General features: G+C 45.4%; 2 protein-coding genes and 2 pseudogenes across 4 annotated transcripts; 3 read left to right on the forward strand and 1 right to left on the reverse strand.

Moving 5' to 3' along the window:
* Positions 1-14,171: 14,171 nt before the first annotated feature.
* LOC109556882 (cytochrome P450 4A11-like) lies at positions 14,172-26,289 on the forward strand (annotated as a pseudogene).
* An 18,543-nt stretch (positions 26,290-44,832) lies between these two features.
* Positions 44,833-58,847, forward strand: LOC109556328 (taurochenodeoxycholic 6 alpha-hydroxylase-like). 3 transcript variants are annotated; one of them, XM_019957525.2, is made up of 12 exons: positions 44,833-45,027; positions 48,487-48,628; positions 49,211-49,255; positions 49,709-49,836; positions 50,766-50,890; positions 51,259-51,413; positions 51,858-51,964; positions 52,049-52,239; positions 52,336-52,469; positions 55,859-55,923; positions 56,048-56,124; positions 58,652-58,847. In XM_019957525.2, the coding sequence occupies exons 1-12, from the start codon at positions 44,833-44,835 to the stop codon at positions 58,845-58,847; spliced, it is 1,560 nt and encodes a 519-aa protein (XP_019813084.2). The 3 variants fall into 3 exon arrangements, with proteins under 3 accessions (XP_019813084.2, XP_019813086.1, XP_019813087.2); XM_019957527.2 differs by having other exon boundaries at positions 51,355-51,413; XM_019957528.2 differs by lacking the exons at positions 51,259-51,413; positions 52,049-52,239 and having other exon boundaries at positions 51,858-51,970; positions 52,320-52,469.
* A 1,726-nt stretch (positions 58,848-60,573) lies between these two features.
* On the forward strand, positions 60,574-61,613 carry LOC109556883 (nascent polypeptide-associated complex subunit alpha pseudogene; annotated as a pseudogene).
* Positions 61,614-63,512: 1,899 nt separating this feature from the next.
* On the reverse strand, positions 63,513-83,799 carry CYP4B1 (cytochrome P450 family 4 subfamily B member 1). Its single transcript, XM_019957530.2, has 12 exons — positions 83,569-83,799; positions 71,340-71,481; positions 71,114-71,158; positions 70,409-70,536; positions 69,441-69,565; positions 69,010-69,161; positions 68,749-68,855; positions 67,295-67,485; positions 65,371-65,504; positions 64,536-64,600; positions 64,353-64,435; positions 63,513-63,944 (listed from the first exon to the last, which is right to left on the reverse strand). Exons 1-12 carry the CDS (start codon positions 83,746-83,748, stop codon positions 63,761-63,763), a joined length of 1,536 nt encoding a protein of 511 aa, XP_019813089.2. The 5' UTR covers positions 83,749-83,799; the 3' UTR covers positions 63,513-63,760.
* Positions 83,800-144,179: the final 60,380 nt, after the last annotated feature.

A 144,179-nucleotide genomic window follows, 5' to 3' on the forward strand; every position in this document is an offset into this window, starting at 1 on the left:
CAAAGTGACTCGAGTTTATGAACCTTGAGATCGGTCAAGAGTAGAGGTTTGAGGTTTTGTTTTACACAGGCCAAGGGAGAGTCCTGTGGGACAGATTGGCTTGACCCCATATCAAATGGCTAGCGACTGTCTGGTCAAGAAAAGGTGGTCACCTAATCTTTGACTGGGCAGAGAGAGAGAGAGAGACTCTGAAGGAGGGAGGGGCGTCCCCCAAGTACCTCCCCAAAGGGCCTTTTGGCCAGAGGGTTCTCTGGGAACCCAGAAAGGACAATAGTCTATGGCAATAGTCTAGAGTACTGTCCGAGCTTACCTGGGCTACGGGGTCAGGCGAGAATTCATGGTGGATGGAGGGAGGTAGAATGGCAAAAGGCCTCTGTCCTGGAGTTGTTCGGTCTCATGGAAAAGAAAGTGTAGAGAAAAAAGCAAGAGAGAGAGAGACCAATATTCTTCAGGTTATGTGGAAAACCAATAAAGCCCTTACACAGGACTTGTACTGCTCACGAAGGCATGGGGTGTCCTCTCAAGGAGGTCTTGAAAGCCCAGGCAGGAAGGTGAGCTCAGCAGGCTTCCATGCTCCAAAGAGCTGGCCATGGAGAACAAGAAGGAATCTCAACCTCCCGGGTTCTGGCACCAAAAAGTGTTGGGTAAGGGAGTTAGAGAAGGCCAGGTTTGGAAAAAGAACGAGACCGGCACTTTACAGGAACAGATCACCTCTAATGAGGTGAGAAGGGGCAGCAGTCAAATTAGTGAGCTGTTGCACTAACCCAAGAAAAGAGTAAGTATATATAGGCATACATGTGGAACTCCACTGTCTTAAGGGGGCCTGTTCTTCTCCAAGGTTGTTTGGAGTAGTTTTCTCTTAAACGGCTGGGGCAAGGAATTTTGGAGATCGGCCAGAGGCTGGACCAGCTGGGAGCTGAGCGTAATCAACCTTAATATCCATTTTTTTCTTCAGGTGAGAGAGTTCTTTGATTTGCATAGAATGATGGGGAGGACCAGGAGGGGAGTTTTAACTCCAGGCTATTTTGAGCCATGTAACTTTCTTTCATTTCCTTTTCTTAACATCCTTGATAACACATTTCTTGTCTTTTTGGTTATAAGAATTTTAACAGTTGTGAGGTGATCATTCATTGTGCTTTGACTTGCATTTCCCTAATGATTATTGATATTGAGCACCTTTTCATGTGCCTGTGGGCCATCTATATGTTTTCTTTTAAAAAATGCCTATCCATATCTTCTCCTCATTTCTAATCAGATATATAAGTCTGCTATTATTTTTATGAATTCTTTATGCATTTTTGTATACCAACCCTTTACCAGATACATGAATGGCAAATATTTTCTCCCATCTGGCAGGTTGCTTCTTCATTTTGTTGATCACTTTCTTTGCTGTGCAGAAGCTTTTCAGTTTAATCTGTATGTTATATCCCACTTGGTTATCTTTGCTTTTGGTGTCAAATTCAAAAAGTTATTGCCAAGACTGATGTCAATAAGTTTATCAACTATGTTTTCTTCTAATAGGATCTTTTGAGCTAATGTTCACGTCTCTAATCTATTTTCAGTTAAGTGTAAGATAGTGGTCCAGCATCATTGTTTTGCATGTTACTGTCCAGTTTTCCCAACACCACGTATTAAAGAGATTGTGTTTTTCCCATTGTATATTCTTGACTCCTTTGTCATGAATTAACCGACCACATATGTGTGGGATTATTTCTGGAATCTCTGTTCTATGTCAAAGATCTATGTGTCCATTTTTATGACAATACTGTGTTGTTTTGATTACTACAGCTTTGTAGTCTAGGCTGAAGTCTGGGAGCATGATACCTCCGGATTTGTTCATTTTCTCAAGATTGCTTTGGGTATGTGGGGACTTTCATGCTTCCACCTTTTACTTATTTATTTATTTTTAAATATAAATTCATTTATTTTAATTGGAGGCTAATTACTTTACAATATTGTATTGGTTTTGCCATACATCAACATGAATCCGCCATGGGTGTACATGTGTTCCCCATCCTGAACCCTCCTCCCACCTCCCTGCCTGTACCATCCCTCTGGGTCATCCCAGCACACCAGCCTCAAGCATCCTGCATCAAACCTGGACTGGTGATTCGTTTCATATATGATATTATACATGTTTCAAGGCCATTCTCCCAAATCATCCCACCCTCTCCCTCTCCCACAGGGTCCAAAAGACTGTTCTATACATCTGTGTCTTTTTTGCTGTCTCACATACAGGGTTATCATTACCATCTTTCTAAATTCCATATATATGTGTTAGTATACTGTACTGGTGTTTTTCTTTCTGACTTACTTCACTCTGTATAATAGGCTTCAGTTTCATCCACCTCATTAGAACTGATTCAAATGTATTCTTTTTAATGGCTAAGTAATACTCCATTGTGTATATGTACCACTGCCTTCTTATCCATTCATCTGCTGATGGACATCTAGGTTGCTTCCATGTCCTGGCTATTATAAACAGCGCTGTGATAAACATTGGGGTACACGTGTCTCTTTCAATTCTGGTTTCCTCAGTGTGTATCCCCAGCAATGGGATTGTTGGATCGTATGGCAGTTCTATTTCCAGTTTTTTAAGGAATCTCCACACTGTTCTCCATAGTGGCTGTACTAGTTTGCATTCCCAGCAACAGTGTAAGAGGGTGCCCTTTTCTCCCCATGCTCTCCAGCATTTATTGCTTCTAGACTTTTGGATAGCAGCCATTCTGACTGGCGTGAAATGGTACCTCATTGTGGTTTTGATTTGCATTTCTCTGACAATGGGTGATGTTGAGCATCTTTTGATGTGTTTGTTAGCCATCTGTATGTCTTCTTTGGAGAAATGTCTGTTTAGTTCTTTGACCCATTTTTTGATTGGGTCATTTATTTTTCTAGAATTGAGCTGCAGGAGTTGTTTGCATATTTTTGAGATTAGTTGTTTGTCAGTTGCTTCATTTGCTATTATTTTCTCCCATTATGAAGGCTGTCTTTTCACTTTGCTTGTAGTTTCCTTTGTTGTTCAGAAGCTTTTAATTTTAATTAGGTCCCATTTGTTTATTTTTGCTTTTATTTCCAATATTCTGGGAGATGGGTCATAGAGGATCCTGCTGTGATGTATGTCGGAGAGTGTTTTGCCTATGTTTTCCTCTAGGAGTTTTATAATTTCTGGTCTTATGTTTAGATCTTTAATTCATTTTGAGTTTATTTTTGTGTATGGTGTTAGAAAGTGTTCTAGTTTCATTTTTTTACAAGTGGTTGACCAGTTTTCCCAAATTAAGTTTGTTAATATTTTGTTGAAGATGCTTGTATAGATTTCCATGAGATATTAGCCTGAAAGTTTCTTTTCTTGAGATATCCTTATTTGGTTTTGTTACCAGGGTAATACTGGCCTCGTACAAAGGGTTTGGAAGTATGTTCACCTATTCTATTTTGAGAAGAGTTTCAAAAGAATAGGTATGAATTCTTCTTCAAAGTGAGAGAGTCATTTCCTAGGCAGGTTGATAGGGAGTCTAGGGGTCTCCAAGGAAAGAGGGGTCTGGAATTCTCAAGGAGGAAGAAAGGACAGACTTTTTTTTTCTTTCTCCACATTCCTTAGGATTATATAACAATAATGTATCCTGCCTAAGGACAGTCTTTGGATTAAACCTTCTGTTATCTTAAAATGTAAATTATGTGAGTAGACCTGGTCTTTACAAGGATGTATCCTGCTTGAGGACAGTGTTATCTTAAAATGTAAATCATGGGAGTAGGTCTGATGAGGTCTTTACAACCTCCAGACATTCTTTGGATTATATAACTTCATTGTTAACACTAGCAAGCAGGTACTCTTTCTGCCCCCTTCTGATGCCTATGTCAGAAGCTTTCTCTATCTCCTTTATACTTTAATAAAACTTTATTACACAAAAGCTCTGAGAGATCAAGCCTTGTCTCTGGCCCCGGATTGAATTCTTCTCCTCCGGGGACCAAGAATCCTAGTGTCTTCGCATGATTCAACAACAACCTTTCATCTTGGGGGCTCGTCCAGGATCCTTCAGGACAAGGTAAGGATGCTTGGAGCTTTAGTTCTTTGTTCTCTTAGCAAACACGTTTTCTGCTGTGCTTTACTAACTCTACGGTGTGCTTGTGTGAATGAATGGCATGCCCTGCGTGAAGCAAGTAAGGAGCCCTGCTCTGCGGTTCCACAGTGATCTCATACGGCTTATGGCAGAAACCTGTTGGGGCATTATACTGACCTGCCAATGCCAAGAGGCACCCAATGTCTCCTTCGGGAACCGACCAGAAGTGAGCAAAGTGTGTGGACCGAACTCTCCTTACTCAGTCAAACTTTTCGGCCTCTTTGACCATTTCATAACTCCTTGGGAATTAGAAGTACTAACCTAATCTATCGGATCATAGACTTTCAAGGGACTTGTGATCTATACTGTTATTGTGTACTGTGGCTTAGCTCCCAAACTTGGATTGGTAGTCAAGAAAGCGCCTAGCCTCGCTAGGAATCGAAAGTTCAGAAGCTAGATGGAGCTCTAGCTCCAAGAACATTTCTGAGGTTAAAGGTTACTCAGATTGGGACTGCAATGGGTTTTTGTTTCTTTGGTAACGCCGGCTCTTAGTGGATCAGAGGAGGCTGTTATACTGGTGTGATGATGCTTGGAAAGAACATCTCAGTTTTATGTTCATGTCGGTCTTATTGTGGTCAGGAAATACTCAGGGTCGTGCACAGGCACTCAGGTGATGAATGTTTTCGTGGTCTTAGCTTGGGAGGCATTCCGGAAGGTTACTCTGATTGTACCCCGGGTGGCTTCAGAGGCAAGCAAGGTTAAAGGTGAAGAGCTGGACGTCAAGTAGGGATGCTATCAAGTCTACCCCTGGTACATCCCCACCCCATCTCAGTGGTAGAACCAGGAGGGATGCGGACTGCACCTGGGTCGGTAAGGGACAGACTAAGTCCCACCAGAAAGGAAAAGCTTTTGGTGTAACGTCTGTCTACACCCCCATCTAGAGCAGGGAGGGATGCCTCCGGTAGAAAAAATGGCATGGGTCGTTTTTTTTCTCTCTTACAGATGGGAGACAACAATTCCAGCCTCATTCCTTTGAACTGTATCCTGAAAAATTGGGATAGATTTGATCCCCAGGGCTTAAAGAAGACACACCTGGTCTTCCTATGTGATACTGCATGGCCACGGTATCCATCAGAGGACGGTGAACGGTGGCCACTTGGAGGGTCTTTTAAGTATAATACTGTTCTACAATTAGACCTGGTCTGTAAGGAACAAGGGAAATGGGTAGAAGTAGCATATGTGTTGCCCTTTTTCTCTCTGCGAAATATGCCAGACTTATGTCCTAAGGGTATAGATTTGGGCTTGAAACCTTCAGCTCCCTCCTTTACATCTCCTGTCTCAGTACGACCTCAGACTACTCTGGTTTCAGTAGAAACTCAGACCATCGAAGTAAGAGATGAGATGGAGGACAGGAGACAAAAAGAAAAAGAAAAACAGGTTTCTCCAATCTATCCCTGGGATCATATGCGCAGAGCAGCCAGAGAGACTGAGGAACAGCCACACAAGCTGTTGCCTCTTTATGAAACACCCACCGGGAGAAATAATCAGTCTGTGAGAGTTAATAAGCCTTTCTTTTATCAAGAAATACAAAGAATCAAGGAAGATCTGGGAGACTATTTAGAGGACCCAGAAAAATATATTAGAGCCTTTAAAGGTGTTACTCTGCTTTATGACCTCACTTGGAAGGATGTGATGTATATCTTGGGACAAACGCTGACTCCCAAGTCAAAGACTCGAGTTTTGGGAAAAGTGGTTGCTTATGGAGATGAATGGCTTGGTAATGAATCAGTAGGGAAGAGGGAGAACGAGATAGTGGCCCTCCCCACTGGGAATCAGGCAGTCCCAACTATAGAATCAGACTGGGACTACAATACAGCTAAAGGAAGATGAGATCAGAGTTATTTTGTTAGATGTATTCTTGAAGGACTTAGGCAGGCACGTTCTAAGCCTTAAACTATCGCAAGTTGGCAGACATAGAATAGGAGGAGAAGGAAGCTCCTGGTAAATTCCTAGATAGACTGAGAGAAGGCCTTCGCAGATTCACTGAGATTGATCCCAAAAGTGAAGAGGGAAAAGTGATCTTAAAGGATAGATTTCTCACTCAGTCGGCTCCAGATATCCGCCGTAAGCTATTAAAACAGGCGTATGAACCAAATCAGTCTTTAGATACTCTATTACAATTGGCTCAGACAGTCTATTATGGTAGGGAATATGAGGAAAAGAAAGAAAAGCAAAAAAAGACAAAGGAAAAGGCGGAAGCCTTCGCCATGGCTATGAACAGCCTGAGAAAAATGCCCAGAGGGGCCCAGGTGAAAAGGGATGGGCTTGCTATTACTGTGGGAAGGAGGGGCACCTCAAGCGGGATTGCCCTCAGGCATCTAAGCCGCCCCCGGCTTCATGTCCGGTCTGCTGCAAAGGACCACACTGGAAGAGAGACTGCCCCCAGAGGCGTAGGTCTCCCGGGTCGGACTCTCAAGACAATCAGGACTGAAGGTGCCCGGGGGTCCCCACACAGGCTCCCATCCTAATTACACCTGAGGAACCCCAGGTATTAATAGTTGTGGGGGGCCAATCTGTCGATTTCCTTTTAGATACTGGGGCAACTTATTCTGTGCTTACTGAAGCCCCTGGCCCACTTTCTTCCCAATCCGCTTCCGTAATGGGACTGTCTGGACGAGCCAAAAGGTATTATTTCAGTTATTCTTTATCTTGCAACTGGGATTCTGTGCTGTTTTCACATGAGTTTCTGATCGTGCCAGACTCTCCCTCACCCCTTTTGGGAAGGGATATACTGAGCAAGGTCCATGCCTCTGTTTTCATGAATATGGAGCCCTTCCTTTCTCTCCCTTTAGTTGAACAAAATGTAAATCCTAGAGTATGGGCTGATGGAAAATCTGTGGGTCGAGCACAAAATGCTATTCCTGTAGTTGTTAAGCTCAGAGACCCACACGTATTTCCACATAAGAAGCAGTATCCACTGAAACCTGAAGTTAAGGAAGGGTTAAAACCCATCATCAAAAATTTAAAGGAGCAGAGACTATTAATTCCCTGTACCAGTCCTTGCAACACTCCTATTTTGGGTATAAAGAAATCAAATGGTAAATGGAGACTAGTTCAAGATTTATGAATAATAAATGAGGCTGTAGTTCCTTTACACCCCGTGGTGCCTAATCCTTATACCCTATTGTCTGAAATTCCTGAACGGGCCAAATATTTCTCAGTAATTGATTTAAAGGATGTCTTCTATTCAGTGCCTTTGGCGGAAGAAAGTCAATTTCTTTTTGCCTTTGAAGACCCTACATAGCCAGCTTCTCAGTTAACCTGGACAGTTTTGCCTCAGGGATTTCGTGACAGTCCTCACTTATTCGGACAAAGTTTGTCACGGGATCTACAAAACTTTAATAGCTCTGAAGCAGTGGTGTTACAATATGTAGATGATATTTTGCTCTGTGCTGAGACAGAGGAAGCTTGTTTGCGAGCCTAAGAAGATTTCTGAAACTTTCTGGCAGACTGTGGTTACAAGGCATCAAGAGAAAAGGCTCAGCTTTGTCAACAATTGGTTAGATATCTGGGCCTAATCATATCAGAAGGGACTAGGGCCATAGGCCCTGAGAGAATTAAACCTATACTAAATCATCCCCTACCTATGACTTTAAGACGATTGAGAGGATTTTGGGGAACCACAGGTTACTGTCGCATTTGGATTCCGGGTTACGGGGAACTTGCCCGGCCTTTATATAAACTTATAGCTGAAACTCAGCAGGCCCAAACCGACAAACTGGTTTGGTCTCCAGAAGCTCAAAAGGCTTTTAAGGTTCTTCAGACTGCACTCCTGCAAGCTCCAGCTCTGAGCTTGCCCACAGGGTCAGAATTTGTTTGTCACTGAAAGAAAAGATGTGGCATTGGGAGTTTTGACACAACCCCGAGGGCCTCACCAGCAACCTATTGCTTATCTAAGCAGAGAATTAGATGTAGTTTCACGTGGGTGGCCCCACTGCCTAAGAGTAATTGGGGCAGCGGCTTTATTAGCACCTGAAGCTTTAAAAGTAATTAATGGATGAAACCTTACTGTACTGACTTCTCATGATGTGAGTGGAATCTTAACTTCTAAGGTTAATATTTGGATGACAGACAGTAGGCTTCTTAAGTATCAGTCATTGTTGTTAGAAGGACCAGTAACTAAGCTTAAAGTTTGTGGAAATTTAAATTCTGCCACTTTCCTTCCTGAGAAGGAAAATGAAACACCTGATCACGATTGTTCTCAATTCCTAACTTTAAACTATGCAGCTCGGGAGGATCTAAAGGATACCCCATTAGACGATCCTGACATGGAAATATTTACAGATGGCAGTTCTTTTGTTCAGGATGGAAAGCTCCTGACATGGAAATATTTACAGATGGCAGTTCTTTTGTTCAGGATGGAAAGCGTAAAGCAGGTTACGCCGTGGTGACTGCTAAACAGGTTTTGGAAGCAAAATCTCTCCCCCAGGGAACCAGTGCTCAGTTAGCGGAGCTTGTGGCTCTGACCTGAGCTCTAGAATTAAGCAAAAGGCAGCGGATGGGCCTGATAATCTATGTGAGTCTACTTCTGCTGACTCCAAAAATCCTGAGTCTGCCATTTGATCCTCAAGACAATGTCTTCCTGTCCTGGGCTCACTCCTATGCTGCATTCCACAATCGGTATAACTGCTGGTCTGCAGAGCGCTCCCCTCTTCATCAGTGGAAGGCTTCCTGTGGTGGACATCCCCACTTCAAGGAAAAGACTTTCTCCAAGTCTGTGAATACCTTCAACAACAATCACATGCGATGCCTCTTCTTCATCTGATGACATCTACCAACCCTAAAATGGACTGGTGCAACACGTTGCACTTTAACTATGGACATAATGTGACTTTTAATTTTGATTTTAACTTGTTTTAATGACTATGTTGCCTGCATCTGTAATTGTATAACTGGATTTGTTTCTAGCTGCATGAAAGCTTTTAAGTTACAAATGGTTGCTCAAACTCCTGCTACTGCTGTAGCTTCCTCCAGCCAGTATTTGGGGCCCCTGGATCAGATATCCTCAATATGAGGATTAGGAGAATATGTTGCCTCACCAATTTAGGGACAACGCCCCTTGTCAGCTCAGAAGCAGTTATGGAACAAGAACAACACCCCTTTTCCCTAGGCAACATAATTCCTCTAAAAGAAAAGGGGGGAATGAGAGTCATTTCCTAGGCAGGTTGATAGGGAGTCTAGGGGTCCCCAAGGAGAGAGGGGTCTGGAATTCTCAAGGAGGAAGAAAGGACAAACTTTTTTTTCTTTCTCCACATTCCTTAGGATTATATAACAATAATGTATCCTGCCTAAGGACAGTCTTTGGATTAAACCTTCTGTTATCTTAAAATGTAAATTATGTGAGTAGACCTGGTCTTTACAAGGATGTATCCTGCTTGAGGGCAGTGTTATCTTAAAATGTAAATCATGGGAGTAGGTCTGATGAGGTCTTTACAACCTCCAGACATTCTTTGGATTATATAACTTCATTGTTAACACTAGCAAGCAGGTACTCTTTCTGCCCCCTTCTGATGCCTATGTCAGAAGCTTTCTCTATCTCCTTTATACTTTAATAAAACTTTATTACACAAAAGCTCTGAGAGATCAAGCCTTGTCTCTGGCCCCGGATTGAATTCTTCTCCTCCGGGGGCCAAGAATCCCGGTGTCTTCACATGATTCAACAACAACCTTTCAAAAGGTTTGGTAGAACTCACCAGTGAAGCTGTCTGGTCCTAGACAATTTGTTTATTGAAAGTTTTTCATTACTGATTCGATCTCCTTACTACTAATCAGTAAGTTTAGGTTTTCTCTTTTCTTCATGTTTCAGACTTGGTAGGTTGTACGCTTTTAGAAATTTTTCCATTTCTTCTAGGTCATAAAATTTGTTGGCATGTAGTTATTCATAGTATTCTCTTATGTACATTGTATTTCTGTGGTATCACTTGTAACATCTTTTTTTTTTTTTTTTTTTCTTAGTGAGTCTAGGTAAAGTTTCCTCAGAAAAAAGCAACAAGTTTTAACACAAGTTTTAAAAAATACAAGTTTTTTTTTTCTTTAAGAACAGGTTGCAACAAACAGTGTATTAAAGGCTCCCAAGCAGAGTGTAAAATTGTTGATTATATAATTGTGTTCTAACATAGTATAAAAGGGAATTTCTAGAACTACTCCTGCTACAACTGTAGTACTTCAGTGAAGTAGGACTGAAACTGGTGTTGGATCCTCTATGGCTGATGGAAAGTGAGGGGTATTGTCCAAAGTGAGCACATTTTCTGGTTGCAGCTCAAAGTAAACCTATTGGTAGGGAAATAGTATAATTAAGATCTAGGATAAAACTTGATTGATATTCTCATGTATTTGAATGGAGAAGTAATTATGTATTGATATTGCAAAACCAATCATTCCAGTGTGATCATAGGGCTTCCCTGGAGGCTGAGACAGTGAAGAATCTACCTGCAATGCAGGAAACCCAGGTTTGACCCCTGGGTCAGGAAGATCATCTGGAGGAGGGCATAGCAACGCACTCCAGCATTCTTGCCTGGAAATTTCTATGGACAGAGAGTCCATGGGGTCACAAGACCCAGAAAAGCCCTCAGTGACTAACCGGTCATTGCAATGTGATTATGAAAATGTGCCTAAGGGTTGTTAATTAGCCTCAGTCACAACCAGGAGGTAGGTAGGAGAGGATAAGACAAGGGACTGGGAGGGCCGGAATGGCTCAGGTTCTTAAAGTATGGTAATGGTCAGCAAGCCCACAGGACAAAGTCTTGTTGTGTAATAATCACATGGTTCCTGGGGAAAAGCCAGCTAACCTCTCAGGTCTTGACCCCTCACCCAGTCCAGGGAGCTCACTCCTCTTCAGGCCCTGTGCTGGTAACCTCGGGTCTGTCAGACACCCCTTCCTTAAGGAGATCTCAGGCTGTCCTGGCAGCCCTGCCCTTAGAAGACAACAGCTGTTCCTTCCTGAGTCTCCCTGTTCTCCAGGCTGAGCACCTTCAGCTGTTCTCACAGGCTTCCCCATGCTTCCCTGCCCATTCTTCAATCCCATCCTCCCTGCCTGGACCTGAGCTTGCCTTGGACACAGACGTCAGTCTGATGAGTCAGCCCTGTGGGTCCACTGTGTGTGGAGACAACAGACAGGAATCTAAGATGGTGTCATGTCAAGGAAAAGAGGCTCACCTGCTGTGTGGGGCGTTACGTCAGGAAGAGTAGGCCAACTGGCTTGATTTTGTGAAACACAGGACTTTGTTTAAACTGACATTCCCAGACAGAATGACCAGCCTCAAGGATGGCATCTAGCAAAGGGTGCTGATATTTGACTTGTGCCCTTAAATTGGGTCTGGTTATCTCTGGGCGTTCTTCCCTCATACAGTGTGCTGTGAGTTTCCTGGGGCTGAGGTATCATCTCCTCCCTGTACCCCTGAACTCAGCAGAGAGACTGACCTGGAGGGATGCTCAGCCCAGGTGTGTGGAGAGAGAAAGAGAGAAATGAGCCACTTGCAGGCTGGGCAAGTGCAGCATCTACCCCCCATGAAGGAGGCAGCACTCAGCCCTGCGGCGGGTCGGGGCTGGGGGGTAGAGAGGGTGAGGGCTCACCGTGGGGCCAGTCTTTTCAAGAGAAGGAGTCTCAGTCATTATCAGCAGAACGGAGGTAAGACGGGGACTGTTAGAATCAGCCACAGAGAGATGCCAAAGCCCAGTTTGTTCACGGATGTTGTTGTATTAGATTTCCAGAGTATTTTGATTTTCAGAACTTGTGGTCTTTTTTTGGGTGCAAATGTCAATTTTCTGAGCTAAGGGTTGACACATGGAACCAATAAAACATTTTCACTGATGTTCCCATTTCACCGATGGCCATTACGTAATAAATAGACTCTGTAAGTAGACAATTTCTCTTATGTTGATTGTATTACTCATGGTGCTTTGATAATGGCTCAGATGGTAAAGAATCTGCCTGCAATGCAGGAGACCTGGGTCTGATCCCTGAAACGGGAGGATCCCCTGGAGAAGGGTACAGCTACCACTCCATTATACTTTGGAGTATATTGGAGAATTGCAATACGTAGACGAATTCTAAGGACAGAGGAGCTTGGCAGGCTGCAGTCCATGAAGTGGCAAAGAGCAGGACATGACTGAGCTACTAACACAAACACATGGTACTTAATCATTTGTCAATATCTGCTGGTCTAATATAGCAATTGCAACCAAATACTTCTAGCTCTTATAATAGATTTTTTTCAATACCTTTGTTATTGGCTCAGTTAGAAATTAGAATGCCAACTTAATTGGGTTGAACAAATGACATGCCCAGGAAGAAGGATTTGCAGGCATCTGGCTTTCTTGGACACCAAGCAATCAGAAAAAAAGACCAGGTCCTTTGGGTCCACCAGAGGAGATCCAAGAAAACTAGGTAACATAGCTGGAGTGTTAGGAGGCTCCTAAAGGTCAGTTCCTGCACTGGATCAGTAGAACAAGACAGATCAAATGATGGTCGTGACTTTGGAGCACAGAGCAGCCCCCAGAATGCACTCAAGCAGGACATGTCTCAGGTCAGGGTGGGATTGTCAGCCCGCACTAGAAGAGGAGCTCCATAAAGGCAAGGATTCTGTTGCTTACTGCTGAATCTCTTGCTCCTAGGATGGCAATTCATCCAAAGTAAGTCCTCAACATATAGGTATCAAATAAATGAATAACTGAGCTCATCTACCCACCTACTCTTTCATGTACTTGGCATCCACTGTGGTGGAAACATTATGGGATGTCTGCCCAGCTCATTTGCTCTGAGATCTCTTCCCTCAAAAAAGGTGGGTCTTTGGAAGGCCTATTCACCCCAGCCACAGTTGATTGTAACAGATGGACCACTTGGCCATGATATTAGAATCAGAGTGTTAGAACAGGATTCAACAGGTCCCCTCAGGCTTAAGGGTGGCAGAATGGGGAAACGTGCCAACCCCAGAAGAGTAAACATTCCGTCCTCCACTGCCCAGACTCTGCCCAAGGACAGGGACTGTGTCTGTTGATTCATGACTGTATCACCAACTCCTAGAAAACTGTCTGTTTAAGGTAGAGCCTCCTTAGACACTTGCAGAGGGATGACTGTGTGGATGTACCGAGAGAAGGAATGGGAGACACAGTCCTGGCAGCCCTCCAGTCCCTGGTTCTCCCCTTCCACACCCTGGCTGCCCCTGCCCTCATTCTCTGTGAGATGTCCCTGAGCCCCAGCTTTATTTTTGTGCTTCCTTCTTTCCTACATTAGCTATGATTCTATCTGACACTTACAAACAGAATTTTGTATTAAAACTCACTCATCACTCTTACATGTACTCATTCCTTCTTCATGAACTTATTGCTTCTTTGAAAAGTGAGGCTTAATCTCTATGAACATGCTCTACACTCGCTCTAAAAACAGGGATGATAGATATGAAAGACAAGCCTGTCAACATGATGCCAAGCGTTTAGAACACTGAATGGAAACATGATAAGAGAGGCACCCAGGGAGTCTTGAGAATCCTAGGAAGGGACACCTTGGGGTCAGCAGCTTTGGGCTTAAATGATCTCACCTGGGTATATATCCTTTACATGGGTTTCCTCATTCTTCAGTGAAACAAGATCAAGTAATATTCCCCCCTCATACAGGTTTGCCTTAATTTTACATAAGCCTATGAAAATGTTTTGTACTCCATGGAGTTAATCCCTGAACATTTATCAAGCATTCACTGTGTTTAAAGTTCTAATGGCAGTTCTGAGTGAGAAACAAACAAGGAAACTAAATCAGATCTTAGGCCAAGTTCTGGAGAGATAGTAGAAGTCTGGATCAGAGTCTGACTCAGCAGTTCTAGTCTTTGATCTCTGTGGATACCCTCAGAACCATCTCGCCATGCCTGTGCAAACATTCAGCCTTACCTCAAGCACTTGACCTTGAAACAGAGTTGCTGCTATTTTTTATTTTTTGCTCTTGTTATAGTTCCAAAGGAACAGAGTCAGCAACAACTTCTGAAAAGGACAGAGAAATTCCCATGTATTTGTCCTCAATTTCCATGGGTGAGCAAGGTTAGCCCTGTGACCTCTGACCCTAACGGCATGAAGGTGGTCCTGCCAAGGACAGGTAGAATGAAACCCACATGCCAGCAGGAGCAAATATTCCCTCTGGAGTACATGCCCTGGGTCTGTGAAATTCCAACAGAGACTGGCCCTTCATCATCAGTATGCGACTCTCTACCAGCCATCCTTGAAGCCTGAGAAAGTCAGGGATGGGAGGTAAGTTCATAGTGGGTGAGACAGGTCGATAGCTGAGAATCATCAGGAAGGGAAGGCCGTTCATAGTATTATTATTATTAAAAATAGTCATGATAGTAGCAACAACTCTCTGTAGTGTTTTCTCAGATCTAAAGAATAAGAGATAACAAGTACTATTAACATGAACTCTTATTAAGCACCAGATGTGTTCCCCATTCACCACAAATAGAAAAAGGCTGCAGGTAGCAACGAAGACCCAGCACAACCTGTGTTTAGCACAACAGACTAAATTAATTTTAAAAATTTTTGATTAAAAAAATAACCCTATAAGCTGCACAATTTTATTCTTCATATACTAGAAAGGAGGGGATTCTTTCATGATGTATCACTATGGATAAAACTTCTGAGATGTCTCAGTTTTCTTAATTTTTTCTGTACAATAAATAAGTAATAACGACTATCAAAGGAAACAGATTTTTAAATGTTTTCAGAATGTGATCATACTTCAAACATATATGAGTTTTTATAACTCATTTTAAAAAACTTTTATTCCCATGCAGTTGATTTACCTTGTTCTGCAGTGTTAGGTGTACAGCACAGGGATTCAGATTCCTTTCCCTTACAGCTTACTACAAAATATTGAGCGTAGTTCCTCGTTTTATACTGTAGGTTCTTGTTTCTCCTACTCTTTTTTAACCTTTATCTCAAACTGTCACATCTAAATGGTACAGCAATTTTGGAAATTCACTTGCTGGAAATGTACTGGCCTTCCTGACTTTTCCTGTCACATACCTCCTTCTGACAATCTGGGTTCCTCCTATGCAGTCCCCAGTCACTCCTCTGATCCAGTCTCCCCGACCCCCACACACATCCATCTGTGGTCCAGGGAATGGTACTTTCCTGTTGGAGGGGCAGATGTGGTGCCAGTACTGGGGGATGCTGACCTCAGCCTTCCACCATGACATCCTGAGGCCCTCCATGGGGCACATGGCCTACTCTGTCCAACTGATGGTGGTGAGTCCACCTCTCTTTCATCTGCACATATCACACCAAGCTCAATCCATAGTTCACTCTCAAACAGATATATCTGTCAAACATCCATCAGACACAGCCCCCCAGAATAATGCGGTCAATCCCAGAGACACACACGTCACACACTGGAAGTGCACAAACACATTGTCAAATGCTGAAACTCTCTTCTACAGCCAAGCCTGTTCCCTCTTGCAGACACATGGACACATTATTACCCATCTTATGTGGCACACACTTCAACACACATATGCTACTGCCATATAGAGGTAAGATTTGCAGCTATGATGGGGCTGCATCTGGGCCCCCAGAGTCCTCAGCTCTGGCTGGGAACCACTGTTCTGGGACAGATTCAATTATCAAGGGGAGAAAGTCTCACCTGCAGAAGGAGGGAGAGCTGGAGAAGGAGAGGAAATGGAGGCCCTTGGACTTCCTGGACATCCTCCTCTTTGCCAGAGTGAGTGTGGGCAGGAGAGGCCTGAGCCTTTGGGCAGAAGCACACAGGAAGGGCAGACCCTGCACACTGGCCCTGCCTCCACAGATGAAGACTGGGAGCAGCTTGTCTGACAAGGACCTCCATGCCGAAGTGGACAAGGTCATGTTCAAGGGTCAGGAGACAACAACCAGTGGCATCTCCTGGATCCTCTATTCTCTGGTCTCCCACCCTGTGCATCAGCAGAGGTGACAGAAGAGATCCAGAGGCTCCTGGGGGATGGTGCCTCCATCACATGGTGAGTGTCCTGGAGATGGAAGAATCCTGTCCCACCTAGGTAGAGAGAATCCTGGTTGTCGAGTCCTGCCTGCCCTCAGGTGGGCTTCCTTTCAGGGACCATCTGGACCAGATGCCTTATACCACATGTGTATCAGGAGGCACTGAGATTCTACCCACCAGTACCAGTTATTGGCAGAGAGCTCAGCAAGCCCATCACCTTCCCTGTTGGACACTCCTTACCTGTATGTATAAACTTCATCTCACCACTCAGCTAATCACTCTGTAGGACCACGTGGTAGATCAGAAATCCACGTGTGCTTTTCTAGTTGTGTGATGACATGACTATTGTACCCAACTTAAGGTAATTATTTACTCTGTAAAGTCACTTGCTCATTGGAAGAAAAGCTATGAGTAACCTAGACAGCGTATTATAAAGCAGAGCCATTACTTTGCCAACAAACATCTGTCTAGTCAAAGCTATGGTTTTCCAGTAGTCATGTATGGATGTGAGAGGGACCATAAAGAAAGCTGAGCACTGAACTGTGGTGTTGGAGAAGACTCTTCAGAGTCCCTTGAACTGCAAGGAGACCAAACCTGTCAATCCTAAAGGAAATCAGTCCTGAATATTTATTGGAAGGACTGATGTTGAAGCTGAAACTCCAATACTTTGGCCACCTGATGCGAAGAAATGACTCATTAGAAAAGACCCTGATGCTGGGAAAGATTGAAGGCAGGAGGAGAAGGGGACAACACGAGTCTGAGCAAGCTCTGGGAGTTGGTGATGGACAGGTAAGCCTGGCGTGCTGCAGTCCATGGGGTCACAAAGAGTCAGACACTACTGAGCACTGAGCAGCTGAACTGAGCTAGGATAAGGTGTGTGAAATGCATGACACAGAACATGAACACAGCAAAAGCTCAACAAACAAATGTTTGCTCCTGAATGTCATCTTGTAATAGGCCCTAAAATTCTAATTCCTTGAGATGTGAAGGCTTCAGAGAAGAGCAGACAGAAGCCAGAGGTGTGATTCTTCCATATGGGGTCTAAATATAGGAAGGAGCTCAGGAACTCCACTGTTATGGGTCAGATGGCCCAGTCTCTGAGGAGCCCTCTGATGGATGGCAGAGAACAGTCAATGATGAGGTCTGAGAGCCCTGCCATGGCTGGAGGCTACCCATTGGCTCACCTCCAAGTGGGTCTGAATTCCAGCCCTGCCACTCCTAGTTCTGTGATCATAGACACATCCCTTACCTCTTGGAGGCTCAGGGGCTTCATCTCATCACAGGGACAGGACTACCTTCCTTGAGGGCTGTGTGAGGATTAAATGAGTTATTGCACATTCCCCAAGGGCCATGATGGCACTTGATAAATATAGGTTGTCACCTGAGTTGCTCCTAAATGTAACCTGTGAATTATTTTACTTCTCAATTTGGGGCCATGGTTAGCTAGTCCTAATCTGTGCTCATGTGCTTTGTCATGCCCAGACTGCCTGTCTTGCAAGACCACCATTTCTTTTAGAGTGATGGAAATACTGTTGCAGAAGTTGGTCTGTCAAGAAACCAAGCACCGCATTCGGAAAGTCGGAAATTTCAGGTTTACTACGCTGGTGAGCCCAGAGGAGTTAACACTTCCAGTTCTGAGGCTTGAAAAACCGAGTTACAGAGCTTTTATAGACAGGGCATGACACCAGACTTTAGTGGGCATCTCTAACTCTTTATAGGCTAGTTCAAACTAGGGGTGTCCTGCAGGCAGAAGCAGCAGTTAGGACACAGCAGGGGAGATGCCTGACCTTTCCATAAACATGGTTAAGCATGATTACAGGGGCTGGGTAATTGACATGGGTGATGGAAGTAAGTTTCAGCTGCTAGCATTGTAAGTTTCTGTCTTTCTGAAACTATGTAACTTACATGACTTTGCAGGAGCTAGCTGAGTTGCAGAAGCAGAAAGAGCATGAGGTTATTTCCAGCTGGGTGCAAGGTTTTAAATTTTCCTCTTCAGTATGATGGCCAAGGGAGAAGGGGATTGGATGCTGTCTCCATACCAACTCCTTCGCCTGCTCCTGCTCTGGGATACTTGTCCCCTGGTGGATTGGTGGGAGGAGTTTGACCTCACTTGTCCTGGCCCTGGTACTCTCTCTTCAGGTGTTTGACTCATCCTAGTCTGCACCAGGTCCTGCTGGACACAACCATGCCTTCCTCCCCTTCTCAGGAGGATCGGGTGAGGCCTTTGTACTTGGGGAAGAGGTGTGACTGGTTGCTACCCCATGTGTGTGACTGTCTACATTCATATGAAGTACACACAGTTATGTTCTTGTATGCTGATGTGTTTGTTAAGAAGGCATGGGTCTCCATGTATAAGAATTGCATCAGGGCCTGCCATGGAGATATTGACCTCCTGACATCCACAATGATTGGCCACATTTCCATGTCAGTGGCCTGTCCAAATTATTCTTGGATTTTGGTCACTTTAAGAGTATGATTTTTAATTTTAGAAGTTTTCATGAAAGTTGAACTTCAGATGTTTGTTTTAACAATTATCAGTCATCTTTAAAAGTGGTTTTCTCTCTTACCACATTCCTAGTCCAGCGCACTGCCTTTTCTGCTTAATTCACCAACTAGCCCCTCTCTATATCTGTCCTGTTTGCATGAGCTTGGATTTCCAGCTGCCCTCCATGCCCTGAGGTTTCAAGTCAGGTCTGTGATCAGTTACAGTTGCCATTTGAAGAAAGTTACACAGTCATGTGTGTGTTCTCTATTTCTGTAGTCCATCCCAACAAAATTTTGGCTGTATATTCCTATAAGCATTACACTTCTCCCAGCTGCTAAAATTCTTTTTGTGTTCAGTTCAGTTCAGTCGCTCAGTCGTGTCTGATTCTTTGTGACCCCATGAATCGCAGCACATCAGGCCTCCCTGTCCATCACCAACTCCCAGAGTTCACTCAAACTCATGTGCATCGAGTCAGTGATGCCTTCCAGCCATCTCACCCTCTGTCGTCGCCTTCTCCTCCTGCCCCCAATCCCTCCCAGCATCAGGGTCTTTTCCAATGAGTCAACTCTTCTCATGAGGTGGCCAAAGTACTGGAGTTTCAGCCTCAGCATCAGTCCTTCCAATGAACACCCAGGACTGATCTCCTTTAGGATGGACTGATTGGATCTCCTTGCAGTCCTAGGGACTTTCAAGAGTCTTCTCTAACACCACAGTTCAAAAGCATCAATTCTTCAGTGCCCAGCTTTCTTTATAGTCCAACTCTCACATCCATATATGACTACCGGAAAAACCATAGCTTTGACTAGATGGACCTGAGAGAGTCATTCCTAGGCAGGTTGATAGGGAGTCTAGGGGTCCCCAAGGAGATAGGGATCTGGAATTCTCAAAGAGGAAGAAAGGACAAACTTTTTTTCCTTCTCTACCTTCCTTTGGATTATATAACAATAATGTATCCTGCCTGAGGACAGTCTCTGGATTAAACTTTCTGGCTAATTCTGTTATCTTAAAATGTAAATTATTGGAGTAGACCTGGTTTTTACAAGGATGTATCCTGCCTGAGGACAGTCTCTGGATTAAACCTTCTGGCTAATTCTGTTATCTTAAAATGTAAATTATGGGAGTAGGTCTGGTGAGGTCTTTACAACCTCCAGACATTCTTTGGATTCATTGAGATCAGATCAGATTAGATCAGTTGCTCAGTCGTGTCCGACTCTTTGCGACCCCATGAATCACAGCACGCCAGGCCTCCCTGTCCATCACCAACTCCCGGAGTTCACTCAGACTCACATCCATTGAGTCAGCGATGCCATCCAGCCATCTCATCCTCTGTCGTCCCCTTCTCCTCCTGCCCACAATACCTCCCAGCATCAGAGTCTTTTCCAATGAGTCAACTCTTCTCATGAGGTGGCCAAAGTACTGGAGTTTCAGCCTCAGCATCAGTCCTTCCAATGAAATCCCAGGGCTGATCTCCTTCAGAATGGACTGGTTGGATCTCCTTGCAGTCCAAGGGACTCTCAAGAGTCTTCTCCAACACCACAGTTCAAAAGCATCAATTCTTCGGTGCTCAGCCTTCTTCACAGTCCAACTCTCACATCCATACATGACCACTGGAAAAACCATAGCCTTGACTAGACGAACCTCTGTTGGCAAAGTAATGTCTCTGCTTTTCAATATGCTATCTAGGTTGGTCATAACTTTCCTTCCAAGGAGTAAGCATCTTTTAATTTCATGGCTGCAGTCACCATCTGCAGTGATTTTGGAGCCCAGAAAAATAAACTCTGACACTGTTTCCCCATCTATTTCCCATGAAGTGGTGGGACCGGATGCCATGATCTTCGTTTTCTGGATGTTGAGCTTTAAGCCAACTTTTTCACTCTCTACTTTCACTTTCATCAAGAGGCTTTTTAGTTCCTCTTCACTTTCTGCCATAAGGGTGGTGTCATCTGCATGTCTGAGGTTATTGATATTTCTCCCGGCAATCTTGATTCCAGCTTGTGTTTCTTCCAGTCCAGCGTTTCTCATGATGTACTCTGCATAGAAGTTAAATAAGCAGGGTGACAATATACAGCCTTGACGAACTCCTTTTCCTATTTGGAACCAGTCTGTTGTTCCATGTCCAGTTCTAACTGTTGCTTCCTGACCTGCATACAAGTTTCTCAAGAGGCAGGTCAGGTGGTCTGGTATTCCCATCTCTTTCAGAATTTTCCACAGTTTATTGTGATCCACACAGTCAAAGGCTTTGGCATAGTCAATAAAGCAGAAATAGATGTTTTTCTGGAACTCTCTTGCTTTTTCCATGATCCAGCAGATGTTGGCAATTTGATCTCTGGTTCCTCTGCCTTTTCTAAAACCAGCTTGAACATCAGGAAGTTCATGGTTCACATATTGCTGAAGCCTGGCTTGGAGAATTTTGAGCATTACTTTACTAGCGTGTGAGATGAGTGCAATTGTGCGGTAGTTTGAGCATTCTTTGGCATTGCCTTTCTTTGGGATTGGAATGAAAACGAGACAGCAAAAGAGACACTGATGTATAGAACAGTCTTATGGACTCTGTGGGAGAGGGAGAGGGTGGGAAGATTTGGGAGAATGGCAATGAAACATGTAAAATATAAGGTAGGAAACGAGTTGCCAGTCCAGGTTCGATGCACGATGCTGGATGCTTGGGGCTGGTGCACTAGGACGGCCCAGAGGGATGGTATGGGGAGGGAGGAGGGAGGAGGGTTCGGGATGGGGAACACATGTATACCTGTGGTGGATTCATTTTGATATTTGGCAAAACTAATACAATTATGTAAAGTTTAAAAATAAAATAAAAAAAAAAAAGAAAACTGACCTTTTCCAGTCCTGTGGCCACTGCTGAGTTTTCCAAATTTGCTGGCATATTGAGTGCAGCACTTTCACAGCATCATCTTTCAGGATTTGGAATAGTTCAACTGGATTCACTGGAGAGTATATAACTTCATTGCCAACACTAGCAAGGGGGTACTCTTTCTGCCCCCTTCTGATGCCTATGTCAGAAGCTTTCTCTATCTCCTTTATACTTTAATAAAACTTTATTACACAAAAGCTCTGAGCGATCAAGCCTCGTCTCTGGCCCCGGATTGAATTCTTCTCCTCCGGGGGCCAAGAATCCCAGTGTCTTCACATGATTCAACAACCTTTCAGACCTTTGTTGGCAAAGTAATGTCTCTGGTTTTAATATGCTGTCTAGGTTGGTCATAACTTTTCTTCCCAGGAGTAAGCGTATTTTAATTTCATGGCTGCAGTCACCATCTGCAGTGATTTTGGAGCCCCCCAAAATAAAGTCTGTCACTGTTTCTCCATCTATTTGCCATGAAGTGTGTGTGTAATTGTGCATTATTTTCATTGTTGTATAGGAGAAATCAACATAACACTGTAAATAAATTAACCTCCAATTGAAAAAAAATGATTGACACAGAGCTTGAATGCAGCAAAAGCTCAGGAAACAAATGTTGACCCTTCTATATAGTTGTATGATGTAGCCTAAAATTCTAATTCCTTGAAACATGAAGGCTTAAGAGAAAAGCAGACAAAGGGGGAGGCATGGTTCTTTCATATGGGGTCTAAGTAAAGAAGGGAGCTCAAGGACTGCACTGTTATGGGTCAGTTGGTCTGTTCTCTGAGGTGCCCCCTAGTAGATGGCAGAGAGCAGCTGATCATGTATCTGAGAGCCCTGCCATGGTTGGTGGCCACCCACTAACTCACCTCCCAGTGAGTCTGAATCCCAGCCCTACTCCCTCCTAGCTGTGGAATCATAGACCCAACCCTTAACCCCCCTGAGGCTCAAGTGCTTCATCTGCTCATAGATATAGGAGTGCTTGCCTTGAGGGCTGTGTGAGGATTAAGTGAGTTACTACATATTCCTCAGAGTCATAATGACACTTGATAAATGTGAATTGTCACTCAACTGCTCCTAAGTGTAACCTTGAAGTTCTTTTACTTCTTAATCCTGAGCCCTGATCACCTTCTCCTAATCAGTGCTCATGTGCTTTGTCATTCCCCACCCACCTGTCTTCAAGAGCATCATTTCATTCAGAGTGATGGAGGGTGCTCCCATGGTGGCTCCCAGGACGTTTGTGAAGACACTCATGCCCTGCACTATGGGACCATCAGGCTTCTCTCTCTCCTCTCTGCCCCACAGGAATCATCCTCCCCTCTCCTTTTATGGGCTTCATCACAACCCAAAGGTGTGGCCAAACCCAGAGGTACAATGGTGGTGGGAGGAGGAGATGGGATGCTCTCTCCACAACAACCTGTCCTCCTGCTCCTGCTCTGAGATTCTTGTCCCCTGGTAGATTGATGCTAGGAGTTTGACCCCACATGTCCTGGCCCTGGTGTACTTTCTGCAGGTGTTTGACCCATCTTGGTTCACATTAGGTTCTACTCGACACAGCCATGCCTTCCTGCCCTTCTCAGGAGGATCCAGGTGAGGCCTCTGTACTGGGGGAAGCAGATGTCACTGGTTGCTACCTGCTGTATGTGACTGTCTACATTCATATGTGGAGCATGAAGTTCTGTTTTTGTATGTTGATGTGCTGAGAAGGAGGCCTGGGTCTCCATGTACAAGAAAGCCTTCAGGGCCCTCCATAATGGCGTTGACCTCCTGATGTCCACAAGGATTGACCTCATTTCCATGTCAGTGGCCAATCCAAAGTATCCAGAGTTTTCCTCACTTTAGGAGTATGACTTTTTAGCACTAGAAGTTTTCATGAACGTTAAACTACACATTTGGTTAGCACAATTTCAGTCACCTTAAAAGGTGATTTTCTCTGTTCCCGCATTCCTAGTTGGTACACTGCCTTTCTGTTTAATTCACCAATTTCCCCTCACAGTATCTGTCATGTTTGCATGGGTTTGGAACTTCAGCTTCCTTCCATGTATAGGATCAGCTACAGTTGTAGTTTGAAGAAGGTTTCACGGTCATGAGCATGTTCTCTATTTCTGCAGTAACTCCGATAGTTTTGACTGTGTATTAATATAACCGTGACATATTTTCCTGTTGCCAAAATTCTATATATAATAGCAGAGGTTATATACCATAGTCCCAGATTCTACAGAGTCTAATGTTAGTAAGAAAAGGCGTAAAGTGGAGGACAATCAAGTCTGCTTTGGGGAGTGTATTGCTGATCCTGCTCATGGTGCCAACTATCTTGCTGTTCACACTGTGCACACTGTTTGCTGAGCCCAGGGTAGTCAAGGCATGGGCTAAGAGGCTGGAAGAAGACTGGAGGAGCCATAGGAACTGCAGACACATTTATTCTCTCCTGGCTGGCAAGGCTGCCATAACACTGCCTGTCTCCTTGCTGATGCAGCAGCTGTAGCAGCAGTCATAACATAACCATAAGGCAGCCAGAACACAGTCAGAACATAACCTCGTATAACATAACCATGATGTTGCTCCAATATAGCCCCAATGCAGCAGGAGCCAGGGTTTTCTTGGTGAAACTAATTAAGGTGTACCACACACTGCCCCCAGGGCCTTTTCAGGTGGAGCTTATATAACAAAAGTAGCCCCAGTCCAAGCGAGTACCATGTGAAGTGTGAATGCAGTGCCATACAGTGATCTCATCTGTTACATAATCATTGTTTACAAACTGTGGGGCAAGAGCAAGAGGCCACAGGGCAAGAGAGCCTGACCATGTCATCTTGGTTAATTTGCTCTTTCCCTACAGGTGGAAAGCTTCCTTGTATTTGACAGAAGCATTTGAAAAATCCCTTGCATGTAAAGTATAAAGCACCCTTGAAATAGCTGTTAACCTGGATGATACACTCCTAAATGATTGCTGTGAAATCGTAAAGGCTACAAAAAGTTTGGCTTCCCTGGTAGGTCAGTTGGTAAAGAGTCTGCCTGCAATGCAGGAGACCTGTGTTTGATCCCTGGGTTGGGAACATCCGCTGGAGAAGGAAATGGAACCCACTCCAGTATTCTTGCCTGAAGAATCCCAAGGACTGGTGGGAATCCCATGGGCTACATACAGTCCATGGCATCGTAATTTCAGTGACTTTGTAACTTAGTAGAAACAAGTTTTTTCTGACTCTACAGTTCTAGGAAATTTTCAACTGTGAATCAACATTCACAGAACAGCTTTGAAGCAAATTGTCTTCCTGAATTGCTTCTAGAATTTGGTTTACACCACGGTCCAGTCCTTCCTTGTAGACATGGCTGCACGTCATGCAGCTGCCACTAGAGGAAAGGCACTAGGCAGCTTGATTTTAGGTCAGAATGAATATTTGTTATGCTCTCAGTCCATTTGAGTTGTTTTCAATTCAATTAATATTGTTCAAATGTGAAAGTATGTATTAAGCGTGTCTCCGTGTGCCAAGACCTGTGCTAGGAGATGGGAACACACGGATGATAATGCTGTCCTCCTCCAGGGCTCACTGTCAACAACAGGTCTCCTCAAGACAGACATCATTCACACATCCACTCTTTCACTCATTCATTCCTTGGGCAGACTGTGGAGGATCCACGATCCAGCACTGTGCTGGACACTGGATGTGCTGTGTCCTTGAGTTACACCCATGGTGCCTTCAGGGTCCAGAGTGGGAAGAGGTGCAGCCAGCAGAGGGGGTGAGGGTGGTGGTCACTGGATGGAGCCTTGAGCATGAGGATGGCAGAGGCGAGGGGAGGGGACCTCAACCGTCTCTGAGTCAGGAAGACGAGAGGGACAGATCCCAGGTGAGTGAGGAAGAATCCAGAGAGGGCTGTGATGCCACTGAGGTACTGGGACGTGTGCTCCCTGTGATGCGGAAGATAGCAGGCCTGGAGCTACTGTGGGTTTAGAGGGAGGGGAGGAATGGAGGCTGAAAAGGCCAGATGAGGAGCCCAAGGGATGGTTAGGAGGGTCATTTCTGAATTAGAATGGGAAGGTTCCAAAGGTAGATTGACCAAGGAGGTGAAGGGAGACAAGAAGTCAGATCATTAATTGGGAGGCAAATGATCAGCAGGTTCAGGGTCATTAACCCTTGTCCTCTCTAGGAAGGCTCCCTGTTGCCATTCTGATTCCTTGCACAACCCTGTCTTATCATCTCTTGGGACTGAACAGCCTGTTTTTCCACCATAGGTGGTAAGGTCCCGAGAGGGTGTCTCAGGACCCCTGCCCCCTACAGTGCCCTGGGCTGACCTGAAACCAGGAATTGCCCATGGACGAGTGAATAAAGTACTAGTTCACATTTTGATCCACTTGACTTGACTCTGTGGCTTAGAGCACTGATGCCTCCCTACAGGTTTCCTGCTGAGAGCAGGAGTAGGAAGTTGGAGATAGTCCTTGGAGAGGTGGGCTTTGTCTTAGGTCAGGGGGAGAGTTTGGCCCAAAGCTTCACTGGCAAGTTCATTGTGATGAGTAAGGAAGGGATCAGGGCTGGGCCATGTAGGGGACAGCCCTGAATCCCTGTGCTCAGCAGGGGTTAGAAGCCTCCGCTGTCTTCCTTTTCCCCTCCTTACCCAGGAACTGCATCAGGAAGCAGTCTGCCATGAATGATGCAAGGTGGCCGTGGCCCTGACCTTGCTTCGCTTTGAGCTGTCATCGGATCCCTTCAGGGTCCTTGTGCCTGCTCCAGTCATGGTGCAGAGATCCAAAAATGGGATCCACTTTCAACTCAGGAAGCTCTCTGATCCAGGTGGGGACAAGGACAAGCCCTGAGGGCCCCTGCCCGCCATCCTGTCTTGCTGTCACTCTCCCTGTCCTTGCCCCTTTGCCCACTTCCAGCTTTGATCTGCCTGCCTGCCAGCTTGCCTCATCTCCTGCCTCCTGCCCAGCAGCACACTTTCTGCCCTTCTCCTCTCACCTTTCTCCAGGCTCTCTATCTGCTGTCTCTCCATCTGTCTCTGACCCCCTGTATCTCTCACTGTCCACCTAATCCTGATTGCCTGCTCTCCTCCAGCATGTCTATTCTCTCCTGTGTTTTTTCCCTTCTGCCTGCCTGTATACCTGTATTCACTTCTATTTTGATGCTACAATAATTTGCCTCTGCCTTAGGGACTTAGAACAACACAAAGTTATCCTCTGATGGTTCTGGAGTGAGAAGTCAGAAATGGGTTTCCCTGGACACAACCAAGATGTTGGAAGGTCCCCTATCCAGAGACCTAGGTTAGGATTGCACTTTTTGCTGTTTTCACATCTGGAGCTGCAATCCTTGCTTTCCTTGGCTCCTGGGCCCTCCTCCACATTCAAGTCCTGAGGCATCTACAAATGTCCCTCTGCTTCTGTCTTCACATAATCTTCTCTTTTATCAGGACTTGTGATTTACCTGGGTAATTCAGATAAAACAGGCTTGTTCTGGGGTTTGGGGAACTAGGACGAAGACACCTGGGGAGCCATCACAGGACCTGCTAAATCCTGTGTGACTTCTTTGCCCTGTGCTCAGCTCTCTCCCATGTGTGAGATGGGCCTACCCTTGTTTCACTCACATGGCATCCTCTTTCCCCATCTCTGCATAAAGTTCACAATATCATATGGAGTGTGTATGTCTGCTCTGAAAGGAATTGGATGAAACAGAAGAGAGATAAGTGGAGGGAAGACAGCGGAGAGGAGGAGGGAAAATGACACCTGCTCTGTGGGGCTGGAACCCCAGCAGGGAGAGCATGTCCAGCCCCCTTGCAGCCTCACACTCTGGGGTCCCTCATGCCCCACACCCTGCCTGGCATCTGAGGCCCCTGTGACAGCTGAGTCAGGAGAAAGGGCTTGTCTCCAAAGGCTCAGAGGGAAGATGCTCACACCAGCACCTGTCGGGGAAGGAGCCTCCTGCCCTTCTCTGGTAGCTTCCTCACCACATCTGTAGAGGGGCCCAGCCAGCACCCACCCTGTGCTAGCAGGGAAGACTTTATAGACTTGTCCAGGCACAAGGGTCTCCACTCCAGAAGAGATTTAAGCAGAGCCCAGCCTGGCCATGTCAGGCAGCCTCCTGGCAGCCCTTCCTCACAGGCAAGGCCTCAGGCTCTTCAGAGGCCAAGAGTGGACGCCTGTCCTGGAGGACCTGAGAGGAATTAGCTGGGCACAAGCCTTGGCTGTTGCGGGGGTATGTCAGACTCGAATCCAGGACAGCTGGTGTCACCTCTCCCACAGGACAGCACCTTGGAATCCCTGACATGTGGACTGGCCACTCTGTGTGAGGACAGGCTTCTTCAGCCCTGCCATTCCTGGAGACCATGTTGGGGCCTGTCCTCCTGACCCTGGGCACTGACCAGAAACAGGCCCCTTGTACTCCACCTCTAGCCTTTCTGCACCCAGCCCTGCTACCTTATGGCTCTGCACACAAGTCCTCTTCCTCCCACCCCTGCCCTTCCTAGCCCAGGGCCCTGGTGCCAGAGGAGACGTCCCTTCAGCCCTGTGCTGTGCTGTGCTGTGATTGCGCCATATGCCTCCTGAAGGGACATCTCCCCAGCCAGTGCCTGAAGCTAGGGCCTTGAGACCAGTTCTCCTGCAACTGGTTCCTAGGTCACTAGGTTAGTTCATTATGCTCCAAGAAGGGGCCAGATGGACACTCTGTGTTTGACTGGAGGTGGGGAGGAAAGTTAGTTTGGAGTATCCTGGGCAGGAAACTTGGCAGGTTCCCCAGTGTCAGGGAGTCAGAAAGGCACAGACTGGTCACTCTGAGAGGATGAGATTATGGTCCCTCACTCTCTTCACATAGCACTGAACCACATTGCTGAACCAATAAAGGAAAGTTTCATTGTTCAGGGTCTTAGGGGAAGGGAAGGCAGAGATCTGAGAGGAACCCAAAAGGGTTGTAGGTTGGGCTGGGAGTTGGTTGAGTGTAGGTGCTTACCCACCCTTGACCTTTAGTTTGGACAAATGTCCAACATGTGGCCCGATCTGTTGTGTGTGAACTACCCTCCATCATGAGTTCAGACAAAGGAAGATGGTGTTGGGATCCCAGTTAAGCTGGTAAGGGAGCAGTTTGGAGGAAAGACTCAGAGTTGGAAAACCAACCTATGGTTACCAAATGGAAAAATTAGGGGCAAGGTAAATTAGAGGCTTGGTGTTAACATATCCACACTACTATATTTTAAGAGATAGTTAGCAAGGACCTACTGCATAGCAGGGAAATCTACTCAGTATTCTGTAATAACTATATGGAAAAAGAACCTGAAAAATGCATATATGTACATGTATAACTAATTTCTTGGCTGTACACCTAACACATTGCAAATCAACTAGATACCAATATAAATTAAAATTTTAGTTTAAAACAGCAACAAAAAATTGCAGCTAAACACCATGAAACATCAATTGAAATCCAGAACATTACAGAGAAAATTTCACAGAGAACTGACATATGTTAAAAACATAAGATGACTGCACTTATTGGTATTAAAATTAACCATACTTGCCGCAGTGCCTCATTAAATATTTATTTGCAGCCCAGAAGAGCACATCATACACATGTATTATTTTGGTCTGGCACTTCAGAAAGACTCATCTCACAATTAGTCCTTCTCTTAAACTGTAAGCCACATACAGAAATCTCCCTTGACGCTTGAAGACAAAATAATGTAGAAGCTTTTACAAGAAGGTTAAAGAACAGATGGGTAATAGATTTCACTGAACACTAAAGCATAACAAACTTACTAGAAAGGAAAATGTTGCCCAAGCATGGTTCAAATGCAATATACTGAATGAAATTTCTGTGTCAGGTATTTTTTTTCTTTCAAGTTTTATTTGAGAACAATAGGAGACTAAAAAGCCTGTCTCACAATTTTTTAAATTTATTTTTTATTGAAGGATAATTGCTTTACAGAATTTTGTTGTTTTCTGTCAAACCTCAACATGAATCAGCCATAGGTATACATATATCTCCTCCTTTTTGAACCTCCCCATCTCCCTCCCCATCCCACCCCTCTAGGTTGATACAGAGTCCCTATTTGAGTTTCCTGAGTCATACAGCAAATTCCCGTTGGCTATCTGTTTTACATATGGTAATGTAAGTTTCCATGTTACTCTTTCCATACATCTCATCTTCTTCTCCCCTCTCCCCATGTCTATAAGTCTATTCTCTATGTCTGTTTCTCCATTGCTGCCCTGTAAATAAATTCTTCAGAACCATTTTTCTAGATTCCGTATATGTGCGTTAGAATATGATATTTATCTTTCTCATTCTGACTCATTTCACTCTGTATAATAGGTTCCAGGTTCATCAACCTCATCAGAACTGACTCAAATGTGTTCTTTCTTATGGCTGAGTAATGTTCTGTCAAGTATATGTACCACAACTTCTTTATCTATTCATCTGTCGATGGGTATCTAAGTTGCTTCCAATGTTCTAGCTATTTTAATAGTGCTGCAATGAACAATGGGATACATGTGTCTTTTTCAACTGTGGTTTCCTCAGGGTATATGCCTAGGAGTAGGATTGCTGGGTCATATGATGGTTTTATTCTCAATTTTTTAAGGAATCTCCATACCATCTTCCATAATGGCTATATCAACTTACATTCCCACCAACAGTGCAAGAGAGTACCCTTATCTCCACATCCTCTCCAGAATTTATTGTTTGTAGACTCTTTGATGATGGCCACTCTGACCGGTGTCAGGTGATATTTCATTGTAGTTTTGATTTGCATTTCTCTAATAATGAAAAGCAGAGACATTACTTTGCCAACAAAGGTCCATCTAGTCAAGGCTATGGTTTTTCCAGTGGTCATGTATGGATGCAAGAGTTGGACTGTGAAGAAAGCTGAGCACCGAAGAATTGATGCTTTTGAACTGTGGTGTTGGAGAAGACTCTTGAGAGTCCCTTGGACTGCAAGGAGATCCAACCAGTCCATTCTAAAGGAGATCAGCCCTGTGTGTTCTTTGGAAGGAATGACGCTAAAACTGAAACTCCTGATACTTTGGCCACCTGATGCGAAGAGTTGATTCATTGGAAAAGCCTCTGATGCTGGGAGGGATTCAGGGCAGGAGGAAAAGGGGACAACAGAGGATGAGATGGCTGGATGGCATCACTGACTCAACGGACGTGGGTTTGAGTGAACTCTGGGAGATGGTAATGGACAGGGAGGCCTGGCGTGCTACGATTCATGGGGTTGCTAAGAGTCAGACACGACTGAGCGACTGAACTGAACTGAACAGAACTGAATAATGAACTATGTTGAGCATCTTTTCGTGTGTTTATTAGCTATCGGTATGGCTTCTTTGGAGAAATGTCTGTTTAGTTCTTTTCCCACTTTTTGATTGGGTTGTTTGTTTTCCTCGTATTGAGTTGTATGAGCTGCTTGTATATTTTGGAAATTAATCCTTTGTCAGTTGTTTCACTTGCTGTTATTTTCTACCATTCTAAGGGCTGTCTTTTCACCTTGCTTATAGTTTCCTTTGCTATGCAAAATGTTTTAAGCTTAATCAGGTCCCACTTGTTTATTTTTGTTTTTATTTCTGTTACTCTAGGAGGTGGGTCATAGAGGATCTTGCTTTGATTTATGTCATTGAGTGTTCTGCTTAAGTTTTCCTCTAAGAGCTTTATAGTTTTATAGTTTCTGGTCTTACATTTACATTTTGAGTTTATCTTTGTGTATGGTGTTAGGAAGTCTTCTAATTTCATTCTTTTACATGTAGCTATCCAGTTTTCCAAGCACCATTTATTGAAGAGGCTGTCTTTTCCCCATTGTATATTCTTGCCTCCTTTGTCAAGAATAAGGTACCCCTAGGTGTATGGGTTTATTTCTGGGCTTTCTATCTTGTTCCATTGGTCTATATTTCTGTTTTTGTGTCAGTACCATACTGTCTTGATAACTGTAGCTTTGTAGTATAATCTGAAGTCAGGAAGGTTGATTCCTCCAGCTCCATCCTTCTTTCTCAAGACTGCTTTGGCCATTCGGGGTCTTTTGTGTTTCCATATACATTGTGAAATTTTTGTTCTAGTTCTGTGAAAAATGCCATTGGTAATTTGATAGGGATTGCATTGAATCTGTAGATTGCATTTGGTAATATAGTCATTCTCACAATATTGATTCTTCCTACTCAGGAACATAGAATATCTCTCCATCTGTTTATGTCATCTTTGATTTCTTTCATTAGTGTCTTATAATTTTCTGTGTACAGTTCTTTTGTCTCCCTAGGTAAGTTTATTCCAAGATATTTAATTCTTTTTGTTGCAGTGGTGAATGGGATTGATTCCTTAATTTCACTTTCTGATTTTTCATTGTTAGTATATAGAAATGCAAGTGATTTCTGTGTATTGATTTCGTATCCTGCAACTTTGCTAAATTCATTGATTAGCCCTAGTAATTTCCTGATACTATCTTTAGGGTTTTCTATGTACAGTATCATGTCATCTGCAAACAGTGTGAGCTTTACTTCTTCTTCTTCAATCTGGATTCCTTTTTTATTTTTCTTCTCTGATTGCTGTAGCTAGGACTTTCAGAACTATATTGAATAATAGTGGTGAGAGTGGACACCTTTGTCTTGTTCCTGATCTTAGAGGGAATGCTTTCAGTTTCTCACCATTAAGAATAATGTTTGCCATAGACTTATCATATATGGCCTTTACTATGTTGAGGTAGGTTCCTTCTGTACCCATTTCTTAAAGAGTTTTAATCATAAATGGGTGCTGAATTTTGTCAAAGGCTTTTGCTGCATATATTGAGATTATCATGGCTTTTATCTTTCAATTTATTAACATGGTGTATCACATTGATTGATTTGCATATATTGAAGAATCCTTGCATTCCTGGAATAAACCCAACTTGATCATACTGTATGAGCTTTTTGATGTGTTGCTGAATTCTGTTTGCTAAAATTTTGTTGAGGATTTTTGCATCTATGTTTTTCAGTGATATTGGCCTGTAGTTTGTGTGTGTGTGTGTGTTGTCTTTGTCTGGTTTTGGTATCACGGTGATGGTGGCCTCACAGAATGAGTTTGAAAGTGTTCCTTCCTCTGTAATTTTTTGAAAGAGTTTTAGAATAAGCATTAGCTCTTCTCTAAATGTTGGTTCCTATCACTTCATGGCAAATAGATGGGGAAACAGTGGATGACTTTATTTTTCTGGGCTCCAAAATCACTGCAGATGGTGATTGTAGCCATGACATTAAAAGACGCTTACTCCTTGGAAGGAAAGTTATGACCAACCTAGACAGCATATTAAGAAGCAGAGATATTACTTTGCCAACAAAGGTCCATCTAGTCAAGGCTATGGTTTTTCCTGTGGTCATGTATGGATGTGAGAGTTGGACTGTAAAGAAAGCTGAGTGCCGAAGAATTAATGCTTTTGAACTGTGGTGTTGGAGAAGACTCTTGCAAGTCCCTTGGACTGCAAGGAGATCCAACCAGTCCATCCTAAAGGAGACCAGTCCTGGGTGTTTATTGGAAGGACTGATGCTGAGGCTGAAACTCCAATACTCTGGCCACCTCATGCAAAGAGTTGAGTCATTGGAAAAGTCCCTGATGCTGTGAGGGATTGGGGGCAGAAGGAGAAGGGGACGACAGAGGATGAGATGGCTGGATGGCATTAGTGACTCAATGGACATGGGTTTGGGTGGACTCCAGGGGTTGGTGATGGACAGGGAGGCCTGGCATCCTGTGGTTCATGGGATCACAAAGAGTTGGACATGACTGAGCGACTGACCTGAACTGAAATGTTTGATAGAATTCTCCTGTGAAGCCATCTGGTCCTAGGCTTTTGTTTTTTGAGAGATTTTGATCACAACTTCAATTTCAGTGCTTGTAATTGGGTTGTTCATAATTTCTATTTCTTCCTGGTTCAGGCTTGGAAGATTTAACTTTTCTAAGAATCTGTCCATTTCTTCCAGGTTGTCCATTTTATTGCCATATAGTTTTTCATAATATTCTCTTATAATCCTTTATATTTTTGCATTGTCTGTTGTAACTTCTCTTTTTTCATTTCTAACTTTGTTGACTTGATTCTTCTCTCTTTTTTTCTTGATGAGTCTGGCTAAACATTTGTCAATTTTGTTTATCTTCTCAAAGTTCCAGCTTTTAGTTTTATTAATCTTTACTATTATTTCTTTCATTTATTTTTCATTTATTTCTGCTCAGACCTTTATGGTTTCTTTCCTTTTACTAATTTTGGGGATTTTTTGTTCTTCTTTTTCCAGTTGTTTTAGGTGTGAAGTTAGGCTATCTATTCGATGCTTTTCTTGTTTATTGAGGTAGGATTGTATTGCTATAAACTTCCCTCTTAGGACTGCTTTTGCTGCATCCCATACGTTTTGAGTTGTAGTGTTTTCATTGTCATTGGTTTCCAGAAATGTTTTGATTTCCCTTTTGATTTCTTTAGTAACCTGTTGGTTATTTAGAAATGTATTGTTTAATCTCCATGTGTTTGTGTTTCTTACAGATTTTTTTTTCTTGTAATTGATATCTAGTCTCATAGGGTTGTTGTTGGAGAAGATGCCTGATATGATTTCAATTTTCTTAAATTTAATGAGGTTTGATTTGTGACCCAAGATGTGGTCTATCCTGGAGAATGTTCCATGGGCACTTGAGAAGAAGGTGTATTCTTTGGCATTTGGATGGAATGTCCTGAAGATATCAATGAGATCCATCTCATCTAATGTATCATTTAAGACTTGTGTTTCCTTATTAATTTTCTTTTTTGATGATCTGCCCATTGATGTGAGTGGGGTGTTAAAGTCTCCTACTATTATTGTGTTACTGTCAATTTCTCCTTGTATGTTTGTTAGTGTTTGTCTTATGTACTGAGGTGCTCCTATATTGGGTATACAGATATTTACAATTGTTATGTCTTCCTCTTGGACTGATCCCTATATCATTATGTAATGTTCTTCCTTATCTCTTGTAATTTTCTTTATTTTAAGCTCTATTTTGTCTGATATGAAGACTGCTATTCCAGCTTTCTTTTGCTTCCCATTTGCATGGAATATATTTTTCCATCTTCTCTCTTTCAGTCTATATGTGTCTTGAGGTCTAAAGTGGGTTTCTTGTAGACAGCATATAAATGGGTCGTGTTTTTGTATCCATTCAGCCAGTCTGTGTCTTTTCATTGGAGCATTTAATCCATTTACATTTAAAGTAATTATTGATATATATGTTCCTATTGCCATTTTCTTAATTTTGGGGGGGTTGATTTTGTAGATCTTTTTTCTTTTCTTGTATTTCTTGACTATATAAGTCCATTTAACATTTGTTGTTAAGCCGGTTTGGTGGTACTGAATTCTCTTAACTTTTGATTGTCTGAAAAGCTTTTGATTTCTCCATCAATTTTGAATGAGAGCCTTGCCAGGTACAGTAGTCTTGGTTGTAGATTTTCCCCTTTCAGTACTTTAAATATATCCTGCCATCCCCTTCTGGCCTGCAGAGTTTCTGCTGAAAGATCAGCTGTTAAGCATGTGGGGTTTCCCTTGTATGTTACTTGTTCCTTCTCCCTTGCTGCTTTTAGTATTCTTTGTGTTTTGTCTTTGTTAGTTTGATTAGTATGTGCCTTGACATGTTTCTCCTTAGGTTTATCCTGTATGGGACTCTTTGTGCCTCATGGACTTGATTGACTATTTCCTTTTCCATGTTGGGGAAATTTTCAATGATAATCTCTTCAAAAATTTTCTCATATCCTTTCTTTTTCTCTTCTTGTTCTGGGACCCCAATTATTTGAATATTGGTTCATTTGATATTGCCCCAGAGGTCTCTGAGACTATCCTCAGTTATTTTCATTCTTTTTACTGTATTCTGCTCTTCAGAAGTTATTTCCACCATTTTATCTTCCAGCCCACTGATTCATTCTTCAGCTTCAGATATTCTACTATTGATTCCTTCTAGAGTACTTTAAATTTCAGTAATTGTGTTGTTTGTCTCTGCATGTTTATTCTTTAATTCTTCTAGGTCTTTGTTAATTGATTCTTGCATTTCCTCCATTTTGCCTTCAAGGTTTTTGATCATCTTTACTATCATTATTCTGAATTTGTTTTCAGGTAGTTTGCCTATTTCCTCTTGATTTATTTGGACTTCTGTGTTTCTAGTTCATTCCTTCATTTGTGTAGTATTTCTCTGCCTTTTCATTATTTTTTTAACTTATTATGTTTGAGGTCTCCTTTTCCCAGGCTTCAAGGTTGAATTTGTTCTTCCTTTTGGTTTCTGCCCTCTAAGGTTGGTCCAATGGTTTGTGTAAGCTTCTTATAGGGTGAGATTTGTGCTGAGTTTTTGTTTGTTTGTTTACTAGTTTGTTTTTCCTCTGATGGGCAAGGCTGAGTGAGGTGGTAATGTCTGCTGATGATTGGGTTTGTATTTTTGTTTTGTTTGTTGTTTATTTTTTAATTAATTTATTCTAATTGGAGGCTAATTACTTTACAATATTGTAGTGGTTTTTGCCATACATTGACATGAATCAGCCATGGGTTTACATGTATTCCCCATCCGGAACCCTCCTCCCCCCTCCCTCCCCATCCCATCCCTCTGGGTCATCCCAGTGCACCAGCCCTGAGCACCCTGTCTCATGCATTGAACCTGGACAGGCGATATGTTTCACATATGATAACATACATGTTTCAATGCTATTCTCTCAGATCATCCTATCCTTGCCTTCTCCCACAGAGTCCAAAAGACTTCTATACATCTGTGTCTCTTTTGCTTTCTCACATATAGGGTTATCGTTACCATCTTTCTAAATTCCATATATATGAGTTAGCAAAGTGTATTGTTGTTTTTCTTTCTGGCTTACTTCACTCTGTATAATAGGCTCCAGTTTCATCCACCTCATTAGAACTGATTCAAATGTATTCTTTTTAATGGCTGAGTAATATTCCATTGTGTATATGTACCATAGCTTACTTATCCGTTCGTCTGATGGACATCTAGGTTGCTTCCATGTCCTGACTATTATAAACAGTGCTGTGATGAACATTGGGGTACATGCATCTCTCTCAATTCTGGTTTCCTTGGTGTGTATGCCCAGCAGTGGAATTCCTGGGTCATATGGCAGTTCTGCTTATTTAACTTCTATGCAGAGTACATCATGAGAAACACTGGACTGGAAGAAGCACAAGCTGGAATCAAGATTGCCGAGAGAAGTATCAATAACCTCAGATATGCAGATGACACCACCCTTATGGCAGAAGGTAAAGAGGAACTAAAAAGCCTCTTGATGAAGGTGAAAGTGGAGAGTGAAAAAGTTGGCTTAAAGCTCAACATTCAGAAAATGAAGGTCATGGCATCTGGTCCCATCACTTCCTGGGAAATAGATGGGGAAAGAGTGTCAGACTTTATTATTCTGGGCTCCAAAATCACTGCAGATGGTGACTGCAGCCATGAAATTAAAGACACTTACTCCTTGGAAAGAAAGTTATGTCCAACCTAGATAGCATATTCAAAAGCAGAGACATTACTTTGTCAACAAAGGTCCGTCTAGTCAAGGCTATGGTTTTTCCAGTGGTCATGTATGGATGTGAGAGTTGGACTGTGAAGAAAGCTGAGTGCCAAAGTATTGATGCTTTTGAACTGTGATGTTGGAGAAGACTCTTGAGAGTCCCTTGGACTGCAAGGAGATCCAACCAGTCCATCCTAAAGGAGATCAGCCCTAGGATTTCTTTGGAAGGAATGATGCTAAGGCTGAAACTCCAGTACTTTGACCACCTCATGCGAAGAGTTGACTCATTGGAAAAGACTCTGATGCTGGGAAGGACTGCGGGCAGGAGGAGAAGGGGACGACAGAGGATGAGATGGCTGGATGGCATCATTGACTCGATGGACCTGAGTCTGAGTGAACTCCGGGAGATGCTGATGAACAGGGAGGCCTGGCATGCTGCGATTCATGGGGTTGTGAAGAGTCGGACACGACTGAGCGACTGAACTGAACTGATGGCAGTTCTTCTTCTAATTTTTCAAGGACTCTCTACATTGTTCTCCATAGTGGCTGTACTAGTTTGCATTCCCACCAACAGTGTAAGAGGATGCCCTTTTCTCCACACCCTCTCCAGCATTTACTGTTTGTAGACTTTTGGATAGCAGCCATTCTGATTGGTGTGAGATGGTACCTCAATGTGGTTTTGATTTCTCTGATAATGAGTGATGTTGAGCATCTTTTCTTGTGTTTGTTAGCCATCTGTATGTCTTCTTTGGAGAAATGTCTATTTAGTTCTTTGGCCCATTTTTTGATTGGGTCCTTTATTTTTCTGGAATTGAGCTGCAGGCACTGCTTGTATATTTTTGAGATTAATTCTTTGTCAGTTGTTCCGTTTACTATTATTTTCTTCCATTCTGAAGGCTGTCTTTTCACCTTGTTTATAGTTTCCTTCATTGTGAACAAGCTTTTAAGTTTAATTAAGTCCCATTTGTTTATTTTTGCTTTTGTTTCTATTACCCTCGGAGGTGGGTCATAAAGGATCCTGCTGTGATTTATGTCAGAGAGTGTTTTGCCTATGTTCTCCTCTAAGAGTTTTATAGTTTCTGGTCTTACATTTATATCTTTAATCCATTTTGAGTTTATTTTTGTGTATGGTGTTAGAAAGTGTTCTAGTTTCATTCTTTTACAAGTGGTTGACCAGTTTTCCCAGCACCACTTGTTAAAGAGATTGTCTTTTCTCCATTGTATATTCTTGCCTCCTTTGTCAAAGATAAGGTGTCCACAGGTGCGTGGGTTTATCTCTGGGCTTTCTATTTTGTTCCATTGATCTATATTTCTGTCTTTGTGCCAATACCATACTCTCTTGATGACTGTAGATTTGTAGTATAATCTGAAGTCAGGCAGATTGATTCCTCCAGTTCCATTCTTCTTTCTCAAGATTGCTTTGGCTATTCAAGGTTTTTTTGTATTTCTATACAAATTGTGAAATTATTTGTTCTATTTCTCTGAAAAATACCGTTGGTAGCTTGAGAGGGATTACATTGAATCTATAGATTGCTTTGGGTAGTAAACTCATTTTCACTATATTGTTTCTTCCAATCCATGAACATGGTACATTGCTCTATCTATTTGTGTCTTTGATTTTTTTTCACCAGTGTTTTATAGTTTTCTATATATAGGTCTTTTGTTTCTTTAGGTAGATATATTCCTAAGTATTTTATTCTTTTCATTGCAATGGTGAATGGAATTGTTTGCTTAATTTCTCTTTCTGTTTTCTCATTGTTAGTGTATAGGAATGCAAGGGATTTCTGTACTTTAATTTTATATCCTGCAACTTTACTATATTCATTGATTAGCTCTAGTAATTTTCTGGTAGAGTCTTTCGGTTCAGTTCAGTTCAGTCACTCAGTCTTGTCCAACTCTTTGCGACCCATTGAATCGCAGCACGCCAGGCCTCCCTGTCCATCACTATCTCCCGGAGTTAACTCAAACTCATGTCTATCGAGTTGGTGATGCCATGCAGCCATCTCATCTTCAGTCGTCTCTTTTTCCTCCTGCCCCCAATCCCTCCCAGCATCAGAGTCTTTTCCAATGAGTCAACTCTTCGCATGAGGTGGCCAAAGTACTAGAGTTTCAGCTTTAGCATCATTCCTTCCAAAGAACACCTAGGGCTGATCTCCTTTAGGATGGACTGGTTGGATCTCCTTGCAGCCCAAGGGACTCTCAAGAGTCTTCTCCAACATCACAGTTCAAAAGCATCAATTCTTTGGCGCTCAGCTTTCTTCACAGGCCAACTCTCACACCCATACATGACCACTGGAAAAACCAAAGCCTTGACTAGACGGACCTTTGTTGGCAAAGTAATGTCTCTGCTTTTAAATATGCTATCTAGGTTGGTCATAACTTTACTTCCAAGGAGTAAGTGTCTTTTAATTTCATGGCTGCAGTCACCATCTGCAGTGATTTTGGAGCCCAGAATAATAAAGTCTGACACTGTTTCCACTGTTTCCCCATCTATTTCCCAGGAAGTGATGGGACCGGATGCCATGATCTTCGTTTTCTGAATGTTGAGCTTTAAGCCAACTTTTTCACTCTCCACTTTCACTTTCATCAAGAGGCTTTTGAGTTCCTCTTCACTTTTTGCCATAAGGGTGGTGTCATCTGCATGTCTGAGGTTATTGATATTTCTCCCAGCAGTCTTGATTCCAGCTTGTGCTTCTTCCAGCCCAGCATCTCTCTTGATGTACTCTGCATAAAAGTTAAATAAGCAGGCTTACAATATACAGCCTTGACATACTCCTTTTCCTATTTGGAACCAGTCTGTTGTTCAATGTCCAGTTCTAATTGTTGCTTCCTGGCCCGCATATAGGTTTCTCAAGAGGCAGATCAGGTGGTCTGGTATTCCTATCTCTTTCAGAATTTTCCACAGTTTATTGTGATCCACACAGTCAAAGGCTTTGACATAGTCAATAAAGCAGAAATAGATGTTTTTCTGGAACTCTCTTGCTTTTTCCATGATCCAGCAGATGTTGGCATTAGGGTTTTCTGTGTAGAGGATCATGTCATGTGCAAACAGTGAGAGTTTTACTTCTTTTCCAATCTGGATTCCTTTTATTTCTTTTTTTGCTCTGACTGCTGTAGCCAAAACTTCCAAAACTATGTTGAATAGTAGTGGTGAGAGTGGGCACCCTTGCCTTGTTCCTTTCTTTAGGGGAAATGCTTTAAGTTTTCACCATTGAGGATAATGTTTGCTGTGGGTTTGTAGTATATAGCTTTTATTATGTTGAGGTATGTTCCTTCTCTGCCTACTTTCTGGAGGGTTTTTATCATAAATTGATGTTGAATTTTGTCAAAAGCTTTCTCTGTATCTATTGAAATAATCATATGGTTTTTATCTTTCAATTTGTTAATGTGATGTATTACATTGATTGATTTGCAAATATTAAAGAATCCTTGCATTCCTGAGATAAAGCCCACTTGGTCATGATGTATGATCTTGTTAATATGTTGTTGGATTCTGTTTGCTAGAATTTTGTTAAGGATTTTTGCATCTATGTTCATCAGTGATATTGGCCTATTTGTTTGTTGTTTAGATGAGGCATCCTGCACAGGGTGCTATTGGTGGTTAGCTGATGCCAAGTCTTGTACTCAAGTGGTTTCCTTTGTGTCAGTTCTCACTGTTTGATACCCACTAGGTTCAGTTCACTGGTAGTCTAGTGTCTTGGAGTCAGTGTTCCTTCTTCAAAGGCTCAGGGCTTGATCTCTAGTGAGGAACAAAGATTCCACAAGTGGTTTGTTATGACATTAAGTGAGATTAAAACAAATATCCAAAAATGAGAAACCAAAGATGACTGCCAGACAAATGGCAGTTACAAAATCAGGCAAACAATAATTAAAATAATGGGGTATACACATATACATATACATCCATTCAGTTCAGTTCAGTTCAGTTGCTCAGTCGTGTCCGACTCTTCACAACCCCATGAATCGCAGCATGCCAGGACTCCCTGTCCATCACTATCTCCCGGAGTTCACTCAGACTCACGTCCATCGAGTCAGTGATGCCATCCAGCCATCTCATCCTCTGTCGTCCCCTTCTCCTCCTGCCCCCAATCCCTCCCAGTATCAGGGTCTTTTCCAATGAGTCAACTCTTCGCATGAGGTGGCCAAAGTACTGGAGTTTCAGCTTCAGCATCATTCCCTCCAAAGAAATCCCAGGGCTGATCTCCTTCAGAATGGACTGGTTGGATCTCCTTGCAGTCCAAGGGACTCTCAAGAGTCTTCTCCAACACCACACTTCAAAAGCATCAATTCTTTGGCGCTCAGCCTTCTTCACAGTCCAACTCTCACATCCATACATGACCACAGGAAAAACTATAGCCTTGACTAGATGGACCTTTGTTGGCAAAGTAATGTCTCTGCTTTTCAATATGCTATCTAGGTTGGTCATAACTTTCCTTCCAAGGAGTAAGCGTCTTTTAATTTCATGGCTGCAGTCACCATCTGCAGTGATTTTGGAGCCCAGAAAAATAAAGTCTGAGAGTGTTTCCACTGTTTCCCCATCTAGATGAAGCAGATGATTAATAAGCAACAGGATGAAAACAATAACTCAGAAAGGAAACTTGCTTTAAGAAACTGACGGCTATAAAAGGCAACTAAAGCAAGAGATTTTAATAAAATTTCCAAAACCTTAATTACACGATCCCAATTTTAAAAATCAAAACAAAAAACTAAGACTCTCATATTTCAGTAGTGGTTATCTTTCACTGTATTTCAAATTTATATTCTCTCATCTCTTAAGATGGAAGATAGGGATATTCACACAGACAAGTCACTGCAAACTTAAGAAAATACATAAGCATCCATAGCCTCAGCGTGTATTAACCTATTGGAGGGTTTAAATAAAAGAAAAGGTAGAATTTTCAGTTGCATTGGACAAATGAAAATGAGCCATGTTGTCTTGTAAGGTACTCCACAGCTAGATGTTCCTACAGACTTCAACTCCAGTTCTGTGCAACATCACAATGTTAAATAAGATAACACAGGCATCAGATATTCGAGAAAGGTTTAATTTAAATAAATATATACATTTTATTGAAGTATAGTTGATTACAGTGTTTCAGGTGCACAGCAAGGTGATTTAGTTATACAAATACATATATATATATTTGAAATTATTTTCCATCATAGCTTAGTACAAGGTATTGACTACAGTTCCCTATGTTATACAGTAAACCTTTGTTACTTGTTGTATATCTATTATTAAATTAGAAATATAGCCTTCTATTCATACTAAGTCAAATAAGTGGAATAAAAATGTCATACATTTTTAGTTAGGCAAAATTTCATGTTTTCTAAAATATATATATTATACATATTTGTATATGCATGTATACAAAATCTTTTCTACTACACTTGATAAAGGCTTGAGAAAGAGCATTAAAAAAAAAAAGAAGAGATGGAGAAATTGGAGAACATAAACAAAATGAAATGGGAGCACTGAATATGAAATAGAAAAAGTGAAACAAACGAGATAAAAGTAAAAGATCATCATATAGTCCAGTTGTTTTTAAACATGACTGCTCATTAGAAACATATCTGGAGCTCTAGAAAAAAAAGAAATATCTGAGCATTTTTTATCTGTGTTTTTTAAAACCTTTTTATTTTATATTGAGGTCTCACTCACCTAGAGCCAAACATCCTGGAATGTGAAGTCAAGTGGGCCTTGAAAGCATCACTACGAACAAAGCTAGTGGAGGTGATGGAGTTCCAGTTGAGCTATTTCAAATCCTGAAAGATGATGCTGTGAAAGTGCTGCACTCAATACGCCAGCAAATTTGGAAAACTCAGCAGTGGCCAGAGGACTGGAAAAGGTCAGTTTTCATTCCAATCCCAAAGAAAGGCAATGCCAAAGAATGCTCAAACTACCACACAATTGCACTCATCTCACACACTAGTAAAGTAATGCTCAAAATTCTCCAAGGCAGGCTTCAGCAATATGTGAACCATGAACTTCCTGATGTTCAAGCTGGTTTTAGAAAAGGTAGAGGAACCAGAGATCAAATAGCCAACATCCACTGGATCATGGAAAAAGCAAGAGAGTTCCAGAAAAACATCTATTTCTGCTTTATTGACTATGTCAAAGCCTTTGACTGTGTGGGTCACAATAAAGTGTGGAAAATTCTGAAAGAGATAGGAATACCAGACCACCTGACCTGCCTCTTGAGAAACACGTATGCAGGGCAGGAAGCAACAGTTAGATCTGGACATGCAACAACAGACAGCTCCAAATAGGAAAAGGAGTACATCAAGGCTGTATATTGTCACCCTGCTTATTTAACTTCTATGCAGAGTGCATCATGAGAAACACTGGGCTGGAGGAAGCACAAGCTGGAATCAAGATTGCCGGGAGAAATATCAATAACCTCAGATATGCAGATGACACCACCCTTATGGCAGAAAGTGAAGAGGAACTCAAAAGCCTCTTGATGAAAGTGAAAGTGGAGAGTGAAAAAGTTGGCTTAAAGCTCAACATTCAGAACACGAAGATCATGGCATCCAGTCCCATCACTTCATGGGAAATAGGTGGGGAAACAGTGGAAACAGTGTCAGACTTTATTTTTCTGGGCTCCAAAATCACTGCAGATGGTGATTGCAGCCATGAAATTAAAAGACACTTACTCCTTGGAAGGGAAGTTATGACCAACCTAGATAGCATATTGAAAAGCAGAGACATTACTTTGCCAACAAAGGTCCGTCTAGTCAAGGCTTTGGTTTTTCCAGTGGTCATGTATGGATGTGAGAGTTGGACTGTGAAGAAAGCTGAGCACCGAAGAATTGATGTTTTTGAAGTGTGGTGTTGGAGAAGACTCTTGAGAATCCCTTGGACTGCAAGGAGATCCAACCAGTCCATTCTAAAGGAGATCAGCCCTGGGATTTCTTTGGAAGGAATGATGCTAAAGCTGAAACTCCAGTACTTTGACCACCTCATGCGAAGAGTTGACTCATTGGAAAAGACTCTGATTCTGGGAGGGATTGTGGGCAAGAGGAGAAGGGGACGACAGAGGATGAGATGGCTGGATGGCATCACTGACTCGATGGACGTGAGTCTGAGTGAACTCCGGGAGATGGTGATGGACAGGGAGTCCTGGCATGCTGTGATTCATGGGGTCACAAAGAGTCGGCCACGACTGAGCGACTGAACTGAACTGAACTGATTTTATATTGAAAAGGAAGTATTAGTTGCTCGTTGTGTCCAACTGTTTGCAACCCCAAATTGCAAATATATTTTGGGATAGAAAATAGTACTGTATTACACACTTAAAATTTTAAGAGGATAGATGTCTTTAGACATTGATAGATGTCTAGATATCAGGCTCCTCTGACAGCCTATCCTCTTAGACATCTATGTATAGATATCTATAGATAGGCTGTCAGGCTCCTCTGTCCATGGAACTCTCCAGTCAAGAGTAGTGGAGTGAGTTGCCATTCCCTTCTTCAGGGAATCTTCCCTACCCATGGATCGAACCCTAGGTCTCCTGCATTGCAGGCAGATTCTTTACCATTTGAACTACCAGCCCAATTTTGTACTGGAGCATAGTCAGTTAACAATGTTTGATAGTTTCAGGGGAACATTGAGGGAACTCAGCCATCGGAAACTTCAAAAAACATTTACTTTCCTGTTTTATTTCAAATTGTCTAATTATTTCAAAAAATATATATGCATATGATAGTTTGATAGTTTGCAGGATCCTAGAACAACCCAAACTCCCCCTTCAAGTTATAAATACTATCTTCTCTTTTTTATTCTTTACATTTTGTAACATAAGAGAGATTACATTTAATAAAACCAAATGCTAACACACAAAAAAACTCTGGAGGCCCAGGTGTGAGATCTGCCTTCACCTTCACCCTCCCCCATGTGGGCGGGGAGATCCTCCCAGACCAAGCTAGGTGTCCAGGAAGGTCAGCCACAGTCAGGGACAGTCAGTGATCCAGAAGCCACTGCACCATGAGTGTCTCTGTGCTGAGTCCCACCAGAGCCCTGGGTGGGGTCTCTGGGCTCCTGCAGGTGGTCTCCCTGCTCGGCCTGGTTCTGCTTCTGCTCAAGGCGGCACAGCTCTACCTGCGCAGACAGTGGCTGCTCAAAGCCCTTCATCAGTTCCCGTCTCCTCCTTCCCACTGGTTCTATGGACACAAGAAAGAGGTAGGATGGAGCAGGATGGGGGAGTGGGAGGGCAGGGAAGGCTGGGGTAAGGGATGGTCACGGTCAGTTAGTCCATGGGACAAAGCCTTTTTGTGTGACCAGCACATGGCCCCACGAAGTAACACAGCTTATCTCTTAGATCTAGGCTCCTCATCCAGTCCTGGGGGCTCACTCCTCCCAGGCCCTGTGCTGGTGTCCTCGAGTCTGTCAGACACCCCTTCCTCAGAGAGATCTCAGGCTGTCCTGGAAACCCTGCCCTTTGAAGACAATGGCTGTTCCTTATTGACTCTCCCTGCTCTCCAGGCAGAGCAGCTTTAACTGTCCTTACAAAACAGGCTTCTAGATGTTTCCCTGCTCATTACTCAATTGTATGCTCCCTGCCTGGCCCCGAGCTTGCTTGGGAGCACAGACATCAGTCTGATGGATCAGCCCTGTGGGTTCACTGTGTGTGGAGACAACACACAGGAATCTAAGACGGTGCGGGTCACAGGAAAAGAGGCTCACTTCCTGGGTCGTGTTATGTCAGGTATTAGAAAAAACTGGCTTCGTTTCTTAGGACTGAGGGATTTTTCCTGGTATGTAATTACAGTGCTTAATTCCTGACAAGTTGCTGTCACGCAGGAACGGTTTCCCAGGATGGGGTTAGGTGAGGAGAACTGCCTGTTTGGTGTCCTCTCTCTGAACTATGAGCTCTTGGAACTGAGCCTGTAATCCCCCTCACCCTCAGCACCCAGCCCAGAGCCTGCACAGAGAGGTGTCAGTCCATTGTGTGGAGGGACAGGCAGGAGAGAAAAGAGCAGCTTGCAGGCTTGGAGGGGCAGCACTTGCCTAGGGGTACGGGGAGCTCAGAGCAAAGTCAGGGGCCACGTGGAAATGGCTCACCAAGGGTTTGTGGCTTAAACAATTGTTAGGAGACAATCACAGGTTGAACAGATCTGAGGCCTCTCTTTCTCTGCAGCACGATTAGAGCAGAGTGGAGACAAAGAGAAGAACTAGAAGTAGCCCAAGCCCCATGCAGGCTGGCCCAGTACCTCTCTCCCCTCTCCTTCCTAATCTCCTGCACCTTGGGTGTCTCAAGGTCCTCTCCACCTGCCTGTGCATTCCAGCCTCTGGGACTTGGCTCCCCATGTGCTCTCTCCCTGGAATGATCTCATCCCTCACATGACTTTCTCACAAGCCCCAGGCCCAATTCATTTTCATTCTGGGTCTCCCAGGAGTGGAGAGGACAACTCTTTTTCTCTTGGATGTCCTTCTCACAACTCAGTGGTAACTGGATTCAGCTATTTCTCTCTTCAAGATCATAGCTATGAGCTTCTTCTGGAAAGCCTGCCTCTGGTTCATTTTTCTATCTTGAAATCATCTTGGTAAATTATGAATCAAATAATAGCAAGTGCAGGAAGAAGACTTTTCTAACATCCAGCTCTGAGTTAGACCCTATTCCCCAAAGCGTCCCCATAGGCTTTGTCTTTTCTCCATCACACTTTCATGACCCACTCCTGTTTTGGCCACTTAATATCTGAGTTTCCTCCACTAGCCTGCAGGGTCCAAACAGATGAGCATCTAGAGCCGCATCCTAATTTAGTACCTTAAATCCATGCCTGGCACAAAGTAAATGCTCAGTAAACACAGGCTTAGTGAAGGAACGTGACCCACAGTACAAGTTGCCTCAAAGCTGGGGAACTCTGATGGCAGAAAAATGTAGGCCGAGATCAGATACCAAAGGGGCAGAGGGTTGCTCTGAGTTACACAGAGTCATTGAAGTGAAGACAGTTTGACTACATGAAACACACCTGGGACCAATTGTTGATGAGAAATCCGGAGGTGACAAAACAAACTGAGTCTCCAAAGTTGAGGAAAGGCAGTTGCTCTGTGGCACAGAAAAAAGGCCACCAGGTAGAGGGAAGAAGGTGGGCAAAGACCTGGAAGATGAACAGGTGGAGCCAGTGCAAGAAGCACTGGAAGCAGCATCTTGAAGGCAGAGGCAATGCATCCTGTGGAATCGCCACCTCATCAGGGCAAGAGTAGAGACGGTAGAGACAGAAAGGAAACGCCTTGGTGGTCCATAATCAGGAGTTTACAAAGATTCCTCTAAGTAGTGGTAAGTGTACAAAAGTTTCTGACAGTTAGTCAATGAAAATGAGATGAAAAATCCACATATCAAAATCTTATTTCAATACCATTCTCATATGTGTACACTCAGAATCTGTCCTACAACTGTGCACACACTCGGTATGAAAAATAATAATATATACACACAATGTGGTATTTAATTTTTTCCACTTAGCCATATACATTCCAAACAATCTTTCTTACTAAGAAACATTAACATGTATGCTGGGATAATATTAAACATGTGTAGTGATTGGTACGGCAAAATTAAATTAACATATAAATTTAATTCTTAAGATATAATCTGTTCATTCTTTAAATAAATCTAATCATATGGCATCTGGTCCCATCACTTCATGGCAAATAGATGGGGAAACAGTGGAAACAGTGGCTGACTTTATATTTCTGTGCTCCAAAATCACTGCAGATGGTGACTGCAGCCATGAAATTAAAAGATGCTTACTCCTTAGAAGTAAAGTTATGACCAACATAGACAGCATATTAGAAAGCAGAGACATTACTTTGCCAACAAAGGTCCTTCTATTAAAGGCTATGGTTTTTCCAGTGGTTATGTATGGATGTGAGAGTTGGACTGTGAAGAAAGCTGAGCGCCGAAGAACTGATGCTTTTGAAGTGTGGTGCTGGAGAAGACTCTTGAGAGTCCCTTGGACTGCAAGGAGATCCAACCAGTCCATCCTAAAGGAGATCAGTCCTGGGTGTTCATTGGAAGGACTGATGCTGAAGCTGAAACTCCAATACGTTGGCCACCTGATGCAAAGAGTTGACTCACTTGAAAAGACCCTGATGCTAGGAAAGATTGAGGGCAGGAGGAGAAGGGGACGACAGAGAATAAGATGGTTGGATGGCATCATCAACTCAATGGACATGGGTTTGGGTAGACTCCGGGAGTTGGGGATGGACAGGGAGGCCTGGCATGCTGCGGTTCATGGGGTCACAGAGTCAGACATGACTGAGCGACTGAACTAGACTGAACTGAATCATATGACAATACTGCTTACCAAGTGATAGAAATTATCATCAGTTGCTCAAGCAACAAATGATTTCCAAAATTGTCATAAACCAAGTAATTATCTTTGATGTAAGTTTCTGTAGGCAGTTTGTAGTGTTGGCCCATACCTCTACCTGACATGGGACAGAATCCGATCTTAGGACAGTGATGGACAGCCTGCAAGGTTGGATTAGATTCCAGGTCAGAAGAAATAGTTCTAAACTCTTAGTTCTGCTGATGGATCCAGAATGATAATCTGGTACCCTTCCAGACCTTCACCCTGACATCAGCTCCAGAACTAAAAGAAAGGCATTATTGACTTGTCTTTCCCTTGATGACAGTTCCAAAAGGAGAGTGAGCTGCCACCACTACTGGAAAGGGTAGAGAAATACCCAAAGGCCTGTGTTCGCTGGCTGTGGGGCACAAAGGCCTTAGTATTGGTCTACGACCCTGACTACATGAAGGTGTTCCTGGGGAGATCAGGTAAGAAGGAAACCCTCAGCTGGAGACAATCTTTCATTTGAGTACATGTCCCTGGATGTGAAATTCCAGAAGAGACTGACACTTCAGACATCAAGGCCTGAGCTCCTCCAAACACCCTCCCAACCAAAAGCAAGACTAGGATTTCTCTTTCGTCTTACTTTTTACAAACGAATTGAGATGATCCCAGAACTGGAATATGATTCCCTGTCCACACTGATACAGGTTGGGCACCTCTCATTGTTGCCTCTTCTGGGTCATGAGATGGCCAGATGACCACACGCTGTAGAAAAACCACAGGTTCTTTCTTATTCTCTGGCAGTGAACTGAGTTTATGTTTCAGGGCAATTCACCATCTTAGTCCTGTGGGTGTTCTGCTCTGGAGCACCAAGCCTCCCTTCCTGGGACCACAATGACTATCAGGACAGAAAGAGTCAGGGATGGGAAGCAAGAGTGCTGTGGCTTCAGAAAGATTGTCATCTGATAAGAACCAAGAAAGGAAGGGAGTCTATGGTCTAGACCTCAGCTGCTCTGGAGGCTCCTTGCCAAGTCTGTTGCCATCCACATTCCTTCTATACCTTTCAGACCCAAAGCCTCATAGAACCTACAAATACTTGGCTCCCTGGATTGGTAAGTACATTTAAATACAACTGCAGACCACCCACCATTTAGGTTAAACAAGAGCAGTCTCTCTGCGTAAATGGAGAACAACAGGTGCCAGGCACCCTCATCTCTGAATCAAACCTCATTTCTCTTCTGCTAATAAAACCCTCAGCCTTTATAATGGTGCTGTAGCCCTCCTTTTACCTAAGCTTCTTCTTCATAATTTCTCAGTCTTTACTAATGTTCCCAGTCTAACTTTTCGATAAGTCCTTTGATCACCTGTCCACCTACTCTTTTTCAACCTCGATTTCACTGCTCTCGTAATCACATCCTATGGACAGACATACTGTAAATTCACATCCCTGAAATGTACTGGCTTTTCCCACCCCTGCCCATGATGAGCCTTCTCCTGACACCCTTGGTTCCTCCCAAGTTGGCCCCACTCTCCCCAATGCCCATACACACCCATCCATGGTTCAGGGACAGGTTTGCTGCTATTGGAGGGGCAGAAGTGGTTCCAGCACCGGCGGATGCTGACCCCAGCCTTCCGCTATGACATCCTGAAGGCCTACGTGGGAATCATGGCCGACTCTGTCCGAGTGATGCTGGTGAGTCCATCCCTTGTCACCATATGCACTAGAATCCAGGACAGCTGACATAGTCCACTATCAGACATTTATGTCCCTCAGACATCCATTGAATAGAGCCCCACGGAATGATGCATTCTCAACTTAGTATGAGACAGTGTTCATTAAAGCTAGGTGGGACAGAGGAACATCTAGGCACCAGCTTGGATGCATACTTTTCTCCTCACCAAGAGAAATCAGTGTCTTGGTGTATTCAGGGTCCACTCTTCTCCCATCTCCATGTTTGAACACAGGGGGTTAGATCAAGGAGGTCAGTGCAAACTGGCCCTGGCTGGCCTGGGCAATGGCAGCTTCGGTGGCAGAGTGGACATCCCAGGATGTCACACAGGTGGGCTCTGGCCTGGGTTCCATGGCTTCTGCACATCACTGAGCCACTCATGGGAGGAAATGAGTCCAGGTCTACATCACAGAGCTGGGTCTTCACAAACATCACCTCTGATCTGGACTGGGCATCACCTGGTCTTAGGTAACATTAAATGAATGAAAGGAATTGAGTAGTTCATGCCCCTTCTAAGAGCCCCATTAGAGTCACTTTAGCTTTTCCTTGCCTTGAAATATTTGCTTTGTAGTGTTGATAACACTTTTCCAGATCTGACCTCAGGACACAAAATATTCTCCCCTGACTATGCTTTCTGCTCAGCCACAAGCTGGTTAATATCATAAATTATTCCTAAAATTCATAATTAATTAGGATATTAGAAGAGAATACAACTATTATATAGTAACAGTTCAAAGAAATAGTCATTGCATTATACATGTGTGTTACAGCCCTAAGTTGCTAAAACAAGTCTGCTTAGAAAATTAGGAAATTTCATCTGAAGATGTAGAGACAGAGAGAAAGCCAGGCCTTCTGGGGAAGCAGAGTAGGGTCAATCCCCATACCTCCACAGGACAAGTGGGAAGAGCTTGTCAGCCAGGACTCACATCTGGAGATCTTTGGACATGTCTCCTTGATGACCCTGGACACCATCATGAAGTGCGCCTTCAGCCACCAGGGCAGCGTCCAGATGGACAGGTCAGTGACAGCTCTTCAACAGCAGGGTCCTTTTCTCACCAGCTGGGAATGACTTACCTGAGAGGCAATAAGGGCAGTGTTAATGCTTCTCAGCACAAAAAGTAAGTTCTGCGAGAGACATGGACCAAAGTCAAATTCTACCCAGACTATTCTTGACTCAATCACTAGTTCCAGTTTCCTACACAGGGAGAAGCCTGGATCCTCAGGCCACTTGTAAATACTGAGGGGCTCCACAGGCTAAGACAGAAATGGCAATACCTCAGTGCTCCCTGTCCCCACTGATGAGGAATCCTTGACCCAGAGCCCCAGTCCCTCTCTAAGTCAGCGCCTCCCTCAACTCCAGCCTCTTCTGCATCCTCTCCCTTCAGGAGCTCCCAGTCCTACATCCAGGCCATCAGGGACCTCAGTCATCTGATTGTTTCCCGACTCCGGAATGCTTTCCACCAGAACGACCTCATCTACAGGCTGACTCCTGAAGGCCGCTGGAACCACCGGGCCTGCCAGCTCACCCATCAACACACAGGTTCCCCTCCCTCCTGGGCTGCTCCCCCACCTTCATCAGGCACATATGGGAGGACCTGGCCTTGATTCTTCAGGCAGAGGCCAGACTCCTGTTTCCTCTTCAGGAGATGGCACACGCCCACCTGCTGCAGGGACTGGGAACCCAGAGGTCGGGGTTTCAGGTGTTGTGTAGGGAGTTACAGGAGTCACCAGGTTGGTGATGACTGAGTGAGACCCCCCTTCCCAGCAGCATTCAGGCAGAGCCTTCATGGGCTGTGTTACTTTAGGGATTGCTGCCTGGAGTAGATGTCGCTGGAGCTCTCAGTCCTGACATGCTCACCCAGTGCCACCCACCTCATCCACCTGGCACCCAGACTGGGCCTGAGGGGCAGATGGGGCTATGGTGGGGCTGCATATGGGCCCCCAGAGTCCTCAGCTCTGGCTGGGAACCTCTTTTCTGGGACAGATGCAGTGATCAAGGAGAGGAAGGCTCACCTGCAGAAGGAGGGAGAGCTGGAGAAGGTGAGGAGCAGGAGGCACTTGGACTTCCTGGACATCCTCCTCCTTGCCAGAGTAAGTGTAGCCAAGAGAAGCCTGAGCTTTTGGGCAGAAGTACACAGGAAGGGCAGACCCTGCACTCTGGCCCTGCCTCCACAGATGGAGAATGGGAGCAGCTTGTCTGACGAGGACCTCCGTGCTGAAGTGGACACGTTCATGTTCGAGGGTCATGACACCACAGCCAGTGGCATCTCCTGGATCCTCTATGCTCTAGCCTCCCATCCTGAGCATCAGCAGAGGTGTCGGGAAGAGATCCAGAGCCTCCTGGGGGATGGCGCCTCCATCACCTGGTGAGCGTCCAGGAGATGGAAGAGCCCTGTCCCACCTAGCTAGAGAGAATCCCTGCTTGTCCTGTCCTGCCTGCTCTCAGATGGGCTTCCTTGCAGGGATCACCTGGACCAGATGCGCTACACGACCATGTGCATCAAGGAGGCAATGAGACTTTATCCACCAGTACCATTCATTGGCAGAGAGCTGAGAAAGCCCATCACCTTCCCTGATGGACGCTCCTTACCTGCAGGTATGAACTTCACCTCACCACTCACCTAAGCACTCTGTAGGACCATGTGGTAGACCAGAAATCCACATATGCTTTCCCAGTTGCAGTATGCTCTGATTTTTTTCTGCCAGAAGTTAATACTTACCCACTAGTTTGAATGAGTTTTGAAAAATGTTTTCCTTTAAAAACCTAGGAATAATACTACCATATATACAACAATCCCACTACTGGGAATTTAACCTGAGACCCTGGAAATAAAAAAGAATGTGTACCACAGTGTTCATTGCAGCATTATTTACAATAGCCAGGACATGGAAGCAAACTATATGTCCATCAACAAATGAATGGATTATGAAGATGTGGTCCATAAACTCAAGGGAATATTACTGTCATAAAACAGTATGAAACTGAGTCTGTTGCAGTGAGGTGGATGAACCTGCAGCCTGTTATACAGAGTGAAATAACTCAGAAACAGAAAAACAAATATCATATATTAACACATATATATAGAATCCAGAAAAATAGTACTGATGAACCATTTGCAGAGAAGGAATGGAGATGTAGACATCAGTTCGGTTCAGTCACTCAGTCGTGTCTGACTGCAACCCCATGGACTGCAATACGCCAGGCTTCCCTGTCCATCACCAACTCCAAGAGATTACTTAAACTCATGTCCATCGAGTCGGTGATGCCATCCAAACTTCATCCCCCTTTCCTCCAGCTGTCTGTCTTTCCCAGCAAAAGGGTCTTTTCCAATGAATCAGATCTTTGCATGAGGTGGCCAAAGTACTGGAGCTTCAGCTTCAGCTTCAGCATCAGTCCTTCCAATGAATATTCAGGACTGATTTCCTTTAGAATGGACTGGTTGGATCTCCTTGCAGTCCAAGGGACTCTCAAGACTCTTCTCCAACACCACAGTTCAAAAGCATCAATTCTTCAGTGCTCAGCTTTCCTTATGGTCCAACTTTCACATCCATACATGACTACCGGAAAAACCATAGCTTTGACTATATGGACCTTCATCTCAAAGTGATTTCTTGGCTTTTTAATATGCTGTCTTGGTTGGTATTAGCTTTTCTTCCAAAGAGCAAGCGTCTTTTAATTTCATCACTGCAATCACCATCTGCAGTGATTTTGGAGTCCAAGAAAATAAAGTCTGTCACTGTTTCTATTGTTTCCCCATCTATTTGCCATGAAGTGATCGGGCCAGATCCCATGATCTTATTTTTCTGAATGTTGAGTTTTAAGCCACTTTTTCACTCTCCTCTTTCGCTTTCATCACGAAGCTCTTCAGTTCCTCTTTGTTTTCTGCCGTAAGGGTGTCATCTGCATATCTGAGGTTATTGATATTTCTCCTGGCAATCTTAATTCCAGCTTGTGCTTCTTTCAGCCCAGCGTTTCTCATGATGTACTCTGCATAGAAGTTGAATAAGCAGGGTGACAATGTACAGCCTTGACATACTCCTTTTCCTATTTGGAACCAGTCTGTTGTTCCATGTCCAGTTCTAACTGTTGCTTCCTGACCTGCATACAGGTTTCTCAAGAGGCAGGTCAGGTGGTCTGGTCTTCCTATCTCTTTCAGAATTTTCCACAGTTTACTGTGATCCACACAGTCAAAGGCTTTGGCACAGTCAATAAAGCAGAAATAGATATTTTTCTGGAACTCTCTTGCTTTTTCGATGATCCAGCAGATGTTGGCAATTTGATCTCTGGTTCCTCTGCCTTTTCTAAAACCAGCTTGAACATCTGGAAGTTCACAGTTCACGTATTGCTGAAGCCTGGCTTGGAGAATTTTGAGCATTACTTTACTAGCGTGTGAGATGAGTGCAATTGTGTGGTAGTTTGAGCATTCTTTGGCATTGCCTTTCTTTGGGATTGGAATGAAACCTGACCTTTTCCAGTCCTCAGAAAACTGCTGAGTTTTCCAAATTTGCTGGCATATTGAGTGCAGCACTTTCACAACATCATCTTTCAGGATTTGAAATAGCTCAACTGGAATTCCATCACCTCCACTAGCTTTGTTCATCGTGATGCTTCCTAAGGCCCACTTGACTTCACATCCCAGAATGTCTCACACCATCGTGATTATCTGGGTCGTGAAGATCTTTCTTGTACAGTTCCTCTGTGTATCCTTGCCACCTCGTCTTAATATCTTCTGCTTCTTTTATGTCCATACCCCTTACCATCTCTGTCCTTTATTGAGGCCATCTTTATATGAAATGTTCCCTTGGTATCTCTAATTTTCTTGAAGAGATCTCTAGTCTTTCCCATTCTGTTGTTTTCCTCTATTTCTTTGCATTGATCACTGAGGAAGGCTTTCTTTTTATCTCTCCTTGCTATTCTTTGGAACTCTGCGTTCAAATGGGAATATCTTTCTTTTTCTCCTTTGCTTTTCACTTCTTTTCACAACTATTTTTAAAGCCTCCTCAGTCAGCCTTTTTTTTTTTTTTTTTTTTGCATTTCTTTTCCATAGGGATGGTTTTGATCCCTGTCTCCTGTACAATGTCACGAACCTCAGTCCATAGTTCATCAGGTACTCTGTCTATCAGATCTAGTCCTAGTAACATCCAAGTAAAACAATGAGTGGGTTGCTATTTCCATCTCTCTCTCTCTCTCTCTCTCTCAATGTACACACACAACATTGTACAGCTAGTAACATCCAATAAAAACATGATTGACACGGAACTTGAATGCAACAAAAGCTCAATAAACAAATGTTAACCCTTGAATGTGGTCTTATAATGGAAACTAAAACTCTAATTCCTTGAAACCTGAAGACTTAAGAGAAAAGCAGACAGAAGCAGGGGGAAGCATGCTTCTTCCACGTGGATCCAAGTAAAGGAGGGAGCTTAGGGACTCCACTGTCATGGGTCGGAGAGTCCAGTCTCTGAGGATTTCTCTGGTGGGTGGCAGAGAGCAGCTGATGATGAAGTCTGAGAGCCCTTCCATGGCTGGAGGCCACCCACTGATTCACCTCACAGTGGGTCTGAATCCCAGCCCTTCCCCATCTTAGCTGTGTGATCATAGACAAATCCCTTAATCTTTCTGAGGCTCAGGTGCTTCATCGGTTCATGGGGATAGAACTGCCTTCCTTGAGGGCTGTGTGAGGATTAAATGAGTTATTGCACATTCCCCAGGGTCATGATGGCACTTGATAAATGTGAGTTGTCACCTGAATTGCTCCTAAATGTAAGCCTCCAATTCTTTTACTTCTCAGTCCTATTTCCTGGTCACCTACTCCTAATGGAGCTCATGTGCTTTTTCATGCCCAGCCCACCTGTCTTGCAAGAACATCATTTCATTCAGAGTGATGGAGGGTGCTCCCATGGTGGTTCCCAGGACTTTTGTGAAGACATACTCCCCCTGCTTCATGGGGACCATCAGGCTTCTCTCTCTCCTCTGCCCCGCAGGAATCTTAGTCTCCCTCTCCTTTTATGGACTTCATCACAACCCAAACGTGTGGCCGAATCCAGAGGCAAGTTGATGGTGTGAGGAGGGGATGGGATGCTCGCTCCACACCAGCCGCTGCTGCTCCTGCTCTGTGGATTGATGTGAGGAGTTTGACCACCACTGTCCTAGCCCCATTGTTCTCTCTGCAGGTGTTTGACCCAACCCGGTTCTCACCAGGTTCTACTCAACACAGCTATGCCTTCCTGCCCTTCTCAGGAGGATCCAGGTGAGGCCTCTGTACTGGGGGAAGCAGGTGTCACTGGTTGCTCCCTGATATGTGTGACTGTCTACATTAGTATGTGGTGCATGCAGTTCTGTCCTTGTGTGCTGATGTGGTGAGAAGGAGGCATGGGTCTCCATGTACAAGAAGGTCTTTAGGGCCCGCCACAATGACGTTGACCTCCTGATGTCCACAAGGATGGACATCATTTCCATGTCAGTGACTGATCCAAAGTATCCAGGGTTTTCCTCACTTTAGGAGTATGACATCTTAACATTAGAAGTCTTCTTGAAAGTTAAGCTACACATGTTTGGTTTGGACAATTTCAGTCACCTTAAAAGACGGTTTCTTCTGTTCCCACATTGCTAGCCAGCCTACTGCCTTTCTACTTAATCCACCAGTCCACCTCTCACTGTATCTATTGTGTTTGCATGGGTTTGGAATATCGGTTGCCTTCCATGTCCTGAGGCTTTGAGTCATGTCTGTGATTAGTCAGTTGTTGTTTGAATAAGTTTCACAGTCATGAGTGTGTTCTCTAGTTCTACAGTACATCTGACATAATTTTGGCTTCATATTAATATAACCATGACATATTTTCCTGTTGCCAAAATTCTTTATATAATAGCAGAAGTTATATATCATAGTCTCAGAGTCTACAGAGTCTAATGTTAGCAAGATAAAGAGTAAAGTGGAGGACAATCAAGTCAGCTTTGGGGAGAAAACTATTTTTTATTTGACAAGCATTTGTAAAGTCCCTTGCATGTAAAGTATAAAGCACCTTTGAAATAGCTATTAACCTGGATGATACATTCCTAAATGACTGAAGATCTTAAAGGCTACAGCTGCTGCTGCTGCTAAGTCACTTCAGTCGTGTCCGACTCTGTGCGACCCCATGGACGGCAGCCCACCAGGCTCCGCTGTCCCTGGGATTCTCCAGGCAAGAACACTGGAGTGAGTTGCCACTGCCTTCTCCAATGCATGAAAGTGAAATGGAAGTCACTCAGTCGTGTCCGACTCTTCGCGACCCCATGGCCTGCAGCCTACCAGGTTCCTCCGTCCATGGGCTACAGAACCTCCCCTAAAATAGTAACTTCAGTGGCTTTGTAACTTAGTAGAAACAAGTTTTTTCTGACTCTACAGTTCTAGGAAATTTTCAACTGTGAATCAACATTCACAGAACAGCTCTGAAGCAAATTGTCTTCCTGAATTGCTTCTAGAATTTGGTTTACACCAGGGTCCAGTCCTTCCTTGTAGACATGGCTGCACATCATGCAGCTGCCACTAGAGGAAAGGGGAAACTAGGCAGCTTGATTTTAGGTCAGAATGAATATTTGTTATACTCTCAGTCCACTTGAGTTGTTTTCAATTCAATTAATATTGTTCAAATGTGAAAGTATGTATTAAGCGTGTCCATGTGCCAAGACCTGTGCTAGGAGATGGGAACACAGGGATGATAACGCTGTCCTCCCCCAGGGCTCACTGTCAACAACATGTCTCCTCAAGACAGACATCATTCACACATCCACTCTTTCACTCATTCATTCCTTGAAAAGACTGTGGAGGATCCATGATCCGGCACTGTGCTGGGCACTGGATGTGCTGTGTCCTTGAGTTACACCCATGGTACCTTCAGGGTCCAGAGTGGGAAGAGGTGCAGCCAGCAGAGGGGGTGAGGGTGGTGGTCACTGGATGGAGCCTTGAGCATGAGGATGGCAGAGGTGAGGAGGGGAGGGGACCTCAACAGTTGCTGAGTCAGAAAGAGGAGCTGGACAGATCCCAGGTGAGTGAGGAAGAATCCAGAGAGGGCTGTGATGCCGCTGAGGCACTGGGACGTGTGCTCCCTGTGATGTGGAAGATAGCAGGCCTGGAGCTACTGGGGCTTTAGAGGGAGGGGAGGAATGGAGGCTGAAAAGGCCAGATGAGGAGCCCAAGGAATGGTTAGGAAGGTCATTTCTGGATTAGAATGGAGCATTCCAAAGGTAGATTGACTGAGGGGCTGAGGGGGACAGGAAGCCAGACCATTAATTCAGAGGCAAATGGTCAGCTGGTTAGGGTTGTTAACCCATGTCCCACCAGGAAGCCTCCCTGTTGCCATTCTGACTCCTTACACAACCCTGTCTTGTCATCTCTGGGAACTGGGCAGCCTGTTTGTCTACCATAGGTGGTAAGGTCCTGAGAGGCTGTCCACCCTGCCCCTACAGTGCCCTGGGCTGACCTGAAACCGGGAATTGCCAGTGGATGAGTGAATACTAGTTCACAGTCTGGATCCAGTTGACTTGACTCTGTAGCTTAGAGCACTGACGCTCCCCAGGTTTTCCTGCTGAGAGCAGAAGTAGAAGGTAGGAGATAGTCCTTGGAGAGGTGGGCTTTGTCATAGGTCAGGGGAAGAGTTTGGCCCAAGGCTTGGCTGTCAAGTTCAATGCAATGAGTAAGGAAGGGATCAGGGCTGGGCCATGTGGAGGGCAGCCCTGAATCCCTGTGATCAGCAGGGGTTAGAAACCTCTGCTCTCTTCCTTTTTATCTCCCAACCCAGGAACTGCATCGGGAAGCAGTTTGCCATGAATGAGTTGAAGGTGGCCGTGGCCCTGACCTTGCTTCGCTTTGAGCTGTCACCAGATCCCTCCAGGGTCCCTGTGCCCACTCCAATCATGGTGCTGAGATCCAAAAATGGGATCCACTTGCAGCTCAGGAAACTGTCTGATCCAGGTGGAGACAAGGACAAGCTCTGAGGGCCCCTGCCCGCCATCCTGTCTTGCTGTCACTCTCCCTGTCCTTGCCCCTTTGCCCATTTCCTGCTTCTGTCTACCCCCTACCAGCTTGCCTTATCTCCTGCCTCCTGCCCAGCAGCTGACTTTCTGCCCTTCTCCTCTCACCTTTCTCCAGGCTCTCTATCTGCTGTCTCTCCATCTGTCTCTGACCCCCTGTATCTCTCACTGTCCACTGGAATCCTGATCACCTGATACCCTCCAGTCTGTCTGTTCTCTCCTCTGTTTCTCCCCTTCTGCCTGCCTATCTGACCCTGAATTCACGTATATTTGCTTCTAAAATAATTTGCCATTGGCTTAGGGACTTGGGGCTTCTCTGATGGCTTATGGGATAAAGAACCCACCTGGTATGCAGGAGCCACCAGAGAGAAATTCAATATCTGGGTCAGGAAGATCCCTTGGAGAAGGAAATGGCAACCCACTCCAGTATTCTTGCCTGGGAAATCCCATGAACAGAGGAGCCTGGTGGATTGCAGTTCACAGGATGGCAAAGAGTTGGACTTGACTAAGCACAGGGCAGAATATCTTAGAGACTTAGAAAAATACAAAGTTATTCTCTGAAGACTCTGGAGTGAGAAATCTGAAGTGGGTTTCCCTGGGAAAAGGAAGATGTTGGTGGGCTCCACCTCCAAAGATCTAGGACCGGGTCCCACTCTTTGCCTGTTCTGCATCTAGCTCTGCAATCCTTGCATTCCTTGGCTCCTGGGCCCTCCTCCCTATGTGAATTGAGCAGCATCTCAAACGTCCCTCTGCTTCTGTCTTCACATCACTTTCTCTTTCACCAGGACTTTTGTGATTAGATGAACAACTCAGATAAGACAGACTTGTTCTCCTGTCTGGTGATTAGGATGAGGACACCTGGGCAGCCATTGCTGGACATGTTAAGTCTTGTGTGACCACCATCAGCCTGTCTCCGGCTCTCTCCAGTGCCTACCCATGTGTCAGTCATGTGGCTTCCCCTCTCTTGCTCTCCCTTAATAAAGTTTGCATGTCATATGGAGTGTACTTGTCTTCTCTGAAAGGATCTGGATGAAACAAAAGAGAAAGAAGCGGAGGGAAGACAGTAGAGAGGAGGAGGGGAGATGACACCTGCTCTGTGGGGCTGGAACCCCAGCAGGGAAAGTGTGTCTGGCCCCACTGCAGCCTCACACTCTGAGGTCCCTCATGCCCCACATGCTGCCTGGCACCTGAAGCTCCCATGACAGCTGAGTCAGGAGAAAGGGCTTGTCTCCAAAGGCTCAGAGGGAAGATGCTCACACCAGCACCTGTCAGGGAAGGAGCCTCCTGCTCTTCCGTGGTGGCTTCCTCACCCCATCTGTAGAGGGGCCCAGCCAGCACCCACCCTGTGCTAGCAGGGAAGACATTACAGACTTGGCCAGACACAAGGGGCTTCTTCACCCCAAATGAGATTTGAGCAGAGTCCAGGCTGGCCTTCTCTCCAGTCCCTTGGCAGCCCTTCCTCTCAGGCATGGCCTCAGGCTCCTCAGAAGCCTAGAGTGGGCAGCTGTGCTGGAGGGTATAGGAGGAGCCAACTGGGCACAAGGCTTGGCTACTGCTAACAGGTGTCAGACCCAAATCCAGGACAGCTGGTGGCACCTCCCCCACAGGATAGCACCTTGGAGTCCCTGGCATGCAGCCTGGCCACTCTGAGTGAGGACAGGCTTCTTCAACCCTGCCATTCCTGGAGACCATGTTGGGGCCTGTCCTCCTGACCCTGGGCACTGACCAGAACCAGACCCTTTGCACTCCTCCTCCAGCCTCTCTGCACCCAGCCCTGCTCTCTTCTGGTTCTGCACACAGGTCCTCCTCCCTTCCACCCCTGCCCTTCCTAGACCAGTGTCCTGGTGCCAGAGGAGACCTCCCAGCAGCGCTGTGCTGTGCTGTTGCCATGTGCCTCCTAATGGGACCTCTCCCCAGCCAGTGCCTGTGGCCGGGACCTTCAGACCAGTAATCCTCTCCCCATCTCCAGGTTCCTAGGTCACCAGGCTAGTTCATTCTGCTTCTAGAAGTGACCAGGGGAAGGCTTTCTTCTGCAACAGGTGGGTCACACTCTCACTTGCTCTCTTTCTATGGCCATCTTAGTTCTGCACTCCCCCTACAAAACACCCGGTGAAGCCGCAGAAAAATCCCTGCCCTAGAGCAGGAGTTGCCACAGTCGCAGGCTGAGACAAGGTCTAGAACAGAAACCAGAACTTGAGGAACAGGATTCTGTGCAAGCAACCACACAAGCCCGGCTGGCAGCAGCAGCTGAAACTGATGAAGAACCAGTTAGGAAAGCAAAACAGAGCTGGAGTGAAAGGAAGGCGTGGAAGGCTATGTCCAAACTAGGTCTTCACCAGGTTACAGGGGTTACTAGAGTGGCTATCCAGACATCTAAGAATATCCTTTTTGTCATCAAGAAACCAGATGTGTACAAGAGCCCAGCTTCAAATACCTAGATAGTTTTGAGGGAAGCCAAGATCAAGGACTTATCTCAGCAAGTACAATTAGCAGCTGCTGAGAAATTCAACGTTCAAAGTGAAGCTGTTTCCAAAATTCAGGAAAACACAGATTCCAACTGTACAAGAGGAGAGTGAAGAGGAAGAGGTTGATGAAACAGGTGTGGAAGTTAAGGGGCTAGAATTGGTCACGTCACAAGCAAATGTGTCAAGAACAAAGGCAGTCCGAGCCCTGAAGAACAACAGTAATGATATTGTAAGTGCTATTACGGCATTAACAATACCTATCTGAAAAAAGGACCTTTTTTGGTGCTTCAAAAGAGTAACTGCAGCTGACTTTGAAGTTTGTACTGTTTCTAACATTAATAAAGTTAATGCTTCTTGTTGGATGGAAAAAAAAAAAAAAAGTGGCCAGGTAGACACTGTGTTTGACCAGGAATGGAGCAGTAGAGTTAGCTGGGTGTGTCCTAGGCAGGAAGTTTGACGAGTCTCCTGGAGTGAAGTGGCACCGAAAGGGTCAGTCTAGTCACTCTCAGAGCATGGGGAGATGGGAACTTTTTCTTCTGTGTGGCCAGCCATGAACATGAGTTGTAATCACAGGATTTTACAGGAGCTGAAGAGAATTACCAAGAAGAGACCCGGCTTGTTCCAGGCAGTAGGAAAGACCCCAGCTGCATCCATACTCCTACGTGCATCTGCCAGGATACAACTGGGGTTGTACATATCATATACATGTAGCAGCTGGGGTTGTACATAGACAATCCCTGTGCAACCTCAAGCTATATGTGCCCCTTACACACTCCACACTCTGCTCACACACATGTGCACAAATCCTGGATCCTATGAGGCAGCAGGATCTCTTTGGAGAGCTGGTAGGATTAAATGGAATTCAGCTTTGGTGCCCATTGGTCCCCCAGCTCCCCTCTCACAGGGACCTTCCCCATTCCTTCTGACTCAAGGGCATGTGCCCTCAGAGAGAGATGCAATTCTACCCATGGAGTCTTAGTCAGAAGAGGGCAGAGTCAGGTTCCTTCCCTTAGTGTTTAAGTGGGATAACAGCTTCTTCCAGTCCTGCCTCACTGGCCTCCTGACAATCCAGGGATCAGAGGAGTAGATGCATCCTAGACTTGAGTTCCACCCATGGGTCAGAGATGGATGGTACACTGAGCTCTTCTCCCCGGGAATGCCTATGGAAACCATTTTTTCACTTGTGCAGAGAAAGTTCTGTCCAGGGCCAGGACAGAGGGGAAAGTGGGTGGCATGGGAGACACTCTGGTGAGGCCTCAGCATCCCAGCCTCAGGTGAGCAAGGAGATCTGAGTCTTGACAAGGCTTTGTAGGAGTGAGCATGAGGCCCATGGCCCGACTCCCAAGGCTGTGACCTTCTTCTGAGGCCACGCATCAGCAGCAGGAAGGATGTGTCTCCAGGTGGTCTATCCCCAGGGCAATATAAAGACATCCCCAAGTCCCAAAGCCAGAATTCTCCCTCTCTTGCCTCTCCCCTAGAGCCCAGTTCCCTTCCTTCCACACCTGTCCAGTTCCTGGATTGAAGCCCACTAATGGCTTTAGACTTGAACCCTAGAGGTGTATATGCTCCCAGCCATCAGGCAGGGACTACTTTGGGAAGAGCACTAATTCCCCACGTGGCCCCAGCCTGAGTCCTTCTCCAAAAGTCCCTCTTTGCACCCTCATACCTCACCCTGCCTTAAACCCTGATTCAAGCACCATCTCTTCCAGGAAGCCACCCTTTAATGTCACTCTGCTACCTTCCCCAGCCAAAACTCACATGCCCAGGGCACCAGGTAACAGTGATACAGATGCTGATGATGGCAGGAGTACCCCAGAGACCATCTCAGAAGGGGCAGAATTTATACCCATGAAACCATAGTCCATATTTCTCAACCTCAACAGTGGTTATCAGGGAGTTTTCTCTAAAAATTCCTTCTTATGTATCTTTGATTTAAGCAGTTTTTCCTTATGTCTGTTATATTCCAGACACATACATACAAAGTTAAACAAAGAAACAGATCTTGGTGAAAGGGGCAAGCTCCGAAAGCCATCTGTCTATTGTGTGGAGTGGATGAGTGTCTGATCATAACCACCAGTCCCAAGGCACAGATTCCATGTGAATGCCGTGTAAATTTTAGAAAGATGGACAATTATGGGAGATCAATAAAGAATCTAGAAGCAAGTAGTTATTCAGCATGTTTGTTAAATGAATGAGTGAGCTCGGGAACACATGTGCAGTAAGCATTTATAGACACACATGTTTACATGGCATTGCCTTTGAGGTGATTGTCTATCAGATGCCTATTCTGATTCTAGTCCATAAGCCTACAGAAGACAGGGGAGCACAGCTACTCTACAACCCAGCTTGGAGAGGGCAGCGTCCAGGAAGAGGCCACAGGTTGGGCTGTCTGGAGCTCTCATCTCAGCAGAGCTACTTCTCAGAGCCTGGCCCCAGCGGCTTCAGATGGAGGTGGATGCCATTCTTGGAGCGTAGGACCAGTTGGGGCATCTTGATGGGTAGCCTCGAGGGATCCGGGGCAAACTCAAAACGGAGCAAGCAGAGGGCTGTGACCACCTTTACCTCGGCCATAGCAAACTGCTGGCCAATGCAGTTCCTGCAATGAGCAGCACAAAATGACATCAGGCTATGAGACATCCAGAGTGATGAAAACTAGCGCTCTAAGTGTCCAACAGAAATCAGTCACTGTGTATGGATGAATCATTGACTGATCGATTGATTGGCCTGGTCTTCAGAAACAGATCTTGGGGGCATAGTGAGGGTCCCAGACTAGGTAGGTTCATACTGTGGGTTGTGACTTAGGGGTCTCTCTTGGAATGACTCACCCACCCCACCTGCCAAAGACAAGAGTATGCTAATGGCAGGAAGAGGGTCCCTGGAACTTCCCTCACATCAGGGTCACCGCACACCCAGCATGGCCCTCCTCATCGCAGAGTTCCCCCAAAGGATATTCCATGACATCCTCCATCCTCACCTCTGGACAGGGACGTTGGGCTCTCCTTACCTGGGCCCAGCAGAGAAGGGAATGAAGGCAAAGCTGTGACGTCCGGCCACGTTCTCGGGAGAAAAGCGCAAGGGGTCGAAGACCTGAGGGGACAGGGCTTGCTTGAATATCTGCCAGGTCCCAGGGCAGGCTGACCCCACAGAAGCCCACCTCCTCTGAACTCCGAGCCCAGGGATGGCATACCTCAGGGTCAGGCCACACTGTACTATTCCTATGGAGGGCATAGATGTGCAGAGAAATCAGGCTGCCTGTGGGCAGAGCAGAGCAGAAAACTGGTGACCAGACAGTCCTGGGACAGCCAGGCCCACCTCTTCACAGGGTCAGAATCCCCTAACTGGTGCCCCTACTGAGCACCAGTCCGTCCCTGAGCACTACCAGTGACGGAAAGTTCATACCCACCCTCAACACATCAAAGTGTGTTGATCAACAGCACACCTACTTCCCATAGCCCCAGCACCAGGTGTAGCACCTGACACAGACATTTGTAGAACGGAAAAGTTAAAGAGGACCAAACCCACCGCACCACGAGGAAGGACAGGCAAGGATTATTACCCACTTCCCACTTTCCATTAACTGACTCTCAAGAGAAGTAGTATGCCATCAGTAGTAACAACTACCATTCATTGGGCGCTTACTATGTGTCAGATCCAGAGTCAAATGCTCCTTACAAAGCCACCACACACAGTTGTACAGCTTGTCCATTGCACCACATCATAGTCTAAGTGAATGACGCCTCCTGAAGCTGTTCAGGGCACAATCTGCTTGGTGGTACATGACATCCCTGATGAATACTGCCTCTTTAATTCTGAAAACAGCCCTGTATGGCAGGGACCCTTCTCACCCCCAGTTCATAGGAGACAGACCAGAGGTGTAGATGTTGGTGGATTTACCCACACATTATGGAGCTAGGACTTTGATGCTGGCCGAACACAAAGCCTGGTCTCTTCCCCTCTGGTACAGGGGTAGAGAGAGCACCCACAGGGACTCTGGCTCCACCTCGAAATCTACCGCATCCCACCTTCAGGTAGAGAGCGACCATCCACAAAGTTGACAGGCTGGCTGAGCTGGCGGTACACTTGGGGCACAGGCGGGTACAGGCGGAAGCTCTCCTTGATGCACATGGTCAGGTAGGTCATCTCTGCCAGATCGTCCCTGCCAGCAACACAAGCAGGCCTTTGTGGACTGGGGGGCAGCACAGTCCTGCAGGAAGGCAGGCCCAGCCAGAATCCCCACTTCACCACCATCACACATAAGGGAGTCAGAGGGACGCAAGTGCTCCAAGTGTCCAGGCCAGACGTGGAGTGGACACACAGACTCAGGGGCCTGGCTCCACTTTTCTCCATCCCTCCCTCATTTTCACAGCTAGGAAGGGAAAGCACAGGATCCTAGGGGTGTATGTGCTCCTGGCCATCAAAGGCAAGGTCACTCTTTCAGTGTCCCCCAGAAACCCCACGAGGAACAGTTCTTTAGGTTCTGCTTCATTCCCCATGGAGCTGGAATGGCAAGGGGTAGGGGCTGACATACAGTGGCTGAATGAATAAATGTCAAACAATAACGAGCTTGGAGGGGGTGAGTAACTACATATAGATAGACAGATGGATAGATAGATAGACAGATGGATAGATAGATAGACAGATGGATAGATAGATAGACAGATGGATAGATATTTCCATTTTGCCACTAGGAAGTTCAGACCTCAAATGTGCTCCAGCTATAATGACTGTGCAACAGCTAACTACAGAGCCCCAAACTCTAGGGTTTATTCCCTCGGTCCTCATTTTTCATTTGTGTTCTACATTTAATTGAATGTGTCCTTTAAGTTGCTTCAAGATTGAGATGGAATAAAATGAAAATTAAATAAATGTTTCAACTCCCTGCCTCCAGGCTGTGTTCACACTGTTCCCCAACCCAGAGCACCCAGTTCTCCCCCTTGGCCTTTCTGAGCCTCACACATCTCTTTAGAAAGCCAACTTGGGCCCACCCCTTTTGATTCCTCTCTTCTGAACATGGGGCCGCTCAATCTTACCCCACTCTGTGGTTTTCTCTAGCTTTTTGGTTCTGCAAGAGTTTGTCTTTCTAAAAACTCCCCCAAGGCAGTATTGGCCACTCACTCTCATCCCCCACACTCCTAACAGCATCTGGCACCTGGCTGGACACCCTAGGAGGTTTCCAACCTCTGACCAGTAAAACCACATCCTTCAAATCCCAGATTCTGGAATTCTAAGTCAGTCTCCCTCAGCGAGTCTAAAGTTTCTTCCCTCGACTGAGCATTTTCTGTGGCCCCTGCTGTGTCCTATCCCTGGGCTGGAGGTAACACAGGAGTCTAGAGAGAAAGGTGACAGGACTCGAAAGCCCAAGGGGAAGAGGCAGGGAGAGGCGGGGCAGAGGGCACATGCAGGAGGGGGGCCAGTCAAAACTGCCAAAGATCATTCTCCAGAGAGAGGTCAGCGTCAATCAGTGTCGTGATATGAGCTCAAGCTTGAATGAAGAAACAAAATAGTTGTAAGTTTCTAAGTGATGATGTTTGGGCAACAGCCTTTTCTCCTTCATCAGAGGAGTCTAGAGGCTGCACATTGGCCATCCAAAAGCAGGTGGGAGGGAATCAGCTCTTCCTGCTACCCCAGCTCTGTTCATCCTCAGTGTTCAAATCCTTTCCAATGCTCCCTGATCTATCTGGGAACCCAGAAGGGTAGTCACGTTCTGCCACCAGAGGGAGCCAACATAAAAGTCAGCCTCTTGACCACCTTTACAAGACACATCTGAAAATGGTCCACGGTGAGAGAAAGGGCTCGGGGCTGTGTCCACACATAGCTTCCCCCCAAAAGCCACAACTCTGGAGGGGAAAATGACAAGGGCTAACTGCCGTCGCCTGGTTTCCAGGATGGCCCTGTAGGCGCAGCTGTTCCTTGGGACAGACTGGGCTCACCCGCAGCCTCACTCACCACTTCAAAGTGTCCCGGTCCCCAAGAATCTCCTGAATCTCTTCCCGACAACGACGCTGGTGCTCGGGGTACAGGGACATGCAGTAGAGAACCCATGAGATGGCGCTGGTGGTGGTGTCATGGCCTTCGAACATGAATGTGTCCACCTCGGCCCGGAGGTCTTCATCTGATAGCTTGATGCCTTCTTCATCCTGGGTCAGGAAAGCACAATGGGACAGCCCAAGGCATGTGAGGTAGGTTCCAACAAGGCCTCACAAGAGTAGCTGTCAAATGAAGGTCTGGGAGAGGGAGGGAAATTCCTTTTCAGACTAGGGGTTCGGAGCGTCTCTTTGATTCCTATCTGTTCTCCCAAGGCCAGCTTGGATGACTCCTACTCCAGGAAGTCTTCTTTGATCCCTCTGGCCAAATGACTTGTGATTTTACCCAGTCCTATCAATTGGGCTCACCTGACACACACAATGCCTTCTGGAGGAGGAAGAAGTCTTTGTCAACATCTACCTCCTGTCCCTGCCACCTGACTGTGAGAGTCAGGAGACCAGGGCTAGGGCTTTCTCAGCATCTGCATCCCTAGCGTGAGAACTAACCAAGAGTAGGGCTCAGTGAGTTTGTGGAGTGGAAGGACCAGTTGAATGAGTGAATAAATGAATGTTGCTGCGGGTGTTCAGTCACTTCAGTCATGTCCAACTCTGTGTGACCCTATGGACTCTAGCCCCACCCAGGCTCCTCTGTCCATGAGATTCTCCAGGCAAGGGTACTGTAATGGGTTGCCATGACCTCCTTGAATGAATGAATGAGTAATGTATAAAGTCTAAGGTTCTAGGTTGCTAAGATTCTTCAGAGTCTTCAAAGGCTGGAATTGGTCTTCTGTTTCATGTAGACCCAGCCTCCCTGCCACTACATCTCTCCCCAGCACCACACCAGTCACCTTCCCACCTCTGAGCCTTTGCTGATATATACCATTGGACAAGGGCTTCCCAGGTAGCTCAGCTGGTAAAGAATCTGCCTGCAATGCAGGACACTCCAGTTCGATTCCTGGGTCAGGAAGATCCCCTGGAGAAAGGAAAGGCTACCCACTCCAGTATTCTTGGGCTTCCCTGGTGGCTCAGACGATAAATAATCCACCTGCAATGCTGGAGATTTGGGTTCAAGCCCTGGGTTGGGAAGATCCCCTGGAGGAGGGCATGGCAACCCACTCTAGTATTGTTGCCTGGAGAATCCCCCACTGACAGAGGAGCCTGGCGGGCTACAGTTCACGGGGTTGCAGAGTTGGACACAGCTGAGCGACAGAGCACAGCACAGCACCACAGGACAAGAAACAGGTCATATTTGCTGGAGAAAGAGGGAAAAGATGCTTAACAGCCCCTGCTGCTGTCCAGGGAGCCCTGTCTCAGGAGGACAGTCTGAAGACCCGTCAGGGACATGTTCTAGGCAAGGGTGGGTGACTGCGCACTCACCCGAGCCCCCAGGAGAATGTCCAGGAAGTCCAGGTGCCTCTTGCTCTGTATCCTCTCCCGCTCTTTCTCATCCTGGAGGGCTGCTTTCCGTTCCCTGATGACCTGGTCTGGGCCGGGAGCACAGGGTGTCACTGCCTGCGGACCCACCCTCTGCCCAAAAGGGGAACAGAGGTCCTGCAATGGGAGGGGTCCCCCAGGGGCCAGGAGGAGCTAGACCAGAACCTAGGCCTCCTGTGGGCGGGCGGCGCAGGAAAGGCCCACCTGTGTGGTCATGGGCCACCTGGCAGGCCCGCAGGAAGCGGCGGCCATGTGGGGTGAGAAAGTAGATGAAGTCATTGTGGTACTGGAAGGAATCGATGCGCTGCTGCATCAGCAGTGTGAGTTCTTTGACCGACAGGTAGTAGTTATTGTCCCTGCACAGTAGAGGGAAGGGGAGATGCTGAGACCCTGACCCGCAGCAGAGCCCCCGAGTGAGTGGGATCCAGTTCCAAGTACTGCACTCTCTGCCCGTCCTCGCCCCACCATCAAGCTTCCCATGAGAGCCATGGGAAAGGCCCGGCTCCACCTGAGCTGGGGCTCCGTAGAGCAGGACGCCCCTCTCTTCTCAGACCAGGGCCCAGGATTCCTGCCACCTCACATGCCCTCTGAGCCGACCTGGGTGGAGACCGTGGTCAGCCCCGAGGGCCCCTGACCTGTCATTCAGGCCGCTGGTTCCTTTGCCAAAGGTGCACTTCATGAGCGAGTCCAGCGCCATGTGGCCCACATCGCTGTAGATGTCAAAGCTCTTTTGCTCACGAGCCTTTTTCTCCCACTTGTCCTAGAGCCCAGAGATGGGAGGTGATGTAGGGGAGGGGGCCCACCAGGCTGGGTGCCCCACCGTGCCTGCAGGACCCACCACTGTCCTCCCCACACGCACTCCGGGTCCCTGGCCTGGCCTCATCCTGCTGTTATGGGTGGGGGTGGGGGGTGGTTCAGGCTCAGAGGGCAGAACCCACAGAACCTCAGAACCCTCAGAACCCACAGAACCTCACCCAGCACACACAGCCAGGGCAGCTGTGTATGAGGGAAGAGGAGGGCCAAAGGTGGTAAGCTCCCCAGCTCAGTCTGTGTGCGTCAGGCCTGCAGTGATGCTGGCGGGTGGGAAGCGGATAGTCTCCTGCAAGAAGACAGGCTAGCCCAGGTAACCTCAGGGATTATCCGGCTATAAGCCTCTGAGCCGAGTTCTTGACCCCTGACTCCCAGCATCCATTTTAGAGTTACTCTCGACATTAGTTCAGGCAGTTGTGCTAGGCCAAGGATGAGGAGACACTTTTTAGATATGAAAGGTCTTCCTAATATTCTCAGATACAGGCAGCCCTCCAGTCTGCTACAGTAGGAGCTTTCCTGGGGTCTCGCAGAGGCCCTTTGATGTAGGAAGAGGGAGTGCTGGTCTCCCGGTGGAGACAAAAGCTGGGGCTGTTGGGCGGCTTGGAGCCTCAGCACGTTGTCAGCACACAGCCAGCAGTAAGTATCAGGCAGAGCAAGGCTCACACTGCTGCTGCAGGCAGAACAGGGCCTCGGGCCTCAGCAACTCTCCTCACTGCCCTCTCCCAGGAAAAACTGGGGGGCGGGGGGCTGGCCCCACAGCACAGCCTCCAGGAGCCTGGCACAGGGAGCTCACCAGCATGACACGCGTGGACTCAGCAAACAGGGCCACGTAGGGCTTCAGCACATCATAGTGGAAGCCAGGTGTGAGCAGCTTGCGATGCTGGAACCACTTAGGCCCTTGGAGAACCAGCAAGCCTTTCCCTGGGGGAGGCATGGGAGAGGGATGGCTGGTCAGTTCACACAATCCTGCCCCCACCCCTGGCAGCCTGGGATCAAGCACACACCACCCCACCTAACCCCACTCCCATCCTCCTGATCAGCCTGGCATCCAAACCCAGGTCTGCCTTTCAGGCACCCAGCCTCGCAGCCTGGAAAGACAGCCTGGATCCTGTCTTTCCACATTCCTTTCCACAGGCCCTTGCCCCAGCCAGCACCACCAATATAATCTCCTCAGATCTCCTGTAGTGCCACCTCCTCCAGGAAGCTGTTCCTCGATAATGCGGGGAGGAACATTGCCCAGAGCCTTTGCCCTGCCTGCCCAGGGAAGAGGACACCCTGGCAGGACAAGTTGCCTGAACCCCACCTCTCAGGCAGCCCAGAGTTCTCCTGCCTCCTCCACTATTTCCTACTGAGAAGCTGAGCTTAGGGTGGCAACTTGGGGCCAGGTGGTCCGGTGGATGGAGTAACCATAAGAGTGGACACTGGGCAAGGAGGGATCAGACAGGGAAGGCTCCTGGTCACCCAGCACCAAGGACAGGGAGGGCAAGTGCCTACTCACCTATCCACTGGAGGAAGAAGTCATAGAAATCTGGGGCCTTAGGGTCTATAAGAGAAAGAGAAGCTTGGTCAAACAGGGACTGGGGGATTCCTGGAGGATGTTTGGTGATGAATAAGGTGAGGACTTCACCTGCCCAGACTTAGGGTGCAGGCCCAGGACCCCTCCCCACATGGCACCCTGAGCCCTCTGCTCTCAGGAAGCTCCAACTTCTTCCAGGAGTCCTCACCTCCTCGACTGTACACAGCTTTGGCATAGTCAGGATCATAGATGTTCAGGAAGCCAAGAAATTGTCCAACCCAGAGTTGGTGGGCGTAAGGGAACTCGTGAGTCCAGGACACCACCTTGTCCAAACTCCCAGTCTGCTGGATCTGAAATAGCAACAGAAGGCCAGGCCACTCAGGACCCCAGCATCACCAGCCAGGCCAGCAGGGAAGAGAGGAGGTTGCCCGGGAAGGTGCAGGGAGCACCCCTCCCTCCTCCTGCGGCCCTTCCCTCCCAGCCAGTTACAGTCCTGCACATCTCTGGGCTCAGTCCTCTCTCCAGCCCCAGAGCCACTGCTCTAAGTCCAGGCCACGCTTTATTGCCCCTGGGTGAGCACAGCAACCCAAACTGGCCAACTTACTTCCATCTGGTACCTGTCACCAACCTATCTCCACTGCAGCCAAAAAGAGGTTTCTTTCAGCATCAAAGTTTTCATTAGAGAATTCCAGCTTGTTGTTCAATACACCTCAAAATCACCTCGATTCCACCCCTAAATCATGGGGCACTTTTTTTTTTAATTGAGGATGTACTATGTGCAGAGCACTGTCTAGATGTTTCAGGGGAATGAGATAAACACAGTCCTTCCAATTCACTCTAGGTGGGGAAGTGTTAATAAACAAGTAAACAACAAAGTCAAATGACTGCAGACAGTAGGAAGTACTCACAAGGAAATAAGCACAGCGCTGGGAGAGAGACTTAACAGGGAGACCCTGCTGAGATAGAGTGACCCAGGATGGACTCTTGTTGGCGAGGACATTCAAGGTCAAACTGAAAGATGATACTGGAGCTGACCGTGTGAAAAGTAAGGGAAGAGCACTCTAAGGCAGAGGGAGCAGCAAGCAGTGTCTGGAGTAGGAAAAAGTATGGTGTCTCCCAGGAGCTGCCACTAGGTGGGGCAGTGGCTGGAGACAAGGCTGCAGAGACCAACTTCGGAGGTTTTTCTAGCCACATCTACTCACCTAGAGCTGCCTTATGTAAGTGGTATATGTATATGATACATATACATATACTGTATATGCCTTATGTATATGATAAATACCTTTCCAAGACATGGCTTTTTTATTTAAGATATTTGATGGCTCAGACAGCAAAGTGTCTGCCAACAATGTGGGACACCTGGGTTCGATCCTTGGGTCGGAAAGATCCTTTGGAGAAGGAAATGGCACCCCACTCCAGTACTCTTGCCTGGAAAATCCCACGGATGGAGGAGCATGATAGGCTACAGTCCTTGGGGTCGCAAAGAGTCGGACACAACTGAACGACTTCACTTTTTTCAGAGTGTTTCCAACAACTGCCTAGTATTCCACTTCAGGGGTATACCATTATGCATTTATCCATTTCCCCCTATTTTGAAGGAGCCTTTTAGAAGTACACTTTAAACTTTCCAGTTGCCTGCCCATGGGTTAGCACCATAGTTTGGGAGACAGTATAGTAACAACCAATCTTCATTAAGCACCTGCTGTGTGCCAGGCCTTCTTCTAAGCACCTTATATCTTGATTCATCGCATCTTCAAAACCATTCTTCCCATTTCAGGGAAAAGTGAAGTCGTTCAGTCGTGTCCAACTCTTTGTGACCCCATGGACCATATCCCACCAGGATACTCTGTCCATGGGATTTTCCAGGCAAGAATACTGGGGTGGGTTGCCATTTTCTTCTCCAGGGGCTCTTCCCAACCCAGGGATTGAACCAAGGTCATCTGAGCCACAAGGGAAGTAAGAGGAGCCTAAGTACAGAGATCTGAGGTTGCTTCCCAAGAACTCACAGCAGTCTTTGGAGCCTGACAGATCTGGGTTTGAATGTTGATTTCCCCTATTTTTCAGATGTGTGAACTCGGGCAAGTCACTGTGACATTAATGAACACACAAGGCAGGTGTGTCATTATTTGAGGTCATGTGGATCCTGGGCAAGGGAAGCCCTCGACTGACTAAAAGTTTCCTCTCCTTCAAACCTTCCCTCCCATTCCCAATATCTTCTTCCAAGCCCCATCCCTGCATCTCCTGCACACATCTTCCTCCTCAATGCCCCTAAAATGCAATAAAGAGTGTGGTCTGGACATGCCCTGAGATACTTCCAACTGCAGGTAAAGCATTCACCAAACATTATCTCCTGTTACAAGGTAAATTGACCCTTGCATTACACTCTCCAACCCATTCCCCTGGAAACTTGGCAACTGTAGAACATCAACTGTGTTGCTAGGCAACATAGCTATGGCCAAATGAACCCTGGGAGGTAAATAATATCTGGACTGGAAAGAACCATGCACACCTGATGAGAGCACCATGCTTTGGGCTTCTCTGAGTGTGGTGACTCTGGTAATGTGCATGACCTTGCAGGACCCTTGGGACTGCTAGTGGACACAGGGATTCGGTGGGACTTGGAGATTCGAAAACAAGCTTGACCCACATCCAGGATGGAGAGCTTATCTCCCTGCCTTTGGCCGTCCCCTGAGGAGCAAACAGTGGCTAATGGCTATGTGGAGGTTGTGAGGAATGCCTGATGCTGCTTTGCTGGCTGGTTGCCCATATCCTTGGAGGAAACGAATGCTAACTGTGCCTCTGGTAGCCTTGGGAGTCTGAGTGCTTGAAACTACGTTGACCTCTTGGGGTGTGGCATCATCTCTGTGCATTTGTTATATACCATTCCTCACTCTTCATATACCCTCTACCCAAGAGAGCCCATTGATGTTCTGTCTGTACCTTGGCATCCAGCCTGAATGACCTCTCTGGGGACCTCTCTAACCTTCCACCAGCTGACATCTCTGCCTCCTCTGGACCTCTCTAGCCCTACCAGGGCCTTACCCGTATTCTGCCTTGTGCTATAATTGCTTTTATCTAAGACCCCCAAAATTTAATAAAACGTTTGACATTCACTGAACATTTGATGTGTTCAGATACTGAGCTAATACTACATGCAAATTCTTTTATTTAACTCTCAGAAAATTCTATAAGATAGGCACTATCATAATTCCTACTTCGGAGTTCAGGGCAAGTCAACTATGAGAAGCTTAGTCACACAGCTTGTTAGCGATAGACCTGGGATTCACACCCAGGACCCCTGACCTGACCCCACCTGTGGGCCGTGAGTTTCCCAGAAGCACAGATATGTGTGGGGCGTCCCCAGGTCACTATGGAGCTCACCAGATACAGAGTATCCTTGATAAACAGTGTGCCAGATGAACAGAATGAAAAAGGAGCTGACAGAGAAGACTAGAAAGGAGGGAGAAAGCATACAAAGCATCTGGCTAGTCTAAACATTGGCCAGAGATAGGCCATCTCATGAAGAACCAGTTCAAGTCTCACTCAATCTTGGAAGTGAAAGAAGAAAGGCCACCATCAGCACTTCCTGTGTGGTAAACAGTACCACAGATTTCTTTTTGTTTTCCCAGATGACCCTATCCTGCCTGCTCTGGCTAAAGTTCAGATTCACTGCTCATTTCCACATTCTTTCTTACAACATAGGGGATGGGAGGGTACAGATATTATTGTGTATCTCCCGTAAATCAGGAGCTATGGGAGTGAATTCATAGATCACTTCAGGTACCTAATGCAGAACAATTATTCCCATCTTACAGATGAGAAAACTGAGGCTCAGAGGTGTGAACTGACTTGCACTTTGCTTGTAGCTTAGTAGTGCTCTAACTTGGGTTAGAGCCCCACATTCTCTTCCCTGTACTGAAATCTGTCAGGGTTGTTGTGTTCAGCTGTATAAACTGTATACTGCACAATCCTAGGGCGTGCTGTTCACGACAAGGCCGTGCAAGGACTGGCCCAGCTTTTCCTCCTTGTAAAGTTTCTTTTCACAGTCCTCACCCACTCAATTAATCCATGTTGTTTCTTCCAGGAAACAACCTTGAAGAAGAACACAGGACATTTGAAAATTTAGCCCCAGGAATCCTTGTCTAGACCAAGATCCCAAAGAGGGACTGGGCTTGGCTACTTGGGCCTCCAGCCAATCATCTGTGGTTTTTCTGGGGTTCCTCTCCTTCCAGGCCCTCTGTAGGGTCCAGTGTAATCTCCCCATAGAGCCTTTCCCCCTCTGCCTCTGAACTCTTTATTCTGAGTTCAACCCAGAATAATGGGTTGTAAGAATTTCATTGCCCTTGTGAACACAGTGTCCAAAAGGTTACAAGTGAGCAACATAATCTCTGCCGATTAGTAAAAGGGAACCTTCCTTCTGGTGTCCCTGATCTCTTTCTTGCTTCCTTCTTGTTTGGTATCCCTGGAAATAATCCCTTCCTCCTGTGTCCCTCTTATTTTTCCATCTGCGCTCCTGGGTTTTCCTTGCTGACTTTTTGAACACCATGACTGTGCCCTTTCTCTCCATCCCTCTCAAGTTCAGTTGACAGGGGACAAGGAGAGGCTTAAATCACAAAGCCAGACTCACAGAATCTCAGGGTTGGAAGGAACCCTTGGCTGATCTGGTTCATCTGTGCCTTGTTTTTCTCCTTATTAGCTGTGAGTGTCCCCCTGGCCTGAGGACGGGAGCATCCCCACCCAGGATGGGAGATTTGACCTCATGCTAACACATAGCACACCCACAACACATACACAGCCTGAGCAAGCCCTGCCTCCCCATGCCCAGATTTCTTCTGCATGCCCTTGATCACCCCTGGATCCTGGCAGGAGTGAGGATAGCTCTTGGCACCTGGCCCCACTAGTGGAGGGCAGCCCCATCAAAAGGGCTGGGATATCCTCTCTCGAGGGGTCATGGCTGCCTGGCTAGCTTCTCTGGGTTGCATAACTGGACATCTCAGACCAGTCCTCAGATGACCCAAGTTGGGACGCCTACAGGACTCCGAGGTCTAGGCCAGCTTGTTTTTCTCCAAAAGGAAGGAATCAGGAAAAGAACAAGTTGTGGAGATAATTCCCTGACCCTGGCTCCAGAGCCACATGCCACTCATCCTCACATTTGCACCCATTGTAGACATCACCAAGAATAAACAGGAGGGGATGGAAAGAGCAAGCATGGGCACCACTCTCTTCTCTGCCTCCTCAGAACTGGAGGAAGTTTTGCCCTGAGGAGTAGATCTGAAAGAGATATTAATATTGCCAAACCATCGTCCTTCTTTATAGGTGGGAATGGTACATTCCAAAGACAAAGAGAACCATTCCACAGGAGTGGGGCCGACTGGGATTCTGCAGAGGCACTTCCTACTGCCCCTCCTGTTAATGAGCCTGCCCAAGTCATCAGTCAGTTGAGCCAAATCAGGAAACAAGATACCCGCTTAGCCAGTCTGCTGCAGCCATAGCTCTCCCACGGGGAACAAACAAATCTGTTCACAAAATGGGGTAGCAGTTCAGAAAAACAAATTGTTAAGGAGGGGAGGGGATGGGCTTTCCTCTTCCTCAGCCTGCGGGGCTCCCCTGAGGCAGGTCATGCGGATCTCCGGTTCCCAGGACCCAGAATTGCCTGACCCAGCTCCTTCACCATGTGGGAACTTCTGCCCCCAGAGCTCAAACATCTCAAGCAACCAAGAACTTACTGCTTTCAAAATGTAGTAGTCCCAACCATCTCTGGATCATCTTAATTCTTACTTCCCTGGCAGTCCAGCACTTAAGACATACCGCTCCCAGTGCAGAGGGCACGGCTTCAATCCCTGGCCAGGGATCTAGGATCCCCCATGCCACACAGTGTGGCAAAAAAAAAAAGATTAAGAAGTTAAATAAAATAAAAATTAAAAAAGACTCCTTAGTCACTGAACTAAAAGCTGCCAGATTGTGGCCTTCCCCATGAGTTTGCAGTCTGCTCTCTGGGGCTGCTACTGTCCCTTGGGAGTTGGGGGCCAGATCCTCCTGGGTCTGTGCTCCTCCAGTATGGACATTCCTAGATGCCCTTGGGTGCTATAGTCTTCCCCACACCATGGGCCCTGCCCCGCCCCCCACACACACCAGATTCATGAGCACTCGGGATGTTTGTGAGCCCCAGTAGTGTCAAGGACAGCAAATCTGTGTAGTCAAAGCCAGAGGGGTTGGGACTGCCTGCCAAGAAGCAGCAACAAAAATTGGGATGAGGCAGTGTCCTTGAAAAAAAACATGAAAATCAGTGAGAAAAAAAAAAATACTCAATTTACACAAACTCTTTGGAGATTCAACTATGAGGATGAGCAGGGAGCCATGGGGAACTTGGAGGAAGGGATCTATGCGTGATGCTCCAAGGAGCAGAGAAATGGTTCCCCCCCAACTCTAGAGACAAGTAAGTGACTTTATCCTCTATCTTCTGTTTCAGAGACAAGTAGAATACTGCACATGTATCTGTGGATGTATGTGAATACATAACGCATGGAAGCAACCCCTGGCTCAACAGAAGGAGCTTGGGAGGCTTTGGATGAGGTTGACACAGGTCTCTGTGACTCTTCTAGCACCACATATGGGCTGGGAGGTATGATGGGCCTTGCCCAATGGCACACAACTCTCAAGTCTAGGTTTTCCAGTCCCATACCCTGCATATGTTCTGCCTGTAACACCTGTCTCTGTCTTCAGCACCAAAGATGAACTCCAGCACCAGGAATAACCAGGTTGGAGCAGAACACAGGAAGCAATCCAACACCTAAGAAGACAGAAAGGCAGATATCCAAGAGGCACCCGGGAGTCCAGGGGAGTGCAAACTTTGGCCCTCACCCTGTGTGAGTGACTTTGCTGCCCAGAGTTGGGTCTCCCAGGGATACACTCACATATTCAACAAATGGGCATGGAGCACCCACTCTCAATGCCAGGCATGGTGCTAGTTCCTGGGGACATAGTGTGAATAGGACAAAGCCCTGCCCTCCCTAAACTTACTTGCCAAGTGGGGAGAAAGGAAATCAACAAGAATCAAATACATCAGGCATACAATTTCAGGTAGTGGCAACTCTTGGAAGAAAAATGAAGAGAAAGGGGAGCAGGGGTGCTATAGTAGACAGGGGATTAAAGGATCAAGGAAGCCCTCTCTCAGGTGACAGTTGAGCAGAGATCGGCAGAAATACCTTCTAGAAAGCCTCATATTATTGGCCAGAATCTGTCCCTCTAAAAATTCTTTTTCCTCAACTATCCCTCCACCCCTCTGTTCCTTGCTCCTGGTAATGCAGTCTTGCTCTGCTTCACAAAGTAGAACCTATCAGAAAAGAGATCCCTTAAAGTCAGCTACCAGACCTGAAGAACCACTGCCTGCTCCTAACCTTCCCTCCTATTCCAGTAGAGGAGGTATCCAGGGCTTGTCCAAGGCCACTCCCTTTAGATTTCAACCCTCCCCTCGGGTACCTCATCCATCAGTCCCCCCTCTCTTGCCTAACACACACCCTCTCTACCACTCCTTGCCAACTGGTATTTTAAACATGTTCAAGTCTCTTGCCCTTGACCAAACAAACCCTCCTTTTGTTCTGCTTCCTCCTCCAGCTAACACCCCATTGCCCTCCTCCCTTCATAACCCAATTTCTCAAATGAGCTGCCTCCTTGTTTCCACTTGCTCCTGCCTCGGCCCCCACCTCTCCAGCAGTGATGGGACATGGTCAGCTCCCCTCTCTCTCTTGAGCTCTCTCCTGGTTGTCCTCCTGCCTCTCCTGATGCCCCATCTCAGCAGCTCCTCACCTATCATTTGCTAATCAAAGACTGAGGCTCCCCAAAATCTAGCCTCTAGTCTGCTCCCAAGCTGCACCTTCTCCCTGAAGGTGCTCACCTCCTCCCATTGCTTCCTTTGCCATCTACCTGACTAGTTCTTAAATGGACCTCTCATCCCAGCTTGCCTTTCTCTTGAGCTCCAGAAACATGACCAGTTACCCCGTGGACATTTCTGCATAACATCCTCCAGGCCCCTCAAACTCAGCATTTCCAAATGTGAACACAGCGTGTTTGCCCCCAAAATCTGCCCCTCCTCCCGTACCTAGGGATGGAAACACCATCCATGCTGATACTAACCAGAAACGAGGAATGATGTTTTCTCTGAGATTTATGTTAATACTGAGGGAGATGCCCTGTGGTGGCTGCCCCTCTCCCCTGCAGATCCACCAAGAGACTTTTACATTGGAATCAGCTAACCAGAATTCAGAGAACCAAATGTAGCTATTCTGGGGTTGGGGGCTGGTGTGGGGAGGAGAGAGGTCCTGCCATGAAACACCCCAAATCCAGAACCTAAGGTTCCCATACCCAGACACTGACAGGTGCTGCCAACCCCTGAGCCCCCACTTCCTGGGTCTCAGATCCCCACATTTCTACACATAGACAGACACAGAAATTGATTCCTCCAGGTTACATAGCAGTCTTGTGGCTCAGGGGTTCTTTCTCTCTTTAGGTGATTTTGCCAAATTCTTCTCTGAGTCAGCTGTGTTGATGCCACAGTCTAACAAAGCTCCCAGAGCAATCCTATGTCCCCCTTCTCCTGGTACATGAAGGGAGTCTCCCTGACACATCTCATATCTGGCCGCAGTGAAGGCATCAATGCCTCCTCTCCCCCCATGCCCACAACACCAAGAGAGCCTGCTCTGCCTCTCATTTCCCTCATCCAGCTGGCTCACACCATCAACACTGCCTCAGCCTCCACCCTGCTCTCCCTGCCTCCTATTGAGTCTCTGCCAATCTAGTCTTCACCCAGAAGCTAAAGTTTATCTTTCTTCCACCCAAATCTGAGCTCTTCACTCCTTTGCATGAATCTACTCCCTGCTTCCCTGTTGTGCTCACAATAAAGCCTTTTGACCTGGCCTGTGAGGTCCCATGTGATCTGTCTCCAACCCCACTCCAGTTTTATTTTCTCCTCTTTGCCCTCACTCTCACCCCTCCAGAAGCTCAGAACTACCTATGCAGGCACATGTAAGACCTTGAGAAACAAACATCTGTTGAACAAATTAATTTCTTAAACACACAGTGCTCTTTCTGGCCTCTCCCTTTGGTATCATCATAGGTATCATCTTCCTCCCTTCCGCACTTTCACAGACTGCTATGTCCACATTCTTCTCAGAATTGGCGCATCGACCCCTCCCTGGGCCCTAGGATCTGGAACACTATGCTGTGTTATCTCTCTCTTGCAGACCGGGTTACCCTAGGGCCTGGCTCTAGTCTTGTTTCTTCCTCCGCTGGCCTCAACATAGGGCCAGACCCAGAGTAATTGGTCAGATAATGCTAGCTGCTTGGGAACAAAGGGAACCTTATCTGGCTCCTGAAGACTGGGTTGATTTAGGAGGAAGGAAGAAGATGAAGAAAGCAGGTGCTTCCTTGTGTTCTGCAGCAAGAGTCTGCCTATAATGACTGACACACGATGTCTATCTGCCCAGCAGTTTGCAGTGTATCTCTACTTTATCTCTGTTGATCCCCTTCCAACACAGCAAGGTAAAGGGGCTTTTCTAAATGTGGAGAAAAGGAAATGGAAGTACAGAGAGGAAGCATGGTGAAGGCCCATGATCAATGTCTACTGAGTGAAAATAAGCCACATCCCCAGGCCAGCACTCTTCACTAACCTGCACATGGTCAAGGGAACCATCCCAGCAATGAGCAGGACCAGGGAAGAGGGCTTTTACAGTCCCAGGAGATCACCTGTCCTGGGCTTGGAGTTGACATTCTCCTTTCTCTCCTTCCAACACAGATTAGAGCCTCGGGCCCCTCCCAGGGGCCCCAACTTTCAGTCAACAATGTGGCTGAGCACCTATTATGTGCTGGGTCCTCTCTGGGCCCCTGCCTCAAGGTGATACATTCTAAGAATTGAGGGGGCTGATGGGTAGAGGACAGACTATAACTGGAGGCCAAGAAGGGAGAAGTGAATCCTGATGGACATCTCTTCCCAGCCCCTGGGGCCCTTCCTTTTACCACCAGTCTTCCTCCTTCCTTTCCTACTTCCATCACCACGAGGCCCGAGACTCAAACATGCAGTTACTCTGTATGTGATCATGTCCTGGATGAAAAGGCACAAGTCCATTCAGCTGAGAGCAGAGGTGCCAAGCCCTGGAGGAATGCAGGGGTGTTGGGCCTGCCATGGTTCCCCAGGAAACATTTGTTGTGTCTGAGAGAAACCACCCCTCTGGGCCTTGCCCACCCTTCCTGGTGCCAAGGCCCTTCAGATACTTGTGTGAGAGCCAGGAAGCCAAAGCTAAGTTGTGTTCCAGGTCCTTAATACATTCTCATGGTGAAGGCAGGAGCACCCGGGGGAAAGAGGGCAGACAGCACTGATATGGGGGTCACAGAGCAAGGTCTCTGTCTTAGGAAAGCCCACAGGCTGATGGCAAATCCAGCTTTGATGGAGGCAAGGAGAAGAGGAGGAGACACGAGAGGAAAGGGATTGAAGGTCTCTCTAAATGCCTCTCTTTCCCACATTAGGGTCATACCTCAACCTTCCCATGAAGAGAACATCCCTGTACTTAATACAGCCCCCCAGATAAATCCTGGTCCCTCCACTTGTCTTCTCCATCATTGTCTCCTCTCTTGATACCCTGCCCTACTCTCCTACACTCACTGTCTGTTCATCCAGTGATACCTACTCTGGGGAGGTTTGTACTGTACCCTGAGGGGACAGGGAAAAATCAGACCAGATCTCCATGGTCAAGTGGGAATGATGAACAAGCAAACAGAAGATGACAACCATACAGGACAAGCACTGAGATACCAAACCTGGGGTTGATGCAAAACACTGGTGAGGCACCCCAGCCCCTAGTAGCCTGGTGGCAGCGAAGGCTCTGGTATCTATTTTCTCCCTAGAGAGTAAGCTCTTTGGGAGCAGAGCCTGGGTCTGATTCATCTTCCAGAACTTTCTGTCCTTTTCTGGGTGTGTCTAGGATGCAGGTATGTTACTAGGCCATCCTAAAGTGAAAGTGAAGTCACTCAGTCGTGTCCGACTCTTTGTGACCCTATGGACTGTAGCCTATCAGGCTCCTCTGTCCATGGGATTTTCCAGGCAAGAGCGCTGGAGTGGATTGCCATTTCCTTCTCCAGGGGATCTTCCCAACCCAGGAATCGAACCCGGGTCTCCTGCATTGCAGGCAGACACTTTACTGTCTGAGCCACCAGGGAAGCCCAGGCCATCCTAAGAAGACAGTTATTTGTAGAGACTTATTCTTGCCTAGGCTTCCCCACTGGTTCAGCAGTAAAGAAGCTGCCTGCCAGTGCAGGAGACGCAGGTTCGATCCCTGGATTGGAAAGATCCCCTGGAGGAGGGCATGGCAACCCACTCTAGTATTCTTGCCTGCAAAATCCCATGGACAGAGGAGCCTGGTGGGCTACAGTCCATAGGGTCACAAAGAGTCAGACACAACTGAGTGACTAATCACATTCTTGATCCCACCCAGAGGTAAGCTTATCCTGAGTGTCAATCATGAAGGAAAGGCAATTCCCTAGACTCCTTCTGGGAAAAGTTTACTCAAGACGTAGTAGAAATCTAAATTCCTCCCTCAAAACCTTAACCTCTGGCAGCTATACCTACTGTCCCAAGCCTGGCTGCAGATCAAAACACTTGGGGACATTTTTTAACTCAGACCCCCTAGCTCCAAAATGTTAGAGTTTTCAGGGCTCAAGGGCCAAGGAATCTGCTTCTCCCAGTTGATTCCAATGCAGCTGTCCCTTTCTGTGTGTTCAGAAACCTCTACTCTAGATCCTCATGGAGGTAGGAACTAAGAGCTCTTCCTGACAATGGGTGCTAAGGGTCCCCACCGCCCTGAGATAACTGGGAAGGATGAATCAGAATCTGAACCCAGGAAGATGCCTAGCCCCTGACCCGGTTCATAGGCATGGCAGGGAGAACTCCACATCTGGGAGCACCAGTATTTAAGTGGTTCAGGAGGTCTCTTAGGTGAGAGCACTTGTCCCTGCCTTCACTTCCATTTTCTGCCCTAAAAAGGGAAATTTTTACAGTGCACAGAACAAGAGGATACTGGTTAAGTTCTAAATGAGATTGCCTAGTAGGATCAGACTATCTAGGAAATTTTTTTCCCCAGGTTATCCTTGAGTCCTTAGCAGAGCTCTGTCTGAACCTTGGGCCTCAGAATAATGGGGAGGAATCTGTGGCCCTTCTGAGTCCCAGCTTTTAAATTCTACCCCCATTCCCCACCCCCACCTGAGGCCAGCTTGGAAAGTGAGAGTGAGGGGGAGACCCAGTGGGAAAGATGAACAGGAATCACGGCTCACAGAACCCCATTCCTCTGCCCAAGCATAGGGTCTCCTTCCATGGCCCCCAGCAGGTTAGGCCAGACTCCCAGAGGGAAAGGAGGCTGGTTTCTTTCTCTATCCTCCGCTCAGTCACTTACCTCCAGGGCATGCCCAAAAAGCCAGTGGGTGGGGGGCCCTGAGAATCTGTCCATAGCTCTGGCTAGCATCTGCCTCCGCAGCAGCAGGCGAGTGAGCTTAAGGAAGACCAAGACTGAGACCAGTGCAAAAGCCCACAGGCTCAGGTGGGAGAGACTCAGGGAGAGCAAAACAGGCACCATGGCTGGAGTCGCAGTTGCCCGGGTTTCTGTCTGCCTCCTACTGCCCTCAAGTTCCCTTATACTATGAGCCCAGGCACCCTGCCAGCTCCCAGTCCAGCCACACCCTGCAGTCAGCCACAGTCCCAGGCTGGGCTGAGCTCCACGGGGCAGAGACAACAGTCCCCAAATTCACAGAGAGGAGACAGCCTGGCTGATTTCTACCAAAACTCAAATGAAGAAAACTAGATAGTGGGCTTCAAAGAAACGAGGCAATGGGTTCCTTAGAGGAACAAACAGAAGGCAATTCTTGGTATGATCACTGGCGTAATAATGACTACCTTTTCATGTAAGCTACCTTGGCTGCTTCAGGTACTTGACACACACTATCTCATTTAACCCAAACAAGTTTGTACACACAAGTTTGTATTATGGTCTTGGGAGTGGAGTTGGCCTTTCTCTGACCCAGGTTCTCCCTTCTAGGGCTTGAACCTTGCTCCTGAAGATGACTCAACAAAACAAAACAAAAAAAGGACTTAAAGCATCATGCTGCTGCTGCTGCTGCTGCTAAGTCGCTTCTGTCCTGTCTTAGCCTGACATAAATGCAAGTTCTCCCAGCAGTCCGTGTCCAGAGGGAACAATGGAAGCTCTCTAGCAAGAAGGCACAGGCAAGCTGAGCCTCAGTTTCATTATCTGGAAAATGAGTTTAAAAAGCAAGTACTGATGACCTTCTTGTTTAAGTTAAATGAGATAATGTGTAACATTCAAGGTAACTTGTGTGAAAAGGTGGTCATTATTATGCCGATGGCTACACAACTCGTCACACACCCTGCTGTTCACACGGTGGCTGAAATTTGGCAACCATCCTCACTTCTAGCACCAGAGAGAGGTCACCACATTGCCAGAATCAGAGACTCGCCAGCATTCAATTCCTAGCCCCTGATCCTACCAGCTGCCCCTTGCACTACCTTGGCAGTGTGATTCTTGAAACCAAAATGTGCCTTCCTGGAGCTCTCACTGGCTATGCCCTTAAGGACCCAGTAGAAAATGTCAACTGCAAAGAAAAACTTAGAGATAACCTCCAATCCAGTAGTTACCTGGGTTAAGGAGATGGAGACATTGAGCCTCTGCCTTTCTCCAAATGCTTTCCAAAAGCTCTTCTCCTCCAGAAAGCCTTCCTACACACCCTTCCTCCATTTCAGAAACACAAACTAGAGCCAGTCTTCTAACCATCTGCAACTTTTCTTGGGTTTGTTCACATTTTGCCTTGCAGCAATTGTCTTATCTAAAATGCTTGTCTTGGTCTCAAACCTCCCCATTCTGCTGTGTCAGAGACTGAGCTGGTCTTTTCCTTTGTTTACATGGCTGAGCCAGGACAGACAGAATACAAGCATTCAGCAAAACCTGTGATCAGGTGGATGAGTGAAAGGATGGACACCCTGGAGGGTTCTGCAGGCCCTGGGTTTTACTGGAGTTAGGAGAATATTGGCAGCATGCACCCACTGCACTGCCCCACTTTTACCCATAGCTCAGTAAATCTTCAAGGGAGGCTTTGTATCAGGGTTCTCTCCTCTTCCCCAGCACCTAGCACAGTAGACACTTAATAAATAATTGTTGTTGAATGAAATTTGAAGGGATTGGCTATTATAGTGGGAAATAAGGGGAAGAGAAAGTGAGAAAAGGTTGATTGACCAATCCAAAATATACTGGAACTGCTGTACTGGTACCACTCTGGACAGTGAATTTGACCCCTCTTGTGGCTGGGTCCCAGGGATCACTGCCTAGTGAGGAGCCCAGAGCTCACGACTGTCCTCAACCTGACACTTACTACGCTTGCTTCAATTTCCTAGGGATGTCAGACATATAGAATGAGTGGTAAGTGTGAATTATTGATAGGAGTGAGGAGGGATCAGATTACATCCAAGGAAAGAAAAGTTGTGTCTAGAACAATAGTCCTCCATCCTGATTCACACTGGAATCACCTAGAGAGTTTCAGAAACATCTGATGTCCTCGATGCACCCCCACCTCTGAGCTCATCCACATCTGTCTTCTGCTCACATGGCCTTCTTCGTGGGGTTGTGCGGAGGATCCTGAGAGCATGACAATGGTCTGTGCTCGTTGCTGGTTTTCTCTACTACAGTCAGAGCCCGAAGTGAGTTGGGGGGGGGGGGGAGGAGGAATGGCTCCTCAACCTGGTATCTGGGACTCCCAGATCTGTGTGGTCAGCCCAGCTCCTTCCGCTTGTGCTGTGTTTGCTCATGAGCAACCCCAACCAGCTCTGGCCAAGTATCTTGGTCCTGAAAGTATGAGATATAGGGGAGGCAAGTGTGAAGCATGTGGATGGGGAGGGCAAGAGGAATGTGACAGGGTTGGGCTGGATCAAAGCTGGTTATTCTGCAGGCTCTGTCTAGAGAGAAGTAGAGTTCTTCCAAGGTGTTCTGATCCACCCTAAGATGGCTTTGTCACAAAGACATATAAGGATGCAGCATAATGGAGGAAGACTTGGCTTAGAACCCCTGATCTTCCAAGGACACCAGCCCCCAGCCCTTTCACCTGGAACCGTAAGGTAATTTCAGTTCTGGATAAAACAGAGAGCTGTGTAATATTATGAAACAAATGAGTAAGAGACGCCTCAACCCTGGGAAGGATGGATACATTCTTGGAAAATAGGAGGAGAAAGAGAGGTGGGGGAGTAGAACAGATAAAACCCAGCAGATCCAAGTTACACACAGCAAATTAACCTGTTGGTGCCTGAGAAGATTAACATCAAAAAGAAGACCAGCAGACAAGAGGAGCCAAGAATGGCGCAATTCTCTCCAGTCATCAAACTGATTCATTTGTTTACCAACATGTATGTATTGAATAACTTCTATATGCAGATATTGCACTAGGTACTCAAATGATAAACAAGACAGACAAGGAGCTCACATTCTAACATTGTTCTGCCAAAAAAAAAAAGACCTCTCCCAATATTCCCAAAAGCCTGGGTCCAGAACTCAAATCCCCTGTCTGCCAGGTGACCCTGTTCCTGGGAAGATGGCTTCTAGGAAGCCCAGTAGACTTAAGATTCTTGAGAGAGAGTCAGGAAATATGAGTTCTGATTTTAATTCTGTCTGTGGGTCACTGAGTGGCCTCAAATGAAACCCCACTGCCCTTGGTGCCTCCGTTGCCCCCTGTCAGTGCATCAGATGGTGTCTGGGGGTTCATGCGCTGTGGTGAAGATCCTAAGATAATGGCAATGTTGGGTGCTCTCCAGAGGACAAGTGATGGCACCTCTGCTCCAGCAGTGTTTATAAGCCATCTCACTGCCTCTCTGCCTGCCTTTATGCTCTGGCATTTCTACAGCAGCCAGTTGCACACATATGTAACCCGCTGGCACCTCACCTCTTTCTCATAACTCTCATTTTCTGTTCCTGCGTCTGCCAAATGAGACACCTGATGGGGTTCTGTGCAGTCGTGCCAGCGTAGGTGCACACACCTATTTGGACCAGACAGTTAACAACGCTGAGGCAACCCTTGACTGTGGGGGAAAGAACCTTCCCCCCAGATACACACCCATCTTGAGTTCTTGTAGCTAGACTAATAATAAAATTGATGCAAGACAGATTAACAGGGAAAAAAGAAACCAACTTGATTTCTGTGTTCAGAGGTCTCATAGAAATAGGACCTGAGAAGTGACCAAAGCAGGCAGCTTTTCTGATTTTTAGATGTAGAAACAATAGATTTAAGAGGAATTTGCAGGAAAGAAACTTAGGCTTGGGTGCTTAACTAGCAAGGAATTTTGCCAAAGTTTGGGCTTGGGTATGAAGCTGAGCAGGACCCTATGGGGCCTTCCTGGGACAGGCCTTTCCCCCATATCCTCTGCTTTAGCTCCTCTCTGAACTACCTGGATAGCAGTATTTGATGCACATTTCCTAAGTTGTTTTACAGATGTGAAAAGCCCCCACCAGGGGCTTCCCAGATGGCTCAGTGATTAAGAATCCATCTGCTAATGCAGGAGACATGGGTTCAATCCCTGATCCAAGAAGATCCCTCATGCCACGGAGCAACTAAGCCCTTGTGCCATAACTATTGAGCCTGTTCTCCAGAGTCTGGGAACCACAATTACTGAGTCCACATGCCACAACTGCTGAGACCGTAGGCCCTGGAACATGAGCTCTGCAACAAGAGAAGGCACAGCAAGAAGGAGCCCGTGCACCACAATTGGAGAGTGGCACCCACTCACAGCAACTGTAGAAAAGCCCTTGAAGTAATGGAGACTCAACACAGCCAAAAATTAATTAATATTTTAAAAACAACAACAAAAAAAAACACCAAATGGAAGATATTAACTTCTTGACGCCTAAGGACTGGTAAGGTTAACCTCTGTGACACTACCCAGTCCCCTCACCATCAGCCAATCAGAGAGCTGTGCAAGCTTATCCCATATCCTGCAACCCTCTGCTTTTCACCTGGCTTTTAAAATTGCTTTGCTGAAACCCTTCGGGGAGCTTGGGGCTTGTGAGAACCTGAGCCACCCATCTCCTTGCCTGCCCCTGCAATAAACCTTTCTCTGCTCCAAACTCGGAGTTTCACTTTGCTTGGCCTCACTGCATGTCAGGCACATGAACTTGGGCTAACAATTTTGGCAAGCCAGCCTAGGAATCAACCCTAGCTAAGGGCAGCTCCTTCCCTGAGGCTCCAGCAGCTGCCCGGGCTCATTTCACTCCACGGATCTCAGAAGAACTATCCCCAACAGGCGCCAGACATCCAGGACATGAGGCAATTTGGAGCTGAGAAATATCCAGAGCTGTGGTCCATATTAGGTGTCATTGGGTGAGTTGCTCCAGCTTGCTCAGGCTGGGAATTCTCTCCACTCCATCTGGGCTGCTTCCCTTTCAGGAATTGAGCCACTTGGTCTGTTCTCTTTCAAGAGCCCGCCCAGTATGTTTGGAGGCCTCTGTCTGGGAGTAGGAGTGGCATTTCAGACTACACCACCTCTGATTTTCTGTCTGTGTGCCTGTAGCTTAGTTGTTGTTTGTGTTCTTGTGTGTATCATTTTGAGGTGAGCCACTTGTTGTCCATTCTCTTTCAGGAGCCAAGCCACTCTGGAGCCTCCGTCTGGGAATGAAAATGGAAATTCTGGACTCGGCCTCATCTGATCCTTTGTTTTGGGACTTTATGTTTGTTGTTTGTATGTGTGTTAGTACTTGCATTGACCAGTTGGGACATCTTTGGTGAATAAGGGGCTTGTGAGTGATGAAGCCAGAGTATCTTCTCCATTGCATTGATTTTGCCTCTGGAGGAGCATTGGTTGGGATTTTTTTCCCTTTTGAACTAGCCTTGGTCATTCATTCAGCTTCATCTCCAACGGGGGCATTGGTTGGGATTCTTCTCTTTTGGATTGATGGGGCACTGGTTGGGAATCTTCCTTTTGGGGGCTAGGAAACTGTGACCCCAAGAGGCAAATTTGATTGCCATTTACTTGATATTTGACAACAGTGGCTGTGAATAATGTCAGTGATCAGAACTCTGTTCCCTCTTATAGTCCCCTGGGGTGTCTGCAAAATTAGGAGCTCTTTATGGGCTTCTCAGGTGGCTCAGATGGTAAAGAATCTGCCTGCCAATACAGGGAACCCAGGTTTGATCTCTGGGTCAGGAAGACCCTCTGGAGAAGGAAATGGCAATCCAGTATTCTTGCCTGGAGAGTTCCACGGACAGAGGAGCCTGGCGGGATACTGTCCATGGGGTTGCAAAGAGTCGGACACGACTGAGCAACTAACACACACACACAAGAGCTCTTTAGCTATGCCCCCTAAACAAAAGAAAATGCCTCAATACTCCCCAAGATCTGGAGAGCAAAGGTCCGTAACAGCTTGATTTCTTAATCAAAGTGGGTCTTTTGTCATTGCTTTTATCTTGAGGGGGTGTGTGTCTGTGATTGATTGTCTCAGTAGCTGAGTCCAAATCACTTTTTCTCCTGGTTTTGCTGGCAGAAAGGCATGTGAGTGTGAGCAGATGATGTGTATTACTGTATATTACTGTTATTTGTTTGTTTAATCTGAATTGAGTATTTGGGAACTGGAAATAAAATGACTTTGAGCATTTATAAATTAGATATAAAAGAAGCTACACAAAGAGTTTCAAGTTCACATGAACAGGGAAATATTCTAAGTTAATACCTGATATTAAGGTTTGTTTGTTGATCTTGTTACAGCAGGCAGGTAGCTAGGGGGGCAGGGCCCAGATGGCAGGAAATCACGCATCTTGTAAACAAACGTGGGGGGTGGTACACGGGCAGACAAAGGAAGGAACCTACAGATTGACAGGAGACCACATCTTTTGGGTGGTAAGTGTCTTAGAAGCAGACAGAGATAGGTGGGGAAAGGCAGGAATCTCCTGCTTCCCAGTGTAACCTGTTGCTCATTATGCTCTCATTATAGTAAAATTAGCCTTGCAGATAAGAAGTACCTGGCAGGCACCAATGCCATGTCACTTCTGATCTAAGCTAAATAAGTACAAAAATCCCTCCTCCCCTTGGGGAAATGGAGTTGGAATGAAAATCAGACCCCCAAGTTCCTCCTTCCCCAGTAAATATTCCACCCCTTCATTTGTATACCCCTCATGACTGGCCTGCAAAGAAACCCAGTGCAGCAGCTCCTCACCTGTCTGACTGTTCTTCCCCTAAGGAAGTATTCTTGCTTAAAGTCTCACTTTCCTTTCTTTGACCTCCTTGCTTGTCTCCAAATTCTTTTGAGATGAAGCTGCTGCTGCTGCTGCTAAGTTGCTTCAGTCATGTCTTACTCTGTGCGACCCCATGGACTGCAGCCTACCAGGCTTCTCCATCCATGGGATTCTCCAGGCAAGAACACTGGAGTGGGTTACCATTTCTTTCTCCAATGCATGAAAGTGGAAAGTGAAAGTGAAGTCGCTCAGTTGTATCCGACTCTTAGCGACCCCATGGACTGCAGCCTACCAGGCTCCTCCATCCATGGGATTTTCCAGGCAACAGTACTGGAGTGGGATGCCATTGCCTTCTCCCTTGAGATGAAGAGAGAACCTTGAATTCGCCTGGAACAATTTAATTAATATAGATCTGTCTTTAGAGCCATCAACATTGAGTATAATACTTTTAGTGCATGTAGGTGGTGGTGTTGTTGTTGTTTTTCAGTTGCTCAGTCCAACTCTTTGTGACCCCATTTACTTCAGCACATCTGGGTTCCCTGTCCTTCACTATCTCCTGGAATGTGCTCATACTCATGTCCATTGAGTCAGTGATGCCATCCAACCACCTCATCCTCTGTTGCCCACTTCTCCTCCTGCCCTCAATCTTTCCTAGCACCAGGGTCTTTTGCAGTGAGTTGGCTCTTCACATCAGGTGGCCAGGTACTGCAGTTTCAGCATCAGTCCTTCCAGTGAATATTCAGGGTTCATTTCCTTTAGGGTGGACTGGTTGGATCTCCTTGCAGTCCAAGGGACTCTCAAGAGTCTTCTCCAGCACCACAGTTCGAAAGCATCAATTCTTTGGCATTCAGCCTTCTTTATGGTCCAACTCTCACATCCATACATGATTACTGGAAAAATCATAGCTTTAACTATACGGACCTTTGTGGATAAAATGATGTCTCTGCTTTGTAATATGCTATCTGGGTTTGTCACAGCTTTTCTTCAAAGGAGTGTATTTTAATTTCATGGCTGCAGTCACCATCTGCAGTGATTTTGGAGCCTAAGAAAATAAAGTCTGTCATTGTTTCCATTTTTTCCCCATCTATTTGCCATGAAGTGATGGGACCAGATGCCATGATCTTTCTTTTTTGAATGTTGAGTTTTAAACCATCTTTTTCACTCTCTTCTTTCACCTTCATCAAGAGGCTCTTTAATTCCTCTTCACTTTCTGCCATTAGGGTAGTATCATCTGCATATCTGAGGTTACTGATATTTCCCCTGGAAATCTTGATTCCAGCTTATGCTCTTCCAGCACAGCATTTCTCATAATGTACTCTGTATATAAGTTAAATAAGCAGGATGACAGTATACAGCCTCAGCATACTCCTTTCCCAGTTTGGAACCTATCCGATGTTCCATGTCTGGTTTTAACTTTGCTTCTTGACCTGCTTACAGGTTTCTATGGAGGTAGGTAAAATGGTCTGGTATTACCATCTCTTTAAGAATTTTGCAGTTTATTGTGATCCACACAGTCAGTCAATTCAGTCTCTCAGTCGTGTCCAACTCTTTGCGACCCCATGAGTTGCAGCAAGCCAGGCCTCCCTGTCCATCACCAACTCCCAGAGTTTACTCAAACTCACGTCCATCGAGTTGGTGATGGCATCCAGCCATCTAATCCTCTGTCGTCCCCTTCTCCTCCTGCCCACAATCCCTCCCAGCATCAGGGTCTTGTCCAATGAGTCAACTCTTCGCATGAGGTGCCCAAAGTATTGGAGTTTCAGCTTTAGCATCAGTCCTTCCAATGAACACCCAGGACTGATCTCCTTTAGAATGGACTGGTTGGATCTCCTTGCAGTCCAAGGGACTTGCAAGAGTCTTCTCCAACACCACAGTTCAAAAGCATCAATTCTTCGGTGCTCAGCTTTCTTCACAGTCCAACTCTCACATCCATACATGACCACTGGAAAAACCATAGCCTTGACTAGACGGACCTTTGTTGGCAAAGGAATGTCTCTGCTTTTCAATACGCTATCTAGGTTGGTCATAACTTCCCTTCCAAGGAGTAAGCGTCTTTTAATTTCATGGCTGCAGTCACCATCTGCAGTGATTTTGGAGCCCAGAAAAATAAAGTCTAACACTGTTTCCACTGTTTCCCCATCTATTTCCCATGAAGTGATGGGACCAGATGCCATGATCTTCGTTTTCTGAATGTTGAGCTTTAAGCCAACTTTTTCACTCTCCTCTTTCACTTTCATCAAGAGGCTTTTTAGTTCCTCTTCACTTTCTGCCAGAAGGGTGGTGTCATCTGTATATGTGAGGTTATTGATAGTTCTCCTGGAAATGTTGATTCCAGCTTGTGCTTCTTCCAGCCCAGCGTTTCTCATGATGTACTCTGCATAGAAGTTAAATAAGCAGGGTGACAAGATAGAGCCTTGACACACTCCTTTTCCTATTTGGAACCAGTCTGTTGTTCCATGTCCAGTTCTAACTGTTGCTTCCTGACCTGCATACAGGTTTCTCAAGAGACTGATTAGGTGGTCTGGTATTCCCATCTCTTTCAGAATTTTCCACAGTTTATTGTGATCCACACACTCAAAGGCTTTGGCATAGTCAATAAAGCAGAAATAGATGTTTTTCTGGAACTCTCTTGCTCTTTCAATGATCCAGCAGATGTTGGCAATTTGATCTCTGGTTCCTCTGCCTTTTCTAAAACCATCTGGAACATCCGGAAGTTCACAGTTCCCATATTGCTGAAGCCTGGCTTGGAGAATTTTGAGCATTACTTTACTAGCATGTGAGATGAGTGCAGTTGTGCAGTAGTTTGAACATTCTTTGGCATTTCCTTTCTTTGGGATTGGGATGAAAACTGACCTTTTCCAGTCCTGTGGCCACTGCTGAGTTTTCCAAATTTGCTGGCATATTGAGTGCAGCACTTTCACAGCATCATCTTTCAGGATTTGAAATAGCTCAACTGGAATTCCATCACCTCCTCTAGCTTTGTTCGTAGTGATGCTTTCTAAGGCCCACTTGACTTCACATTCCAGGATGTCTGGCTCTAGGTGAGTGATCACCCCATCATGATTATCTGGGTGGTGAAGCTCTTTTTTGTACAGTTCTTCTGTGTATTCTTGCCACCTCTTCTTAACATCTTCTGCTTCTGTTAGGTCCATACCATTTCTGTCCTTTATGGAGCCCATCTTTGCATGAAATGTTCCCTTGGTATCTCTAATTTTCTTGAAGAGATCTCTAGTCTTTCCCATTCTGTTGTTTTCCTCTATTTCTTTGCATTGATCACTGAGGAAGGCTTTATGATCTTTCCTTGCTGTTCCTTGGAACTCTGCATTCAGATGCTTATGTCTATCCTTTTCTCCTTTGCTTTTCACAGCTATTTGTAAGGCCTCCGCAGACATCATGGTCAACAAGAGAGTCCAAAATGCAGTACTTGTATGCAATCTCAAAAACTACAGATGATCTCTGTTCATTTCCAAGGCAAACCATTCACTATCACGGTAATCCAAGCCTATGCCCCAACCAGTCATGCTGAAGAAGCTGAAATTAAACAGTTCCATGAAGACCTACATGACCTTTTAGAACTAACACGCAAAAAAGATGTCCTTTTCATTATAGGGGACTGGAATGCAAAAGTAGGAAGTCAAGAAACACCTGAAGTAACAGGAAAATTTGGCCTTGGAGTACAGAATGAAGCAGGGCAAAGGCTAATAGAGTTTTGCCAAGAGAATGCACTGGTCATAGCAAACACCCTCTTCCAACAACACAAGAGAAGACTCTACACATGGACATCACCAGATGGTCAACACCAAAATCAGATTGATTATATTCTTTTCAGCCAAAGATGGAGAAACTCTATACAGTCAGCAAAAACAAGACCGGGAGCTGACTGTGGCTCAGATCATGAACTCCTTATTGCCAAATTCAGACTGAAATTGAAGAAAGTAGGGGAAACCACTAGACTATTCAGGTATGACCTAAATCAAATCCCTTATGATTATACAGTGGAAGTGAGAAATAGATATAAGGGACTAGATCTGATAGACAGAGTGCCTGATGAACTATGGTCGGAGGTTCGTGACATTGTACAGGAGACAGGGATCAAGACCATCCCCAAGAAAAAGAAGTGCAAAAAAGCAAAATGGCTGTCTGAGGTGGCCTTACAAATAGCTGTGATCCACACAGTCAAAGGCTTTGGCATAGTCAATGAAGCAGAAGTAGATGATTTTTTATTTTTATTTTTTTTTAATTCCCTAGCTTTTTCTATGATCCAGTGGATGTTGGCAATTTGATCTGTGGTTCCTCTGCTTTTTCTAAATCCAGCTTGTACATCTGGTCACAGGACTGGAAAAGTTAAGTTTTCATTCCAATCTCAAAGAAGGGCAATGCCAAAGAATGTTCAAATTACCACACAGTTGAGCTTATTTCACATGCTAGCAAGGTAATGCTCAAAATCCTTCAAGTTAGGCTTCAACAGTACGTGAACTGAGAACTTCCAGATGTACAAGCACCTAAGTTTAATGGAAATTAAATGAAATCTTGTTATATCTGTTGTAAATTTGTCAGAAAGGAAAATAACTTGATATGAAACTTTTCTGGGTGAATTAAATACAAATGACATAAGAGTTTTTCAGTAAACTACAGGAATAGTTGCATTCTGAAAATTCTCTAAAACAGTCTCTCCAAATTTTAGTAACAATTGCTTGCCTCTTGGTTTTCACTAGAAATTAAGATGTTTAAGACTCGGGGATTCTAATTTAAATATGCAATGAGTGCTACTAAAAATAATACAACATTTCACTACACAGTAGTGTTAGGTAGGTAGAATAGGGAAAAGGAGTCCAAAATGGCGGTGGCTAAAAGACAAGGAAGATCCGAGGACCAGAGTGAAGACTTTAGGCAGAACAAACAGCACTCCTGGCTAAGCCCAATTTGCATAGGGCAGGCCCAGGTGGAGGAAAAAACACATAAAAGGAAGAGCCAAAGCGCTCTCATGGACTCTCTCTCCTGCGTTCATGCGCTCTTTCTCTCTCTCTCTCCTGCTATCTTCTAAATAAAATAGAGCTGTAACACTGATTTGCTTAAGAGCTGTAGCATGGTTCAAAGACCCAAGAGCTGTGATGCGCTGAGGGCTTTAATGTCTGTCGCTCCAAATCTTTGTTGTGACGAGACAAAGAACCGAGGAACATACACTCGTGTGACATCTATGGTGCCGTGACTCGGGTTTAACCTGGCTGAAACAACCTTTGCGCAGAAGAGGCCAAGCACAGCAGGAGCCCAACTCAGCAAAACTCCCGCACTAGAAGTGGAAGGCGAAGAAACCCAGCGCAGGGGAAGGCCCATCGTGCTGGAAACTGGGACAGTGAAAATAGAACTCAGCAGAAAGCTCACGTGGCCCAGTCTCAGATTCCAGAAGACCTCCGGTTAAGGTAAGAGGTCCTTGCTCCTATGGCTGGAGGGACCTTTACAATCTCTCATTTCTTGTTTCCTCAAACCTCCCGCAAACAGGCAGGCAGCAGGGGAACAATTGAGGGACTCTGGAGAGGCTACTCCTCAGCATGTCCCAAAGGCGCTATCTGCTGAGCCCCAGTAGCTGTTACACAAGCCGGTGGGGGTTCTTCTGTCCTTTATCCTGTGCCAAGGATCAGACCAATGAAATTATGAGGACCGGTCAGATATTTAGCAAATCTTCCAGTGGGCTATGAAGGGGATTCCTTGGCACGTTTTTCCCACTGCTTTTTCCTCCTGTCCTTCAGCTCTCTCCCAGGACTCAAGCCTGGCTAAAACTAATGAAACTCAGGCTCTGATGTCTCATTGCAAAAATTCATTGAGAGACAAAGCGATAAGAGGTAAATTTGTTAGGATCCAGAGAGAAGCCACCCTTCAGGGTGTGAACTGTTGGCAAGGTCAAGGGCTGGGGCCATGGAATTAGGCCGGGCTAGGTTTTGTGAGGGGATGGAATTCATATGCTAATGAGTGAGAGGACCATCCCAGCCATTGGGGAACCACCCACTCATCCCTCTTTTGACCTTGTGCCTTGGAGCTGTCCTGCCACCTCTAGGTGTGTCTGTTGGCTTATAGATTGGGGATTAAGGTTTACTTGAATTTGACTTGTCATCTTGGACCCAATTGATTTTAATTGGTTTACATTATACCCTTGTGCTATGTCATTCTTTCAAAGGTTGTGCTCTGCCCCCTTCCCTCCTGTTTCATGCTCTTTTCCTGATCCCCATCCAGACCCACAAGCCTGCCTCTACAATCTTCTGGAGAGACAACCAGAAAATAGCTGGCCTTGGGAGGGAAATACTCTATAATATCCAACCCCCTAATCCTACCCAATACTGGTCACACTGGAGATCTTGGGGATGCCCAAACTCCAGTCCGGGGGGGTCCCAGGAGGTCATCACACCTTGACCTGCCTAGAGATCAGTCTTCGAAAGGTTGTCACACCTTAACCTGTTGGGGATCCTCTAGTCCGAGGGGTCCCATGAGGTCGTCACGCCTCGACCTGCCCAGGGACCCAATTCTCGGGAGGCCATCACGCCTCGACCTGCCCGGGGATTTGATCTCTAGGAGGCTGTCACGCCTCAGCCTGCCTGGGGATCTACACCCTGACCCAGGGACGCCTGGCTCTCAGGTTGCAACAGTTCTGGGTAGGATAAGCTTCAAAAGATTCACCCCTAAGGAAGTCCACCCATGGAAACATAAAGAAACCTATTACTCGTGGGACTGTGCCCAGTCTCAGCAATAACTCAGGAGCCCAATGAGAACCCATTGCCTTTCTGGAGAGGTTAAAAGAGGCACTCCAAAAGTTTACCAACCTGGACTTAGACTCTTATGAGGGACGGGTGATTTTAAAGGATAAATTCCTGTCCCAATGTGCATCAGATATCAGAATTAAGTTACAGCAGCTACAACAGCAGGACCCTGCTGCCTCTTTAGATGAGATGGTCCAGACAGCCACCAATACCTTTTATAACAGACAACAGGAGAAGGAGGCCAAGGCCCAGGAGAAGGATAAAAAGAGACAAGGCATGCCCAGATGCTGGCCGCCCTCCAGAAAAGCCCTATGGCAAACCCAGAGTCCTTGAAGGACAAGGCACAAGACAAATGCCTAATCTATAGACAGGCAGGGCATTGGGCCAAAGAGTGTCCAAACCGTGACAAGTCTCCTAGAACAGCTTGCCACAAATGCCATCAACTGGGACATTGGGCGGCACTCTGCCCTGGGGACCCAAGAGCCTCAAGGTCAAGAGCCAAGCCTACCCTCACGATGGTTCAAGAGGACTGAAGTGGCCTGCTCCAGCCAGCCCGCCAGTCACAGATAACCATCACGGGGCTGGAGCCAAGAGTGCACCTAGATGTGGCAGGTAGGTCCGAGAATTTCTTGGTTGACACAGGGGCTACCTACTCTGTCTTGATCTCCTACTCCGGAGCCTTCTCCTCCCAAACCTGTACCATTTTGGGTGCTCCAGGAAAAGCAACTACTAAAAGATTGACCCGAGCACTTCTTTGTTGCTGGGATGGACAAATTTTCCCATCAGTTTCTGGTGGTCCCTGAGTGTCCTACTCCCTTACTGGGAAGAGATATACTCACTAAACTGGGGACCACCCTTGTGATGGGAAGTTTTTCAGCCCCTAGAGCTCTACAGCTCCTGGTTACTACTGAAGAATCCATTACACCTTCAATAGAGAGGGGCCAAAAACTATGGGAAGACAAAATTAACCCCCAGGTGTGGGATCAGGGGATTCCTGGACGAGCCCACCAAGCTGAACCAGTCATCATTATCCTCCGAGACCCTACTCGGTTTCCTAACCGGAAACAATATCCTCTCAAAAGAGAGGCTCGGGAGGGACTACAGCCTTTAATAAATAAATTCCTTGTTTGTGGGCTATTGGTCCCCACCAGTTCGCCATGTAACACCCCAATCCTCTCAGTAAAGAAAACAGACAGAACCTGGCGAATGGTTCAAGATCTCTGGATCATAAATGAAGCTGTAGTCCCCCTCTATCCCACAGTACCCAATCCCTACGTAATCTTGGGAGAAATCCCACCCAGTGCCAAGTGGTTTACAGTCTTGGATCTCAAAGATGCATTTTTTTGCATACTACTGGCTAAAGAATCCCAATATCGTTTTGCCTTTGAGTGGGAAGCCCCAGGAGAAAAACACCAACAGATGACTTGGACGGTATTACTTCAGGGGTTCAGAGATAGCCCCCACCTGTTTGGAAAGGCCCTTAGCCAGGATCTCCTAGATCTGGACCTGGGACCTAATGGGAAAATATTACAATATGTAGATGACCTACTAATCTGCTCTCCAGATGAGAAAAGTGCCCAACAACATGCAATTCAGGTTCTAAACTTCTTGGCAGAAAGGGGATATAAAGTCTCCCGTGCTAAGGTACAGATGGTCGAGACAAAGGTCACTTACCTGGGAGTTCAGATTACACACGGGTCCAGGAGGCTGTCCTCTGATCGGGTACAAGGAATCCTCCAGTTGCCCTCCACCACGACTCAAAAACAATTGCGAGCTTTCCTGGGGCTAACTGGTTATTGTAGAATCTGGATACCCAACTATGGTCTAATTGCCCAGCCTTTATATGAAAGCTTAAAGGGATGAGATGATTCAATCCCACTGATGTGGGGAACTCCTCAAAAGGAGGCAGAGGCTACACTAAAACAGGCCTTAACTCAGGCACCTGCCTTGAGGTTGCCAGACCCAGAAAAAGCATTCCAACTTTATGTCCATGAAAGAGAGGGAATAGCCTTGGGAGTGTTAACTCAAAGGTTGGGATCTGAGCCCCAGTCTGTAGCTTACTTATTCAAGAGGCTCGATCCAACTTCCCAAGGTTGGCCCCCCTGCCTTCGAAATCTTGCAGCTATTGCAATCATGATAGAAGATGCTTTAAAACTCTCCTTTGGGGGCAAACTAACTATTTTTACCAGCCACCAAGTAAAACAACTCCTAAATTGGAGAGGCCATTTATGGATGTCTGATCAAAGAATTCTCAGATATCAAGTAATGCTGATGGAAAATCCAGGCCTCACTATATCCCCTTGTGAGGTTCTTAACCCAGCCACCCTCCTGCCTACCCCCGAGGGCTCTCTCCCCTTTCACTCTTGTCTAGAAACCTTGGACCACTGGACAAAACCCTGAGAGGGATTGTCAGAAGATCCTCTGACCAATCCTGAGGAAATCTGGTACACTGATGGAAGCAGCTTTGTCTTGGATGGAAAAAGAAGAGCCAGGTATGCAGTAGTCTCCAATTTTGAGACCACAGAGGCTAGGCCTCTGCCACCAGGTACTTCAGCCCAATTAGCTGAACTCATAGCCCTGACTCGAGCTTTAGAGCTGGGAAAAGGAAAAAGAATATCCATTTACACTGACTCCAAGTATGCCTTTCTGGTGCTACATGCACATGCGGCTGTTTGGAAAGAAAGGGGCCACTTGACCACCCGAGGGTCCCCAATCAAATATGGTGATCAGATTCTTCAACTCTTGGAGGCAGTCCATCTGCCCACTGAGATTTCAGTCTCCCACTGCAAAAGACACCAAAAAGGGAGCAGGGAAGTGACACGAGGGAACCAAGCAGCTGATCAGGCAGCTAGGAGAGCAGCATTAAGAGACCATGACCTAATAGGGATTGCCACCTTAGTTCCACAGACTAATTTGCCAGAAACTCCTTCATATACTGAAGGTGAGACTCTTAAAGCTAAGAGCGAGGGCTTTCAAGAAGATCATATCGGGTGGTTCCAAAAGGAGGGACTCCTTTTTCTGCCTGGAAACCTCCAATGGAAGTTGGTTAACTCCTTACATGCCACTACTCATTTAGGAGAAAAGGCCTTCCAAATATTACTAGAAAGGTCCTTCAGAGGAACAGGCCTCCAAACAACTATAAGACAGGTGGTCTCCTCTTGTCCCATTTGCCAATTAAACAACCCCCAAGGAGCTCGAAGACCCCAGCTGGCCCAGCCCGTCCAACGACATGGGGCCTACCCAGGAGAGGACTGGCAGATGGACTTCACCCAGATGCCAGTTTCTCAAGGGTATAAATACCTATTAGTTATGACATATACATTCACAGGATGGATTGAAGGCTTTCCCACCCAGACTGAGAAGGCTAAGGAGGTGGTAAAAAAACTGCTCCATGAAATCATTCCAAGATTTGGTCTGCCTAGGTCATTACAAAGTGACAATGGGACATCATTTACTTCTAAGGTCACCCAAGGAGTCTCGAAAGTATCGGGCATTACTTATTATCTCCATTGTGCCTGGAGGCCTCAATCTTCAAGAAAAGTAGAAAGAGCCAATCAATTCTTAAAATCAGCGATAAAAAAGATAACCCAGGAGACCTCCCTGGGATGGAAGGAGGCTTTACCAATAGCTCTCCTCTGCACCCGCATTGCCTCTGAGGAACAGGTTGGTCTTAGTCCTTATGATATGCTATATGGGAGACCTTTTGTTTATGTCAATGACCTCTTCCTAGATCCAGAGGTTCAGACCCTCCAGTCTTATACCATGGCCATTGGGCAATTCCAACAGGATATACACTTGTGGGGTATGAACCAGGACCCAAAAGATTCTAAAGAGTCACCACTATATGCTCCAGGGACTCAAGTCCTAGCCCACATGGAAGGGCCCCTACCCTGTAATACTTTCTACCCCCACAGCAGTCAAGGTACCAGGACATGACTCCTGGATTCACTACTCACGAGTCAAGCCATAGAAGAAAACAGAAGAGGACACTCAATACACCTGTGAGCCCCTGGGAGATCTCAGACACCTATTCAGAACTACCAGTGAGTGCCTTCTAATGAACACCCCCAAAATCTGGTTTCTGGGTATAAAATTTCTCAGGATAACCCTAAAGAGCCAACACAGCTTGACAGATACTGTACTCCAAAACAGAGAGGAGATAGATCTTCTGATCCCTGAACAAGGAGGGACTTGAGCCATCCTGGCCATGTGAATTTAAAATTGACCAATGTCCCTACTAGTCCTTGTTATGCTATATTGATGATGCTTATGATTATTCCATGTACTGTCAATTGTCTAACCTGTTTTGTCTCTGCCCAGGTCAACCAGCTACAACATGCAGTGCCAGTTCAACAAAGATACAAAACTACAACTGACCACGGAAAATATCACACACCCTTGGACACTGCTATAAGGACTCTGAGGATTGAGACTAGCAAGAAGGGGAGGCCCAATACCCCTCGCCATCCCAGTTCAGCAGAAAGTAGCCAGAAAGACCTCGATGCCCCTATTCCCAAAGAATTGGGCCTCCCATCTCTTGAGGGGGGAATATTAGGTAGGTAGAATAGGGAAAAGGAGTCCAAAATGGCGGTGGCTAAAAGACAAGGAAGGTCCAAGGACCAGAGTGAAGACTTCAGGTAGAACAAACAGCACTCCTGGCTAAGCCCAATTTGCATAGGGCAGGCCCAGGTGGAGGAAAAAACATATTAAAAGGAAGAGCCAAAGTGCTTTCTCATGGACTCTCTCTCCTGCGTGTGTGCGCTCTTCCTCTCTTTCTCTCTCTCTCTCCTGCTATCTTCTAAATAAAATACAGCTGTAACACTGATTTACTTAAGAGCTGTAGCATGGTTTGTCCAAGACCCAAGAGCTGTGACGTGCCAAGGGCTTTAATGTCTGTCGCTCCAAATCTTTGTTGTGACAAGACAAAGAACCGAGGAACATACACTCGCGTGACAGTAGGAAAGTAGGATACATGTTTTGAGTAAAAAAGGATTTTTATGCATGGCTGGGCTGAGATTAGGTTAAACTTATTCAGGTAAATGGATTTTGTTATTAAAAGTAGACTGGTGCAGGACTAGATTTGGTTCCTCTATTCTAAGAGAACATGTTTACTTAGAATGCTGCTTTTGATAAGATTGTATGAACTTGCCTTTAAGTGATCTGTATTTGTTTTTAAATAGTCACAGTGACCTATGATTCTATCTGACCAAATATTTTTAAAACTTTTTGATATTTTTTATGCACTTCCTATCAAATTCTAATTAAAGTTCTTTTGATTTCAGCTAGCTTGGAGATGCTTCAGAGGGCCCCTCAGAAAAAAATTTAATATAATTTAAAACTACATATATTCATATTAAACTGGCTAGAATTGGTTGATATGTTAAATTACACAGAAGTCAGTGAATGATCAGCCTCCTCAGATTATATGTTATGAATAAATTTTATTAATACAGACATTCTAGAAACTACACATGCCCTGGTATGATGTTTTAATTTTAGTTGTTATTGTACAATGTTGTATGTCACAACTTGGATAAGCTTCTTTGTCAAGACACATTGTAATTAGATCTTTAACCACATCTTTTTAAGACCTTTATCATTCATAAACAGATAAGCTGACAATTTGCAAAACTGCCACATCTTCAAAAAGAGTCATGAAAAGGACATTTTGACAAAAACAGATTTCTGATAACTTACTGCTAAACTAGGTAAGATGTTAAAATAAGTCTAATGGAAACTCTGATTTCATAAAAATGTTAGTAAAAAGAATTAATTATACAGAACTGAGCCAACTGATGAATACAGCTATAATTTTTTGGTTTTGCCTGAAATATTACTGGCTTTTAATCTACCCTAGACAGCATATTCGGAGGAGGAAATGGCAACCCACTCCAGTATTCTTGCCTGGAGAATCCTGTGCACAGAGGAGCCTGGTGGGCTGCTGTCCATGGGGTCGCATAGAGTCAGACACGACTGAAGCGACTTAGCATGCATGCATATGTTGGAGAAGGAAATGGCAACGCACTCCAGTATTTTTGCCTGGAGAATTCCAGGGATGGAGGAGCCTGGTGGGCTGCCATCTATGGGGTCACACAGAGTCGGACATGACTGAAGCGACTTAGTTATAGCTAGACAGCATATTAAAAAGCAGAGACATTACTTTGCCAACAAAGGTCCGTCTAGTCAAGGCTATGGTTTTTCCAGTAGTCATGTATGGATGTGAGAGTTGGACTATAAAGAAAGCTGAATGCCAAAGAATTGATGCTTTTGAACTGTGGTGTTGGAGAAGACTCTTGAGAGTCCCTTGGACTGCAAAGAGATCCAACCAGTCCATCCTAAAGGAGATCAGTTCCAAGTGTTCATTGAAAGGACTGATGTTGAAGTGGAAACTCCAATCCTTTGGCCACCAGATGTGTAGAACTGACTCATTGGAAAAGACCCTGATGCTGGGAAAGATTGAAGGTGGGAAGAGAAGGGAACGACAAAGGATGAGATGGTTGAATGACATCACCGACTCAATGGACATGAGTTTGAGTAAACTCTGCGAGTTGGTGGTGGACAGGGAAGCCTGGCGTGCTGCAGTCCATGGGGTCACCAAGAGTCAGACACGACTGAGCGACTGAACTAAACTGAACTGAATCTGTGCTTTTCCAGATATAAGGAAATCTTTACCCCTAAATACAGTTAGGGCATAGTCAGAAAGTTAAATTAATAGATGAGGATCAGAACTGGAGCTAAAAGCCTAAGTCTAATTACAAATTAGAAAACAACAAGGTTAAAGGAGTTCATCAAGTTCAAATAATTGTAGATAAAGAAGAGAACTGTGCTATTTTCTAAAGATTCTAATATTCCTTGTCCAAGGCTGATCAGTTCTGTTCCACAACCACCCTTCATCTTCCCTGTTTGGTAGGAAGTAGACAAGAGTGGTTTTTGCCCCTTTCCCACAAGATTGTGGAGTGGACATTGACAGTGGGGAATTGCAATAGGGAATAACAAATCTGACTCCATACTAGTTCTGTTTCTTTTATTTTAACCTTTGCATTCTGTTGCTTTTGCTACAAATTAATCACTCAAATGATGTTGCCTATCCTTTAAACTATACATATTGGCCTGTCTCAGGGACCCCTGCCCCCATGCTTGAATGTTAAACTAAAACACTTTTTTCAGCCCACAGGAAACATCCTGACCTATCCCACTTGTGAACGTTTGCAGGAAAGAAGAAATTAATATATCCCCCAAACCAGGAGATATTTGCAATAACTTAGCTTGGTGGGCTGTGGTCCATTGGCTCGCAAAGAGTCAGACACGACTGAGTGACTTCACTTTCACTTTTCACTTTCATGCATTGGAGAAGGAAATGGCAACCCACTTCAGTGTTCTTGCCTGGAGAATCCCAGGGACGGGGGAGCCTGATGGGCTGCCATCTGTGGGGTCACAGAGTCGGATACGACTGAAGTGACTTAGAAGAAGAATGACTGATATTGCCTGTTTTACAAATTTGTTGTTTCTTGCATTAACAAACGTATAACTGAGCCTCTGATAAAATGATGATACATCGTTCCATATGAGATTAATGACAGTGTAACTCTAGATATGGGAAGAAGCAACAAGAGGGAATATTTTCCTGGACCATAAGAGACTAGTAAGACAGGTGGTCCAGAGACTTCAGGCTATTGTTTTCCCTGGTGGCTCAGAGGTTAAAGCGTCTGCCTCCAATGTGGGAGACCCAAGTTCAATCCCTGGGTCGGGAAGATCCCCTGGAGGAGGAAATGGTAACCCACTCCAGTGTTCTTGCCTTGGAGAATCCCATGGACAGAGGAGACTGGCAGGCTACAGTACACAGGGTCCCAAAGAGTTGGACACGACTGAGTGACTTCACTTCACTTCACTTAACAAGGCTTAGTTCAGTGAGAGCACATTGAGTGGCCTCAGTGAAATCTTTGCCAGACTTGGGAATGAGCATTCCTAGTACCATGGGATGAAGTGGTCATGAAATGCTCTCAAAGCCATGGTCAAATTTATGATCATGAAGGGGTCCTGCTGACTAAAAATTAGCATTTTTCCATCTACCTCTCCACTGTAGCTGCTGGCCTTTAACACCCCCTAAAAGGAGTTCAGGTTGGAGATCAGGAAGGAGGCACTCTATACTCTGGGAAAAGGTAGCAGAACAGGTCTTCAGATACATATTTTCAGATTTTATGAGCCCAAATTCTTGCATCTTCTCATATCTAGAAAAGCACTAAAACCACTAATGGTGACACCTGTGTTAGCCACTGAGGAGAGCAATACATTGGGAAGTAAAAATGTAATAGCTATGTCAGATTCAGATGTCACTGCTGCTGCTGCTGCTAAGTTGCTTCAGTCGTGTTCGACTCTGTGCGACCCCATAGATGGCAGCCCACCAGGCTCCCCTGTCCCTGGGATTCTCCAGGCAAGAACACTGGAGTGGGTTGCCATTTCCTTCTCCAATGCGTGAAAGTGAAGTCTCTTAGTCGTGTCCAACTCCACAACCCCATGGACTGCAGCCCACCAGGCTCCTTGGTCTAGCCTACCTCAAAGCAGCATCTGCTGGAATTCTAACTAAGCAGGACTGGGACAGGCCTTTCCTCCACATCCTCTGCTTTACCTCCTCTCTGAAGAACCTAGATAACAGTATTAGAAACACATTTCCTGGGTTGTTTTACAGATATGGAACCCACCCCACATGCACACACATCAAATGGAAGGTATTAACTACTTGATGACCATGAGAATATAGGCCCAGGCCTCCCAGAGCCTAAGGACTGACAAGGTTAACCTCTGTGACTCCACCCTATTCCCTCACCATCAGCCAATCAGAGAATTGTGCATGAGCTGATCACATACTCTGCGACCCCCTCCCTCACCTGGCTTTTAAAAATGGTGTGCTGAAACCCTTCAGGGAGCTTGAGGCTTTTTAGGGCATGTCTCCTTGCATGGCCCTGCAATAAACCTTTCTCTGCTCCAAACTTTGAGTTTCAGTTTGTTTGGGTCACTGTGCATTGCACACATGAACTTGTACTGCTGCTGCTGCTGCGAAGTTGCTTCAGTAGTGTCCAATTCTGTGCGACCCCACAGATGGCAAATTAGTAAAGAAATGAACTCTCAACCCTGAATTTCATATCTCTGGGGATAAGAAAGAGATTTATTTCCTTCCACATGATAGTTTTATTCCCTACTTTCAGGGATACAGAGAGAGCCAAAATGTCCTCCTTGCATACAGACTGTTTCTTAAATAGCTTTAATTTAAAATAATCAATATGCAATTGAGGCATATTCTGGGGGTGGGGGGGCCTTCCCTGAACCCTAACATAACCAATGAAGAATGAGGGGTAGTGGATAAATGAGTACTCTCCCCTCCCATGCCCCAGGTAAGCAGTACTGAGGTATATTCTAAACAGGTCCTCAGAGGGTCCCCCAGCAGGAATGAGCCCTCTTGCCTCCAGTGGTAAACAGCTCAATAACACACCTCAGACTGGCTTTGCCTTCTCTCCTGGTCACTCTTCCCAGCCACCCACCCCTCCTATTTTCTGGGATGAATGATCTGCTTTCCCTTTGAGGGAGACCCAAATTAAGACATAGAGCTATGTGACTCATGGTTATATGATTAAGTGCATGGGAAGAGCTGAGGTGACAGATGTCAGAAGGCAGGGGGTGGGGCCTACACATTAATGCTATTTTATTGCCCTGATTAGGTCAAATGGACCCTGAGTCAATGGTCAGCTCTACCAGCCCGGTCCTGGAGAGTCAGAAACTTGGAAACCCTCTGTAAATGCCCAGTTTCCCAGGTATAAAGAAAGGGGATATAGGGGTTTCTCAATTGCTTCAGAATGTGTAGGGGAAAGGGTGTATTTGGCACATCAGAGAAAATTTCATCTGACATTTCAAAAAGACCTATTTCCTTGTCTCTCATCCCCCCTCCTTCCTTCTCTTCTTTCCTCCTTTTCCTTTCTCTCGCCCACCAGGGATGATGACTCAGCACTTTTCCTCTGGGGACAGCTAGAGCTATTGGCAAACAGGGTTTCTGTTCCCCTCTAGAGGAACCCAGGAAGGAGGGCATGTTTCCCCATGAGGGTGAGTCTTACAGCTCTCCCCTCAGGCCCTGTCCAGCTCCACCCCATGTGATATCTCCCAGATATAAGTTTCCAGCAGCTTCTGCCCTTAGAGATCTGTCTGGGGCAGCCAAACCCCGACCCTGGTGTTCAAACCATATTCTGGCTAAGCTTTGCCTGGCCCTCTCTAATTCCTCATCAAACATAATAGCTGTCTGGAACAAACAAGAGCACCAGTTAAGAGCATCGTCTTGGGTTTCTGATTGTTCTTAGGTACACATCCAACCCTAAACAAGTTCCTTGACCTCTTTAAATCTCAGGTTGCTAACCTGTGAAATAGTGGTTATAATAGTAGCCGCCTCATAAGGTTTGTGAAGGATTAAGTGAGTAGCACAGAAATTCTCTGGTAGCACAATGGATAAGAATTTACCTGCCAATGCAGGGGACACAGGCTTGATCCCTGGTCTGGGAAGATTCCCCATGTGGTGGAGCAACTGAGCCCTGTGCTACTCTTTGCAGGCCTGTAAATGTGGAGCTTCCCTTTCTGCCCCCAATTTCTATGAATTTTAATCTCAGTGAGATATGGGGCCAGAAATTTTTTGGTCTTAATAAAATGCCAAGGCTGCAACAAATATGTTCAGAACTACAGACTTTGGAAAGATTTTCCTGAGTATAATCTCTACTGATTCTCACAAAACCTTGTGAGCTCATTAAAGAAGGAAACCTAATATTTGTCTCAGTAGCCACTGAGATAGAGAGGTAATACATGGAAAAATAAACCAAATCCAAGAAGGGAAGGCTTAATATTTCAAAATGGCACTTCTTAAAGCAATCTATAACTCTAATTCTATTCCAAACAAATCTCAACAGGAATTTCCATAGCACTTAATGAATTGATCCTAAAATTTTTACAGAAAAATAGAGAGCCAAGTATAGCCAGAGGAATTTGAAAAAGAATAAGAGTAGATTTACCCCCATAAGATATCAAGACATTTTATGGGTCTAGTAATATTTTTTAAATGTACTCATACAATGGAACAGAAAAACTAAGAATTATATCAAAATATCATAAATGACAAAGTAGCATTACAAGTCAGTAAAGGTAAATGAAACACTCAGTAGATGGTTCTGTTACTACTGACTGTCCACAAAGAAACAGGGAAATTAGGTCTCTATCCTATATCATATACAAAAATTCCAAGTGGTTCAAAGACATGAAACTTAAGTCTTTAAAAATATGTCAAAACTTTTAAAAGATTATCAAATTATAAAGTCTTGATAAGTAATACATTTGACCACATTAAAAAGTGGGAAATTAAACATTAAAATTTGAAGTTTGTGCATAGAAAAGATATAAAGAGCAAAATTAAATGATTACAGACTGAATCACATATTTACAAAGCATGTACTAGCAACAAATTAGTTTTCCAAATACATAAAGATCTACAAATAATAAATGAAACACAAACAACCTAAGGGTAATTGACAAAAGATACAAACAGGCAATTCATAAAAGAAACCTCAGTGGCCAAAAGCATGGGGAAATGTTCAAACTCATTAGAAATCAGGGAAATGAAAATTTAATCTACAATTAGATTTTAGTTCATATGAAACAAATTAGCAAAAATTTTCAAGTTTGATAGTACCAGGCATGTAAGGAAACGGAAACCCTCATATATTTCTAGCAAGAAAGAAAGTATGAGAGCAATGTGACGGTGCTTGGTAAAGTTGCAGAAGTGCAAACCTCACCACCAGGCAATTCTTTGGGCATATAACCAATTTCCACACTCATGCTTGGAGACCAGGAAAGCAAGTTTAGAGTGGTAAAAAAGTAGAAACATTCCAACTTTCCCTTGGTAAGAAAATGGATACCTAAACTGAATAATTCATACCATGAATAACCATACAACTGAGTAAGCCAGGTCTACATATATCAATATGAATGAATCTCAAAAACAAAGCTGGAAGGGGGTGGAGAAGTTGAAAAAGCAAGTAAACACTTATGTAAAATTTTAATGCAAAAATCCATACTATGTATTCAGTTTAGTTCAGTTCACTTCAGTCGCTCAGTCATGTCCGACTCTTTGCGACCCCATGAATCACAGCACACGAGGACTCTCTGTCCATCACCAACTCCCAGAGTTCACTCAAACTCATGTCCACTGAGCCGGTGATTCCACCCAGCCATCTCATCTTCTGTCATCCCCTTCTCCTCCTGCCCCCAATCAATCTCAGCATCATAGTCTTTTCCAATTGGTCAACTCTTCGCATGAGGTGGCCAAAGTATTGGAGTTCCATCTTTAGCATCAGTCCTTCCAATGAACACCCAGGACTGATCTCCTTTAGAATGGACTGGTTGGATCTCCTTGCAGTCCAAGGGACTCTCAAGAGCCTTCTCCAACACCACAGTTCAAAAGCATCAATTCTTCGGTGCTCAGCTTTCTTCACAGTCCAACTCTCACATCCATTCATGACCACTGGAAAAACCATAACCTTGACTACACGGACCTTTGTTGGCAGAGTAGTGTCATTGCTTTTTAATATGCTATCTAGGTTGGTCATAACTTCCCTTCCAAGGAGTAAGCGTCTTTTAATTTCATGGCTGCAGTCACCATCTGCAGTGATTTTGGAGCCCAGAAAAATAAAGTGTGATACTGTTTCCCCATCTATTTCCCATGAAGTGATGGGACCAGATGCCATGATCTTAGTTTTCTTGAGCTTCAGGCCAACTTTTTCACTCTCCTCTTTCACTTTCATCAAGAGGCTTTTTAGTTCCTCTTCACTTTCTGCCAGAAGGGTGGTGTCATCTGTATATGTGAGGTTATTGATATTTCTCCTGGAAATCTTGATTCCAGCTTGTGCTTCTTCCAGCCCAGCGTTTCTCATGATGTACTCTGCATAGAAGTTAAAAAGCAGGGTGACAAGATAGAGCCTTGACACACTCCTTTTCCTATTTGGAACCAGTCTGTTGTTCCATGTCCAGTTCTAACTGTTGCTTCCTGACCTGCATACAGGTTTCTCAAGAGGCAGATTAGGTGGTCTGGTATTCCCATCTCTTTCAGAATTTTCCACAGTTTATTGTGATCCACACAGTCAAAGGCTTTGGCATAGTCAATAAAGCAGAAATAGATGTTTTTCTGGAACACTCTTGCTCTTTCGATAATCCAGAGGGTGTTGGCAATTTGATCTCTGGTTCCTCTGCCTTTTCTAAATCCAGCTTGAACATCTGGAACTTCACAGTTCCCATATTGCTGAAGCCTGGCTTGGAGAATTTTGAGCATTACTTTACTAGCGTGTGAGATGAGTGCAATTGTGTGGTAGTTTGAGCATTCTTTGGCATTGCCTTTCTTTGGGACTGGAATGAAACCTGACCTTTTCCAGTCCTCAGAAAACTGCTGAGTTTTCCAAATTTGCTGGCATATTGAGTGCAGCACTTTCACAGCATCATCTTTCAGGATTTGAAATAGCTCAACTGGAATTCCATCACCTCCTCTAGCTTTGTTTGTAGTGATGGTTTCTAAGGCCCACTTGACTTCACATTCCAGAATGTCTGGCTCTAGGTGAGTGACACCACCATCGTGATTATCTTGGTTGTGAAGATCTTTTTTGTACAGTTCTTCTGTATATTCTTGCCACCTCTTCTTAATATCTTCTGCATCTGTTAGGTCCATACCATTTTTGTCCTTTATCGAGCCCATCTTTGCATGAAATGTTCCCTTGGTGTCTCTAATTTTCTTGAGGAGATCTCTAGTCTTTCCCATTCTGTTGTTTTCCTCTATTTCTTTGCATTGATCGCTGTTACACACATACAGTTTTTAAGTATAATACATATGGAAACATGTTGATTTAAGGTTAGACTTTGTGGAGAAAGCAAAGGAAGAGGAATGATCAGGGTAGAATTTAAGAACTATGCCAAAGCCTTTGACTGTGTGGATCACAATAAATTGCGGAAAATTCTGAAAGAGATGGAAATACCAGACCACCTGATCTTCCTCTTAAGAAACCTATATGCAGGTCAGGAAACAATAGTTAGAACTGGACATGGAACAGCAGACTGGTTCCAAATAGGAAAAGGAGTACGTCAAGGCTGTATATTGTCACCCTGCTTATTTAACTTCTATGCAGAGTACATCATGAGAAATGCTGGGCTGGAAGAAGCACAAGCTGGAATTAAGATTGCCAAGAGAAATACCAATAACCTCAGATATGCAGATGACACCACCCTTATGGCAGAAAGTGAAGAAGAACTAAAGAGCCTCTTGATGAAAGTGAAAGAGGAGAGTGAAAAAGTTGGCTTGAAGTTCAACATTCAGACAACTAAGATCATGGCATCTGGTCCCATCACTTCATGGGAAATAGATGGGGAAACAGTATCACACTTTATTTTTCTGGGCTCCAAAATCACTGCGGATGGTGATTGCAGTCATGAAATTAAAAGACGCTTACTCCTTGGAAGGAAAGTTATGACCAACCTAGATAGCATATTAAAAAGCAATTACTCTGCCAACAAAGGTCCGTGTAGTCAAGGCTATGGTTTTTCCAGTGGTCATGTATGGATGTGAGAGTTGGACTGTGAAGAAAGCTGAGCACCGAAGAATTGATGCTTTTGAACTGTGGTGTTGGAGAAGACTCCTGAGAGTCCCTTGGACTGCAAGGAGATCCAACCAGTCCATTCTAAAGGAGACCAGTCCTGGGTGTTCACTGGAAGGACTGATGCTGAGGCTGAAACTCCAGTACTTTGGCCACGTCATGAGAAGAGTTGACTCATTGGACAACACCCTGATGCTGGCAGGGATTGGGGGCAGGAGGAGAAGGGAACGACAGAGGATGAGATGGCTGGATGGCATCACCGACTCAATGCACATGAGTTTGGGTGAACTCTGGGAGTTGGTGATGGACAGGGAGGCCTAGCGTGCTGCAGTTCATGGGGTCACAAAGAGTAGGACACGACAGCCACTGAACCAAGCTGAACTGAACTGAGCATTTAATTGCTTTTAAAGAAGAAAGAGCATCTGAAACAAATATGGCAAATATTCACATCTGTTTGATCTTGGAGGTAGGTTTATAGGCTTCTATTAGAATATTTTTATATTTTCAGTGTGTTTGGAATCTTGTCTCATAATGTAAAAGTTCAATTTGAGACATCACCTTGGTACAGGCATGTGTACCCTAGATCTATTGTGGGAATTAGAGTTGTGTGGGGCACAGCCTCAGATGGGACCTGATGCTGTGACAGGTGTCAGCAGCAGCCATGGCAGGGCAGTGAGGCAGTGGTAGCTATGATGCTCTGAGTTTCTGGTGGTAGCTATGATGTCCTCCTGACTTCAAGGAGACCCCTCTGTGCTAAATACAAACCAGAAGTAGTCATTTGACCCCAGAAAACTCCTGGGGATTTCCTGAGATGGTCATAGTAACAGGAACATCAGGGAGAAGCAAAAGGCATTCTCAGAGACTGGGGAGATGGGCAATCCAGCCATTTCACTGGAATATTAAAAAGGAATAAAGAAAGTAGTCCACTTCCATGCTTTTTGAATGGAAGGTGATAGAAGATTCCATTCTCTCTTCGGGGCCACAGGCTGAGTACTTTCTCTTACTGAGATGACCCAGAGAGTCCTGGAAGTAGAGCCCAGAGTCCTGGTTCCCAGCTGACCTAGCTCCCAGCTGCCAGCTGAGCAAATTCCCAGCATCCCACAGCCCCCAGCATCATAGAAGTTTCCAATTTGGCAGTGAGGTGGGATTGTTGCCTAGAGTTACCAGAGACAGTGTTGAGAAATGAAAACCATTCCCTCTGCTATGAAGCCTCTAAAGTTCCTTGAGAATCTGAGATACTTCCCTCAAATTTGTTCTGTCCCCAGGAAAACACAAGAGAACATCCCCATCCTAACTCCCAGCTTGTTGGTCATTGGTCAATTTATCAGTTTCCTGTCATCAGAACTACAGACTTCAGAGCTGGGAACTTTAGCAATAAGTCTTTCAGTTTCTAGATAAGTTCTGGACAAGAGAAGAACTTGACCAGCAAGTCACTGAAAGACCTGGGAGGAGAACTTCCATCTCTATATTTGTGTGATCTCTGATACAGAAAGTCTCTGGCAGAGCTGGAGGCCCAGGGTCAATGCCCAGGGAAGGGAGGAGAAAAGCTGGAGCTAGTCAGGAATGGAGCCCAGAGTCAGGACACAGTGCAATGGGCAGAGTTCCTGGCAGCTGAGAAAAGCCAGAGGATCCTGAAATCTGTGGCCCAGAGGGCAAGGGTCCTAGGGACAAACTCCAGGACCTTCTCTAAATCTCTAATCTGCCCAGAAGGTGCAACCTGAGGCCAAAGGGGAAAAGCAAGCCTCCAGCTTCTGCAAAGCAATGGGGAGGCAAGAACAGTGGTGCGTGAAGAAGAGGTGGTGCCAGCACAGGGTCTGAACCAACAAGAGTTCACATGGCCAACTCCACAGGCTGATATGAGGCTGAGTCACAGCAGAGAGTCTGACGGGGATGGCCACCACGGCTGGTCACTCCTTGGCTTTATCTTTTTCTCCAGCACTATCTTGTTGCCTTGATGTGATGGCAGAGGTGCTGCCTGTATTAGTCACGGTTCTCCAGACAGAACTCTTCTATGGTTTCTTTCCATTGCCCTTAAGCTAAAAGATAAAGTCTGGAATGCAGCCCTCATCGAACTCCCAACCCAGCTCCTATTCCCACGACTGAGCTTCATCCTCTGTCCACGCCCTCTCCCTTGCAACTGTCACCTATCTTCCTCTGGGTCTGCCAAGGCACTCTGCTCCATCTTGCCTTCATGCATGCTCTTCCCTAAGCTAGGAATCCTCTTTCCCTTCTCTTTGCTAAGATGAATCACAAGGTGGAATCAAGATGGCTAGGAGAAATATCTATAACCTCAGATATGCAGATGATACCACTCTAATAACAGAAAATGAAGAGGAACTAAAGAGCTTCCTGATGAAGGTGAAAGGGGAGAGTGAAAAATCTGGCTTAAAACTCAATATTCAAAATGCTAATATCATTCCATCTGGTCCCATCACTTCCTGGCAAATAGAAAGGGGAAAAGTGGAAGCAATGACAGATTTTATTTTCTTGGGCTCCAAACTCACTGTGGATGGTGACTGCAGCCATGAAATTAAAATTGCTCCTTGGAAGAAAAGCTATAACAAATCTAGACAGCGTATTCAAAAGCAAAGACATCACTTTGCCAACAAAATTTTCTATAGTCAAAGCTATGGTTTTTGCAGTAGTCATTGTACAGATGTGAGAGTTGGACCATAAAGAAAGCTGAGCACCAAAGAATTGATGCTTTTGAATTGTGATGGTGGAGAAGACTCTTTAGAGTCCCTTATACTGCAAAGAGATCAAACCAGTCAATCCTGAAAGAAATCAATCCTGAGTATTCATTGGAAGGACTGATGCCGAAGTTGAAGCTCCAATACTTTGGCCACCTGATGTGAAAAGCCAACTCATTTGAAAAGACTCTGATGCTGGGAAATATTTAAGGCAAAAGGAGAAGGGGGCTGAAGATGAGATCATTAGATAACAGCACTGACTCAAAGGACACGAGTCTCAGCAAAGTCCAGGAGATAGTGAAGGACAAGGGAGCCTAGAGCGCTGCAGTCCATGAGGTCACAAAGAATCACTTCTTAGCAACTGAAAGTGAAAGTGAAGTCGCTCAGCCATGTCCGACTCTTTGCTACCCTGTGGACTGTAGCCCACCAGGCTCCTCTGTCCATGGGATTTTCCAGGCAAGAATACTGGAGTGGGTTGCCATTTCCTTCTCCAGGGGATCTTCCCAACCCAGAGATTGAACCCAGGTCTCCCACATTGCAGGCAGATGCTTTAACCAAACAATAGCAAATCAGACAGAATGGGGCAAAAACTCTTCAACATGTAGCACTGCCTGGAGATAGAAAAAGGGCACGAGAACAAGAACTCAGTTATAAAACTCTTACCATGCCAGATCCATTACACAATCAGCCTGCCAGGCAGGTACCTCTGAGTGGTGACCTCCTCATCACTGGAAGTGGGCAAGCAAGGCTGAGGTTTAGTGGGTACGAAAGAGAAAGAATAGTGCCTTCAGAAACTCCTTTCCCTCTCATAAAATAGGGCTCTATTTCACCAAAAGAGGTGGGATGGTGGACCTATCTCTAGCAAGAACTATCAAGGATAGCTGGGGCAGGGCAGTCAAGAGACCAAGTTACCAAATTACCTGGCTCAGATTTCAGTAATACTGTGGGTCCTGCATCTGCCCTGCAGCAGCTCGGGCAATTAAACAAGGCTTGGGTTTAGGACGGCTTCCAAAACCTCGGAGAGAATATATTAAGTACACTTGTCTCCAGCCCTGCCCTGGGAACAGCTCTCTTTTCTGTTATCAGCAAACACTGCCTGGCCCTCACCCCTGCTGATAGAAGCTGAACAGGTTTTAAAAAGGTGTGGTGTTCAGAGAAAGGTCCTGTGGATGGAGCAGTGAAGGAAGGGGTGTGGGGTGTTGATAATCCGTCAGGGGATTCATGGTTGTTTACTTGCTAAGTCATGTTCAACTCTTTGTGACCTCATGGACTGTAGCCTGCCAGGCTCCTCTGTCCATGGGATTTCCCAGGCAAGAATACTGGAGTGGATTGCCATTTCTTTCTCCAGGGGATCTTTCTGGCCCAGGGATCAAATCTGAATCTCCTGCATTGACAGACAGATTCTTTACTGTGAGCCATCAAGAAGCCCTAAGATAAGATACCTGAGAATTGTTTAATGCTGAAGGGAAGACACTGGAAGAGAACACAGTTGAGAATGCAGGACAGAGTTGGGGAATAAAAGACAGATCCAGGTCCCAAGCAGGCAGGAGACACAAGAACCACGGGGCAGGATAAACAGCACCCAGGGGACAAATGAGCATGAGAACAGTGTGGTGGGGTGAAGGTGGGGTTCTGAGGGAACCTAGAAGGACACAAGGTCCTTCACAGAGCCAGAGGAGAAGGTTTCAGGCAGAAGGGAGGCTGCCCTGAGTGAAAAGGATGAGTAGGAGATGATGGCCAGCTGGAGAAGCTCGGGAACAGCCACAGAGAAAGGACACAGGCAGAGCACGAGCTGGGGCCCAGGAAGCTGAGGGGAACTGAGGGAGAAAAGGCCCTGCCTCGTGCAGATTGGGCAGAGCCCGTGAGGATGGTGCTCTGACCAGGGATGGGTGGGCACTAAGGACCTGCCCAGCTGGCTCCTCCCCCGGGGCTGCTCTTTACCCTCAAGGCCCAGCTTGGTGAGCTTCCCCGGTACACCTCCACCCCAAGCAGAGAGAACCCGCCCTCCTGGGACCCCCCACAAGGCCCCTCTGGAGAATTGTCATCTCTGAAATAATGCCTGGAGTGTCAAGTTCTTTAGGCACGTTGATTTTTTTTTTTTTTTTTTTCCATTTAACCCTCATCACAAACCTCCATATGCAGGCATGATCAGCCTCATTTTACTGAAGGGGCTCTGAGGCTCAGAGGTATAAAGACATTTGCCCAAGATAACTCAGCCAAATCTTGCCCAGTTCAGTCTGAGCACAAAACCACCTATTCCACTTTGCCACTGCATTAGAACCAGCTGAGCATGGGTCTGCCCCGCACTGACAATACTCCCCATGAGGGCAGGAACAGGGTCTGCTTCATCCTTTTATCACCAGCAGAGCCCGTGCGGTACTCAAGAATACTTATTGAGAAGACCCCAGAGGCAGATCATTTCGTCTGATCCTTTCATTTTATAGATGAGCAAACTGAGGCTCAGGAGACAAAAGATTCAGCAGGGTCACATAGCAAATTGTCATTGGCACTGGGTTCAGTTCAGTTCAGTTCAGTCACTCAGTCATGTCGGACTCTTTGCAACCCCATGGACTGCAGCACGCCAGGCCTCCTCGTCCATCATCAACTCCCGGAGTTTACTCAAACTCATGTCCGTTGAGTGGGTGATGCCATTAAAACATCTCATCCTCTGTTGTCCCCTTCTCCTCCCACCTTCAATCTTTCCCAGCAATAGGGTCTTTTCAAATGAGCCAGTTCTTCGCATCAGGTAGCCAAAGGATTGGAGCTTCAACATCAGTCCTTCCAATGAATATTCAGGACTAATTTCCCTTAGAATTGACTGGTTTGATCTCCTTGCAGTCCAAGGGACTCTCAAGAGTCTTCTCCAACACTGCAGTTCAAAACCATCAATTCTTTGGTGCTCAGCTTTCTTTATTGTCCAACTCTCACTACTGGAAAAACCATAGCCTTGACTAGTCGAACCTTTGTTGGCAAAGTAATTTTGGCACTGGGTTAGGACACATGTGTTCCGATTCTGAAACTAGAGCAAGGCCCATGAAACCCAGCACGAAGTCTGGTTCCTTTCTCTGGTGCCACAGCCTCACTTGTTGCTGCCTAATGATCTGCCCATTAATCCTATTTTATACTATGTGGCCCTGAAGCTTACATCAGAATCAATGTCCAGGGCCTGGAAACACTGCCAATCCCACCTCCTGGGAACACTGCTGCCAAAGAAAACCAGGAAGCAACTCAGTTTCACTGCCTAGATAGCTCCAGGCCCAGGGCTGGGGCTTCTGGCCAGGGAGTTAGGCTGGGACCGCTTTGGAAAGTAGGGGAGACACAGATCAGAAACACTTGTGGAGAGGGACTTAGATATGATCTGGGGAGACAGCTACAGAACCAAGACTTAAAGGATGAGTTAGAGGGAGGCAGACAGAAGTATGGGAAGGTGGAGAGAACAGCAAGAACAAAGGCCTAGGGGTAGAAGAGTAACGGGGATAGTCACAAGTTTCACATGACCCTGTGCATTCAGGGTCACTGTAATGAAGGTGCCATGAGATGCAAGTTTCAGTCGAGAGAAAGGAAATAGAGTGCAGGGCAGGCCAGGCCAGATATCTTTCCCATAAAAGGAAGAGAATGGCACTGGCATTTCAAGTAGGGGTAGTGGAATGAGGAAACACCAGGAAAGGGTCAGAGAGGAAACTGCCTGAACCATGGCACTTGCTTGTCTGTTTCTACTATGAGACAGCGACAGACTTTATTTTCTTGGGTTCCAAAATCACTGCAGATGGTGACTACAGCCATGAAATTAAAAGATGCTTGCTCCTTGGAAGAAAAGCTATGACAAATCTGACAGCATATTAAAAAGCAGAGACATCACTTTGCTGACAAAGATCTGTCTAGTCAAAGCTATGCTTTTTCCAGTAGTCATGTATAGATGTGAAAGTTGGACTATAAAGACGGCTGCTGCTGCTACTGCTAAGTCGCTTCAGTCGTGTCCGACTCCATGCAACCCCATAGACGGCAGCCCACCAGGCTCCCCCGTCCCTGGGATTCTCCAGGCAAGAACACTGGAGTGGGTAGCCATTTCCTTCCCCGATGCATGAAAGTGAAAAGTGAAAGTGAAGTCACTCAGTCATGTCCGACTCTTAGCGACCCAACGGACTGCAGCCCACCAGGCTCCTCCGTCCATGGGATTCTCCAGGCAAGAGTACTGGAATGGGGTGCCATTGCCTTCTCCAAAGAAGGGTGAGCACAGTAGAATTAATGCTTTCGAACTGTGGTGTTGGAGAAGACTCCCAAGAGTACCTTGGACAGCAAGGTGATCAAACCAGTCAATCCTAAAGGAAATCAACTCTAAGTATTCATTGGAAGGACTGATGCTGGATCTGAAGCTCCAATACTTTGGCCACCTGACGCAAAGAACCAACAAATTGGAAAAGATCCTGATGCTGGGAAGGATTGAGGGTGGGGGGAGAAGGGGACAACAGAGAATGAGATGGTTGGATGTCATCACTGATTCAATAGACATGAGTTTGAGCAAGTTCCAGGAGATGGTGAAGGATAGGGACGCCTGGTATGCTACCATCCATGGGGCCACATAGAGTTGGACAACTGAATAACAACTTCCCTGTCTAGAATCTACTAAAGGGATCACACTTGTTACCCTTGAGATGGAATTCAAACACTTTGCCACCCAGGCCTGGCACAGCTGATTCCTGCAGGTCACTCTGGTGTCCTCTCCCCATTGGCACCCTGCAGTTCCCTCCTTCCTCTCCTGCTCCTGGATCCCAGGACAACCTCTGTAGCTCTTCTCCTGCTTTCCCCTCTGCCTGGAATGTGCGCCCAGCTCAAATGTCACTTCTTCCAGGAAATCAACCTGACCCTTGCAACTCATTGGTCACTACTTTCTGTCTCAAGGTCCCCAGTGCTGGTGTCCATTATAGCTCTGGTGACAGTTTTTAAATTATGTAACAGTAAGGACAAAGTGTTCTTTTTAAAAGTCACCTGCCATCTGAGCCAACTGGCTTAGGAAGAAGGTAGAATTGCTCTTAGGCAAAGAATGTTCTTTTGGTTTGGAGATAAATTAAATGAAGTGCCTTGTGGCTCAGACAGTAAAGAATCTTCCTGCAGTGCTGGAGACATGGGTTTTATCCCTGGGTTGGGACGATCCCCTGGAGGAGGGTGTGGCAACCCACTCCAGTATTCTTGCCTGGAGAATCCCCATAGACAGGAAAGCCTGGAGGGCTACAGTCCATAGGGTTGCAAAGAGTTGGACATGACTGAGCAGCTAAGAACAGCACAGCCCCTGGCCACAGGTTAGATGTGAGCTGAATGGACAAAGAGACTTCAGAACACTGTGTAAGATGTTTACTTCCCAGTACTCTGTAATCTCTCTGCACTTTTCTCCCCATTCCCTTCCTAGTACCCTCTAGGTACTAGATAAGCATTCAGAGTAGCATTCTTGACTTGCAGATTCAAAAGGCAAGACCTGGAGTTGCAAAAACCAGGCTTTCAGATTTCAAAAACCTAAGCCCGGAAGGATTTGGAGCATAAGCTCTGTAACATGAACAGGAAATTTAAAGGAATAGCACATGAACAAAGTGCGGCACTCAATATGCCAGCAAATTTGGAAAACTCAGCAGGGGCCACAGGACTGGAAAAGGTCAGGTTTCTTTCCAATCCCAAAGAAAGGCAATGCCAAAGAATGCTCAAACTACCACACAATTGCACTCATCTCACACGCTAGTAAAATAATGCTCAAAATTCTCCAAGCCAGGCTTCAGCAGTACATGAACCATGAACTTCCAGATGTTCAAGCTGGTTTTAGAAAAGGCAGAGGAACCAGAGATCAAATTGCCAACATCCTCTGGATCATCGAAAGAGCAAGAGAGTTCCAGAAAAACATCTATTTCTGCTTTATTGACTATGCCAAAGCCTTTGAGTGTGTGGATCACAACAAACTGTGGAAAATTCTGAAAGAGATGGGAATACCAGACCACCTAATCTGCCTCTTGAGAAACCTGTATGCAGGTCAGGAAGCAACAGTTAGAACTGGACATGGAACAACAGACTGGTTCCAAATAGGAAAAGGAGTGTGTCAAGGCTCTATCTTGTCACCCTGCTTATTTAACTTTTATGTAGAGTACATACTGAGAAACGCTGGGCTGGAAAAAGCACAAGCTGGAGTCAAGATTGTTGGGAGAAATGTCAATAACCTCAGATATTCAGATGACACCACCCTTATGGCAGAAAGTGAAGAGGAGCTAAAAAGCCTCTTGATAAAAGTGAAAAAGTTGGCTTAAAGCTCAACATTCAGAAAACTAAGATCATGGGATCCGGTCCCATCCCTTTATGGCAAATAGATGGGGAAACAGTGGAAACAGTAGCTGACTTTATTTTTCTGGGCTCCAAAATCACTGCAGATGGTGCTTGCAGCCATGAAATTAAAAGATGCTTACTCCATGGAAGGAAAGTTATGACCAACCTAGATAGCATATTAAAAAGCAGAGACATTACTGTGCCAACAAAGATCCATCTAGTCAAGTCTATGGGTTTTCCAGTGGTCATGAATGGATGTGAGAGTTGGACTGTGAAGAAAGCTGAGCACCAAAGAATTGATGCTTTTGAACTGTGGTGTTGAAGAAGACTCTTGCGAGTCCCTTGGACTGCAAGGAGATCCAACCAGTCCATCCTAAAGGAGATCAGTTCTGGGTGTTCATTGGAAGGACTGATGCTGAAGCTGAAATCCCAATACTTTGGCCACTTGATGCGAAGAGCTGACTCATTTGAAAAGACCCTGATGCTGGGAAAGATTGAGGGCAGGAGGAGAAGGGGATGACAAAGGATGAGATGGTTGGATGGCATCACCAACTCAGTGGACATGGGTTTGGGTGGACTCTGGGAGTTGGTGATGGACAGGGAGGCCTGGCGTGCTGCAGTTAATGGGGTCACAAAGAGTCGGACATGACTGAACGACTGAACTGAACTGAACTGAACATGAACAATTGGTACCACCGTCCCATAGCTGAGACCAAATGAATGGGTACGGCAGGTGTTGGGGCCACTGGGAGGAGGGCAAGAGGGCTTCCATCTTGAAGACTGTCAGCCATCTTAAGGCAGGATGTGAACTGGGCCTGAACCCTGTTAACCATCGTTAAAGAAAAACCAGGAAACCCCCTCCTCACAGATGGCAAACAAAGATTGGAAGTAAAGGTCAGATTGTCTCAGTTAAATTAATGATAGTGTCTGCACCTGCATGTTATAATTGTTAATTCTTCAGCGCCTGCATGTTGTAAACCTAACTACTAATGTGTAGAGTCATGTAGCAGAGGGTATAAAACCAAGTCCTCCGAAATCATCAGGGTCTTTGTTGTGAACCAATTCCCTTTGGACCCTCTGGCATAATAAACAGTACTCCACTGTCTTGAGTGTCCTCCGAGGTGTGTTTTGTGACTCCAGATTCTACAACATTTCTGGTGCATTGGCTGGGAAACCCTCAGAGAGACAGGCACACTAAGCCTCCTCCTGTGGCTCGCTGGGATGAGAGCATCCGGAAGGGGAAGGCGCCTCCTCCCCTGAATCAGCTCTTGTTTAATCGAATCTTCTTTCTAGGTGGATTTCACAGAACTGTAGACAACAGAAGGGAAGCGCACACAGGTATGTCCCACTGTAATAATGGAAGAAGGGGCCTGATCAACCCCTTGGGGCTGGATGAGTCTGCAGCAGCTGTGTCCTCGTAGGCTCAGTGGGGAATTGTTTACTGAAGTAAGAAAGACTGTTAACTGAATCTGTGCTGGTTGTTTGTCCATGTATTTTCTGGCTTCCAAGGGACTGTCCCCTTTGCCGCAACACCCTCCAGTTCTCCGTAGGGATTCAGGGAACTCCGAAACGTTGTTTAGGACCAGACTGGGAACTGTGGCTCTGGATGCATGTTTGTCTGTGCTGACCCATGATAAGACAGACTTGGATCTCTCTAGGATCAGACTTATGCAAGGAGGAGTACGTGGAAGGCTTAATTGCTTGGATTTGGCTGGCTTCTGAGAGAAAAACATGAGGGGTATTACCACTGAAACACTTGGTAAGTAAAGCTTTTCCACCCTGGTCATAGCCGAGATAAAGTGGCAGTTGTGCTTTGAGTGGAGACATCAGCAGTGGCTGGGGTACACGACCCTGCAAAGGAGCGATGAAATAGAAGTTGGACTTCCTGTAAGTGATTGAAGAAACGTGAAAAGCAGGATGGGTAGTGGAGAATCCAAGCCAACCGTTCTTGAATACATGATTAAAAACTTCAAAAAGGGCTTTAGAGGAGACTATGGTATAAAGTTAACCCCAGACAAGCTTAGAACCTTTTGTGAGATAGACTGGCCATCCTTTAGGGTCGGATGGCCCTCAGAGGGAACCCTAGAATTGGACAAAGTTCAAGCTGTGTACTCTGTGGTAACCAGGCAGCTAGGCCACCCAGACCAGTTCCCGTACTCATGGCTACTAATTGTACAGAATACACCCCCTTGGGCACAGGTATGTTATCTTGGAAAAAGAGAAAGCAAGATTTTTCTGGCGCAGGCAAAATCCAAGTGAGAAAAATTAAAGGAATTATATTATGATCCAGAGGAGGAGGAACTCCCACCTCACCCTCCATACTGGGGAACACGAAAGGGACCCCCTGAACAAGAGGTAAGATCAAGAGAAGAGAAAGGCTTTCCTCCTCTGCCTCCCTCAGTGCCGCAGGTTTCTCTACCTCCTACTGCACCACCAAGTGCAATGGGAGCTACTGCACCAACATTATACCCACCCCTCCCCAGTTTAGAAGAGGGAGAAAAGGGACAGTCAAGTGTTTAGAGATAGCTGAGGTCTACAAAGGAACCTCAAGAGAGAAGTTTTGCAAATGCCTCTTACGGAGGTCCAAGCAGTACCGCAGAGGGGCCAGACAGGCACATCCATCCTGGCCCCACTGCTCTTTACTATCAGCCATTCTCTACCATGGATCACTTGAACTGGCAAAGGCACACCCCCTCCCTATTCTGAGAAGGCACAGGGTATGACTCACCTAATGGAGACTATTTTCAGGACCCACCAACTGATGTGAAATGACATAGCCCAGCTTCTCCTCACCCTCTTCAGTACGGAGGAAAGACACCAGATCCTCACAGAGGCACATAAGTGGCTCTGAGAAAATGCACCAGAGGGCCAACTGGACCCTGAAAGTTGGGCCCGAGAAGCCACTCCGGACACAAGAGCAGACTGGGAATTCAATACTGACCAAGGTAAGCAATCCTTGGAATGGTGTAAGACAGCCATTATTCAAGGCCTCAAGAGGGGGGCTCACAAGCCTACTAACATGGCCAAAACTAACCCCGTAATCCAAAAGGCAGACAAGACTCCCACAGAGTTTTATGAGATACTGTGTGAGGCCTTTCGACAATACACCCACTTTGATCCAGAGACCCCTGAAAACCAAAGGCTCCTACATGCTGCTTTCATGGCCCAGTCATATCCAGATATTAGAAGGAAACACCAAAAGATGGAGGGGTTCTCTGCTCTTACCAGCCCCCAGATGATAGAAATCACTGCTGAAATTGCAAGTGGGAACAGAGACTTTCCTCCTGTCTGTGATGTTACCAAGGGAAGATGAATGGAAGCTGTCTCAGTCATCCGGGGAAGGGGGTGGGGGTGTGTTGCACACACTGAAAGCCCTAACAAAGCTGTTTCCTGAAGTATGGGCTGAAAGTAACCCCCCAGGACTTGTGAAAAACCACCCTTCTGTGATAATAGAGCTAAAGGTGGGGGCTCAGTCCATAAGGATAAAACAATATCCTATACTGCTGGCTGTACAACTACATACAATGTATAAGTCTGTACATATACATATATACATACAAACTACATACATAACAATGCTCAAAATGGTTGAGAGAATGAACTGGACTATCAAGATGACTTTGGCAAAATGGGTGCAAGAAACTGGCGTCCCCTGGATGAATATAATGCCATTAGTGTTAATGAGAATCAGAATGACCACTCCCCCCGCCCAGTTGCATGGATATTCTCCCTGTGAGATAATGTTTGGGAGGCCTCCCTTATTTGGGAAGTAAAGGGAAATTTACAAACAGGAAGGATGGAGGTGTTGTGGCAACTGAAACAGTTGGGGAAGGTGATTCATGACATCACCCGCTATGTTCAGGAGAGAATTCCATTTTCTCTAGGCACTACAGTACACCCATACTCACCAGGAGATTTAGTATGGGTAAAGGACTGGAAGCAGCAGACGTTGCCCCGACCTGGAAAGGGCCATTCACAATTGTACTAACCACTCCCATTGCAGTTAAAGTTCCAGGTATCACTCCCTGGATTCACCACACTCGGCTCAAGACAGCAGTGGAGGACAAGGGACACTGGACTGCCCATCCTAACCCGGAAGAACCACTGACCCGACTCGTCTTCCATCAACAACCAGATCCAGGATGGAGCTGTGTCAGATGATTCCTGCTGTTCCTGATCAGCATGACGACCCTGCCAGGACTGCAAACTCAGGATAATGTGTTCCTGTCCTGGACCCGCTCATATGCAAACTTTAACTGTTGGGTTTGTGGGGTCATGCCTTTGTCGGTGAGGGGTGGACTTCCTTGGTGGGTGTCTCCCTTACACAGAGAGGAATTTAGTCCCCTCTGCTCGTTCTTGAAACAACAATGAGAAACATTTCTTTCTTTAGTAACTCACAACCTGTTGATTCTTTCTTGATGTAATCCAAACTCTAACCAAATTGATCAAGCCCATGCGTGACATTTGAGGTAAAAGCTATGTCTAATGATAATACTCCTTTTTTGGTCATCGATATTTTCTTGGATCAAAGGTGATTGGTGGAAAAATCTTTTTGTAATCGTTGTATTATTTTTAGGCCTTGAATTCTCCAATGTATAACTCTGTGTATAACCTCTAGACTGACAGCCTTGCTACAGGTACACAGTCCCCATGTACAATACTTACCCATGACTGATGCCCACCATTAAAGATAAGATGAGCATCAGGAGGAGGGAATGTTGGGATTACTGGGAGGAGGGCAAGAGGGATTCCATCTTGAAGACTGTCAGCCATCTTAAGGCAGGATGTGAACTGGGCATGAACCCTGTTAACCATCATTAAAGAAAAAGCAGGAACCCCCTCCTCACAGATGGCAAACAAAGACTAGAAGTAAAGGTCAGGTTGTCTCAGTTATATTGATTATAGTGCCTGTACCTACATGTAATTGTTAATTTTTCAGCACCTGCATGTTGTAAAACTAATTACTAACGTGGCCAGTCATGTAGCAGAGGGCATAAAACCAAGTCCTCCAAAATCATCAGGGTCCTTATTGTAAACCAATTCCCCTTAGAACTGGTACTGGTGTACCAATATAAACTGGCATAATAAACTACTCCACTGTCTTGAGTGTCCGAGGGGTGTTTTGTGACTCCAGATTCTACAACACAGGGACAGAGAAAGAGCCAGTGAAGAGTGAAGACAAGGTGTGACTCTGGCAAGTCCCTGAGAAGTCCTTGTGTTACCTGTGTGGGAACTCAGGGAAAAGGGACACACATCCTTCCAGGGTCAAGCCTAGGAAAGCAGCATGGCCCAGGTGGCTCTGGAAAGGTGCTGAGGAAGGGGCTGCATGGTGCTTCTAGGCTGATGGGTCTTCACAGCCTCACATCACGGGAGCAGACGCATGCTCTGTTCCCCCAGGGGGCGTTCAGGGACAACTGGGAGGGAGTTTGACCCAGAAGGACCTTGTGGTTGGACACGAAGGAAGACACAGTGGCCACCTTTGCTAACAGTTAAGAGTGAGGGTGAGGCAGAACAGTGTACACTCAGGAGAGTCAGGCACCCCACAGCCCAGCCTCAACAGTATTGCAGTGACTCCCAGAACTCGACACACACCTGGAAGAAGGAGTGAGGAGACCCAGAGTTGACTGAGATACATTTCCACCACCTGTAGGAAGGGCACTGAGGAAAGGAAATAAGTTTACATGAAAAGAAATGATCTTTCATTTCCTGCAGCCTTACATTTATGGACTAACACTGTGATGGTTGGATGACTGCCTATGAAAACAAGAATCAATGCAGCTGAAGAGGGAGAGGAGGACTGAGAGTGGAAAGAGAGCCCCACAATGAGGGCAGAAGGCCTCGCTTGTAGAACGTAGAACCAGCGAAAATCCCCTGTGGAGTGCCTGTGAATCTTCCCTAATGGGAGTCTAATATTCAAATTCAAGTTCTCATTTGTCCTGATCTTTGCTGCAGCTCCCCTCTGCAGCCCCACATCACACATGTACTAACCTTGCGTGAGTGGGCTTTGTGGGGATGAAGGAGGAGGCACAATGGTGCATGTGGGCCCAAGCGGCACAGAAAGAGGATGGTGCTACTAGGACGCAGCACGGTGGCAGCAGACCTCCTAGGGCTGCTGCTGCTGCTGCTAAGTCGCTTCAGTCGTGTCCGACTCTGTGCGACCCCAGAGACGGCAGTCCACCAGGCTCCGCCATCCCTGGGATTCTCCAGGCAAGAACACTGGGGTGGGTTGCCATTTCCTTCTCCAATGCATGAAGTGAAAAGTGAAAGTGAAGTCACTCAGTCGTATCCAACTCTTCGAGACCCCATGGACTGCAGCCTACCAGGCTCCTCTGTCCATGGGATTTTCCAGGCAAGAGTACTGGAGTGGGGTGCCATCACCTTCCCTAGGGCTGCAGTCCTCTCAAAGGCTTCCTCGTTCAAACGTGGCAAACCTAACACTCACGTTTGTCACCTGGGCCCCAGGTAAGGCTGTTGGCCAGAACACCTGCACATGGCCTCTCCGTGTGGCCTGGGCTTCCTCACAGCATGGCAGTGGGTTCCAAAAGCAAATATGCAAAAACAGAGCCTGATAGAAATTCTATCATCTGGTACCATCTAGCCTCAGGCATCAAACAGCATCACCTTTGCCTCTTTCCAGCTTTTTGGTTTTTGCTTTTGCTTTTTTGGCCATGCTGCATGGCATGTGGGATCTTAGCTCCCAACCAGGGATTGAACCCATGCCCCCTGTGGTGGAAGCATGGAGTCCTAACCACTGGACTGCCAGAGAAGTCCCCCGCCTCTTTTTGTTTATGAGCAATAAATCACTGAAGCCTGTCCATCATCAAAGGGAAGGAATTAGACTACACTCTTCTGATAGGAAGAATTTGTAGACAAGTTTAAGATCACTACAACAACCAGGAAATCACCAAGAGAAACAGAAGCTTCTGAAAATATTGTGAGGGTCATTCTAGTTTTCCACCATGTGTGGAAATGTATCTCAGATGTTTCTATTTGAGTATCAAGGGTAGTGTGACTGCACAGGCTAGAGGACTTTGGGAAACCCAGGGCAATGCTGCTAGTTGCCTGACACCCCCACGCCCAGAAGGTAGTAAGCTCACTACTCTCTGCCCGGGGCACTGAACTACACTGGTGTACACCTGGTACAACTGAAACCATTCGGGCTTGCTTCCATATCGTGAACCTGTTTGCTTAAAATTTGGCAAATGTGTAAAATTTGTGGTGCTCACTACAAGCACTGCTACAAGAGAGTACAGCAATTTGCAGACTCGGGAATAAGTATCTGGAATTGACTTCGGGACTGACCAGGACTGTGCTGGACATACCCAGAGATGGGTGATGGTTCTTCCCATGATCAAAACTCGACTAAAGCAGACAGTTAAAATCAGCATAGACGGATTGAACCCTGAGCCCCTCTGCAGCATGGTTAGTGTCTGAAAGTGAAAGTGAAAAAGCAAATCAGACGATAAGTATCACAAACATGTCTGTGAGAAGGAGAGGACAAGGGCAGAAAGTGTGAAACAGGTTCTGCTAAAAGGCAGCAGGCTGGCTCAGATAGCTCTGAGGACCTTCCCTCAGGGGAGACCCTGGGGTTTCTGACACTAAATCATTCATCCCATCCCTGAAAAGAGGGCCAAAGAGAAGAAGCTACTTCTGCTGAATCAGCATTTGCCCTTTCACGGAGATGGAAGCCCTAGAACATCAAGGTATGACTCACCCGCTCTACCTTCACGTCTTACTATCTCCAACCACACCTGCTCCTTCTCCCTTTCTCCTGACAAATGATAACAGGGGGTGAGTAATGCCAGAGGCAACAGCAGGTGTCAGCTGCTGCACAGAGATTTACTAGGCTCTTGGCAGACTTTTGGAGAGAGAAGTGGTGGGGAGAGAAGGAAGGAGGGTATGTGTCTCAAAGCTTATGCTCCAAAGTAGGGTATACCTCTGGGCCTGGTGGGATGTGGTGGAGAACGCTCCCTCATTGTGGAAGGGTGTCCAGAGGAAGGGGGAGCCTGACCAGCAGGGATACTGAAGCCGGTTCTTTCTTCATACCACTTTGCACAACTTTAAAGGCAATCAGAGCAGCAGTAGCCTGAAGCCACAGGCCTGAGCAGGGAAGCCATCTGAGGCCAAGTTCATGCATTCAACAGATACCCAGTAAGCTACTACTATCCTGAGCTACTAATACTAGTGCTGATGGCTGGAGACAAAGAGCTATCTCAGACATGGAGGAACTCCCAGAGCGGGAGAGAAAAGTACAGAACAAATCAGGGCAGTCAAGTGTTTCCTGTTGCTGGAACCATGGCGAGGAATTTGTTACAGCTGGGATAGAAAGAAAGGTCATGGAAGCATTCCCAGAAGAGGGGTCATTAGAACTGCATCTGGAAAGATAAACAAGCATTCCCTAGCAGAGAAAGTGACATGGATAACCAAGACCAAAGAGGCAAGGCACAGTCAGCCAGCTGTCGGATAATTCCAGGGGCACAGGGCGTGAGTATGGTTCAGACTGAGAGGAGAGGCAGGCCAAACCAGAGCATGCCCAGCCTTTTACGCCAGGCTGAGGACCTGGAGCTTGACCCAGAGCCCGTGGGGAGGACTGAAGGCCATAAAGGGACCTGAGGCATTAGTCACTCTAGCTAACGTGGAGATTAATATGGGGATGTGGAAAGACTTGGAGGGTAGGAGAGCAGTGAGGAGGGCTGACAAGAGAGGGTGGAGACTTATCCTAGGGCAATGGCCATTGGGGATCACTTGGATGTAAGACTAGCAGCAGAGGTCAGCAGTCCAGTACTGTCCATTCCAGTGTACCAGATTCTAGCCTCAAGCTTCTGTTTCCTGTCCCAGCTTTGGATGGAAAATATTGGAGATAGATTCGGAAAGAAAAGAGCAGGCCTTCCCTGGTGATAACAGTAGATAATCCACCTGTCAATGCAAGGTGCATAAGTTCAGTCGCTGGTCCAGGAATATTCCACACGCCATGGAGAAACTAAGCCCATGTGCCTCAACTACCGAGCCTGCCCTCTAAAGCCTATGTGCTGCAACTACTGAGCCTATGCTCCCCGACAAGAGACTACACCACAATAAGAAGCCATGCACTGCAATGAAGAGCAGCCTCTGCTCACCACAACTAGAGAAAGCCTGTGCACAGCAACAAAGACCCAGCACAACCAAAAAAATTAAATTAATAAAAGAAAGAAAAAAAGACATTATGGAAGACTTTGGGCGGTGACAGAATTAGAAGAGGGAAGGCAGGGAGCAGAAATATCTCCTCCTCAAGCTGAAGATCTGCTCTCAGCCCTGTTGAGGGCTTGTGGTGTTCACCCCAAGAAGTAGGATGGCTGGGAGGAGCAGGGTGTCTGAGAGGGAGGAGGACCCTGTCTTGACTTCATTCAAAAAGTTTGTTCAACAGACATTTGTCCTGGGCTTGCTAACGGAGACACACAAACTTTTTGGAACCAGCACACCTGGTTCACATGCCAGGTATACCATTCACCAGCTCCATGGCCACAGGCAAGTGACTTCATGTCTGAGTCCGTTTCCCCATCTAGAAAATGAAGATGGTCATCCTCTCTATGTGCAGCTGTTTTAAAGATTAGAAATAATATATATTATAATAATTGTGGCACATAGTAGGTGTTCGGTAAATGGCAGTCACTATTACTTGCCTAGAACTCTGCAGAGGCTCTGAACATACAAAGCAGGGTGAACCCAGCCCTGGGCTTCAGAAAGTTCTGTTTCACTGCTTCCCTCTGCTGAACAAAGGAGGCAGACTCTGCTGGGGAGAGAATCACAGGATGCTGACACCAGACAGAGCTCCCTATCACTCCACCCGGAAGAGATTCCCCATACACCAAACGCTCTTTAGTGGGAGGATACCAGCCTCACTCCAGATATGGATCCCTCCAGAGACAGCACACGTGAAGCAGCATACAGACAGACAGACACTTAACAGCAGTTTGAAATTGAATTCATAGCTCACCTGTCTGCACCTATTGGCTATAAAATGCATGCTGATCTCTATCATGTTTCACAGAATTGTGACTTTCAGGAGAATAGATTATGCCTGGATGATCTCTGTGAACAGACATGCTCTGAGCTACCACACAAATGTTAATGATCAAGCACTTTCTGATGTCCCTTCCCCACCATACTGGGTGCTAGGGACCCCAGGAAGATATAAGAAGTTGGCCCTGCCCTTGAAAAGTGCCAGTCTGGTGGGAGAGACAGCCATGTTTCAGGCAGGTGCTGATGGAGTGGGGACTATGCCTGCCTGGGGGAATCAAAGAAAGACCTGCTGTTATGTCCACCTGTTCCTAGGACCCAGATTTTCAGCCCTGAAATGGCAGAGGATAAAGCCAAGCTCAGGATGACGTACTCCAATCACTGCATCTCTTGGCATAATCCTTTCTGCTCTTCAATCCCCTCTCCCTCAAAGCCATGAAATGTGGTAGAAGGTCAACAGAGTCAGCCAGACAAAGCCACAGCTGTCTCTGGGTATAAACCCACCTTGTATTCAGGTAAGACTCTCAAGACCTTGCCTCACTTGGTAATACTTTCTCACTGGAATTCGTGGACCAACTCCCGAGGGAGTTGCTTTCATCTTTAAAGCTTTATTTTGACTCCACCTCACTAATCTTGCTAAATCTCCACAGATGAGTTTTGACCAGACAAGTTTATCCAGGTTCCCACAACCTATAGAAATTTCTGAGGACATGGATATTGACAAAGAATCACAGGGACAGAAAGAAGTTAAGACAACAGAAAGGGACAAACTGGTAGATCAGATCAGATCAGTCGCTCAGTAGTGTTCAACTCTTTGCGACCCCATGAATCGTAGCACGCCAGGCCTCCCTGTCCATCACCAACTCCCAGAGTTCAAAGAGACTCACATCCATCGAGTCAGTGATGCCATCTAGCCATCTCATCCTCTGCCGTCCCCTTCTCCTCCTGCCCCCAATCCCTCCCAGCATCAGGGTCTTTTCCAATGAGTCAACTCTTCGCATGAGGTGGCCAAAGTACTGGAGTTTCAGCTTTAGCATCATTCCTTCCAAAGAAATCCCAGGGCTGATCTCCTTCAGAATGCACTGGTTGGATCTCCTTGCAGTCCAAGGGACTCTCAAGAGTCTTCTCCAACACCACACTTCAAAAGCATCAATTCTTCGGTGCTCAGCCTTCTTCACAGTCCAACTCTCACATCCATACATGACCACTGGAAAAACCATAGCCTTGACTAGGCGAACCTTTGTTGGCAAAGTAATGTCTCTGCTTTTCAATATGCTATCTAGGTTGGTCATAACTTTGCTTCCAAGGAGTAAGTGTCTTTTAATTTCATGGCTGCAGTCACCATCTGCAGTGATTTTGGAGCCCAGAAAAATAAAGTCTGACACTGTTTCCACTGTTTCCCCATCTATTTCCCATGAAGTGGTGGGACCGGATGCCATGATCTTTGTTTCCTGAATGTTGAGCTTTAAGCCAATTTTTTCACTCTCTACTTTCACTTTCATCAAGAGGCTTTTTAGTTCCTCTTCACTTTCTGCCATAAGGGTGGTGTCATCTGAATATCTGAGGTTATTGATATTTCTCCTGGCAATCTTAATTCCAGCTTGTGTTTCTTCCAGTCCAGCATTTCTCATGATGTACTCTGCATTAAGTTAAATAAACAGGGTGACAGTATACAGCCTTGATGTACTCCTTTTCCTATTTGGAACCAGTCTGTTGTTCCATGTCCAGTTCTAACTGTTGCTTCCTGACCTGCATATAGGTTTCTCAAGAGGCAGGTCAGGTGGTCTGGTATTCCCATCTCTTTCAGAATTTTCCACAGTTTATTGTGATCCACACAGTCAAAGGCTTTGGCATAGTCAATAAAGCAGAAGTGGATGTTTTTCTGGAATTCTCTTGCTTTTTCGATGATCCAGTGGATGTCGGCAATTTGATCTCTGGTTCCTCTGCCTTTTCTAAAACCAGCTTGAACATCAGGAAGTTCACGGTTCACATATTGCTGAAGCCTGGCTTGAGGGAAACATACATACTTGGCCCTTCCTTAGAATTTAGTTTCAGAAGAGAAAAAATTTTGTATGACAAGGAAGAACAGGGGCTGAGAGAGTCCAAAGGAGAAACTTCAGTCCTAATAGGTGACAAAGACATTCAGGTATAACTAACTGGAAAAGGAGAAATATAGTTGTCATCAAGTACAGATAATATGATTGTCCACATAAGATGAAATAAAAAGTTCACAAATTATTAGATTAACAGAGCAAGGCAATTGGACAAACGTTTGCAAGATTGCATTTCTATACACCAGCAGCAAACATTTGCCATAGAGAACAATATTTAAAAGATTCCAACTATAATAGCATCTGGTCCCATCACTTCATGAGAAATAGATGGGGAAACAGTGGAAACAGTGTCAGACTTTATTTTTCTGGGCTCCAAAATCACTGCAGATGGTGACTGCAGCCATGAAATTAAAAGACGCTTACTCCTTGGAAGGAAAGTTATGACCAACCTAGATAGCATATTGAAAAGCAGAGACATTACTTTGCCAATAAAGGTCCGTCTAGTCAAGGCTATGGTTTTTCCAGTGGTCATGTATGGATGTGAGAGTTGGACTGTGAAGAAGGCTGAGCGCCGAAGAATTGATGCTTTTGAAGTGTGGTGTTGGAGAAGACTCTTGAGAGTCCCTTGGACTGCAAGGAGATCCAACCAGTCTATTCTGAAGGAGATCAGACCTGGGATTTCTTTGGAAGGAATGATGCTAAAGCTGAAACTCCAGTACTTTGGCCACCTCATGCGAAGAGTTGACTCATTGGAAAAGACTCTGATGCTGGGAGGGATTGGGGGCAGGAGGAGAAGGGGACGACAGAGGATGAGATGGCTGGATAACATCACTGACTCAATGGACGTGAGTCTCATTGAACTCTGGGAGTTGGTGATGGACAGGGAGGCCTGGCATGCTGCAATTCATGGGGTCGCAAAGAGTCGGACACGACTGAGCAACTGAACTGAACTGAACTGAACTATAATAGCAACAATATTACAAAGTAGTTAGGCATAATTATTGTTGGGAGGCACAGTACAAAATAGCCTTGAAGGAGAAGGTCTATGGAAAATGGCAAGGGCCAGAAGTACCCAGGCATTGTGTACTGATTGCTGAAGAACATTTCCTGCCTTTGGCTATGCTTGGCACCTAGATTTAACAATTAAACATTAAAGACGTTGCTTGAGAAAATGGGTCATGGATAAATACATGGGTCGTTAAGTTTGCGCTGTTCCTTGAAGTATCTTTTACTGATTATATCCTAGCCTTGTACATGTTCTGCTGGCCTTATGCTCTAAGCTCTTTGTTCCTTGCTCCTATAAAAAGGCTTGACTGCAGAAATAAATTTGTCAGTCCTTGCAGAGACTGTCCAAGTGTTGTTCTTTCAGGTTTGCTGTTTCCAAGTCCCGGAGACATATCTCATCTCCAACAATTATAACTAAAGTTATGTAAGATTTACATGTAATTAAATATAATATATTACCGAGAGATACTTCCTCAACAAATGATAAAATCTAATGTTGACAATAAATACAATACTGACATTTTACCCTCAGGTGTGATACACTGAGATAGACATATCAGTGATAAAGTATTCCTCCCACAAACACTTATAACCTGAATCTAATCTTGAGGGAAAAAAATCATGACAATTACTGGTGGGAGTGTATATTTACATAACCATTTTGAATCTAAATTGAAGGACATTTTTGCAAAAGATTTGGCCTGTACTTTCAAAAATTTCATAAAAGACAACAAAATCATAGGTCAGTGACAGGCTGGAAACTGATTGCTCAAACTCCTGCTACTGCTGTAGCTTCCTCCAACTACTATTTGGGGCCCCTGGATCAGATATCCTCAATATGAGGATTAGGATAATATGTTGCCTCACCAATTTAGGGACAACGCCCCTTGTCAGCTCAGAAGCAGTTGTGGAACGAGAACGATGCCCCTTTTCCCTAGGCAACATAATTCTCCTAAAAGAAAAGGGGGGAATGAGAGAGTCAGTTCCTAGGCAGGTTGATAGGAAGTCTAGGGGTCCCCAAAGAGAGAGGGGTCTGGAATTCTCAAGGAGGAAGAAAGGACAAACTTTTTTTCTTTCTCCACATTCCTTAGGATTATATAACAATAATGTATCCTGCCTAAGAACAGTCTTTGGATTCAACCTTCTGTTATCTTAAAATGTTAATTATGGGAGTATACCTGGTCTTTACAAGGATGTATCTTGCCTGAGGACAGTGTTTTCTTAAAATGTAAATTATGGGAGTAGGTCTGATGAGGTCTTTACAACCTCCAGACATTCTTTGGATTCACTGAAGAGTATATAATTTCATTGTTAACACTAGCAAGCGGGTACTCTTTCTACCCTCTTCTGATGCCTATGTCAGAAGCTTTCTCTATCTCCTTTATACTTTAATAAAACTTTATTATACAAAAAAAAATAAATAAAGAAGAAAAAAAGACAAAGCAATTAAATATGATGTAAGCTCTTTGATCCCACCTTTTTAAATCAGTATGGAGGACATTAAGGGGAAAATTGAAGAATTTTTAATAAGAACTTTATTAGAAAATAATAATGCAACAATGTCAGATTTCCTGAATATGATCATTACATTGTGCTCATGCAGAAGAACATCTCAGTACTTGGAAGTTATATGCAGAAATATTTGGGAATACGAATTCATAATTTGAGAGTTACTCTCAAGTGATTCAGAACAAAAGAACATACTAGTATTTATATAAATATAGAGACCTAAAACAAATGTTGCAAGGGTATGTGGGTGTTGCTTTACTGTTTTTGTGGATATTCTATAGAGTCCTGATTACTGTTCCAAGATAAAAATTGGGGGAAAATAAACAGAGACAATATTGGGACTTCCCTGGTGGTCCCGTGGCTAAGACTCCAAGCTCCCAGTGCAAGGAGTCCAGGGTTTGATCCCTGGTCCAGGGAACTAGATCCCACATGCCACAGCTAAGAGTTTACATGCTGAAACTAAAGATCCTACGTGCCACAACTAGGACTCGGCACAGCCAAATATATAAACATTTTTGTAATGGAGATAATATCTATCCCAGGTCTCCAAAGAGAAATATTTATTACGGTCAATTTTAGATTCAATGCAACCTCGATCAAAATCACCATGGAGCTTTTTAAAAATTAAGCCTAACAAACTGATTGTATATTAATATGGAAGAGGAAAGATACCCTAAATATTTCTTTTTTATTGGAGTATAGTTACTTTACAATATTGTGTTAGTTTCTGCTGTACAGCAAAGTGAATCAGCTACATGTATGTGTGTATATAGATATACACACATACATGTGTATACACATATGTGTATACATATACACATGTGTGTACATATGCACACACACATATATATATTTAGGTCACCACAGAGTATTGAGTAGAGTTCCCTGTACTATACAGTCAGTTCTCATCTGTTATCTATTTTATACACACTAGCATATATATGGGAGAAGGCAATGGCACCCCACTCCAGCACTCTTGCCTGGAAAATCCCATGGATGGAGGAGCCTAGTGGGCTGCAGTCCATGGGGTCGCTAAGAGTTGGACATGACTGAGCGACTTCACTTTCACTTCTCACTTTCGTGCATTGGAGAAGGAAATGGCAACCCACTCCAGTGTTCTTGCCTGGAGAATCCCAGGGATGGCGGAGCCTGGTGGGCTGCCATCTATGGGGTCGCACAGAGTCAGACACGACTGAAGCAACTTAGCAGCAGCAGCAGCATATATATGTCAATCCCAATCTCCCAAGCCATTCCATGCCCCCTTCCCTGCCTCCATACATTTGTGTCCTATGTCTGTGTATCTATTTCTGTTTTGCAAATATATCCTAGGTATTTCTGAAGAAGAGGGAGGAAAAGCTAGCTCTACCAGTTTTTAGAATATATTATGAAATCACTTACTACAAAATTAAGACAGTGTGATGGTACAAACCTAGACAGCATATTAAAAAGCCAGAGACATTACATTGCCAACAAAGGTCCGTTTAGTCAAAGCTATGGCTTTTCCAGTAGTCATGTATGGATGTGAGAGTTGGACTACAAAGAAAGCTGAGCACCGAAGAATTGATGCTTTTGAACTGTGGTGTTGGAGAAGACTCTTGAGAGTCCCTTGGACTGCAAGGAGATCCAATCAGTCCATCCTAAAGGAAATCAGTTCTGAATATTCATTGGAAGTACAGATGCTGAAGCTGAAACTCCAATCCTTTGGCCACCTGATGTGAAGAATTGATTCACTGGAAAAGACCCTGATGCTGGGAAAGATTGAAGGCAGGAGGAGAAGGGGACAACAGAGGTGAGATGGTTGGATGGCATCACTGAATTGATGGACATGAGTTTGAGCAAGCTCTGTGAGCTGGTGATGAACAAGGAAGACTGGCTTGCTACAGTCCAAGGGGTCACAAAGAGTTGGACATGACTGAGTGACTGAACTGAATTCATGGTACAAACTGGCCCATATGGGTTTGAAAAATGTGAAATTGGATCTGTATTTTGAGTGAAAGTGAATGTGCTCAGTTGTGTCCAACTCTTTGTGACCCCATGGACCATACAGTCTGTGGAATTCTCTAGGCCAAAATACTGGAGTGGGCAGCCTTTCCCTTCTCCAGGGGATCTTCCCAACCCAGGGATCAAACCCAGGTCTCCCGCACTGCAGGCAGATTCTTTACCAGCTGAACCACAAGGGAAGCCCTCCATATTTTGCCCCATACACAAAATCTCCATTCAAGGTGAACTAAAGATCAAAATGGAAACTCTAAAATGTAAAGCATTTAGTATATACTTTAATATGTTTATAACTTCGACCTGGGAGATAATTTCTTAAATAATTTACAAAAAAGTTGTTTTTGCTCCTAAGTCACGGCCAACTCTTTTGCGACTCCATGGACTGTGGCCTGCCAGGCTCTTCTGTCCATGTGATTTTCCAGGTAAGAATACCGAGGTAGGTTCCATTTCCTTCTTCAGGGGATCTTCCGGACCCAGGGATCAAATCCACATCTCCTGCATTGGCAGGTGGTTTCTTTACCACTGAGCCACCAGGGAAGACCTTATTAAAAAAAAAATAGTTAATCATAAAAGAAAAAGAATAACTTGAACTATATTAAAATAGTTCTATCCATTAAAAGACATTTTAAGAAAAGATAAGCAATTATTTACAAACTGGGAAAAACATAGTTGTTAACACATACCAACAAATGAACATATAAAATGAATATATAAATGAATATTTATATATTTATTTTATAATTTTATATTTTAAATTTATATATTCATTTTATATTTTTATATTTATATATTCATTTATAATTTTATTTATATAAATGAATATAGAAAATACCTCAAATCATTCACAGAGGGGAAAACAATTAAAAAATGAACAAAAGTCACAATTAGGCATTTCACAGAAAAGGGAACCAAATTACTAATAAACATTTGCTAAACCTCATTAGTAATCCAATAAATAAAAATAAAGACCTCGATGAAATCACAATTACTCCATTCAATTTACAAAGATTAAAAAGTCTGACAGTATAGCACAGGAAACTATATTCAATATCTTGTAATAACTTATAAGGGAAAAGAATCTGAAAAAGAATATATATATATACATATATAACTGAAAACATATATATATGTATAACTAAATCACTTTGCTAACCTGAAGCTAATACAACATTGTAAATTAACTATACTTCAATTAAAAATGGTTAAAAAATAAAGAAGTCTGACAATAGCAAATGTTAGAGAAAATGTTGGTCAACTAGTTACTATACACTGTGACTGGGAGTGTAAATTTACACAACCACCTTGATAAGCAATTTAGTATTAGCTTATAAATATGAATTTCCAGATACTCTACAACTTAGTAATTCCACTTTAAGATATGTACAGGAGTGTAAGTAAGTGTAAGTATACACAAGGAGAGATGCTCCAGTATATAAGTACAATAATATTTTTAGCAGTACTGTTTGAAATAGCAAAATAATATAAACAATACCATTATTATCCATTGACAGGAAGATCAATCAATAAACTGTGATATATTTGCACAAAAGAATATTTCATATACAGCAGCAAATTTGGGTGAACTACAGCCCATATTACAATTTGGTTGAATATTGATGATATTTACACCAAAAGAAAATAGCTAGTCTCAAAAGATTGTATACAGCATGATATTCTTTTTGTAAATATAAAAAAACAATAACTAAAACAAAAAAAAATGTGTGTGTGTATGTTTTGAAAATCAAGGAAATGACAAATGCAAATTTCAGGATGGTATTTACATGGAGATGAGGAAAGAGGTTCAGTTCAGTTCAGTTGTTCATTCGTGTCCAATTCTTTGAGACCCCATGGACTCCAGCACGCCAGGCTTTCGCTCAAACTCATGTCCATTTAGTCAGTGATGCCATCCAACCATCTCATCCTCTGTCGTCCCATTCTCCTCCTGCCTTCAATCTTCCCAGAATCAGGGTCTTTTCCAATGAGTCAGTTCTTCACATCAGGTGGCCAAAGGATTGGAGTTTCAGCTTCAGCATCAGTCTTTCCAATGAATATTCAAGACTGATTTCCTTTAGGATGGACTGATTTAATCTCCTTGCAGTCCAGGAGGCTCTCAAGAGTCTTCCACACCACAGTTCAAAAGCATCAATTATTCGGCGCTCAGCTTTCTTTATGATCCAACTTTCACATTCATACATGACTACTGGAAGAAACATAGCTTTGACTAGATGGATCTTTGTTGGCAAAGTAATGTCTCTGCTTTTTAATATGCTGTCTAGGTTAGTCATAGCTTTTCTTCCAAGGAGGAAGCATCTTTTAATTTCATGGCTGCAGTCACCATCTGCAGTGATTTTGGAGCCGAAGAAAATAAAGTCTGTCATGATTTCCATTGTTTCCCCATCTATTTGCCATGACATGATGAAACTGGATGCCATGATACTAGCTTTTTGAATGTTGGGTTTTAAGCCAACTTTTCACTCTCCTCTTTCACTTTCATCAAGAAGCTCTTTAGTTCTTCTTCACTTTCTGCCATAAGGGTGGTGTCATTGGCACATCTGAAGTTATTGATATTTCTCCTGGAAATCTTGATTCCAAGTTATACTTCATCCAGCCTGGCTGGATGTACATAATTTCATATGAGTACTCTGCGTATAAGTTAAATAATCAGGGTGATAATACACAGGCTTGATGTACCTCTTTCCCAATTTGGAACTAGTCCATTGTTCCATGTCCAGTTTTAACTGTTGCTTCTTAACCTGCATACAGATTTCTCAGGAGGCAGGTAAAGTGGTCAGCCATTCCTATCTCTTGAAGAATTTTCCACAGTTTGTTGTAATCCACACTGTCAAAGGCTTTGGAGTAGACAATAAAGCAGAAGTGGATGTTTTTCTGGAACTCTCTTGCTTTTTCGATGATCCAACGGATGTTGACAATTTGATCTCTGGTTCCTCTGCCTTTTCTAAATCCAGCTTGAGCATCTGGAATTTCTCAGTTCACATACTATTGAAGTCTCTCTTGGAGAATTTTGAGCATTATTTTGCTAGTGTGTGAGATGAGTGCAGTTGTGCAGCAGTAGTTTGAGCATTCTTTGGCATTGCCTTTCTTTGGGATTGAAATGAAAACTGACCTTTCCAGTCCTGTGGCCACTGCTGAGTTTTCCAAATTTGCTGGCATATTGAGTGTAGCACTTTTACAGCATCATCTTTTAGGATTTGAAATATCTCAGCTGGAATTCCATCACCTCCAATAGTTTTGTTCACAGTGATGCTTCCTACGGCCCACTTGACTTCATACTCCAGGATGTCTGGCTCTAGGTTAGTGATCACACTATCATGGTTATCTGTGTCATGAACATCTTTTTTGTATAATTCTTCTGTGTATTCTTGCCACCTCTTCTTAATATCTTCTGCTTCTGTTAGGTCCATACCATTTCTGTCCTTTATTGTGCCTATCTTTGCATGAAATATTCCCTTGGTATTTCTAATTTTTCTGAAGAGATCTCTAGTCTTTCCCATTCTATTGTTTTCTTCTATTTCTTTGCATTGATCACTTAGGAAGACTCGCTTATCTCTCCTTACTATTCTTTGGAACTCTGCAGGGGGTATATATTTCCCTTTCTCCTTTGCCTCTTTGAAGAAACAAATAGACACTTACATGTAATTATTGTTGATGTTACTTGCTGAGCTGGTTTGCGAGTTTGTGTGTGAGAGAAAAAGGAAGGGAGGCAGGGAGAGGGAGGGGAAAAAAGGAAAGAGGAAGGAAGGAGGGAAGGAAAAGAGGTCAGTTCATAGACTAATGATGACACTGTTATGAGTCAAGATTATAGATTAAATTTGTGCAAGATATTTTTTGTACAGTTTTTCTGTGTATTTCTGCCACCTCTTCTTAATATCTTCTGCTTCTGTTAGGCCCATACCATTTCTGTCCTTTATTGAGCCCATGTAAAGATGTAAAGATGGGCTTTATATTGTCAAGGCTGTATATTGTCACCCTGCTTATTTAACTTCTATGCAGAGTACATCATGAGAAACACTGGGCTGGAAGAAGCACAAGCTGGAATCAAGATTGCCGGGAGAAATATCAATAACCTCAGATATGCAGATGACACCACCCTTATGGCAGAAAGTGAAGAGGAACTAAAAAGCCTCTTGGTGAAAGTGAAAGTGGAGAGTGAAAAAGTTGGCTTAAAGCTCAACATTCAGAAGATGAAGATCATGGCATCTGGTCCCATCACCTCATGGGAAACAGATGGGGAAACAGTGGAAACAATGTCAGACTTTATTTTTGGGGGATCCAAAATCACTGCAGATGGTGATTGCAGCCATGAAATTAAAAGACGCTTACTCCTTGGAAGGAAAGTTATGACCAACCTAGATAGCATATTCAAAAGCAGAGACATTGCTTTGCCAATAAAGGTCTGTCCAGTCAAGGCTATGGTTTTTCCAGTGGTCATGTATGGATGTGAGAGTTGGACTGTGAAGAAGGCTGAGTGCCAAAGAATTGATGCTTTTGAACTGTGGTGTTGGAGAAGACTCTTGAGAGTCCCTTGGACTGCAAGGAGATCCAACCAGTCCATTCTGAAGGAGATCAGCCCTGGGATTTCTTTGGAAGGAATGATGTTAAAGCTGAAACTCCATTACTTTGGCCACCTCATGCGAAGAGTTGACTCATTGGACAAGACCCTGATGCTGGGAGGGATTGGGGGCAGGAGGAGAAGGGGACGACAGAGGATGAGATGGCTGGATGGCATCACTGACTTGATGGACGTGAGTCTGAGTGAACTCTGGGAGTTGGTGATGAACAGGGAGGCCTGGTGTGCTGCAATTCATGGGGTCACAAAGAGTCGGACATGACTGAGTGACTGAACTGAACTGAAATTTGTTCAACTTGTGTGCAGTTAAGAAGAAGAGGAGGAGGAGGAGAAGAAAGAGACACCTAAGCAACCTTGGCATCAGGGAAGGCTTTCTAGAATAAGGTACCCCTAAGTGGAGCACTGAAGAGCATCTAGGATTTATTCAGATGAAGGAGGCATGAAGAGGCTTTTCAAGGAAAGTTAACATGCAATGATAAAAGGCCAGAGAGTTGGGCTACAGGTTGCTGATTCTTCAGGTTCCCTGATGCTGAGAAAGATTGAAGTCAGGAGAAGAAGTGGGTGACAGAGGATGAGATGGGTGGATGGCATCGCTGACTTAATAGACATGAGTTTGAGCAAACTCTGGGAGATAGTGAAGGACAGGGAGGCCTGCAGTGCTGCAGTCCATGGGGTCACAAAGAGCTGGACATGACTTAGCAGCTTACAGGTTGCTAAGGATAATTGCTGAGCAGAATGGGAAATGCTAAGGAACTGTGAGTGTAAGAAACAAGACTAGGGAACTATGTAGGTCCAACAACTTCAACCATATGGACGGGGTAGGACCTAGGAAACTGACTGGGTCAGGGCACTCCATTCTCTAGGTACAGAGCCTTTCTCAATCTGTCTGACCAGCAAGACTATCACAGCAACAGTAACCTTGGAGATCTGAATAAAGGTATAGCCAGGCACACAACCCAAAAAATCTTTTATCAGATCTTAAAGCTCTGAGTCTCTGGCCATATGCAGGGTGATGATTGATTCTGTGATGATTGATTCAGGGCTAGTTGATTCTGTACCAGTCCTGAAAGCTAAGATGGGAGCACAAATGTGCCTTTAAGAGGTGGAGAGAGGAACTTACAAATCAGCACCATGGACAGAAGACTCAGCCATTCCTGTCTTCTCAAGGTTCAGGGCAAGCCAGGGGAACCTAGCTGGAATCTTTTGTTTTGTTTTGTTTTGGCTGTTCGAGGTCTTTCTTGCTGTGCAGGCTTTTCCCCACTTGCAGAGAGTGCGGGTTACTCGCTCCTTGCCATGCCTGAATTTCTCACTGCAGTGGCTTCTCTCATGAAACACAGGCTTTAGGGCACATAGGCTTCAGTAGTTGCAGCTCCCCAGCTCTAGAACACAGGCTCAGTAGTTGTTGCACATGGGCTTAGTTGCTCTGTGGCATGTGGAATCTTCCCAGACCAGGTATCAAACCCATGTCTCCTGCACTGGCAGGCAGATTCCTTACCACTGAACCACCAGAGAAGCCCCCTGTTGGAAACTTTGGCAGACAAATCTTTGAGCTCCAAGAGCCCAAGGATAGAGAAATCCCAGATCAGGAGACCATCAGTCCTGATCTAGCCTGACTGGATGACCTCATGATTGCTTTTGCCTCCTCCCTGACCTTCCCTGGTGGCTCAGGCAGAAAAAATCCATCTGCAATGCAGGAGACTCTCAGTTCAGTCCCTGGGTTGGGAAGATCCCCTAGAGAAGAGAATGGCTACCCATTCCAGTCTTCTTGTCTGGAGAATCCCATGGACAGAGGAGCCTGGTAGACTATGGGATCTCAAAAGCATGCGACACGACTGAGTGACTAAGCATGAATGCACACCCTGGTCTTCCTACCTAAAGTCTGACCTCTTCCTAACCTCTGTTTCAATCCCATAGTGCTACCAGAGGAATCTCTCTATGACTTGAATCTGATTGTGACTCTGTCTTTTAAGATTGATATCCCCATCCTGGCATTCAAGACCCTTCAATACTTCCCCTGCCCATGTGTCTGACATTATTGGTCTCCTCTCTTTTCTAACACATTTGCTCCTAACACAATTTTCCCTCCTATTTCTCAGATGAACCCCCTAATTCCCACAAGTGCTAAATATTGGAGGATCCACAGGGTTCAGTCTTTGGAACTTTTCTTCTATTTCCACTCATCCCATTAGTCATCTCATCCAATCTCGTGGCTTTAAATACATCTCTAACCTAGACTTCATAT

Source organism: Bos indicus, chromosome 3 (assembly GCF_029378745.1).
Source record: "Bos indicus isolate NIAB-ARS_2022 breed Sahiwal x Tharparkar chromosome 3, NIAB-ARS_B.indTharparkar_mat_pri_1.0, whole genome shotgun sequence".
NCBI lineage: Eukaryota > Metazoa > Chordata > Mammalia > Artiodactyla > Bovidae > Bos > Bos indicus.

Coding starts and splice junctions, on each gene's coding strand:
- LOC109556328 (XM_019957525.2), top strand. CDS start 44,833: ATGAGTGTCTCTGTGCTGAGTCCCACCAGAGCCCTGGGTGGGGTCTCT. Junction 51,965..52,048: donor ACATCCTCCTCCTTGCCAGA/GTAAGTGTAGCC, acceptor CTGCCTCCACAG/ATGGAGAATGGGAGCAGCTT. Junction 56,125..58,651: donor CCCTTCTCAGGAGGATCCAG/GTGAGGCCTCTG, acceptor CTCCCAACCCAG/GAACTGCATCGGGAAGCAGT.
- CYP4B1 (XM_019957530.2), bottom strand. CDS start 83,748: ATGGTGCCTGTTTTGCTCTCCCTGAGTCTCTCCCACCTGAGCCTGTGG. Junction 69,162..69,440: donor ACCAGCGGCCTGAATGACAG/GTCAGGGGCCCT, acceptor TCTACTGTGCAG/GGACAATAACTACTACCTGT. Junction 65,505..67,294: donor GACCGGGACACTTTGAAGTG/GTGAGTGAGGCT, acceptor TGTTGCTGGCAG/GGACGATCTGGCAGAGATGA.